Here is a 144,179-nt window from a genome sequence, read left to right as displayed (position 1 = left end):
GAGGTGGACTTGGCCATGGAAGATGTGGTTCGGGTGGGATTGTCCTTGACGGCAGCATCTCAGAGGACCCAGAATCGCCTAGGCACTGGTTCCCCTGGTCCTTGCGACTGGTCAGGGCTGAGACAAGAAGGACAGAGGGCCAACCCTGAGTGATGAAGAAAGTCATGGTTTCCTCCCCCCAAGCTCCCTGTTCATTGTCCCTCATCTTTTTTATTCCACTTGTCTTTTTGCTTCCCATTCAAATCTGCTAGTGAACTCCTCTGGTGACTTTCATTTCAGCTGTGGTTCTTCTCAACCCTGAAATTTTGATTCAATTTAAAAAAAAATAACTTTTTTTTTATTTGAGAGAGAGAGAAAGGCAGAGAGAGGGGCTGGAGAGAGAGAGAAAGAATGGGTGCACCAGGGCATCCAGCCACCACAAACAAACGCCACACACATAGCCACCTTGTACATCGGGTTTACATGGGTCCTGGTTTTTTGGAATCGATCCTGGATCCTTCAGCTTTGCAGGCAAGTGCTTTCACTGCTAAGCCATCTCTCCAGCCCTCAATTCAAGGTTTTTGAATAACTTAATGTTGCTATTCTCCATTTGGGGGTCTATTGGCCTCTTGATCTCTAGCTTACTTCTTGTGTATTTGGCATTACTAAAGAATAGGAAGTCTGGGCTGGAGAGATGGCTTAGTGGTAAAGGCGCTTGCCAGCAAAGCCAAAGGGTCCAGGTTCGATTCCCCAGGACCACGTAAAACAGATGTACAAGGTGGCACATGCATCTGGAGTTTGTTTGCAGTGGTTGGAGGCCCTGATGTGCTCGCTCGTGCCTTCTCTCTCTGTCTCTTTCTCTTTTTCTCTCTCTCTCAAATAAATAAAAATAAGGGCTGGAGAGATAGCTTAGCGGTTAAGCGCGTGCCTGTGAAGCCTAAGGACCCCGGTTCGAGGCTCGGTTCCCCAGGTCCCACGTTAGCCAGATGCACAAGGGGGCGCACGCGTCTGGAGTTCGTTTGCAGAGGCTGGAAGCCCTGGCGCGCCCATTCTCTCTCTCTCCCTCTATCTGTCTTTCTCTCTGTGTCTGTCACTCTCAAATAAATAAATAAATGAATAAAAATTAAAAAAAAAATTTAAAGGATAGAGATTCCAGGGTTTTCTCTTGACTTTCCCAGACATAACAGCTTCCACCCCGTGGTTCAGGGAATCAATATGGCTGTCTTGGCCATGTAGACAAGAACATCTGCATTTTACCTACTCAGGAGCTACACAAAGTAAGCACGGAGTGGGCACACAGACTGAAAAGACCGAAGACAAGGTGAAACTGTGCCATGCTGCCAAGAGTCCTGTCCACCCGAGTTTACCTGTCTGGCCAGTCTGTCTCCGTAGGAGATCAGCATGAGTCTGTGCTCAGTGCTGGCTTCCTTGGAAAGCACAGACCATCCTGTGAAGGTCAGAGATGAACGTGTGAGACACATCCAGGCAAATGGGTTCCTGTAAGTGTTGATTGTGGGTCCCTGGAGCACAAAACTCATGTAGCATCTTCAACCTCTAGAGACAAAGGGGGGGATGGATGCATAGGTGGATGGATGGATGGTTTAAACTTTATACTCTGACATGTTCAACACAGGATACACAATAACATTGGAATTGAGGTTTCAGGGCCAAGTAAGTTATCTAAATGATGGATCATTGGGGTCCACAAATGAAAACCACACAGACTACCTCCTCAACACTTGCTTTGCTACTTAAATGTGCACTCAGTAGTATCAAGTTGAATCAAACTGGGATGGCAGAGAATCCTAGGTATGATTTAGACAAAATAATTCAGAGTATATCTAGAGAGAAGTTTCAAATTATAACCTAGTCACTCAGTACTTAATTTTTATTTATTTATTTATTTATTTTGGTTTGTCGAGGTAGGGTCTCATTCTAGCTCAAGCTGACCTGGAATGCACTATGGAGTCTCAGGGTAGCTTTGAACATACGGCAATCCTCCTACCTCTGCCTCCCGCGTGCTGGGATTAAAGGCGTGCGCCACCATGCCCAGCTCTGGTACTTAATTTGTCTCTTGAGTTAGCTAGCTCATTATCCAGAAGCACTATCAAGTACACCTTTTCAATAAACCCTGTATAATTTTAAATTAGGTTTCCCTCTCTTTCAACTAGGACAGGCTCAAAGTAACCTACTCCTACCTGTATTAGTTACTTTTCTCATTGCTTAACAAAATGCCTGGGGAAAAAAAAAAAAAAAAAACTAAACTAAAGGGGAGCAGGTTTTCCTTTGGCTCACGGCTGGAGGGTACCACCCATTGCGGTAGGAAAGGCCTGGCAGCAAGAATGTGGGACAGCTGACCACATTCAGGAAGCAGGAGATGAATGCTGGGGCCCAGCTTGCTTTCTCCTGTCTGGGCACCCATCCGTGGGAGGGCGCCACCCACAATGAGAGGATGTCGTCTTTCCTAACTCACCCCTCTCTGGAAGCCCCTCACATATATGCTCAGAGATGTGTGTCGATATGATTCCACATCTAGTTGGGTTGACAGTGAAGAACAGCCATCACGCTACTACATGTAACCCTTGCGCCTCAACCAATGTCAATTGGCACAGTTTTGAAATTGGTTAGATGGGCTGGAGGAATGGCTTAGTGGTTAAGGCATTTGCCTGCAAAGCCAGTGGACCTAGGTTCAATTCCCCAGTACCCAAGTTAGCCAGATGCACAAGGGGGCGCACGTGTCTGGAGTTCGTTTGCAGTGGCTGGAGGCCCTGGCGTGCCCATTCTCTCCCTCCCTCCCTCCTTTCTCTGTCAAATAAACAATTTAAAAAAAATTGGTTAGATACATGAGCCTTCTTTCAAGTGTGACTTTGTGATGCACCTCACGCGCCATGACTCCGTGGGTCTGGAGGTAGAAAGGGAGGGAAGCGTGAGTAAGGTGAGTGGAGTCACTCAGCCCTCTTCAAAGGACTCACCCTTGACTTCATACTCTGTTGCCCCTAGTGAGGAATTTTCAGAAGCTTTCCAGAAAAGGCCCCGAGTTGTCATTTCCCTCTGCAGCTCTGAGGACGGGGCCTGGAGAGAACTGGGCTCTTGCTGCTGGTAACTGCATCGCCTGAGATGATGTCTGCAGACAAGTTAGGGTTAGCTTCGTGAGACAGAAGGAACGACTGTCTTCTCCGCTAATTGCAGGGTGACTTCAGAATGTGGTTTAATTTAAAGAAAATTTCATTTTCTTTAATCAGTTTCTGAGATTATTGGATGAGTTCTGGTAAAGTCACAATTTCAAACTAAATTGCCCTGTCATATTCTGATTTCTCTTCCTAACACATAAATCTTTGGCCTTTTACTAAATTGTCCCATGTCTGATTTTTGGCTCTGTTGGCACTGTGATTTAATAAATGGAACTTTCTGGGGTTTGGGTCTTATCTTAGAGCAAGAATTTAAAACCTTAAGCTTGTCTGTTATTTTCCTGTTGGCTTCTCTACTACAGTTGGAAGAAAGCATGCAACTCCATAGTCACTCTACTTCAGGAAACATGGGTGGTAATGTATATAAGTGTTTTAATATTAGGGTGTCTTGGACACTTAGTGCCTCATGCTATTTTGATGCAGGGTCTCGCTCTAATCTAGGCTAACCTGGAACCTACTCTGAATCCAGGCTGGCCTTGAACTCATGGCACTCTCGCTCCAGGCCTTTCCTACCACAATGGGTGGTACCCTCCAGCTGTGAGCCAGAAGATAACCTGGTCACCTTTAGTCATTGTTTTTTTTTTCAGGAATTTTGTTAAGCAATGAGGAAAGTAACTCATACAGGTAGGAAGAGGTTACTTTGAGCCTCTCCTTGATGAAACTGCCTCAGCCTCCTTTGTGCTGTGGTAAAAAGGTATGAGCTGCCACACCCAGCTTAGTGCCTCACTCTTTTCTTATATTTATTATTTTTTATTAACAACTTCCATGATTGTAAGCAATATCTCATGGTAATGCCCTCCCTCCCCCCGCTTTTCCCTTTGAAACTCCATTCTCCATCATATCCCCTCCTCCTCTCAGTCTCTTTTATTGTGATGTCATGATCTTTTCCTCCTCTTATGATGGTCTTGTGTAGGTAGTGTCAGGCACTGTGAGGTCATGGATATCCAGGCCATTTTGTGTCTGGAGGAGCACGTTGTAAGGAGTCCTACCCTTCCTTTGGCTCTTACATTCTTGCCGCCACCTCTTCTGTAATAGACCCTGAGCCTTGGAAGGTGTGATCGAGATATTGCAGTGCTGATCACCCCTGTAACTTCTTCCCAGCACCATGATGCCTTCTGAGTCATCCCAAGGTCACTGCCATCTGAAAAGAGAGGGTTCTCTACCAAAAGTGAGAGTAGCATTAATATAAGGGTATGAACATTAAGAGAAGTACTTACTGGGCAGTTTGATGAGCAACGTATATATATTTAGCCAGACAGCAGCAGACGTTACACCCCTAGGGCTCATGACTACCCCTGTTGTAGGTTTTCAGTATCAGGGATGCATTACCTCCCATGGAACGGGCCTCCAGTCCAATTGGAGGGCAGTTGGTTTCCACCATGACAGACATGCCACTATTGCACCTGTTGGCTCATTTGGTCTGGCTGGCCAAATATAAGGCTTGTATTGACCACTGTTGAGTGTCTTTGCTGTTGATTTCTCTCTCTCCCATTGAACTGCGTGCAGCATGGCTTTTTCCTGCTTTCTGTCAGCTAGTCTACATGAAGGAGGTTATCAGCTCAGTTCCAGCAGGATTTTTCAGTGGCCTTGCAGTCCAAGTATGTGGAGTCTTCAGCAATAGGGTCTTACCATCTATTCCTAGTGGGAAACCAAGGGCCTCAGCAGTGGCCTGTGATGTTTTGGGTGCATCAGGGACCTCCCTGGCCAACACCTCACTGGAAGGAATCCCATCCCTGTTAGTGCCTCACTCTTAAAGCTAACCAGTACTTAGATTTTCAAAGCCCCCCCAAAAATTATAAAGCCCCTTATTTTTTTTTGTTTTTTTTTTTTTTTTTTTTTTTAGGTAGGGTCTCACTCTCTCTCAGGCTGACCTGGAATTCACTAGGTAGACTCAGGGTGGCCTCAAACTCATGGCAGCCCTCCAACTCATGGCAGTCCTCCTACCTCTGCTTCCCAAGTGCTGGGATTAAAGGCATGGGCCACCATACCCAGCCTCTGATTGCTTTGATAATGTGTTACTTGTGACAACTTCTGGTAGTAATTACTGAATCATTAGGAACAGAGACCTGAGTTAACCACTTGAAGGCACAAGGTTTTTCTCTCATAAATCCTAAAGCCTGGAAGAAGGGAGGCATTCAAGGTTGGGAAGGCACGTTATCCTCAGAGACCAAGCTCCTTTTTGCTTCTTCACTGTCATACACAGATTGTGGTTCCTGCCTATAAAATTGCTTTATATTTCACTATGCCCTTAAGTACTGTAGCCATCATCCATGAGTTACAGAAAAAAAAGCTTTAAAAAAAAAAGCAAGACAAGGGCACAAAGAATAAAGATTAGCTGAGCCGAGTATACTTTCATTTCTTTGAAAGACCTGTCCAGTGACTATTGTTCATATCTTATTGACTAGCCTGTGCAGGCTTGAAAATAGACAGGAAATATTCTATATTACTATAATAACAGCGGTCCTTAATAGAAACACAATAATATATACCAGGAAGCAACTTTCTAAAAATGCTAAGCATTTTCCAGCTCTGCACTATCAAATATTATCAGATCACCAGTTAGATATTAAAGACTTGAAGGCTTATTAAAGATGGACTCCTGGCCTAGAGAGATGCCTTAGTGGTTAAGGCATTTGCAAAGCCAAAGGATCCTGGTTCAACTCTCCAGGACCCACCTGAGCCAGATGCACAAGGGGGTGCACACGTTGAGTTCGTTTGCAGTGACTGGAGGCCCTAGTGTGCCCATTTTCTCTCTCTCTCTCAAATAAATAAAATAAACATTTTTTTTTTTTAAAAATGGACTCCTTCCACATAATCAGGTTTAGGAGCCATCTTCACACATTGCAAGTGGGAAACAGTGATGGGTAAAGGACGGGGGAAGTACAGCAGTTGCCCTGAATGGAAAAAAAGGGAGAAAGTGGAAGTAGCAGGGTTTTGTTGAGGCCCATTAGAGGAAAGCTTTTTCCTCTCAGTATGCATAGCTCGCACTCTGTCTGTGTGTTCTGTGTATGCATGTTTGTGTGTGTGTGCTCATGTGCACATGTGTACACATGAGTGTGAAGACCAGAGGCTGATATTGAGTGTCTTTCTCAGTCATCCTGCACCATACTTTTTTAAAATTTTACTAATTTATTGGAGAGAGATAGAGAGAAAGAGGCAGATATATGTAGAGAGAGTGGGTTCACCAGGACCCCCAGCCATTGCAAACGAACTCCAGATGCATACTCTATGGTCAACTGTGACATCAGAATATCTGATTGTAATATCACAATGCCCCACTGTGACATCAGAGTGCTCATCTGAACATCACAGTGACTCACTGTATCCTCACAGAGCTCCACTGTCTCATCATAATACCCAAAAACGAAATCCCAATGTCCAACTGTCCCATTGCAATACTGTCTCATCAAAACACACTGTAGTGACATCACAAATCCCCACTTTATTTCACAATGTCCCATGATGAAATCACAGAGCTCCAGTATGAACTGACATAACTTCACTGTTGCATTACGGTGCTGCACTGTGAATCACAATGCCCCAGTGTCACATCACCATGCTCAACTGTGACATAACTATATAATACTGTGACATGACAAAGCCAGTCTCTGAGTTCACAACACCCCACTGTGACTCCGCGATGCCACATTGTGATACCACAGTGCTCCACTGTGACTTCATAATGCCCTACTGTGATATAACAATGTTCCTCTGTGACATCACAGTTCCCTAATATGATGTTGCAAAGCCCCACTCTGATTTCACAACGCCCCACTGCAATATCATAATGCTACACTGATCATCACAAAGCCTCTATATGGCATCACAATACCAGAGAGATCCACTGTGACATCACAATGCCCTACTCTCTCATGGTAATGTCTGTGACATCACAATGCTGTATTGTGACATAATGAAGCCTCACAGTGATTTTACAATGTCCCACTGTGACATCACAAGGGCCCATTGTGCCATCAGATTGCCCCAGTGCAACACAATCACATGCCTCTCTCTCATCACAATACCCAACATTGAAATTCAAAAGACCAACTGTGCCCTCACTATGCTCACTGTCTGATGAAAATGCACAATAATGACATCACAAATACCCACTTTACTTCACAATGCCCCACAAAGAAATCAGTGTTTGACTACAAATTTACATAACCTCACTGTGACTTTAAAATGCCTCACTGTGACTTCACATTGCCCAACTGTGACATCACAGTGTCCTACTGTGGTATAACAATGCTCCACTGTGACATAAAAATACCCCACTGTCACATTACCATGCTCAGCTGTGACATCACTATACCATGTTGTGACATTACAAATCCCCGCTCTGATTTCCCAGTGTGACACCAAAACCCCCAATTGTGACATCACTATGCCCCATTCTGACATGACAATGCTCCACAGTAAAATCACAAACCCTAATCAGACATCATAATGCCCCACTGTGATATTACAATGTTCCACTGTTAATCACAAAGCCTCCCTGTGACTTCAAAATTCCCAATTGTGATATTACAGAGGTCCACTGTAACATCATAATGCCCCACTCTCTCATCACAATTTCATACTATGACATCACAAAGTCACAATGTCCTATCATAATGTCCCATTGTGACATCTTCAAGCCCATGGGACATCACAATGCCCAACTGTGATATCACAGTGCACATCTATGATATCACATGACTCACTGCCTCCTCATAATTCCTCACTGTCTCATCACGGTAGATAAAATGAAATCCCAATGCCCAACTGTCCTATCACAATTCTAACTCTCTCATCAAAATGCACTATAATGACATCACAATAACCCACTTTACTTCACAATGCCCATGATGAAATCACAGTGCTCCACAATAACTTTACATAATCTCACTATGACATTCCAATACCCCACTGTGACATCACAATACCTCACTATCACATCACCATGCTCAATGTGACATAACTATGATATTGTGACATGACAAACCCCAAATATGAATTCACAATGCCCCACTGTGGCATCAGAAGACCCATTGTGACATCAGTTTCCAACTGAAGTTACAGTGTCCTCCTGTGATATAATAATGCTTGACTGTGACATCTCAAGACCCTAATGTGACATAACAAATCTACACTGTGATTTCACAACTCCCCATGTGATATCACAATGCTCCAGAGATACCACAATGACTCACTATCTCATGATAATGCCCAGCTATGATACCACAATGCTCACATATGACATAATAAAACAAACTTTTTCATCACAATACCCCACTGTGATATAAAAATGCAACTGTGATATCAAAATACCCTAATGAGACATCACAAAGCCCCATTGTGATTTCACAATGCTTCACTGTGATATCACAATGTCCACTGTTCATCACAACCCCCGCTTTGACATCACAATTCCCCACTGTGATATCATAGAGGTCCACTGTGACATCACAATGCCACACTCTCCCACCGTAATGTCCCACAGTGACATCACAGACTCAACTAGAACACCATAATGTCCAACTGTGACATCATAATGCCATATTGTGACATCACAAAGCTCCACTCTGGTTACAAAATGTGCCACTGTGACATCACAGTGCTCATCTGTGACATTACATTGACTCACTGTATCATCAAAATGCCTCAATGTCTCATCACAATACTCAGTAGTGAAATCCCAATGCCCAATTGTCACATTAAATGCTCACTCTCTGATCAAAACATACTATAATGGCATCACAATTCCCCTTATTTCACAATGCCCTATGATGAAATTTCAGTGCTCCATTATGAATTTGCATAACCTCACTGTGACATTACAGTCCCCCACTGTGAAATCACAGTGCCCCACTGTGATATAACAATGCTGTACTGTGGCATCACAATACCCTAATGTGATATCACAAAGCCCCACTATGATTTTACAATGCCCCACTGGAATATCATAATGCTCCACTATTTACAAAAACCCTCTGTGACATCACAATGCTCCACTGTGATATTACAATACCCCACTGTGACAGAATAATGCACCATTTTGATATAATGCTCCACTGTGACATCACAATACCCTAATGTGACATCCCAAAGCTGTACTGTGATTTCACAATCACTACTGTTATATCACGATGCTCCACTGCTCAGCACACACCTTCTATGACATCACAATTCCCCAATGTGACGTCACAGTGTACCAATTTGATATAACAGTCCTCCACTGTGACATTGCAATACACCACTATCACATCACCATGTTCAAAGGGGTTGACTCTCTACCATATTATGACATGAAAAAGCCCGACTCTGAGTTCAGTGCCCCAGTGTCACAACACAAACCCCCGTTGTGACATCACAATGACTCAATTTGATATAAAAATGGTCAATGGTGATATCATAATAACCTAATGTGACATAAAATATTCTGCACTGTGATGTCACAATGACTCGCTGTCTCATGACAATACCCAGCTGTGATATCACAGTGCTCACATATGACATAATGAAACAAACTTCTTCATTACTATGCCCAACAGAGACATCACTGTGCCCCACTGTGACATCACATTGACTCACTGTGACATCCCATGGACCCTCTGTAACATCAGTGTTCCAATGTTATATAATGATGCTCCAATGTAACATCACAATGCCCAATGTCACATCACCATGCCCAACTGTGACATCACAATACCCTATTGTGACATCGCAAAGCCCCACTCTGATATCACAATGTTGCAGTTTGACACCAGAAAGCCCCATTGTGACATCACAGTGCATCACTTTGACATCAAAATGTCCCACTGGGATATAACATTCTCCACTGTGACATCACAATAACCCACTGTCCCATCACCAGGATCAACTGTAATGTCAAAATGCCAGATTATGACAACGCAAAGCCTCATTGTGACATCACAGTGAGCCCCTTTTAAAACACAAAGCCCTTCTGTGACCTGATAGTGCCCCATTGTTACAGCATAATACCTGACTGTGATATTGCAATGCTCCAGTCTCTCATCATAATGTCCCTCTGTTATAAGACAGAGCTGAACTGAAGTATCACAATCTCCCACTGCCATATCACAATGCCCTATTGTGATATCAAAATCCCCACTGAGATTTCACAATATGTCACTGTGACATCCCAATGACTCACTTCTCATGATAATGCCCAGTTATGACATCACAATGCTCTCATATGACATAATAGAACTACCTTGTTCATCAAAATACAGCACTGCCACATCACTATGCTCAACATTGATATCGCAATACCTTAATATGATGTCACAAAGCCCCACTCGATTTTCACATCGTACCACTGTGACATCACAGTGCCTCACTGCTCACCTGTGACGTAACAGTACCATCACAATGATGCACTGTCTCATCAAAATACCCAACAGTGAAATCCCAGTGCCCAGCTGTCATATCACAATGCTCAGTCTGATCAAAATGCACTATATTGACATCACAAACTCCCACTTTACTTCACAGTGCTTCAAGATGAAATTACAGTGCTCCACTATGAATTGACATAACCTCATGACATTACAATGCCCCACCTTGCCATCACATCACCCCACCCTGACATCAGTGTCCCAATGTTGTAACAATGCTCCACTGTGACATCACATTATCCCACTGTCACATCACCATGCTCAGTTGTGATGCCACTATACCTTATTGTGACATCACAAAGTCCCACTATGATTACACAATGCCCCATTGTGACATCACAGTGCCCCAATGTGATATCACAGTGCCACAATGTGACATCACAATGCCCCAATGTGACATCACAATGTCCCACTGCGATATAACAATGCTCAACTGTGACACCACAATCCACAAATGTGACATCACAATGCCCCACTGTGATCTCACAACGATCCACTATGATATCAAAATTCTTCCAGATGTCATAATAAAACAAACTTGTTTATTAAACTGTCCCAATGAAATATCACATTTCCAGACTATGCAATCACTGTCCCACTGTGATATAGCAATGATCAGCTGTGACATCACAAAACCCTATTGTGACATCAGAAAGCCCTGCTCTGATTTCACAATGACCCACTGTGATACTACAAAGCCCCATTGTGACATCAGAGCACCCAACTGGGATGTAAGGATGCTCTTCTGTGACATCACAAAGCCCCACTGTGGTTCCACAATGCCCCATGGTGATATCACAGTGCTCCACTCTTCATGACAAAGCCCCTCTGTGAAAGTTCCCCACTATCTCAGTGTGCAACTGTGATATTACCATGCCCCACCCTTATATCATAATGTGCTACTATGACACCAGAGATTAACTGTATTATAATGTCCTACTGTGACATCAAAATGCCCTATTGTGACATGAGAAAGTCCCACTGAGATTTTAAAATGCTCCACTGTGACATAACTGTGACTGTCTCATGATAATACCCAGAGATGATATCACAATGCTCCCATATGATGACAATTCCCTATTGTAATCTCAGTGTTCTACTGTGATATCACAATGCCTCACTCTCATATAATAATGCCCTAATGTGACATCAAACAGATGAAGTATAATGTCCTACTGTGACGTCAAAATGCCCTATTGTGACATGAGAAAGCCCAACTGAGATTTCACAATGCCCCACTGTGATATCACAGGGCTCCACTGTCACATAACAATGCTCACTGTCTGATCAAAATGCACTCTGGTGACATCACAAGTCCCCTCTTATACTTCACAATGCCCCACAATGTAAACATAGTGCTGTACTATGAATGTACATGACCACATTATGACATCAAATGCCTCACCGTGTCATCAGTTTCCCACTGTGACATCAAAAATCCCCACTGTGGCCGGGTGTGGTGGCGCACGCCTTTAATCCCAGCACTCGGGAGGCAGAGGTAGGAGAATTGCCGTGAGTTCAAGGCCACCCTGAGACTACAGAGTTAACTCCAGGTCAGCCTGGACCAAAGTGAGACCCTACCTCAAAAACCAACCCAACCCAACCCAACCCAACCCACCCCACCCCACCCCACCCCACCCCAACCAAAACCCACCCCAACCAAAACCCACCCCAACCAAAACCCACCCCAACCAAAACCCACCCCACCCCAACCAAAACCCACCCCAACCAAAACCCACCCCAACCAAAACCCACCCCAACCAAAACCCACCCCAACCAAAACCCACCCCAACCAAAACCCACCCCAACCAAAACCCACCCCAACCAAAACCCACCCCAACCAAAACCCACCCCAACCAAAACCCACCCCAACCAAAATCCAACCCAACCAAAACCCAACCCAACCAAAACAAAACAAACCCAACCCAACCCAACCAAAACAAAACAAACCCAACCCAACCCAACCAAAACAAAACAAACCCAACCCAACCCAACCAAAACAAAACAAACCCAACCCAACCCAACCCAACCCAACCAAAACAAACCCAACCCAACCCAACCCAACCAAAACAAACCCAACCCAACCCAACCCAACCCAACCAAAACAAACCCAACCCAACCCAACCCAACCCAACCAAAACAAACCCAACCCAACCCAACCCAACCCAACCCAACCAAAACAAACCCAACCCAACCCAACCCAACCCAACCCAAACAAAACAAACCCAACCCAACCCAACCCAACCCAACCAAAACAAAACAAACCCAACCCAACCCAACCCAACCCAACCCAACCCAACCCAACCCAACCCAAACAAAACAAAACAAACCCAACCCAACCCAACCCAACCAAAACAAACCCAACCCAACCCAACCCAACCCAACCCAACCCAACCCAACCCAAACAAAACCCCCACTGTGATTTTACAATGCCCCACTGGAGTATCAAAATGCTCCACTGTTCATCACAAAGACCCTCTGATATCAAAATTACCCACTCTAATATAAATGCCCCATTCTCTCATCTTAATATCCTACTGTGACATCTCAGAGCTGAACTGTAACATCATAATGTCCCAGTGTGATACCACAATGCTCCACTGTGACATCATAATGACTCACTGTATCATAAGGCCTAGCTATGATATCACAATACTCCTATATGACATAATAAAGCAAACTTGATCATCCAAATGCCCCCACTGTGACATCACAGCAAGCCACTGTGATATCAAAGTGCTATAATGTGATGTCACAACGACTCACTGTCTCATGATCATGCCCAGCTATGACATCGTAATGCTTCAATATGACATAATTAGACCAACTCGTTCATTACAAAGCCCCACTTTAACATAACAATGCCCCATTGTGACATCACATTGCCCCTCAGACATATCACATTGTCACACTGTGATATAAAAATGCTCCACTAAGACATCACAATACCCAATGTCACATCACAATGATCAGCTTTGACCTCACAGCACCCTTCTATGACAACACAAAGCCCCACTCTGATTTCACAATGCCACACTGTGATTTCACAATGCCCCACTCTCATATAACAATAGTCCACTGTGACATCACAAAACCCTAATGTGACAAAAATAGCCCCACTTCAACTGCACAATGCCCCAGTATGTTTCTCCAGTGCTCCACTGTTCATCACAAAACCCCTGTGTGACATCAAGACTCCCCATTGTGATATCACAGTGGTGTACCGTGCCATCGCAAGACCTCATGCTCGTGCCAATGGCCCTCTGTGACATTACAGAGCTGAACTGCAATATCATAGTGTCCCAGTGTGACAACACAAAGCCCCACTGTGAGACCACAATGACTCACTCTCGGGACAATACCCAGCTATGACATCACAATACTCCCTTATGACATAATAAAACTAACTTGTTCATCAAAATGCCGCACTGTAACATAGCAATGCCTCACTGTTACATCACTGTGCCCCACTGTGACATCACAATACCCAGTGTCATATCACAATGCTCAAATATGATGTCGCAATTCCCTATTTTGAGATCTCAAAGCCCCAATCTGATTTCACAATGCCACACTGCTACACCATAAAGCCCCATTGTGACATCACAGTGCCCCACTTTGACATTGCAATGTCCAACTGTGATAGAACAATGCTCCACTGTGACATCACATGATCCTAAGATGATATCACAAAGTCCCATTCTGATTTCGCAATGCTGCCCTGACATCAGAAAGCCCCTTGTGACATTGCAGTTCCCCTCTGATATTACAATGTCACACTGTTATAAAAATGCTCAACTGTGGCATCACAGTACTCTAATGTGATATTAGAAGTCCCCACTTGGATTTCACATTGCCCCACTGTGATATCACTATGCTCCCATATTCATCAGAATGCCCCACGGTGACATCAAAGTAGTCTCCTGTGACATCACACTAGTCTCCTGTGACATCTCAATGTCCCACTGCGGCATGACAGAACTGAACTATAACATCATAAGGTCCCACTGTGACACCACAAAGTCCCACATGATGTAATAATGCTCTGGTGAAAATGGCAATAACCAACGTTACGTCACAAGCTCAGCTGTGATGTCATAATAGCCTATTGTGACCTCACAAAACCCCAGTCTGATTGCACAGTGCCAGAGTTTGACAACAAAAAGTCCCACTGTGACATCTCAGTGCCCCACTGTGATCCTACAATGGTCCACAGTGATGTAACAATGCTCCACTGTGACATCACAGTACTCTTGGGTGACATCACAAATCCCCATGGTGTGACTTCACAATTTGCTATTGTGACATCACAGTGCTCTACTGTATATCACAAAGGTCCTCTGTGACATCAGTATTCCCCACTGTGATATCAGAGTGGTCTACTCAGACATCATGATACACCAATTTCTTGATACCTTATGCATCTAGCTTATATGGCTCCTGGGGAATTGAACCTAGGTCCTTTGGCTTTCCAGGCAAGCTCATTAAGAGCTAAGCTATCTCTCCAGCCCCACCATACTTTTTTGAGACAAGATCTCCCAATGAACATCGATCACCAATTTGGCTAGCCAGGCGGCTCCAGGATTTCCTGTCCCCAGCTCGCTGGCACAGGCAGAATAGGGGCATGCCACCACATCCAGCATTTCGCATGGGCTCTGGGGCTTCAAACTCAGGTCCTCTTACTTGTACAGCAAGCATTTCGCCCACTGAGCCATGTCCCCAGCCCTGGATTAGTATACATTTTTCTCTCTTTAATTCTCTTTACTCTGTTTACATGATTTTTGGTCAAAAGAATGGGATCTGAATTGCATCTCTGCCCTTGGATGGAAACATGATTTTCTGGTTTTTCCGGGAAGAATGTAAGATTACTATCAGCAGGAAGCTTTCTGGTAAAAGACATACCGTTCATTATCCTTTCTCCTAAGAGTTAATCAAATGGGGTCTGGGGAGAGGGCTCAGTAGTTATGGGAACATTTTGCAAAAGCCCGAGGGCCTACGGTGGGCCCAAACCACCCAAGTTTGAATCTCCTGATGCCACATAAACAGCTGGCATGGCCATGAATGCCTGTAGCTACAGTCCTCCAGAGAGACCAGGGAATTGCCCAGGCTTGTGAAAAACAGCAAGCTCTGCTGTGAGCAAGAGTCTGTGGCTCAAAAAAACGATGGGAGAGCGATGGAGAAGGACCCGAACGAACAGTGTCCTGCTCCAGCCACCGCAGGCAAGTGTCCCCTGCCACAGGTGAGTACATGGGGTGCTGCAAGGGCACATGCACGCACACACACGCACACACACACACACACACGCACACACACACAGCCCACATTACATATACACAAATATAGAAACGTTAATCAAACCGACCTTTCAATCAGCAAAACAGGAAAATTACCCACAGGAAAACAGTCTGTTCCAGAGAACATAGGAAATAGTATATAGCCTACCAACACACGTCAATTGGCACGGCGTTCTCTCAAGCCATCGTCCACACGTAGGCTGTGTATTTTCTTTTACAATTATCCCTTTGACCGTTGCCCACTGTCACCCTTGAGTAGCCCCTGTTATTTGGTTATAAACTCGATCTTCTACATTACACGCTCTTTTGTGTCAAAATTCATTTAACAGAGAACACAGGATTAGGAAGGGTGGCAGCAAGATCCTGGTAACAATATGGTTGTTACTCACCTTCCTTAAATGGTGACATAAATTTAAAGGAATTAAGTAGAAATTCAGTTCTCTACTAACACTAGATGTTTTCTACTAACATTTGAAGAGCTAATATCTTCTGATATTTCCATTAGTACAGAAAGTTCTGATAGCTACCACTTGCCTAGACTCCCGTAACTACACTTACAAACATTTTATTAATGGTGGGCTTTCTGTTTTGTAGTTGGTAAGTTTAAAGACTAGGTAGAGGAAGCTAGTATGTTATTTTAACAGTGTCCAGGGAGGTGAAAGTGGAAAGTCTTAGTAGTGTGTGGTGAAACATGTCAAATGCTTTGTATTGGTAGTTTGATAAGATCAAGCAGAAAATGTTTTATCCCTCTGATCCCTAGGGACATCAGTGTAAACTAGCATGCCATCCTGACAGGCATGGATGGAGAGGGGCAGTGGAAAGAAAGAAAATGGAAGGCAGTACTCTAGATGTTAACATTTTCTGCCATGAATTCAAGGGTAGAGCCAAGAGAATGACCTCAAGTAGAATCAGGGCCACATGTGACCACTCTTCCTGGGGATGGTGTGCTTCTCTCTGGCTTCTCTCGTGGGGTGAGTAGCTTTGAGACTAGCTGGAGGAGGACAATGAGAAAAAGTTTACCGCAAAAGATGGAAATATTGGAGCCAGATGTCTTAGTCTATTTCTTATTGCTACAACAAAATACCCAAGATTATGATTTATGAATTATCCAGGAAGCCAAAGAGCACGGTGCCAGTGTCTTGTGCCCATCGTAAAATGGACGGTCTCATACAGTGAGCGGTGTGCTGGTTTTAGCTCAGGTCTCCCCATCACAGGAGTCCTTACCCTCATGAGCCCATTAACTCCTAATTCACTCTCCAACGACCCACGTCAAAATATGTTCAGCATATAAATTTGAGAATTGTTTCCGACACACAATTTTAGTGGACACGTTGAAACCAAGACACTAGGTTCTGAGGAGGGCTAGATGAACTCATCACGGGGAAAGGGTTCCTACCAGGAGGAGGTCTGCATGGGTGTGGTGGGAAGGAGAAAAGGGTAGGAAAAGCCAGACAGTATGAGCAGGCAGGGAAGTTGAGGGGACACATTTATGATGGGATGTATTTCATTAATAAATAGAGGAGCAGCAGCTAACTATTGTGTGTGAAAGAAAAGGAGATACTCAGAAATAAAATTAAAAAGACCTATGGTAAATGAAGAGTCCAAAGATTCAGTTAGAGATTAACAAGAAAATTACCATGGCATCCTTCCAAATTTTCCCTCTCTCTCCTCCCTCCCTCCCTTCCTTCCTTCCTTTCTTTCTTTTATTGAGGACTTTAATACAAGAACATGTTGCCGGGCTGGAGAGTTGGCTTAGTGGTTAAGTGCTTGCCTGTGAAGCCTAAGGACCACGGTTCGAGGCTCGGTTCCCCAGGACCCACGTTAGCAAGGGGGCGCACGCATCTGGAGTTCATCTGCAGAGGCTGGAGGCCCTTGCGTGCCCATTCTCTCTCTCTATTTGCCTCTTTCTCTCACTGTCTGTCATTTTCAAATAAATAAATAAAAATAATTTTAAAAAATTTAAAAAAAGAACATGTTGCAAATTGGTTCTATTCCCACTGGGTTATACTCTTATGTTCACTCTCTCCTGTCCCCATTCCACCGAGGTCCCTCCTCTGTGGGACCATGAATTTGCCAGTCAGTCTCTGCGAGGAGGGGAGGGTCCTGAGAGTATACCTTCCTACCCTATGGTTCATATTCTTTCCACCATCCCCCTCTTCCACAATGTTTCCTGAGCCTTGGAGGACATGTGATAAGTCTCCTTTAGTGTTGAACTCTCAGCATCCTCTTATTTGCTGCTTTGATGTGTTGGATCTATTGCCATCTCCCTCAAGAAGGTCCTCAGGCTAGCAGTGAGAACGGCACTCCTATTTAACCCACCGTTTCCTCTGTAATGTTTCCTGGGTCCTGGAAGACATGATAGAGAACTTGTCTTGCGCTAGGCAGCCAGTGCTTTTCTTGTCATTCTGATGGGTCTTGGGTCTCACATTCACTGTCATCTGTCTGAAGCAGAGTCTCTAGCTAAGAATGAGAGCAGCATGGGTCAAAGGGGATAAACACAGACATTTGAAAGCCTTGTCACCAGCATAACCATTCCTTTTAGCCAAAGAATAGTGGAAGCTGCCCTCTTGAGCCTATGACCTTCTAAGCCATAAGCTTCTGACTTGGTTCTCAGTACCAGGTATGAATTCCCTCCCACTGAGTACCCCCAAAGCCTGTGGACCTTTCTGACCAACAGCTCCTCATGTGTGTGGAGTGGGGGTGACCTAATTCTGACAACTGGGATTTACCAGCAGCAGCCTATAGCTTTAGGATAAAGCTTTTCTCCACCCTCTGCAGCTGCTTCTCTACAAACTGACCCTCTATCGATATATTTTTCTTTGTAAGATAGTTACACCTTCGAATCAGCTAACCAAGAACAAGGTTTCTATGTACTGATTCATGCCATCATTATTTTGTATATTTCCCCCTCCCTCAGTAACCCCAGACCTTCCACTCCCTTCTACAATGCCCTCCTCTGTTCTCTCCTGCTTCTCCTTCCTCCAAGCCTCCTTCTTAATATGACTGATGTTTACTATGACTTATAAACAAATAAAATCGTTGCATGTTAGAATCTGCATATGAGAAAGAACACAGGGTATTTGTCTTTCTGAGCCTATGTAACCTCACTTGGTATGTTTGTTTTTTCCAGGTCCATCCATTTTTGGCAAATTTCATAATTTCACTTTTCCTTATAAATTACATTTTGTTTAGGTACCACATCTTCATCAGACATTCATTAGTTGGTGGGCATCTGGGCTGATTCCCGGTCCTAGCTGTTATAAAAAGAGCAGCAACAAACATGGTTGAGAAATCTCCATATTAAAGCTAAGAGTTTTTAGGGTATATGATCAGGAGTGGTATAGCTAAGCCAAATAGTACATCTATTTTTTTATATTCATGAGGACCCTCCATGCTGATCTCCATAGTGACTGTGTACAAATTTGTACTTTCACCAACAGCGGGTGAGGGTTCCTCTTTCTCCATACCCTTTTTATTGTCATATGAGTTTCTAAAAATATTTCCATTTATTTGAGAGAAATACACTAGAGAGAGTGAAAAACACAGCGGATCCTGTTGCCACTGGACACTGACTCCAGACACATGTGCCACCCTGTGCATCGGGCTTTACATGGGTACTGGGGAATCAAACCCATTAATGACAGGCTTTGCCACCAAGTGTCTTTAACTGACAAGCCATCTGTCCAGCCCTCCTTTTGATTCTTTGATAGCCAATCTGAATGAAATGGAATCCCAGACAAGTTTTAATTTATTTTCCTGATAGCTGAAGGTGTTGACCATCTTTTCAGACGTTTATTAGCCATTTGTATTTGAAAATTCTCTGCTCAGTGCCCTACCCCATTTTATGAGTGGGCTGACTGACTTTTTACAGCTTAGTTTTTAAATATATATTCTAGATATTAAACCTCTGTCACTTATATAGCTGGTGAAGAATGTCTCCCATTCTGTAAGTTATCTATTGACTGTTGATGGTTTGCTGAGCTCTATAATAAATTTTTATTTTCATGAGATCCAAATGGTTTCCCCTAGGCTTCTGGGGTCTTATTCAGACAGGCTTTTCTAGGCCTATTTCTTGGACTGTTCTCCCTACTTTGTTCTTGTAGCTATTGTAGAATTTCAGGTCTTACAGTGAAGTTCTTGATCCATCTGGAATTGACTTTTGTGCTCAGAGAGAAGTGGGTCTGGCAGGTCATTCTTCCACAAGTGGTTATCCAGTTTCTCCCACACCATTTATTGAAAATGCTGTCTTTTCTCCAGGGTGTATTTAAAAACAAAACATGTCATTGATTTTGACCTCCCAATATATTTCCTCTGTGTTTTCCTTAAGCCCTGATTGTCTGACCTCCACTTCATGCATTTTGTTAGGCTTTCTTGGGAGCCTTTCAAATGAGTTATTTCATTTGTTTTCAATTAGAACTTTCTTTAACATCTCCATCTCTTTATTAAATTCCAGTTTTATATCTTGGTTTGACTTATTGTTTCTTGGGCTTGATTCCTGCGTGTTATCATGTCCTCTTTGAGTCACTGCCCATTGTGCTTATTGTTGATTCTCTTCCATTTCAAACAGCTGTCTACTGAATTATTCTTGTCATCTTAAATTTCATTCAGCTGTTTGTTTGTGGGCTCATTAGGTTTGTTGACTATTTTACTACAGTTGCATTTTGGAATTCTTTTTTTTTAATTTTTTTTGTTCATTTTTTATTTATTTATTTGAGAGCGACAGACACAGAGAGAAAGACAGATAGAGGGAGAGAGAGAGAATGGGCGCACCAGGGCTTCCAGCCTCTGCAAACGAACTCCAGACACGTGCGCCCCCTTGTGCATCTGGCTAACGTGGGACCTGGGGAACCGAGCCTCGAACTGGAGTCCTTAGGCTTCACAGGCAAGCGCTTAACCGCTAAGCCATCTCTCCAGCCCCATTTTGGAATTCTTTACCTGGAGTTTCCTCTAAGTAGCTTTCTTTGGAAGCTTCCAGTATGGGACTAGGCATTCATAGTGGGAGTATCTTGCCTCGTTTTCTTGTGGTGTTCATGTGGCATTGGCATTTGCCCACCTGGAGCTAGTCCTGTTGTCTTGCTGAGGATGCAGTAACGGCAGCTCATAGGGAGCCTGTGCTGAGTGGTCTGGTCAGCCTTGTCCAGGCAGGTCTGGGCTGGGTGTACTGGAAGCTGAGAGCAGGCTCTTCCTTGTGTGTGAGGTCCCCTCATCAGTCTGGGCTAGGGAGTGTGTCCTGACTCAGGGGTGTGCACGTGAGCAGGCCAGGCAGTGAAGACAGTGCTGAATGGGCCTGACCCTTATCCAAGCACATAAGGGCTGGGGTTGTACCCATGGTACCGAATGCACAGAGAGGGTGAATGCTCACTTGAACACTTGCCAGCCTACTCAATGTCTGAGGCTGGGCCCAAATATTCTTTATCTTAAAAAAAGTTTACTAGAAAAGCTGGGGAGATGCCTCAATGGCTAAAGTACTTACCATACAAGAACATGGATCTGGAGCTGGAGAGATGGCTTAGTGGTTAAGGCACTTGCCTGTGAATCCTAAGGCCCCAGGCTTAGTTCCCCAGTACCCATGTAAGCCAGGTGCACAAGGTGGGCTGTGCGTCTGGAGTTGGTTTGCAGTGGTTGGAGGTCCTGGTGTGCTCTCTCTCTCTCTCTCTCTCTCTCTCTCTCTCTCTCTCTCTCTCCCTCTCTCTCTCAAATACATACATAAATAAGTTAAAACAAAAGAATTTTTTAAAAAAGAATGTGGATCCGAGTTCATATTACTAGCACCTGTGGGAAAATGCTGGGTCTGGTGGTATACACCAGTAAGCCCAGCACTGGGGAGGCAGAGACAGCAAGATTCTTGGGTTCACTGGCTAGCTAGTATAGCCAAGTCTGCAAGCTCTAGGTTCAGTGAGAGACTTTCTCTCAACAAATAAGGTGGGATGTAATGTTGACTTCTAGCCTACACACACACACACACACACACACACGTGCACATGTAACACTTCACCCATACCTGTACCCACTATGTGCGAACTTACACCACACATACATACATACATACATACATACATACACACACAAAAGGTTTATTATGGTATGTTCATGTACATTTCAGGTGTCATTAGGACTTTTTCATACATGTATACCATGTACTTTAGTGGTAATAATCACCTGCTCTTGTCCCAGACACGCCTGCATTGTGGCACACGTTGTACCTTCCTGGTGGTTAGTGACAAAGATTATGAAAAAAGAACACTGTGCTGGGTGCTTGAAGAATGTGCCAAACATCTGAGTGTCAATTAACCCTCTGATCAGTTTTTGGGCTAGAAGACATGCCTGTCCCTATTTTATATCTGCCCCTGTTTTATAGAGGAGCAGATACTGAGATAAATACAGGTAGAACTGAGTGGCTGTCTACCACCTACATGTAAGTGGGTACTTTGGGCAATTAATTTCTTGAAATTTCTTCATGGAGAGCAGGAATTTGGATCGCTTATAAAATTATCAGGAGTATCCGATAAGATAATAGACAATAAAGAGCATATCACGTGCTGTGTGCTTATTTTAGGGTGGGGGTTGAATCAGGCTTTGCTGCGGAACCCAGGCTTCAGCCTGTACTTGAGGTACCTCAGCTTCCTCTCCAGCGCCGAGATTACGGGCTTACACCACCACACCTGGCAGAGATGCTTGGGTTTTCTTTTTTTTAAACCATGATGGATTTTGAATTGTTGAGCCAACTATTTGATTCAAAGTCCTTGTGTCTTGAGGTTACATTCTGTTTCCTCCGAGGAGGTGGCCTTGTACTCTAGAAGTAAGGCTTTCTGTAACTTCTGCAAGCACATATCTTCAATGTGCAGTGCAGCACAGCCTGGTATTAAAACATTTGTTTTAAGCCGGGCGTGGTGGCTCATACGTTTAATCCCAGCACTCGGGAGGCAGAGGTAGGAGGATCATCATGAGTTTAAGGCCACCCTGGGACTCCATAGTGAATTCCAGGCCAGCCTGGGCTAGAGTGAAACTCTACCTCAAAAAAAAAGTTTGTTTTAAAGTAGTAAGTCATAACAACAGAGACAGTGTCCAAAACAGGAGTCTCACCAAAGATGTTCACATTTGGACACTGTGGTCCATATTGCCACCAGTTTGTGACTCCTGAGGACTATAGTTTAAAGATTCGAGATGCCACTTCTTGTTTATTTATTTATTTATTTTACTTATTTGAAAGCGACGGACAGAGAGAAGGAGGCAGATAAGAGACAGAATGGGCGCACCAGGGCCTCCGGCCACTGCAAACGAACTCCAGACGCGTGCGCCCCCTTGTGCATCTGGCTAACGTGGGTCCTGGGGAATCGAGCCTTGAACCGGGGTCCTTAGGCTTCACAGGCAAGTGCTTAACCGCTAAGCCACCTCTCCAGCCTAAGATTCCACTTCTTGCTTACTATTGGTTTTAGAAAAATTCGCTTGGTTTCCTGGTATCAGGAAGAGAAACAGTGTCCCACACATAGCAAAAGGATATTCTGTTCTGAGCTCATTAGGTGTTAACATGTCTCAGCTATGAGGGGAGTACTGGTGTGGAGTAGCCGCTTTATGAGCAAAGCTCCCATCTAGTTGTACAATTAACAGGTGGCAGTGGCAGGATGACAAGGCAGGAGAGTATAGCGGCATGCTTCTGAGGACACTGATTAATGACTCTGCTCCCCAAGACCAGAGAGGCGGGACCACAGGTGTGCTGAGAGATGGGACCCCACAGGGAGGGAGGCTAAGGCCACTTCCAGCTGGGGATGAGAGCAGAGCAAGCCCGAGTACAGTCTCTTACATGCTCCAGGATCCAAATTACTTTTCCAGACCAACGCTGGAAATCCCCAAGTCCCCCTAGCCCAGAGGAACACACAGTCTCAACGTTAGGCTGAAATCACTGTTCATGTTTATTGGGAAAGCAGAATAGAATGTATACGTAGGGACTCAGCCTCCAATAACCCCCAGGCTAGCCATTCTCCGAGCAAAGTTGCTCCAGTAGAACCCCCTGGGGAGAGTAAGCGAGAATGCCCAGCTTCCGCTGTCCCATGCAGTGAAAAGCACAACTAGAAGACGCCGGCCTTTGAGTTGTGTGCCCCAAGACAGAGGTTTTCTCCTAGCCAGCTCAGGGGACAGACGTATTCCCCGGGCACCAAGGCTCAAACGGCACAAGGTTCTTCTCTGTAGACTGGTAACCAGAGAAGGTGGCACCTGGCATCCCTAAAAGCAGACAGATGGCACTCTAATAGTCATAGCCACTTTGGGGCATAGGTTCATGCGTGATTGTGTGTGGGCACACTTACGTGTGCGAGAGGAGGCAGGGGACCACCTCAGCTGTTACCCTCTGGAACAGTACCCGCCTCCTTTTGAGACAAGGTCGTTCTTTGGCTTAGAGCTCACCATTCAGGCGAGCGTGGCTGGCCACTGAGCTGCAGAAATCCCCTTGTCTCTGCCTTCCTGGTACTGGGATTACAGGAGCACATGACTGTGCTCAACCTCTTACGGGGGTCCTGGGGGTTGAACTCAGCTCCTTATGCTTGCACGGCAAGCACGCTAACCTGGGCGCTATCTCGCCCGCCCCCATGATGGTCATTTCTAACGCAGAAGTTGGTGTATCAGCCGGGCGTGTTTGCAGTGGATTCTGCATGGGGAGCCTGTTGCAGGGCCAAAGGCCCCACTGAGGAACAGTAGAGATGGACGCATGGTTTGAAAGGCCGTCCTCCCTAACGGATGAAGAGATGGCCACTTGGCTGACTTCTTGATAATCCAGCTAGGGCTTGATAAACCGGGCAGTGAGTTCTTCCTATTTTACTTGCCATAATGCCTTAAAAGTTTTCTTTCCAAAGAGAGTGACATGCTTTGTGGAAGGAATTGATGGAAGGGAGGTGTGCTAATGTGCAAATATTTGTATCACAGCACAGCCTTGTGAGGGCCAGGTGTGTGAACCCGAAAGAGCAGAAGCACGTACATGTGTGTGTGTGTGTGTGTGTGTGTGTGGTGGCGGAGGGTTAAGAGGGTGTTGAGATATATATATGAGAGAGAGAGAGACAGCGACAGAGAGAGAGAGAGAGACAGAGAGAGAGAGAGAGAGAGAGAGAGAGACAGCGACGGAGAGAGAGAGACAGAGAGAGAGAGAGAGACGGAGAGAGAGAGAGAGAGACGGAGAGAGAGACGGAGACGGAGAGAGAGACGGAGACGGAGAGAGAGACGGAGAGAGAGACGGAGAGAGAGACGGAGAGAGAGACGGAGAGAGAGACGGAGAGAGAGACGGAGAGAGAGACGGAGAGAGAGACGGAGAGAGAGACGGAGAGAGAGACGGAGAGAGAGACGGAGAGAGAGACGGAGAGACGGGGAGAGAGACGGAGAGACGGGGAGAGAGAGAGAGAGACGGAGAGACGGGGAGAGAGAGAGAGAGACGGAGAGACGGGGAGAGAGAGAGAGAGACGGAGAGACGGGGAGAGAGAGAGAGAGACGGAGAGACGGGGAGAGAGAGAGAGAGACGGAGAGACGGGGAGAGAGAGAGAGAGACGGAGAGACGGGGAGAGAGAGAGAGAGACGGAGAGACGGGGAGAGAGAGAGAGAGACGGAGAGACGGGGAGAGAGAGAGAGAGACGGAGAGACGGGGAGAGAGAGAGAGAGACGGAGAGAGAGAGAGAGAGAGAGACGGAGAGAGAGAGAGAGAGAGAGACAGAGAGAGAGAGAGAGAGAGAGACGGAGAGAGAGAGAGAGAGAGAGACGGAGAGAGAGAGAGAGAGAGAGACGGAGAGAGAGAGAGAGAGAGACGGAGAGAGAGAGAGAGAGAGACGGAGAGAGAGAGAGAGAGAGAGACGGAGAGAGAGAGAGAGAGAGACGGAGAGAGAGAGAGAGAGAGACGGGGAGAGAGAGAGAGAGAGACGGGGAGAGAGAGAGAGAGAGACGGGGAGAGAGAGAGAGACAGCGACGGAGAGAGACGGGGAGAGAGAGACAGCGACGGAGAGAGACGGGGAGAGAGAGACAGCGACGGAGAGAGATGGAGAGAGAGAGGGAGAGAGACGGAGAGACGGAGAGAGAGAGGGAGAGAGACGGAGAGACGGAGAGAGAGAGGGAGAGAGACGGAGAGACGGAGAGAGAGAGGGAGAGAGACAGGGGGAGGGAGGGGGAGACAGGGGGAGGGAGGGAGAGAGGGAGGGAGGGAGAGAGATGCCCAGTTTGCACCACCTGCAACGAGCCCTTCAGGAGCCTGTGTGGGAATGAGGTAAGGTCACTTCATCCCAACAAGCAGGGCGATGTCTTTGCAGAACATGCACTCTCAGTGTGCTGGGGTCCCTGACCTTAAATCTCAGAGGCATGGCAAGCAATGGCTGAGCCCACATGAAGTCAGCATTTGGCAGTGCGGGTTGATGAAACATGGTGTGCATAAAAGCAATTACTCCCTTCAAACAACTTGCTGGTTTTCTCATCAGCCCTGGGGAGCCCGTGTTGGAAATCAGGTGTAATCCATCATCTTTAATTACCAGCTGGCCCCCCAGCCCCTTACCTGTGACGAGCACATTAAATCTTAACGTGCCTCAGCTGGGCGGGGAATGCTGGCTGGAGTACGGCTGCCTTGCCTATTGGCAAATGCGCACCCTGCTTCCAGAATATGGAGAAAGGGGCGCCAGGAAATTCTAGGACTAGTTTTAGCTCACTTCTGGGAACGTATACTTGGCCTGCCTCTGGAGGCTGAGACACAACCCATTCTTTTGAGATAAGGTTATAACCTCTGGATGTCTTGTACACTGAGGTTCTAGAATGTTCCTTCTCCAGGCAGGGCATTCTCCAGTGTGCCCCCAGATGTGGAGGCCAAACCCTAAATGGCAAAAGAGGTTTCCTGCTGCCTCCGGACTTGTAGACCCTGTGCTGGTGACAGCATGGGACCCAGGGGGAAAGCAACTCTCGCCCTTTTGTGCAGTCAGACACCACCAAATGCAGAACTGGTATCTCCTACACGGCTTGAAACAGCTGGGTGCCCATCCCAGGGCTCGCCTTCCCCATGGGACCAGACAGGAGGCCTGCACCTGCTACCCTTGCCGGTAGGGGGCGCGCGCGGGCTCCCGGGCCCGGGCGTTGAGGTGCCGCCCCGCGCTGCCCGCCAGCTTCTCCTGCAGCTTTTGGGTCACCAGCTCCAGGTGGCGGCTGTTCTTCCGCGCCTGCCGCAGAGACCGCTTGACCTTCTTCACCCGCTCTCGGAGCTGCTTGTTCCGCTTCTCCAGGGTGGCCACCTTCTGCTGCAACTTCTTGACGTGGTCCTCCTCCTCAAACAGCGCCTTCTGCACCGAGGAGCACAGGAGCTGGGGACAGAAGCGGGAGAGGGGGGGAGGGAGAGAGGGAGAGAAAGAGAGGGAGGAGGAGGGGGGGAGGGAGAGAGGGAGAAGTGAGCTTCAGGACCTTTTCTGGGTGCAGTTGACTCTTCATCATCAGCATCCCCTGGCAGCGCAGAGGGACAGCCTCACCATAGATGCTTAACCATGACCTTACTTGCCTGCCACTCTGACCTCAAAAGCAAACAATCCCCATTTTGGCTTCCTTGGAAGATTTTCTTTGAAGTGATAGTCTAAGTATTTGTCACTGACAGCACAAAGGAAATAACTCCTATGACTCAGTAAACAGAAGGCCAAAGCTCCCAACAAGCAAGTACACAAAGGAGGAGAGAGAATGGTCCCTAAACATCTGAAAAGCCAGACGTGGCTCTCACGCCTTTAATCCCAGCAATCAGGATGCCAAGATATGCAGTATATCTGAGTTCAAGGCCACTGCGGGCAACAGAGTGAGTTCTAGGTCAGCACAGGCTAGGGTGAGACCCTGCCCCCTCCAAAAAACCCGATGCTTACCCCCCCCACACTCAAAACTGATCAATGCAGATTAAAACCTTGGTAAGCTACTATCCACATATTGCTGACTTTGGAGGGAAGGGATTGAACCTAGAGCCTCATCCATAGTTAAGTGCTGTACCAGCAAGTGGAACCAGTCATCTTTTTACATAGGCTGTGCCCCTGGTGAAGTTGGCACGGTAGGTCACCCTTGCCCTCTGCCTGGTCCTGCTTCCTCACCTACACTCCTGTTCTCATGTGTGTCTCAGGAAAACTTGTTGCCTCCTCATCTCAGAGCCTCCTTCACAGGGGGCCTAACTGGACATACTGCTTCCTTCCTCGCAGGTACTGCGGGCTAATCGTGGGGAGGGACGATTTAATGAGGTCTACCTGGTTATAAGACCCATGCCGTGGCCCATAGTGAAAGTTCGTTGTCATCCATGAGTCCAGGATAGAGTGAAATCACTCAGCACTCCACCTGTGGGATCAGACCTACCTACACCATCCATCTTTGGCCTCCATCTTTAGTGCTTTATCTATCAAGCTGTTTTGCTTTCAGACAAGGTCTCATATATAGTTCAGGTTGGCTTCAAACTCATTATGACCTTGGACTCATGGATCTTCCTGCTCCAGTCTCATGAGTTCAGGAATTACAGGCAGGAGCCTCCATGCTCAGCTGCCTGGCAATCTTAGAAGTCTCCTGAGAATCCAGTTTCTTGTTGCCTGCCTTGGACTCTTCTACTGGACATACTGTGTCCTTGGCTGTAGTGATTCATACTGGGGAGAATCAATCTCAAGGTTCTTGACAGATCACATTCCTTAAGTTAGCCATTAATCTTGGTATTCTTGTTGCCTGGTCATTTCTGACACCGGATAAAATCTGAGCCAGTGTTTCAAAACAGTCTGTGGGCTGGAGAGATGGCTTAGCGGTTAAGGTGCTTGCCTGCAAAGCCAAAGGATCCAGGTTCAGTTCTCTAGGACCCACATAAGCCAGATGCACAAGGTGGTACATGCATCTGGAGTTCTTTTGTAGTGGCTGGAAACCCTGGCACACCCATTCTCTATCTTTTTCTCTCTCTATGAAATAAGTACATAAAAATAAAAAATATATGTATTTTTAAAACCTGCCATTTATAAAGGGCTTTGGGAACTTGGGGATGTCATTGTTGCAGGAGACCATGTATGTGTACAATGCTGCCCTCTTCTTGCTAAATTAAGATTTGCCAAGAGAAGAGAACGGTGGAGGGTCCTCACTGGGGGGTTATCTCTATTGTGTGTGAATAGATGTGTTCCGTGTAACTTAGGTTCACTATGGTCGAGTGGCTTTCTATCCATGTGGTCTTTTCTACATGTTACAGTAGACTCTTGAAGAGGCCAAAAGGGCTGGAGAGAAGGATTACTCAGGTCGAGTGTTTGTCTTCTAAGCATGAAGATGTCAGCTGAGTCTCCAGAGCCTATTTTAAAAACAAAAACAAAAACAAAAACAAAAAACAAGCTATTTGTGGTAGCATGTGGTTGTAATCCCAGTGCTGGGGAGGTGGAGGTAGACTGCTCCCCGGGGCTCAATGGCTGGTCAGTCTAGCCTACTGGGTGAGTTCCAGGTCATCAAGTTTCAAAGGAGATGGATGGTAGCCGGGCGTGGTGGTGCATGCCTTTAATCCCAGCACTTGGGAGGCAGAGGTAGGAGGATGGCCGTGAGTTTGAGTCCACCCTGAGACTACAGAGTGAATTCCAGCTTAGCCTTGGCTAGAGGGAACCCCTACTTTGAAAATCAAACAAAAAAAAGGTATCTAGTGAACAATACCCAAGGTATCCTCTGACCTTCCCATCCATACACACTACACAAACACGCACCCACACCCTGCAAACATAAAGAATCAGGTAAAAGAGGGTAGGCTGAGACTACAAAATAGGGGGATTGAGTTTTTACATGGCCACTTAGACCACACATCAGGGCTGGAACATCCTATCAAAGAGGAATTGAAGGTATGTTTTAGGAAATTCTTCCAAAGCCGTGTTTTAAAATAACAGCAAACCTAGTCAGATGGTGGGCTTGAGCTGTCCCTTCTGAGCACAGCCCTTCCCTGACACTGGCCCTCTGGGTAGGGGACGGCATCCTCTGGATACAGGGTGAGGGGTTCCCTATTCTGGAGACCTCAAGGCCACCTTCCCATCCAACAAAACTAATATGACCAGCCCAAAGACAACATGCTGATGCCCTGAAGAATCAGGGATCTGAGTTGGGACAGAGGAATGCTGAAATGTGTCCCAGGTTGGGGACATTAAGACAGAACCAGCAAATTCCGAAGCAAGAGTGAACGTGGAAGGAATGGACAGGCTGGCTGAGTTCCTCAGTGAAGACATCATCCTGTGGGCCTCGAAGCCTCTAGTTCCCACCAGTCGGAACAAAGAAAGATCATATCACCAATAGCAAAGCCACTACATGGGGCTCCTTGTCATGCCAAAGGTTTCCATCTCTTCAGCAGAGGCTGTGTGCCCCAGCGCCATGAACTCACCGCCCACAAAATGTAACGCAGGCCTCCTAAATTCTAACCATGACCTCAGAAGAAAATTGCATCTTTTCATTAAAAGCAGCAATAATTTCTCAATGCTTCAAAGCTTGTTTCTTTTTTCCTTTTTTTTTTTTTTTTTTTTTTTTTTTTTTTTTTTTTTAAAGGTAGGGTCTCACTCCATCTCAGGCTGACCTGGAATTCACTATGTCGTCTCAGGGTGACCTTGAACTCATGGCGATCCTCCTACGTGAGCCAGGATTCAAGGCATGCACAACCATGTCTGGCAAATATGTGCTTCTTTAAGAAACTCTCCTATCTCTGGAATGCTTTACAAGTGAAAATATTCTTTTAAACTCTGTAAAGAATTTTTTTAAGGTGAAGACATGCTATTTGCTTTTTTCATTTTGAGGTAGTCTACTGAGCTGAGGCGTGAGCGGCCAGGCTGGAACAGGTCAGCCTGCAGTGGTCTCTTGGCAGCAGAGCCCAGGAGCACAGTCCTGGGGGACCTGGCGCTCGGCCCATCCCAGCACCTCCCATGGACCAAGCCAGGGAAACCACGCTCTTGTTAAATGCTTAATCACCCCCACTTCTCCTGTAGAGATTTTTATCTGGAAGCTCCCATGTGGCCGAGAGGAGGCCTACTCCGGGCAGATGGGAACACTGCCAAGGGAAGAAGGACGACTCTTATTTCTAGGCTGTGGTATCCACTCTTCATCTTTTAAAAGTACAAGAAGCCAGGGGTGTGGACACACGCGTACCATCCCAGCACTGGAGGCTGAGGCAGGAGGATGACGCGGACTGCAGGGTTAGCCTGGCCTGGAGGGAGATACTGCCTCAGAAGAAAGACCAGGCAACTAAGACGTGTGGCTCTGTATGGAGTAGGTGTGTATCCGTGTTCCTGTATGCATACATATATGTGTGTGGAAGCTGGAGGATCCATTCAGTGTTTCAGTCACCCTGCACCTGGTTGTTTAAGATAGGTCCTCACTGAACCTGGAGTTCACCCTGTTGGCTAGACAGGCTGGCCAACCAGCCCCAGGGAACCCTTTCTCTCCAGCACTGGGGTCACAGGTGTGTGCTGCTGTACCCACATTCTTTCATGGGTGCTAGAGAGCTGAACTCAAGTCTTCAGCTCTGTGTGGCAATCACTTGACTGACTCAGTCATTTCCCCAACTCCTAAAATACTTTCCAAGCTAGAGAAACAGCCTGTCGATTGGAGACAATTTAAAAAAATAAATGAGCCCTGCACAAGAAGAAAACTTAAAACCATCTGTGATTGTTTAAAGATAGTCACCATTGACAGTTTTTTCACATTTTTTTCTTTACTAGTTATGTACTCAGTGTGTATACAGTCATGTTGGTACCATCGTGAGCCTCCTCCCTGTCCTCCCCCTCTGCAGGGACCCTCCTTGTTGGGGAATGTGGGTCGTGCATTGTGGGGGCAGCCATCAGTCATGGGGAACAGGCAATGTCTCTGTGCATAATGTCCCAACTTGTGGCTCTAACAATCTTTCCACCCCCTCTTCCACGAATTCCCCTGAGCCATGATGGATTCGTTTTAGGTCTGCTTCAGTGATGAGGTCCTGGGAGCCTCTGTGTCTCTGGTTTGGTAGGAGTTGAGTGTTCTCTGTGTGTATCTCCTTCACCCTTGTGCTGGTACCAGGCTCACCAGGAAAGCAGCACTCTTGCTCATTTCCCCACTACCTCTATGGTTTTGCCTGGGGGCCTGGTGAGGTGCAATGGGCTGATCCTCTCCTCAGGTTCCATTCACTGACATTTTAATATGTAGTTCTTGCAAGGATTGACCTTATGGGCACATGTAATACAGATGCATAAAAATGTGAACAAAAGTGGAATCATGCTGTTATTACATGCCCTATTCTAATTGTGCCCTTGACATTTTATTGTGACTATTTTGTAGATATCAATCTGTACACTTTTCATTGAGAGTTTAATTGGGAGGAGGGGTCACCCAGTAGTTCTCTCTGGCCTCCCTACTATGAATTGCAAGTTTATGGTCAACTACTTGTGACTACTTTAGCCTTATGACCCAGGCTGAGGGAGAAGGATGAGAGATTGGTGTTGGTACATCACTGAGCCCAGTGATCTTAACATGGTCATGTTGGTCGCCTGCCTCCAATGACAGGACAAACATTTGCACCTGGATGGAACATGGTCCTTTCTGATTTCTGTTTCCTCCAGAGATCTCGGGTACCATGTGGAGGTTTCACAGTCAAAAATCTCACAGGCTAAGAAAATGTATCCGTGTCACCATCTAAAATCACTCATCCATTCCAGCTCCCATATAACCTTCTCTCATCCCTCTCTCTTTCCCTCCTTCTCACTCTGACTTCCCCAGCAGGAAACACTTGCCATTCTGTGCCTAATAGTGTGAGGTACAGAATGTTCTTCTGAGTGATTCCACAGCAAACCAAGTAAGCCTTGTGTCTAGATAAACAAGAGAGATTTAAGAATGACTAATTCATGGTCGTGGATTTACCAAGTAATCACTTGGAGTTCTTGTCTTCACAGCTGATTTCAAGTTAAATACCTCTAAAGACAAGGCCAAGTGAAGGGCAGTCCAACAGCAACAAAGGCAAATAGCTTGTCTTTTACCTCATCTCTGTTCCTGGCATTCAGACATGAGAAGGGACAGAGAAAATTCAGAGAAGTGATTATCAAACTATGGTCCATGGCTAATTCTGGCCCAGCTTTTTTTTTTTTTTTTTTTTGGAGATACAGTTTCGCTCTAGCCCAGACTGACCTGGAATTCACTATGTAGCCTCCGAGTGGCCTTGAACTCATGGTGATCCTCCTACCTCTGCCTCCCAAGTGCTGGGATTAAAGGCGTGAGCCACCATGCCCGGCCCAGCATTTGTTTTTATCAATGAAGTTTTATTAGAGCATGGCTATACTTGTACGTTTATATATTGTCACGGGCAGGTTTTATGCTACAGTGGCAGAGTTGGGTAGTTGCCATAGAGTCCACAAACCCAAGATATATATTTGCTATCTAGATCTTCAAAAATAAAATATAACCTGAACTCTGGTCTCAGGAGAGACTCAGGAAAAGTGGAAGTGCCATGGATGGATTTGTAGGGACGATAGTAGACAGTCAAAGAAGGAAAGCCAAGAATAAAATATATATATACATGTACACACACATACATATGTAAAAAATATAGTTTTTTGTGGTAAGGTCTTTCTCTAGTCCAGGCTGACCTGGAATTCACTCCGTAGTCACAGGCTGGCTTTGAACTCAGTGATCCGAGTTCTGGCATTAAAATTATGTGCCACTATGCCCTATGAGATACATGTTGTATATCAGAACCTCCCCCAAACCTCCAAGCCCATGCATGCCTCTTTCCCATTTCCTATTTCTCTGGAACAATAACTTGTGATTCCTGCCTTGTGCTGTAGGCCACAGCTCAAGCTCTCGGTGATTATGGTCAAAGGTCGCTTTCGCTCCATTTCAATGGATTTCTGCCAATTTCAACAGTCCAGACCAAACATTGCTCTTTCCAACATAATTCTTTCTATAGAGCCTCTTCCACCAACACTGAGTTTGCCCTAGTATGTACAAAGTCCTGGTTTGATTGCCAGAGCCTCATATACCAGGTGTGGTGGTATCGCACTGAAGTCCCAGCACTTGGGAAGAGGATCCAACGTTCAAGGACATAGGATCAAATGAAAGATAGCTCAATGGCTAAGGCGCTTGCCTGCAAAGGTTAAGCACCCAGGTACCATTCCCCAGTACCCCCATCAAGCCAGATGCACAAAGTGGCTCATGTGTCTGGAGTTCGTTTGCAGTGGCTAAAGGCCCTGACGCGTTTATTCTGTGTCTCTATCTGCAATTTTCTCTCTCTCATAAATAAGTTAAAGAAATATAAGTTCAAGGTCAGGTCATCCTCAACTACAAAGAGTTTAAGGCCAGCCTGGAATACCTTTTTTGTGAGACTGTGTCTCACAGGAAAAAAATACTTTCAGAGGCAGAAATGCACAGGGAGGGGGCTGGGGAGCCACACCAATGCTGAGTGGACCCCTGAGAGATTCTCAAGGACCATACTGGGCAACACCCCGCAGCAGCTCAGGAAAAGTACAAAGCTCAGAAGTGACAACAGCGGAGTTGTTCGGAGGCCTCCCTGGATGGACGGCCCGGGATTCCAATGACCCCGTTTAACTTGGCAGTGGGTCCTTTGCTCCACCCTGGCGCAAGAGCTACCTTGCCAGGGCCAGGAGCCCAACAGAAGCAAATGCATATGCCCCAGAGAGGCTGGGGCCAGAAAATGGGGCCAGCCAGATGGAACCCGGCAGAAGGTCAGGGGGCAGAGATGGAGCAACGGTCTTTCCACTAAACAGGATAGCTCAGAGCCTCCTACCCCTTGGCCTGGCTCAGCCCTGCCCCAGCTTCCCCTGTTACCCTGTCACTAAGGAAGAGACATAAACATCCCAGGTAGGAAGGGGTTTCAGAGGCGGGCAAAGCCAGGACCGAGTCCCAGCTCACAGCCAGATGGCTGGGAGTCTAGGAGACCCCACCCCTTCAGGGGTCTCAAGTCAGAGAGCCCGCCTTAATTCCATGTCCTCATACATGAAGCGAGCTTCGAGTCGTGCGTCTCCCATAGGACCATGCTGAAGATCGACTCGGGTAACACACACTGAGCACTGGGTATAAACAGTACAAGAAGCTGGTGCTATTTAAGTGAGCTTGGCCTCCACTGGTTGATTTGCTTTTCCAACTCAGGTTCTCTCATGTAGTTCCTTCTGCTGAAAAATCTCTACTGCTCACCCCATATCTGTATGAGAAAACTTAATCCTCCAACAACTTTATCCAACTGATGACTTTCTTTGTATTCTGCAAGTGTCTCTGTTCAGCAGTCCCCTTCGCTGTGAAGCCTTCCTGACTTCCCTAGGCAGAGCCCCCCACGGTCTCCTCAATGGGATGACCTGACTATCCTAGACCTGGAGCCCCCCCACCCACCCTGAGCTTTGTGTTCAGATCTAGCTCACAGTAAACAGTTAAAAATGGAAGAAGGAGGCACATGCTGAAATAGAAATGCGTTGAATGGTTTGAAAATGAGAAACCAAGCCAGGCGTGGTGGCACACGCCTTTAATCCCAGCACTGGGGGGGGGGGGGGGGGCGAGGTAGGAGGATCACAATGAGTTTGAAGTCACCCTGAGACTGCATAGTGAATTCCAGGTCAGCCTGGACTAGAGTGAAATCCTACCTCAAAAAAACAAAAAAAGAAAAGAAAATGAGAAACCAAGGAAGTGACTGGCCTCTTTTGAACATTATGCAGTGCCATTCATTCCCAAGCATACATTTAGTTTTGACCACTGTGGTGGTGAAATCAGGAGCTAGCTTTGGCAGTGAATTCTTTGGTTTGGGATTTCTGACGTTAGCATTTTGATCTCATACATCCTCAGAACAAATCCTATAAAAGTGAGGGGCATATTTGTGGTGAGAAAGAAAGGTGGTTTAGAGGGAATACACTGGATTACGGAAAACTCAGCAGAGGTGTGTGTGGGGGTATTAGAGAGATGGTTCAGTTAGTTAAAGAGTTTCTATTGCAACCATGGGGACGAGTCACAGTGAAGTCAGTGGTCATCCCCAGACCCGGGCTCAGGAAGTGTTCACACCCCTTCTGATGTCAGGACATAGCCGTGAGGCTGTAGAGAGCAGTGCTGGGCACCAGGGCGGCATAGCAGGACAGCTTGGCTCCGCCTGGCCTCTGTGTGATCGGATGCCTCTCACAGCCTCAGGTATGACCAGAATTAAATCTCCAGCTCTCTCACCGCAAGAGGGGGCAATTTCCTGCCATGGCTGGCATCCTCAGTGCTGGCTGAAAACTTCAAGGGCTCTTGCTGCCCTCCCTGCTGGAATGGGATGAGAGCTGGGAGCATGCTCATGTTCACTGCTTGGGGACTGATGACTTGTCCACACAGCCACATCCAGGGCGCGACTCAACTGAGACTCTTTATTTTGAGAGTCTATCAGGCCCAGACACAAGGTTTTCTGCTACTGAATTCAGTCAGGCAGCCCTGTAGCTAAAAGGTTCTAACAGCTCTTGTGTGTGAAGGTATGTGTGCATCAATCCCCAGTCCCCTCCCCTCCCTCCCTCACATAGAAACAGCTGGGGTAGAATTTGTAAGATCTTGTTTCAAATGTGACTTTGCCACTTTCTGGCTACTGAATGTTTCCTTACTTTGTTAAAGTAAAGGTGGTGATGATTGGTGGGAAAGGCAGAGATGTATCAGGGAAACCTTACCATCACTAAGTGTTGATGATAGTTATTTTTACACACTGCCAAGCTTAGTCAATGGTTTTGTTTCCCCAAACCAATTCTCAGTTAATGTTTTATTTGTTAAAAATATTATTGGAAGGCTGGAGAGATGGCTTAGCGGTTGGGGTTCTTGCCTGCGAAACCTCAGAACTAACTCCTGGTTGAATCCTCCAGATTCCACCTCAGACTCCATTGACACAAGCCTGCAATGTTGCACATGCACACAAGGGGGCGCACACGTCCGGAGTTCATTCACAGCGGCTGAAAAGCCCTGGCGTGCCCTTTCTCTCTCTCTAGAGAGAGAAAATTTTGTTGGAAAACCTATAAACAACAGTTGAAAGACAGGTCTTGAGGGACAGTGATACATGTCTTTGCTAATTCAATGACTGTCTTTCCTGTCTGGGTATAGCTATCTGACACAGTTCTTATAAACTTAAAGTTTTGATAACACAGTCAGGACAAAATTTCTATGTGAATACAGAATCTTACCCAGTGCGTAGTTTTGGCTAGACCCTATGGTAGATGAAAAATGGATGTCTTTAAGGAAAAATTCGATATGTCTTACTGTTCCATTATACAGATGTCCTAAATTATTCCTATAAAACTCATCAACAGTTTGCTATTCCATCAACATAACTGAATGGAATGACAAATATAAAACTTGAAGATTACTGCACTCCACAAAAAAATCTTACCATTCAATGACAAATTTTATTTATTAGTGTGATATTTTTTATATAAACACACTATGGTTATTTTTAATTGTTGAATGGGCCAGGAGTGTAGATCACTGGTACAGCACCTGACCAGGTCCAAGACCCAGGGTTTGGTTACCACACTGCCAAAAAATGCATTAACTTACCAAATAAAATTATAAATACTTATGATACACATGTTTTAGAATAGCTAATTCATTAAAATGCATTACCTCACACATTTACTTTTAGTAATGACAGCATAAATTTTTGCAGCAATTTCTAAATATACAATATATTGTCATTACACATATTACATACAATAAGGCAAACCGGCCATTTGAACTTATTCTTATATAACTGAAAATTTGTATCCTTAAACCAACATCTCTCTCTTTCACACCCTTCTCACCCTCAGGCCCTAGGAAACACCATTCTATTCTCTGCTTTTATGAGGTCAACTTCTTAGGATTTTTGCATATAAGTGATTTCATGTGGTATTGGTGTGCCTGTCTTAGTTCATGTGCTATATGTGAGTGTCCGCAGTTTATTGATATTGCTGTAGTAACAAGATTTCTTTGTTTCGTGAGGTCGAATAGCATTCATGTCTATGTGAGTGTACACATGCCATGTTAGATGTTTAGGTTGATTTCACATCTTGGCTGTTGTGAATAATGTAGCAATGAATAGGGAATATAGATTCTTTGACATGCTGACTTTATTTTCTCTCACGCTGTAGCACATTTCACTTTAGGTACCCAGCCATGGGGCTAAGCAAAGGTGGGTATTGCAAATTGGAAAAGCAGGAGCAACTGTAATGCCCATCAGGATGGGAACTACTGAATCATGCAGACCATCCATCCTATATAAGGCTATGTGAACAACTAAAGAGACGAGAGGAGTGTCTCCAACATCTGTCAGCAAACGAACAAAACCATTCATATAAGATAACACCCATGCAAAAACCCACCTAAATGTGTATTTAAAGGCCCATGCATATGTGGGTAATGGCTTTGCTACAGACAACTAGGAACATCTTTACTGTTAACTTGGCTATCTGGAGATGGTCTAAGGACTAAGGAAGCTGAGCTTTTACTTATGGTATTTATATTTTTTACATAGATATCATTTTAATACCTGCTTCTCTTGAGTAACTAGAAATGAGTGGTATTTCAGGAGTTACGGTCTTTGGAGGCGTATCAGCCCCTGGGTTGCACTGATTTTGCATTCAAAGACTTTGCAGTTACCATGTTTTTCTTTGTAAGAAGAGCTAAGTTCAGGAGAGGGGACTTGACCAGGGGTGGGGGCCCGGTCATGAGTGGAGTTCAGGCTTGCTTCCTGACCTCAAGCCACAAGTTCTTTCCAGTAGGGCAAGAAGGCAACAGTATGGCCTGTCAAGAGAAAAAGAGCAGGTGCTAAGCACGCTGAGGGGTTAGTTATCCATCCCACTGCTACAGTGAGTACCTGACAAAACTACTTAAGGGAAGGGTTGAATTTTGGCTCATGGTCTGGGGGATGCCGTGGTCTATCATGGAGACAGGAGCATGGAGCAGCCGGCCACACTGCATCCTCAGCCACGAAGCAATGATGAATGCTGGTGCCCAGCTTGCTTTCTCCTTGTCAGTTTAGGATCTTGGCCCACTGAATGATGCCACCCATACTTAGGGTGGGTCTTCCCACATTGCTTAACATAATCTAGAAACCCCCTCCCAGACATGTTGAGAGAGATGTTTCCAAGGTGATTCCATATCCTGTCAAGGCTTTGAAATACCCCAAGAGCAGGTAGTTATTGGCCTAAGGCAGAAACACCCTAGACTTGAGACCCTCTTGATCCTCTCTTCATAACATCCTGGTGTTAGAGATGCGAGCGTCTACCATGATGTAGGCACTGTGCTGAGCGTTCAGAGCACGCTGCGTCACTGAGTCCTGACATTCAATTCATACGGTCGCTTTTACTGCTCTCCCTATTTTATGCATTATGCAAATGATGCGCTGAGAGCTGATAGCACTTGTCTAGGGCCCGGTGATGAAATGAAGCTTGAACCTGAAGTCACACCATCTGTCCGAAAAGGCTGTGTCCTCATGCTTGTAAGCCCCAGGATGGTTGATTCCCTACGGGAATACTCGAGGTCTTCAAACACGGATTTCATTTGCAAACCAGGGGCTCAGGAGGACACACGCAAATATTCCCCTCAGGAAGAAATCACTGCCTGCCCCACCTGGCAGCTTCTCTCAAAAAGATCACGAACACGCTGCCCCATTATGATCTTTGCTCAGGACCTACTGGTTTTAGTCACCCAAACATAAAACCGCCATTCCAGATGACCGACTCCTCCTCATCTCCTCCCATAATCCCACTTGCGAACAATCTGAGCATTCAATTTAAAATGAATTAAGGAGGTAACCTAATCGGAAGGACATCCAAACTCAAAGTTAATGAACATCAAATTCCACTGCAGTCTGGGAGAAGGTGACCTTTTGACTGGTAAACTTTCTACATCCTCCGGGTCGGAGCTGCCTGCGCTGTGTTTCTGTCACCGAGCCCGTCTTCCGCGAGGGTCAGCCCCAAAGCCTTCGGAATGAACTTGACCTCGAAGCTCCCCGCCTGGCTCCACTGTCAGTGGGAAAGCTGGGCCTTATCTTTTTTTGTGTGAGTAAGTTTTATTGGGATAAAATAGACAAGACACAAAATACGCCACCTTGAGCATTTTAAGGGAATGCAGTGTTAAGTAGATTCATGTGCTGCTCATCCAACCTCTAGAACTCTTTCCATCTTGCAAAACTAAAGATTTTGGTTATTGAGACAGAATAAGCAGGCTGGAAAGTGTGCCATCCTAACGATGCTTCAGGGGACACCTGAATGCGTCCAGTCCACTCACACGGGTACAGCAGCTGCAGCTTAACTACCTCCATGGCTTTCCCACCTCCCACTAACTGCTCTTTTTCAAAACTTTAAAAAAAAAATTTCAAATTTTATTTTTTTATTTGAAAGAGAGGCAGATAGAGGGAATAGGTGTAGCTGCTGCAAATGAACTCTACATACGTGTACCACCTTGCACAGCTGGCTTACATGGGTCCTGGGAATCGAACCTGGGTCCTTTGGCTGAGGGAGGCAAACGCCTTAAGTGCTCAACCATCTCTCCAGCCCAAAATGCTACTCCTAATACCTGCGCAGCTTCTGCTTCTTTACAAGCTGGCTTTCTCTCCCAGATGGTTCTTTGCTTTCTCACAGAGGGACTGTGTTTGGGGATGAAGCATATGACATCCCCTGACCACAAAGCCCAGGCTTACGAGTTGCCACAGCTCTGACAGGCTTCTGGGTCTCCCTCAAGACTTGGGTGGGCACCTCCTGCTCAGTGATGGGGTTAAGAGCTGCCACCCAAGTTATCCACCAAAGCCACCTCTTAGTTCCAGATTCATCCTCCTCCTCTTCGTCTGTGCTTATGTATGTAGCACGTATGGTGTGCAATAATATGTGAACACATGTGTGCAGGAGATCATGCATGTGGAGATCAGAGATCCTCTCCACCTGATTTTCTTAATTATTTAGAACAGTCAAATAGGGCCTCGTACTGAACCCAGAGCTCAGTGACTAGACTCGCTACCCAACAAGCCCTAGGCAACCCTTGTCTGTCTTGCCAGCCATGGGATTATAGCTGAGTACCACCATGTGGACTTTAGCTGGGTGCTGGGAATCTGAGGCCTGGTCCTCATGCTTGTCCAGGATGTTCCTTCTTGATGGAGCCACCTCTTTGGGCCCCCCACCTCCACAGCTTTGCTTTGTTAGTGCCGGGAGATACTTTGGAACCACGTCCTTGGGTTAGAACACAACGCTGTGTGTGCTTGGGCAGTTGATCAAAATTCATGGAGCCTATTCTCTCTGCCATAAGATGAGGTCAGTGATATCTTTTAGTGTGGTTGCAAGGATCAAAAAGGTATGCAACCCTTCCTGGGCCCTGGAAGGCCACGTTTGGAGACCCTTGCCTGAAGCCTTCCCCTGCCAGGCCCTCTCTGTCTTGTTTCCTTTTCTCCTCAACATCCTCTTCCACCCTCCCCCATCCTCTTCACGCATGGCCTTTGGTGGGAACCCAGAATGTTTAAGTTATCCCCGGATGTGGTACAAAGCCAGAGCCGGGCGCGCTGTTGTCTGAATTGTAATGAGCGTCAGTTTGTAACCTCTTCCCTGTGGCTGAATCTGGCAGAAAGTGCTGACTTAGATGTCATGTCTCAGAGTTTGGAATGTGCAGAGACGCCTCCCCAAATGCCAATTTACAGCCTGGAAAGGGAGCCTGGGGCCTTCTGGACTTGGGAAAAACAGCCTCTTGTTCTGACACTTGCCAAATATTCAGTGTACAAACTTACGACATCCTCTTCTTCGTGAGTGAGATAAGAAAGACAGTCCCTGGATGGATCTGAAGAATAAATCAGTTATTTTTAAAAGTCAGCCAAGGGATCCAGACCATCTGGATGCTTTGAAAGCCTCACAGCACAGGAAAGGACCTGGGTAGACAAAACCACAGTGGGATAACCTCCACAGACTTCCCAGGGGCCCACAGCCTGTAAGGTTAATCTTCTGGAAGGGAAAGGGATCTCTCAGTGATGTTCCCCTGCCTGGGGAGCGCATGCCAGGACACTTGCATGATGTCATGTCTCTGTCCAAAACCCTTCAAAGGCAACTGGAAACTGCCTCAAAGAGGACCGTCCTCTCTCTCTATTATATCATTTCTCTGTTACAAGTGCGTGAATTACAGCTGCACTGAACCATCCTCATGATGCCCTGGCCACACTCCCCAGCACTGCTTCTGAGATTCCTTGCTGGCAGATCTTCCTCACCCCACCAGCTAAAATGGTCCCCTCTCCAAGGCCAGGCTGATGTCCCCTTCACGCAGGCCATCAAACCCAGATCCCTCAACTACATGTCATCCACCACCTCTGACTTCCCATGGCTTGTAAAACCTTCCTTATTTCTATTGATCCAGCAGTGGTAATAATTAAAATCAATTCTGGGGGCTCAAATGACATCTCAGTGGATGAGGCATTTGCCAAGCAAGCATGAGTACCTGAGTTCAGAACCCCAGCACCCATGTAAAAAAAAAAAAAAAAAAAAAGCCAGACACAGGAGGCTAGAAAGATGATTTAGCAGTTCAGGTGCTTGCCTGCAAAGCCTAAAGACCCAGGTTCGACTCTCCAGGTCCCACATAAGCCAGATGCACATGGTGGCACATGTGTCTGGAGTTTGTTTACACCAGCTAGAGGCCCTTCCCTGTCCATCTTCTTCCTCCCTCTCTCGATAAATAAACTATTCTTTTGAAAAGATAGACACAGTGGTAGGTACTTATAATCCCAGCCATACCTGTGGGTAAGAAAGGGACAGACAGGAGAACCTGGGGCCACCTAGCCTGGCAAAAGCAGTTGGGAGCAATGTCAGAATGGCTTAGGAGGGGACAGGGAGCACTGATACTCTCTGACCTCCGTGTTCACACACACCCCGATACCAATGTAATCTAACTTTTACAGGTAACAGAAGGTTTACCTTTGGAATATTCAGTACAGTCATTTATAGATCTTCCACTTCTTTGCACCACGATACGGTCTATGAAGATGGGTTCTGTGTTTGACACCTGTCTTTAGCACCCATCTTCCTGGCCCGACATCTGGAGCTTGCTGAATACTCAAGGAACTTTAGTCTATGCTTTACAAGTCAATGATGTGACTCCACACATACAGTCTTTGGACATGATGTCCCTTGCTATGTGTGTCTCTGCAATGCTGATGAGGATACCTGAACTCAGCAATTTACTCACCCCCACCCCTTACACACAATCCTATAAAACGGCTGCACTTGGCAGTGAAACCAGGAGAATGTGAGTTAGTGAAATACTAGGTTTGGGGTAAGACTCACCTATGAGCACTATTTTGTGCCTTTTTGAAAGAGACTAAATTCCAGTGCTCTAGATTCATTATGGCCTCAATTTCTGCATTGAATACCACCTACCACTAACATAGGGCTTAATTTAGAAGGCTTCATAGCCTAAGTTTTTAGGGCCCTTCTGAATCTTCCAGAAAACTGTAAAGGACACGTCACATATCCAATTCTGTCTTGAAATCCCCTTGCATGCCGTGTGGTTTAAGACACAGCGTCTTCCACCGCTGTGAGCAGTTTAGTATATTCTCCTGCTGTGTGTCCATGGGTTGAAGGCAAATCCTAGAATGCCTTCTGAAGAAAAAACACATTGCCAAAACAGAATTTATAACTCTGTTGCCATGGCAGCCAATCTGTCACGTTTCACTTAGCCTAAGAATATCTAAAGCCCAAATGATTCTGAGAATAGCCACAGTGGAAGAGCCAGGTGCAGGCTGCACGAGGCGCCTGGGGTTGACATCCATCTCCCAGCTCCTAATCCATGTGTTTCCGTGGATCCCTACAAATCTCAGCCTTTCTCTTCTCAATGCCATCGTAAGGGCATGCATGGGCTTTCTAACTGGAGCCCCACAGTGCTGTGCATGAACCTGTGTGAGACCCTCTAATGCTTGCAGGCAGCCTGGGTATTTGAGCTCTGGGAACAATGAGCAAAGAAGCGGAGAGAAAGAGGTGAGCATCACCTAGAAATTTTCAGTGTAAATGTGTAGGTCTTCAGTGGCAGTCCGTCCTCGGGTAATATTAAGATACGGCTGATTCTACCATCTACCCCTAAGTTCTAGAAACTCCGGTGTGCTACAGTTTGCCCCATTACTATTCAGGAATAAAGATAAGGTGTGGGGGGGGGGCAATGTTGTTCTAAGTGGAGCACATGGTGCCAGGAGAACCCAGCAGGGGACAGAAAGTCTAGAGAGCCCAGAGAGAATATAAAGCAGAGATGCTTTTAAAAAAGGGGGGGAAGCCATGTGGGAGAGATGCTCAAGTCCCCAGCGTGCTTGTCTCCCCCTGCCCTTTGGTTTATATTCAGTAGGTCACCAATACTGGTCAACAAATAATGAAGCTCTCCTTTTCTATCTCTAAAATCCTTGTGGCCATCATTAATCAAGGGTTTCAAAATTCCGACCCACATTTTGAAGGCTCGGTAGGAAGCCTGTTCCCCAGGAAAGGCAAACCTTTCCTTCAAGAAGTGCAGGTCGGCCACACCTGGCATCTAATGCACCTTGTTGATTTTAAGCACAGCTGTGTTTGGAGATAGGTGAGTTCACTGTTTCAATGGTACATGCCATTGCAACTTACAAGGAAATTTAACATCTATGTTTTTAACTCTGGACTCACATGGGTAGACCAAACCTTTGCACTGATTTTCTTTTTGATTTAAAAAAAATTAGTTTGCAAAGAGTTCTGTTTCTTTACAAAATTTTCCATACAAGCCGGGCATGGTGGTGCATGCCTTTAATCCCAGCACTTGGGAGGCAGAAGTAGGAGGATTGCTGTGAGTTCGAGGCCACCCTGAGACTCCATAGCGAATTCCAGGTCAGCCTGGGCTAGAGTGAGACCCTATCTCGGAAAAAAAAAAAAAAAATCCATACAAATTATTTTGGTTCCCTCCCTCAATCCTTTCTCAATTCCTCTTGCTCTTCATGTGCTCCTGTCTAGTTTTATAGCCTATACCCACCCTTCATATCCCCTAGTTACATATATTGGAAGTTAAGAACCTCATGAGAGAGAGAACATTTGCTGTCTTTCTTTGTGAGCCTAGCTTACCTCAGTTAATATCTTTTCCAGTTCCATCCATTTTCCTGCAAATTTCATGATTGCATTTTTACTTACAGCTGAATAAAATCCCATTGTGTATATAGACCATATTTCCATTTTTTATTCGTCTGTTGATTGACATCTAGGCTGCTTCCATTTCTTTGCTACTGTGAACAGAGCAGCAATGGACATGGAAGTGACACCGTGACTTTCATTTAATAACCTATGGCTTCAGGGAGCAGCTTTATTCACTCATATAGAGTGCTTCCATTCCAACTCTTCTATATGTGGAGGTCAGAAGTCACTATCGTATGTCTCCCTCAATGGATTTCCACCTTGGACATGCTCTCTCATCAAACCCACAGCTCACTGTTTGGCTAGACTAGCTAATCAGTCAGCCCTAGAAATCCTCCTGTTTTCACTTATCCAGAACTGGGATTGCAGACATGAGCCACCACCATGACCAGCTTCAAAAAAGAAATTATTATTAGTTTTACATAGAGAGAGAGAATTAGCTTGCCAGGGGCTCAGCCCCTGCTACCGAACTCCAGATGTGCCCAGCACCTAGTGTGTATGAGCAACCTTGTGCTTGCCTCACCTTTGTGCTTTTGGCTTACATGAGATCTGGAGAGAGATTGAACATGGGTCCTTAGGCTTCACAGGCAATCACCTTAAGCACTAAGCTAGCTCTCCAGCCCTTGTTCCCATTATCCTGAGCCCCTCCTCAGTGGAGTTATGGGATTCACTACAGGGTCATGAAGGCCTCAGACTCAATGGGGCCTTGGGGAGACTGTAGATCTTACAACCTTTCCACCCCTTCTTCCACATTGTTCTCTGGTCCAGAGCGTGCCTGTTGGCAGTCTGAGTTAGTGTTGAGTTCTTTGTAGCCTCTAGCTTTCTGCTTTGCTAGATTTTGCTTGCTTACTGTGTCTGCCACCATCACCCTGGAGCTGGCTGTCAGGTTAGCAGTAAGAGCAGTGTTTATGGTGCCAGTTCTCCTGGGCCCTCATGCCCAGCTTTTACATGGGTGCTGACAATCTGAACTCATGTCTTCATGTACTTTGCCAACTGAGCTTTATTCCCCCAACCTCTAGAAATTGTTTCAAAATTATTTATTTTCAAGTAGAGTAAGATAGAAAAGAAACAGAATGGGTACACGAGGGCCTCCAGCCACTGCAAACAGACTCCAGATGCACGTACCACCTTGTGCATCTGGCGCTATGTGTGTACTAGGGAATTGAACTCGGGTCATTAGGCTTTGCAGGAAAGTGCCTTAACCACTGAGCAATCTCTCCAAACCTTGAAACTGTTTTTTAAACTTTTAGGTTAACTTAGAGAGCAGTAGGCTTCCTTATGGCTTTATTCATCTATCCTTAGCATTGGCGACCCTCCACCAGTCCGCTCCTCTCCTCCATATGCATCGTAAACCTCCATCCCCACTTAAACCTGCCCTTCTCCCTCCCACTTTCAGACCACATCCTGGACTACTTGGTGCATGGCTACGTTTTCTCAGGCCTCTCACATCTGCATCTCCAGCAATTCTCCAATCCATACTGCTGTGATGGCAGGGGCGGAGCACCATGTTTAAGTGATGTGATGTTTTAACTATGTCGTTACAGCTCCTGCTTGATACGCAAGATTAAAAAGATCAGGCAGGGGAAGAGCTGGGAACTCCCATTTGTCCAACACACTAAGCGGGCAGGTACAAGAGGACATACTGGGTCACAGAGGCAGAATCTCTAAGTACAGTGAGATATGTGAGGTGCTATACCCAAGAAGAGTGGCAACAGGAACAGAACCCCACAACAAGAACACTGACCTAGGAAGACAGCTGAAAGTTAGTGATGACAGTTGCTCTGTTTTCCGTGCGTAGGGCTAAGTGTAACTGGTGGTGATCATCAAATGCTGGGTTTAGGAAAGTGAAACAATGGTAAAGAGCACTGGGTAAGATACGAAAGCCTTCTATATATTTCTCAAGGCAAGGGCTGGGGTTGATCTGAATCTAGAGGGAAGGTCTTAGGCATGAGGTCCTGAACTGAAATGGGCCAGGCCAGCACTGACACCCACTTTGCAGAATGCCTAGCTCATGATCTTTTGGACTTGCCCTGGGGAAGCACAAGTATCAAAGGATGTGGTACAATTATGCTTCTTGGAATTCTGTATCTACCCATATTGACAGGGCTTCCTTTCTTGCTGTGTGTGTGTGTATTTCTATTAAGAACAAAAGTCAAATAACAGATGAGATGAATAGGAAGCAGCAAGGGGAAGACATTTTCTTTAGGGGTGTAACTATAGCTACGTTGTCCGTGCTCCTGTAAGCAACCCTAATTGAACTCACTGGGGCACCAGAAGAAAAAGGCAGGACAATGGAGAGAAGGGAGAGCAGAAGCAGTCAGACAAGGAGGGAGGGGGATGTATGAGCAAAACCCGGCAGACTAAATCCAACAACCACTAACCATGAATGAGCATAGTAATGAGCAGATTCTCAAACTGGACACAAAAGCTGTTTGCAAGAATGGACTGAAAGCACAGACACAAATAAGCTGGAAGCAAAAGGACAAAGACACGTGAACATATGACGTAAGCACAGAGGGCCATATTAGTACCAGGCAAAGTAGGCAGAATGAAGGAGTGTCACCAGCAATGACAAGGCATTTTATCAAGGGTCAGCCTGTCCCAAATGTCCATACTCTGAAGACAGAGAGGGACATAGAAGAGACCTTAAAGAAGACTTACTGAACATGCTCTTAGAAAGATGACTCAAACATAGGACTAATGCTGGGTGTGGTGACGCACGCCTTTAATCCCAGCACTTGGGAGGCAGAGGTAGGAGGATCGCTGTGAGTTCAAGGTCAGCCTGGACTAGAGTGAGACCCTCCTTTGAAAAAATCAGAAAAAAAAGGCACTACCAAATACCCATTTTATAAAAATGCAGGTGTTTAAAGATTTTTTTGAAACAAAGACGACCAAAGATTCTGTTGTGAGCTGACATGGTATGCTTGCTTCTCGGTTTCTATTTAGACTAAGATAAGTAGTCTCTTTTGAAAATATGGGAACTTCTGAAAATTATTAAAGTGAAGAAATTTGTACAGCATACCTCCTTATAGCCATGTCTATCTTCACTTTTCTTAGCATTTTCCCTCTCTTGCTTTGTCTAACCACAAGCTTACTTATTTATTTATTTTGCTATAGTATTTTAAAGGAAATCCCAGGTGTCATTTGTGAACACTAATATGCACCTCTGGTTGATAAGAACATTAAAAAAGCGTAACTATCACAGTGAAACTAATAAGTGCTCAATATTAGCTAATACCCATACAAATGTCTGACATGTTTTCATGCAGGTGTCCTTTGATATCTGATGGTCCCACAGCTAACCCCCTGTTGATTCTAACACCTGTAGATGCTCAACCTCTTGATGTAAGTGTCATATTTGGAGATAAGCCATGCACATCCTCATATATGCTCTCAATCATCTCAAGTTACTTACAATACCGAATAGATGTAAATGCTACATGAATGCTTTCTGATTTATACAGGAAATGATGATAAAAAATGCACCATTCAGCACAGGTACAAGTCTTTTCCTGAACATTTTTGATCGATGGTTGGTTGAATCCACAGGCCTGTGGAACCTGTTCTTTGTGGTTTGTTTAAATTGTAATTTATGTAAGGCCCATGTATTCCATTAATGTTTTAGCTTCTGAGTCTCCTTCTATTATAATACTCCATTTCCTTTTCCTTTTCCTTTTTTGTAAAAAAGAAGTCAAATTTTTTTAACCTGGTAAGGTTACTCTATAAATGATTATGAACATCAGATGAATAAAAAACAATAAATTGAAAGCTTAGGAGTGAATTCTCTAACATACACTCTCTTTGGAGGGTTTTGAAACAAAGAGTATATCTCATTTCCCATTGAATACACTGACCCTCTTTAGGCCAATTTGAACCACATTAGAACCCAGTGGGCCCCATTAGAATCATCTGGAACAGAAATGGTTTTGCAAGTGTAATCCGATCTGCATTTCAAAAGCACTAAGATATATGAGCTTCAGCAATCGCAGGCTACAGAGCTCCATCCCGGAAAGGGACTGCAGCGAAGGGACTTCTGAGGCCCCCTATGTCTACAGTAGATGCGCACGGCCAAGTCGTAAAGAACTTAGGTGATTTTCTTCCACACTCAAGGCATGCTGAGGCGCATGGGAGATGTCAAGGAATGCAGGTGTGTACACCCAGGGCCTCGGCATGTTAAGACACAGCCAAGTGAATGGCATGGCAACACAGTCCAAGTGAAACTTAACCTAGACAGGCTGACTGACTCTGGGTTTCGAGGGCGGCCCTATGACAACCGCGGCTCATGACCTAAGAGGGTGGACAAGCCCACAGGGAACCGTTTCCATTCCTTTTCCACATCAAATCTGACCTTTGTTCTCTCAGCTCAGAAAGCCAAAATCTTCGACAGGCCAGGCTCCAAAGCTCCAGGCATAAGACAGACAACATCTCTTGAGGGAGAACTCCATAAAGACAAGAAAAGGGAGCCAGGCGTGGTGGTGCACACCTTTGATCCCAGCACGCGGGAGGCAGAGGTAGGAGGATCGCCATGAGTTCAAGGCCACCCTGAGAGTACATAGTGATTTCCGGGTCATTTCCCCAATCCTCGACATCCTTGGTAGGACACGTCAGCCAGTTGAAATGAGCCCAGACCAGTCCACCATCAGCGATCTAGCTGCTGTGCCCTCGGCAGAGCCACACTCCGCCACTAACATTGTCCCTGCAGTGAGATGTACTGTAATCTCAGAAACTTCTAAGATTCTTTTTTTATTTATTTACTTATTTATTTGAGAGCGACAGACACAGAGAGAAAGACAGACAGAGGGAGAGAGAGAGAATGGGCGCGCCAGGGCTTCTAGCCTCTGCAAATGAACTCCAGACGCGTGTGCCCCCTTGTGCATCTGGCTAACGTGGGACCTGGGGAACCGAGCCTCGAACCGGGGTCCTTAGGCTTCACAGGCAAGCGCTTAACCGCTAAGCCATCTCTCCAGCCCAAGATTTTCTTTAGACATAACTATTTAATGCCACAGTCTGAGTTGGTGTTTTCATCGGTTGACCAATCTGCCTGCTTGTCAATGGCACCTCCCTTCAGGTAGTAGGAAGTCCATTTCCAATCCCTGCCGAGCCAGCTCTGACATGGCAAGGGCCCCTTGCTTTTCCTTGCCAGTGTAGGCGTATGCGCTGTGTACGCCTGTTCAGTGGAAGCTAGGTTGATGTTGGATGTCTTCCTCACTTTCCATGCGTTGATTGAGACTCAGTCTCACGGGACACAGAGCTCTCCAGTTTGGCTCATCCAGCTGGTTGGCTTGCCTTAGGGCTCCTCAGACACCTGGGCCTTCAGGGAGAAGGATGGATGTGAAATTCAGGGTTTAGTGCTTTGTTATGTTACAGCCTTTGAGCTGACAGCTTGCCTCTGCCTTTTCTTTAAGAGCAAAAGGACCTGAAAGAGATAAAGGCTGCCATCTCTCAGGGGTGGGTGAACATGGCTCTGTCACACTCCTTATCAAGCCCTTTTATTGAGAAATGACACCATACATATACCTAGACAGCCTATGAGAAGCAAAGTCCCTTTTGTGACTCTCTGCCATGGATTTTCTCTGTCCTTCTCTGCTACAGTGTACTGACCTGGCCCCAGGGTGACCCTCCACCCTCAGTGGCTCTCCAGGACTAGATTCTGTAACCTCCCCACTGATCCGTCAGAGCCCAACATGTCTCAAGTCTATCTAAGACAATCCAACACTGGCTTCTGAGCTGGAGACGTTTATCTTTTTTCTGCATGTGTGTGCATGCATGTGGTCAAGAAAGAACATGGCATGTGAAGACCAAAGGACAATCGTGGGTGCCACGCTTAGGGACGCCATCTAGCTCCTTTGAGAAAGGGTCTTTCTCTGGCCTGGAGCCCAACAATTAAGCTAGACTAGCTGGTCACAGAGCCTCAAGGTCCTCATGCCTTCCCCTCCCCAGTGCTGGAATCACAGGCCTACACCTCCACCTCGCCTGGCATTGGATGTAGGTTCTGGGGCTTGAACTCAAGTCCTCATGCTTGCAAGGCGCTCGTTTTATCAGCACCACGATCCACCCAGCCCAACCTTTACTTCTTGGAAGTGATTCTTATAGTTAAAATGGGTACAAGGATGCCAGTCAGATGAAAGTAGGGGAGAATTCAAGCATGAAAATGTAAAGGGAAGGTCTTTGAACACTGTAAAACATCATAAACAGATAAGCCATCGAAGGGCAGCGGGATCACGGGATAATTCTAGAGGGCATAGTAAGAGAAAAGCCACAGTGAGAAGGACGTTTCTGATTTTGAGGTGGGCCGTGAAATTTCTTTTGGTAGGTAGGAGAAGGGGAGATGGGAAGCAGTCTGCCTGGGCTGGGGAGGTTGCTCAGAGGGAAAGAGCACTTGTTGCATAAACACACGGACCCGAGTTTGATCCTAGCCTCAGCATCCCTGGGAAAATACATATATCCTGTAACCCAGCACTGAGAGGTAGGAAGACCTTGGGACTTTCCAAGTAGCCAGTCTGGTGCAAAAAATTGGCAGCTCAGATTCAATGAACATTTGTTTATTTATCATTTTGAGAGAGTAGAGGCATTCCAGGCCCTCTCACCACTGCAAATAAACTTCAAATCATGTGGGTAGTGGGAATCGAACCTAAGCCAGGAGGCTGTGCAAGCAAGTGCCTTTAATCACTGAGCTACCTCTCCAGCACCCAGATTCAATGAGGAAGTCTGTCTCAAAGAAATAAAGTGGAAGAAGAAAGAGGAACCTCGATATTGTCTTCTGGCCTTGAAATGCATTCACATCTGCAAACGTGTGGAAACAAATGGATCTATCCCACATGCTCCACACATGCATGCCCGCACAGACAGTCAGGAAACAGAGCTGGGGATACTGCTTAGTGGTTAAGGCTCTTGTCTGTGAAGCCTAAAGATCTGGGTTTGATTTCCCCAAAACTCACATTAGCCAGATACACAGGTGGCACACGCATCTAGAGTGTATTTGCCGTGGCTGGAGGCCCTGACATGCCCTTTCTCTATCTGCCTCTTCCTTGCTTTCTCTCTCAAATAATTTTCAGAAAAGAAAATGGGAAATACATTACTAATGATCATATTGCATCTTAAAGTAAAATTGCATCATGAGATCCTATTATCATAGGAGATAATTTGTCATTTTTTCAGTTTCCTGTCATGTCAGAGGTGAAGTATGTCTTGATTTCAGCTATCTATCCCAAACTCCATACACTCAATTTCAGCCAATCCATTTTTATCAAATATGCCTCTAAATCTTTTTTAAAATTAATTATACAGCGAATGGGTGTGCCACGGCCTTCAGACGCATGCACCCCCTTGTGCATCTGGCTTATGTGGGGTCCTAGGGAATCAAACATAGGTCCTTTGGCTTTGCAGGCAAACACCTTAACAGCTAAGCCATCCCTCTAAATCTTTTTTTTGGCGGGGGGGTTATGAGGTAGGGTCTTACTCTAGCCCAGGCTGACCTGGAGGCCTTGAACTCACGGTGATCCACCTACCTCTGTCTCCCAACTATGGGGATTAAAGGTGTGTGCCACCACGCCTGGCCCTCTAAATCTTTTTTAAACATTGTCCAGGACAAGAAATTGTCCACTCTCTCTGTAAAATACTTTTTTTTTTTTCTTTTCTGTTTGGCGATAATAGGTCATTGGCTTTCAGTGGATGGCTCTCAAAAGCTGTGTATGCCTGTCAAAAAAGCTATTTGTAAGGCTTAACAGAGGAATAGATATAATCGGATGGCACTTTTGGGAAAAGTACTCCTTAATTTCTGTTGATGTTCCTTGTAGGCAGTGGCAAATTTTCTCTTCCCGTGACTGGAATGAGAGTTCTGTTATTAGTAGGAGGGTGATATGATGTTAAGAGGATGGGATTTTTTTTTCTTGAAGCATGCAGTAGAATTCTTTCTTGTGCATTTAACAACTGCTTGGTAGAACGTGGTTGCCAGCATTGGGCTGAGAGGTGGCATCATGGTCTAGAACAATGTTTCTCAGCTGGGGGCAACTTCACCACCCAATAGACATATAGCAGTGTTCAGAGACATTTTGGTTCGATTCTTGCATCAGAGAGTAGAAACCAGAGAGGCTTCTAACTTCGCAATGCACAACAAAGATCCTCTGTCCATGCGGAGGATTAGAAGCACATGCTATAAGCACATCTGGAGCATAAAGCAAAAGAGAGGCGTTGCCGGGAATGGTGGCGCATGCCTTTAATCCCAGCACTTGGGAGGCAGAGGTAGGAGGATCGCCGTGAGTTCGAGGCCACCCTGAGACTACATAGTGAATTCCAGGTCAGCCTGGGCCAGAGACCCTACTTCAAAAAAAAAAAAAAAAGAGGTGTTGGTAATGGATGGAGGTTCTGTGAGGCGTGGCCGGCCCAGGCTCTTCGTGGTCATGAACACAGCTGATTTAAAGCTCCAACAATTTGGGGAGGGTTATTCCCCCCCATCAATGGATAAATAACCGTATTGGCTTCTATTTGTTTACCGTGTACAGCAGACTCAGTGGAATGCCACTCACTGCTCAGTCTCCGTCGAGAGCTACACAGTTACATTCCCCAGATTTCCCTGCAGGCCAATCGGGCAGCAGCTAATGCTTTGAGTCTTTCTGGCAGGTTAGCCTAGAGCCTGTTCCTCCTGCCCTTCTAACAAGTTCACAAGACCAGTCCTTTCTAAAGTAAACCATCTTCTGCTTAAAATTCCCAATTACAACTTCCTGTACCATAGCTGTGATTGATTCAAGCGGAAATCCAAAACCATCCACGTTTTAAGCATTAGATCCTGCATGAATCTTTCCTCTGTTCAGGAACTCCAAACTTTGGGTCCTTACCAGCCAAAGGAGATTTCAGAGGCTATATGTGTGGGTAGGAGGTGACGACATGTTTTTAAACTTAGAGGCTTAGGGCGATCGCCCGCATAATGGCGTGGAATCCCCGGAGCTCATTGGCCAGCTAGTCCAGACAAATTGGTGAGTTCTAGGTACAGAGAGAGACACTCATATCGGTCTCTGGCCTCCACACACATGCATACACACATACCACAACATATATACATGCAAAACTATCTGCAAACTTTCTTTGCAGCATTGAACAGAAGGGATAGACAGTTTCCATATACTCCCGGCCCTATAAACACAAGGTCTGCCGTTATGGGCTTCTCACACCGTCATCTATTTGTTCCCAAGGGTGAGACTAGACATCACCACCCAAGATCTTGAATTGCCCATTTTTAAGTCATTCCTTTTCTTGTTGTAGAGTTGTGAGGGTACTTTGTATTTGCTGGGGAACAGTTCTCTTTCAGATATATCTTTTGCACAATTTTAATTTTCATGAAGTCCGGCTTATCAGTTATGCCTTTGGTCTTTTGTATCGGAAGATCCATTGCCATCTCCAAGGTCACTGAAGTTTCCTTCCTTGTGTCTTCCATGGCTTCTTGGAGTTCTGTGTGTCATCTTTAGGTAGATGGGCCCCTTAGTGTTTTGAGTCTGGGTCTTCCTGCACTGCCACAACTGGCCTTAATGGACATTTAGAGTGAATTCTAGTGAAAGGCAAAAGGTCTGTGTCTATATTTATCTTCCATGTTGATGTCCAATGGTTCTAGCACCATGTGTTGAAGTGATTATCTTTGCGCCCATGAACTGCTTTTGTGTCTTTCTCAAAGATAAGTTGTGTATTTCTGAGCTCTTTATTTTTTAAAAGGTATTTTATTCATTAGAGTTAAAAAAATGTGTGTGCCAGGGCCTTTAGCCACGGCAAATGAACCCCAGATGCATGTGCATCTGGGTTATGTGGCTTCTGGGGAATCAAACCTGGGTCCTTAGGCTTTGCAGGCAATGTCTTAACTGCTAAGCTATCTCTCCAGCCCATGGGCTCTTTATGTGATAGTCACCAAAGACTAAATGAATTCATAAAATAATCTTGATTGATGTAGCTTTTTAGTCTTAAGTCAGGTACAATGTCAGCTTTGCTCTCTTTCAATATTCTGCTGGTTAGTCTCAGCATCTTTACAGACATTTAGAAGAAGTTTATCAAGCTCCACGAAATAGGATTTTGGAGATGGGGTTGCATGGAACAAATGAATCAAGTGTGCAAGTTCTTTTGCTAAAAATGCATATATTTTTTATTTGCAAGAGGAAATGGGCATGCCAGAGCCCCTGGCCACTACAAACTCACTCCAGATATATGTGCATCTAGTTTTATGTGTGTACTGGGGAATCAAATGCCCTAACTGCTACGCCATCTGCCCAGTCCCAAGGGTACAGGTTCTGACATCCTGACAGCACTGAGTCTTCCTCTCTATAGACATTAAATAGCTCCATAATTTTTTGCTAACTTCATATTTTGTAAGATAATACCTCGGTGTTTCATTTTAAATGGATGCTAATTAAAATTATAACGTAACTTATTTCTACCTATTCCCTTCAAGTGTGTGAGAAAGTGATTGGTTCTTATTAACTATAATGCTATAATTACTAATCCTGCCACAGTCAATATCAGGAGTTAAAAAAAATCTATTCTCCAAATGAAATCCTTTCATCTACAAACAAATGCACATAGATTGAGAAGGAAAATAAATGTGTTTTTCTTTCCTTTTCTAGTTTTATTGCACTAACTAGGACTTTATTTTCTTAATTACTGTGCATATATTGTACAAAATAGGTTGCCATGTGACATTTTTATGCATGTGTACCATGAACACTGGTCTTATTAACCCTTTACCACGAGTGTAGTAGACAGCTTCAAGTTGTTGGGATGAACTTCCAAAGCCAGGCACAGTTATGTAGGAAGAGATTTACACAAGTTCCATAATGGCAGAAGAAGTTGGCCAGCTTTCACAGGTCAAGGCGGAACTCAGGCACTTTTTACATCTTTAACTTGGAGATTCCAGATCTGCCCCTGGGACACCACCTCGGCAGCTGGAGATCAAAATTACAAGCTTTAATAAACTCCTGAATATATTCAGGGACAGCCCTTCAAACTATCAAAGCTACCTTCTCCTATTATCCCACTGCAGCAGCCCCCGTTTCTCTTCCCAAATAGTAGCTCCTCTGTTTTCAAGCCTATATCTGCTGAGAAAAAAAAAAAATTGAAATTTGTGCTGAGGCCTCTTACCACTACAAATGAGGTCCGGGTTTATGTACCACTTTGTGCATATGGCTTTGCACAGGCGCTGGGGAATCAACCCTGGGTCAGCGGGCTTTGCATGCAAATATCTTTAACCACTGTGCCATCTCTCCATCTTGAGCTTTTTATGTATTCTAGATAATCCCCTGCCAACTGGATGGATGGTAAAGATTTTCTCTCATTCTGTAAGATGTTTGCCTCCTTTTTCCCTTGCTATGCAAACATTGTTTAAATTGATGCAATTACTTTTGCCACGACTGCTCTTCTTCCTTGAGCTCTTAGAATCCTTGTCCATGCTTACATCTCTGAGTGTTTTCCTTGTTTTATACTAGCATTATAAGGTTTCATGTGTTCCTTCTCTAATCTTTTCATTCCAATATCTCTTTTGAGTTGGAACAAGAATTTGGACACGGTACCTAATACTATCCTTCTATCTATGTGATATCTTGAGAATCAGAATACTAATACAACTTTGTGCTGCTATAAAAAAGAATTTATCTATCTTCTATGCAACTTGAAGTTTTATGACAAGGAAACATTTAGTAGAAGTGAATTTCATCCAGCTGGATTGAAGAGTAAATTAGAGGCTCAGAGACGGCCAGTCTCTCACCTGGGGACTAAACAGAACTCAAAGCTTTGTTACTCCTAACCCTAAATGAGACTATCAGTACATGCCTGTCATCTCAGCTCTTAAGAGGAGGAACCACAAGCTGGCTGTGGTGGCGCACTCCTTTAATCCCAGCACTTGGGAGGCAGAGGTAGGAGGATCGCCATGAGTTCAAGGCCACCCTGAGACTCCATCGTGAATTCCAGGTCAGTCTGGGCCAGAGTGAGACCCTGCTTCAGAAAACAAGCTAAACAAAATCCTTTTTATAGATAATTATTTAATAAAAGCAATAGCTAAATCTAAAATATTTTTCCTGAATATAGTGTGTTAAGTACTCACTCATAGTAGGGGGCTAAGGCTTTTAAGAGAATAGAGGAGACAGAGACCATTTTCGAGCCTTCGCTATTTCTAATGGTACTCCTGTTCTTATTAGAACCCAATCTCTGAAACCAGAAGATTTTTCATTACAAATCACAAATTCTGATGGTAGGTATTTTAGTAAGAAAATAGCTGGGTATGGTGACACATGCCTTTAATGCCAGCACTTGGGAGGCAGAAGTAGGAGGAGTGCTGTGAGTTCAAGGTCATTCTGGGCTAGTGAGACCCTACTTCAAAAAAAAAAAAAAAAAGCTCAAAATACATCAGACTATTTCAACTACAGTCTACCTTTACCCCCAAAAGTAAGACACCTAGAAAAAGAATAATTAAAATAGGTTTTCCCCCTAAATCAAGTTGACTTTCTCCTGGGAATGTGACTTCTTAGTTGGGAAATGAGATGCAGGATAGAGACTGAAGCGGGAAGATATGAAAGGCTGTCAGGCACGTGACCCACACCATAATGAGAACAGATGTCACCTTAAGGGTTAGAATGGTTCCCGAGGCAAAGGAGGAGAATCAGGACGACTTCTTTAACAAAGAAATCAGTTGAATTCTGCTTCAGATGTATCTAAACCCAGGCCTCTATTGAACTGCCTTAGCTCAGAGTGCCATCATTACTTCCTATACTAATTGGAGGGAATAAGGTGTCTCATGGGCATAAAAGGGGAGCAATTTCCCCCTCCCCCACACCCATAAGATTTAAATGAGACAGAGTACTAGACCAAGTACCTCAATGGAATAATAAAGTATGGTTTTATCAAAATTATTAGGTCTATGATTACTTAAGGGCACGGAGCACACTTGCCAGTGAACTGTGATCCTGTTTTAATCAAATGTCTTACACCGTCTGGCATTTCGACAACTTCCCAAAATTAAGTTCTAAATTATGAATTTTTTTTTTTTTTACTTATACTAACTTCAGACATTTCCCATGGGTCCCTGGACTATAAAGACTTTCTCTTCTTTTATAGGGAGAGATGTTAAGCTGCTAGGCATGATGGCCTAAGTCTATAATCCCAGCACTTTGGAGAGAGTTCAAGTTCATCCTTGCCTTGAGACCCTGTTTCAAAGATGTTAAACTATTGAAGCTTATGGTATTTTAGATAACATTTGATAAAGTTCAATACCACTTTACATAAGAAGCATTAAGTCATATTATGTGGGCATGGTATTGATATGTCTTTCATAAATTGTATACAATTTCTAGAAATCTGATAATTCTAAAAAATAAAATATCAGTCATAATTTAAGTCACTGTCTCTTAAAATATTGCCTATCATACAAATAATAAAATTTCATTTTCATAGAAAGGACAAGGCCAAGTTACAGATAACTTTCAGGTCAAACCACTGGCCCCAGTACAGCTAAGGAAATGCCTTGGCATAGTTTTCTCCTCACCCAGCTAATACTGAAACTGTTAAGATTCAAAAATTAAGTGAACTCCAAATGTTTGATCATCAAATTACTAGTTAGAACCTATTTAGCAAATAATTCTATGTACCTGAGTTATAGAAGTTCAGAATTAGATGGAGAACCAGCTAATTCTTTTCAGGTTTTCACTATTTAAAACTCTGCCCTGCCTAATTCAAAGGTAGATGAGGAGATAAAATGGCAGATGATACTGTGAATGTTCAAAAATTTCTAAAATGGTTTATAACCAAGGTTTCTGAGACCAACCAAAACTTCAGCTGGTACACATTTACCCCATCTTAGATCATTTTTGTATTTATAGTCTCTGGTTAGATAGAGGAGTTTTCCTATATAGAAAGGCCAAAATTATAAAAGTAGATAAAACCTTACTGGAAGGTATGTTTCCCTTATGGAACATTCTTGGAAAAATCTGCATCACTAGAGTCCTCATTTCAGTGGTGAAGTCATAAGCTAAAGGGCCACATGGTATCACCTAAACTCACTAGTGACAACCAGACCTTTCATGACATAGAACTTGGGTCCCATAGAAGCCACACCAGAGAAATATTGCTCTTGAACCCTGCTGGAAGTGGCCATACCAAATCCATCTCTCAAAAGGGCCCCTCCAGAGTTACCCCAGTTGGATACTTCAAGGTAAGGCTGAGGAAGAGAGAGATTTTCCCCAAAAGCTGACCACAGTCCAGGTCAACAAGATCATGCACAGTGACGTTCTGATGTGAAACCTGCCCCCTTGGCTGTGTGTTTTTGTGTATACATAGCAGGATAATGTTATGACCTAGGTTTCCTGTGGAAGCTAGGTCAAACCTAAGACACTGTCCACTGCAGCCATACTCACTGAATGTGAGGTTGCAAAACAAAATGGCAACAGTGAAAGGTTTCTAAGCATAGAATGAGTCCAAGATTTTCTAGCCAATGTTCAGCCATGTTACATTGTGCAGTTTCACTGAAGCCTTGGTGTTGAGTCCACAACATGCATACACTGTCACGCTAACAAATGCTGCCTGAACCACCTATGCTCTACTGTTTTAAAAACATTTTTATTTGCCAACAACAAGAAGATCACAATAACCAAACTAGACCAGGCTCAAAATAATACAAAACACTTCATGGCAGGGATTAATTCAAACCTCACAGTAATAGCCTTAAATATTAATGGTCTTAGCTCTCCCATCAAAAGACACAGGATATCATGGTGGATCAGAAAACTGAACCCTTCTATCTGCTATCTTCAAGAAACTCACCTCAGAGCGAAAGGTTGGAAAATGATATTTCATGGAAATAAAAGCCAAGCAGGTGTTACTATATTAATATCAGATCTAATAGAGTTCACACCAAAAGTAATCAAAAAGGAGAAAGGCCGGGTGTGGTGACGCACACCTTTAATCCCAGCACTCGGGAGGTAGGAAGATCGCCGTGAGTTTGAGGCCACCCTGAGAATACATAGCAAATTCCAGATCAGCCTGAGCGAGACCTGACCTTGGGTGGGGGGAGAGCAGGCCACTTCCTCATCAAGGGAATGATCCAAGATGAGCACGTCACAGTCAAATACATATGCACCAAACACAGGTGCACCATGGTTTATAAAACAAAATCTACTCGACAATAAGACAGAAATAAACAACTCCATCATAGTCGGAGACTTCAGTACTCCACTATTATCAGTTGATCATCCAAGCGGAAAATCAACAGAAATAATAGAGCTCAACAACATCATATATCAACTAGACCTAATGGACATCTACAGAACTTTCCACTCCAACTCTACAGAATACACATTCTTCTCAGCAGCCCATGGAACCTTCTTCAAAACTGACCATACATTAGGCCATAAAGCATGCCTCCATAATGTTAGAAAAATGGAAGTAACTTCCTGCATCATGTCAGATCACAGTGTTTTTAAAGCCAGAAATTAACAAAAGACACATCAAGAACACAATTTTAAACAATGAATGGTTCATGGAAGAAAAAACTGTAAGATTCCTAGAATTGAATGCTTATGGAACACAATGAAGGCAGTCCTAAGCGGAAAGTTCATAGCCCTAAATGTCATTACAAAGACAGAGAGATCCCAAATTAATAACCTATCTGTCCGTCTAAAGGCACTGAAAAAAACAAGAAAATCCAACCTAAAGAGCTACAGATGGAAAGAAATAATCAAGATTAGAGCAGAAAATAATGAATTGGAAACTAAGAAAACAATTTTTAAAAATCAATGAAGAGCCAGTTCTTTGAAAAAAAAGATTGACAAACCCCTGGCCAACTTGATCAAGCAAAAAAAAATCTAAAATTAACAAGATCACATCAGTGAAAGTGGAACAGTCACTAGACATACCACCTACCAAAACTAAACTCAAAGCAGATCAATTTCCTAAACAAAACTATCACATCCCTGGAGACTGAAAAGGTAACAAAAAACCTTCTGCAAAAGAAAAGTCCAGGACCAGAAGGCTTCCCAGCCAAATTCTATCAAAACTTCATTGAAGAACTGAAATCAATTTTTCTAAAACTGTTTCATATAATCAGAGACCAAGGAATCCTCCCCAACTCCTTTTCTGAAGCCAGCATTACCTTAATATTAAAACCAGACAGAGACACAGCAAGAAAAGAAAACTATAGGCCTATATCCTTAAATAACTTAGATGCAAAGATCCTGAACAAAAATGCAAACCAAACTCAACAACACATCAAAAGCATTATCCACCTTGATCAAGTAGACTGCATCCCAGTGGTACAAGGGTGGTTAGACATATAGAAATTGGTCAGGGCTGATTGACGTGAGGCCTGAGGACCTTAAGATGCAGTGCATTCTTTTTGTCTTGTTTGTTATTTTCTCAGTTGAGTAAACTAAAGTCCCATAGTCTAAAAGATGCCTGAAAGGCCCTTGTAGATATTGTTGCACCAAAATACATTTCCAGCTAAAGTTTTTATTTCTTTTTATTTGGAAGCAGAGAGAGTATGGGCTTGCTAGGTCCACTGCAAATGAACTCCAGATGTAGGTATCATTTTGTGCATCTGGCTTTAAGTAGATACTGGGGAATCGAACCAAGCAAGCACCTTTAACCGTTGAACCATCTCCCCAGGCTCCAGTTTAAATTTTAAAAAAATTTCTGGACTTCCGGTTAAGATGGCGGCGTAGGTACCACGCCAAAGCAGCTTAGGGGGGAAAAAGACCAAAAAAACTCAGCAAAATACACACTTTTACTAAAAAGTGAGGTGTATAGGAAATTGAGGCAGCAGCGGAGAAGTAGAAGAGTTATAGAGCATCCAGAGCCTGCACAGGCGGGAACAGCGGCTCCGGGGCAGCTCGGCCAACCGCCGCAGCCGCGGTGCGGCAGAAAGCCGCCGGACTCTCGGCTCGAGCCGCAGGACAAGCCAGGTGCGGGATTTTCCCCTCACACCGCGCTCTCCACAACTCGGGAAACGTGAGGGGAGAGCGGCAGCGAGCAACAGAGGGAGGAGCAGACCGCGAGGTAGAAGCACACGTGGAACAGCGATACAACCAGAGCAGCCGCGGCTCCCTCCCCTCCCCCACCGCCTGAACCCAGCTCCAGCGAACACAGCAGCGGCCCGGGACCGGCCATGCCAACTTGGGCTGACAGCGGGACCCAAGCAGGAGCAGAGTTCGGCAGCAACTTCAGCAGCTCCAGCACCGGTACCAGTGGCCCCAGCAGCAGCGGACCCAGGAGCGGCAGCGGCGGCAGATCCCGCAGCAGCGGCTTCGGGGGGAGCAGCGGCGGTGGACATGGCAGCGGCAGCTTCAGCAGCGGTGGTGGCTCCGGTGGTGGCAGCTACAACAGCAGCAGAGGCAGCAGCAGCGGCTCAGTTTGCCCCGTAGGAAAAGCAAGTGCCCAGCTCCAGAAATCAGAACAGCAGCCCGACGACCCAGGCAGCAACTTGACTGAGACCACAATCACCCAAGGTAACTGCGATTGCACCAGGGAAGGGTCTCACTTGGTCACAAGCTGACTTGGATACCTCAACAGACCAGAAATCTAAACCTCTTTGTTGATAGAGGATCTGGTCATTATAATAACTACTCTTGCATACATACTCGGGGCTGTTTTTGATTGAATGTGTACAGTGTTTAGTTAAATTTTAGAATCTACCAGTATTTTATTCCACTCAGCCTGCTTGAATACTCCTATAGCAGGGAAACTCAACCCCTAAGAACATCTTTGTAGATACTCTGAGAGTCTTAAGAGCCACACCTAATACCTTAAGGTCCTACCCTGAAAATATATTACATCAAATCAATTGATACAGCTAAGAATACACAGCTAGCTAGAAAATCCAAGCATTAACTTAATCCAAGATGCAAAAATATATACATTATAACACAAGAAACACTAAAAAGCAAGACGATATAAATCCACCTAAAAGTATTAATGCATCAGAAATGTCCTCCAGTGAGAAAGAGTTAGAGGAAATGCCTGAGAAAGAGTTCAAAAGAATAATTATAAATATGTTCAAAGAGGTCAAAGAACACATGAAAACAATCAAAGAAGAAATCAAAGAGGAAATCAAAGGAATCAAAGAAGAGGCAGGACACCAATTTAATGAAATAAAGAAGGCAATACAAGACATAAATAAGGAAATAGAAATAATAAAGAAAAACCAGTCAGAATTACTAGCAATGAAGAACACAGTTAATGAAATAAAAAACTCTGTAGAAAATCTCACCAGTAGGATGGATGAGGGAGAGGACAGAATATCTAAGCTAGAAGATCAGGTGGCAGACCTAATGCAGTCCAACAAAGAGAAAGACAAACTTATAGAAAAGTATGAGTGGGAATTTCAAGATATTCGGGACACTATGAAAAGATCCAATATAAGAATTCAGGGCATAGTAGAAGGAGAAGAACTCCACTCCAGAGGCATAGTAGGCATCTTCAACAAAATCATAGAGGAAAATTTTCCCCAAATTGGGAAAGAGGTGCCAATACAGATACAGGAAGCCTTTAGAACCCCAGCCAGACAAAACCCAGAAAGAACCTCTCCTCGCCACATTATACTCAAACTTCCAAACACACAAACCAAAGAAAAAATATTGAAAGCAGTTAGAGAGAAAAATCAAGTTACCTACAAAAGCAAGCCCATCAGGATTACAGCAGATTATTCAACACAAACTTTTAAAGCCAGAAGGGCTTGGAGTGATATATTCCAAGTTCTGAAAGATAACAACTGTCAACCAAGGTTACTTTATCCTGCAAAGTTATCCATTCAAATAGATGGAGAAATAAAGACATTCCATGACAAAAGCAGGTTAAAGGAGTATCTGAAGACAAAACCAGCTCTACAGAAAATACTTGATAGAATCCTCCATGCTGAAGAAAAGGAAAAGCACACATATAAGGAACCTAGAAAAAACCAGCTATACTCAAATACCAGTTAACAGAAGAGAGCACAGGTAGAACAAGTAACACACACACACACACACACACACACACACAAATGGCAAACATAAATACACACCTTTCAATAATATCTCTTAATATCAACGGTCTCAATGCCCCAACGAAAAGACATAGATTTGCAGACTGGGTTAAAAAGCAGGATCCTACAATTTGTTGTCTCCAAGAAACTCACCTTTCTATAAAGGATAGACATTATCTTAGGGTGAAAGGTTGGAAGACGGTGTTTCAAGCAAATGGGCCTAGAAAACAAGCAGGGGTTGCTATCCTAATATCAGACAGGGTAGACTTTAGTCCGACGTTAGTCAAGAAAGATAAGGAAGGTCACTTTATATTGATTAAGGGCACACTCCAACAGGAGGACATTACAATCCTAAACATATATGCACCTAACATGGGGGCTCCCAAATTCGTCAAACAAACACTATTAGAACTAAGGTCACAGATAACACCAAACACAGTGGTGGTGGGTGACTTTAACACCCCACTCTCATCAATTGACAGGTCATCCAGGGAAAGAATAAACAGAGAGGCATCTGGACTAAATGAGGTCATAGAAGGAATGGACCTAACAGATATATACAGGACATTTCATCCAAAGGCTGCAGAATATACATTCTTTTCAGCAGCACATGGAACATTCTCTAAAATAGACCATATATTAGGACACAAAGGAAATCTTAACAAATTCAAGAAAATTGAAATAATTCCTTGCATTCTATCTGACCACAATGGAATTAAACTACAAATCAGTAGCAAGAAAGGCTATAGAGCATACACAAAATCATGGAAACTAAACAATACACTACTAAATGATGAGTGGGTCAATGAAGAAATCAAAAAGGAAATCAAAAAATTTATAGAGTCAAATGATAATGAGAACACAACATACCAAAATCTCTGGGACACAATGAAGGCAGTTCTAAGAGGTAAATTTATAGCCTTAAGTGCCTATATTAAGAAATTAGAAAGGTCGCAAGTAAACGACCTAATGCTTCGCCTTAAAGCCTTGGAAAAAGAAGAACAAGGCAAACCAAAAAGTAGTAGACGGGAAGAAATAATAAAGATTAGGGCAGAAATTAATGAAATAGAAACAAAAAGAACAATCCAAAGAATTAATGAAACAAAGAGTTGGTTCTTTGAAAGGATAAACAAGATTGATAAACCCTTAGCAAATCTGACCAAAAGAAAGAGAGAAGAGACACAAATTAATAAAATCAGAGATGAACAAGGTAACATCACAACAGATTCCAGAGAAATTCAAAAAATTATAGGGACATACTATAAAAGCATATACTCCACAAAGTATGAAAATCTGAAAGAAATGGATGATTTCCTTGATCTATATGACCTACCTAAATTAAATCAAAATGAGATTAATCACTTAAATAGACCTATAACAAACATGGAGATCCGAGCAGTTATCAATAATCTCCCAACTAAAAAAAGCCCAGGCCCGGATGGATTCACTGCTGAATTTTACCAGACTTTTAAGGAAGAGCTAACACCATTGCTTCTCAAGCTTTTCCAGGAAATAGAAAAAGAAGGAATTCTACCAAACTCCTTCTATGAGGCCAGCATCACCCTGATACCAAAACCAGGCAAAGATAGAACAAAAAAAGAAAATTACAGACCAATCTCCCTCATGAACATAGATGCAAAAATTCTCAACAAAATATTGGCAAACAGAATACAAGAGTATATCAAAAAGATCATTCACCCAGACCAAGTAGGCTTTATCCCAGAGATGCAGGGATGGTTCAACATACGCAAATCTATAAATGTAATACATTACATAAATGGATTGAAGGACAAAAATCACATGATCATCTCATTAGATGCAGAGAAAGCATTTGACAAAATCCAACATCCCTTCATGATAAAAGTCCTACAGAGACTGGGAATAGAAGGAACATATCTCAATATAATAAAGGCTATTTATGACAAGCCTACAGCCAACATATTACTAAATGGGGAAAAACTGGAAGCTTTTCCACTAAAATCAGGAACAAGACAAGGGTGTCCACTGTCTCCACTTCTATTTAATATAGTTTTGGAAGTCTTAGCCATAGCAATTAGGCAAGAGACACACATAAAAGGGATACAAATTGGAAAGGAAGAAATCAAGTTATCATTATTTGCAGATGACATGATTCTATACATAAAGGACCCTAAAGACTCTACTAGCAAGCTGTTAGAGCTGATCAAAACCTACAGCAATGTAGCAGGATACAAAATAAATACACAGAAATCAGTAGCCTTCGTATATGCTAACAACAAACACACAGAGGATGAAATCAGAGAATCACTCCCATTCACAATTGCATCAAAAAAAATAAAATACCTTGGAATAAACCTAACCAAGGAAGTAAAGAATCTATACAATGAGAACTTTAAAACACTCAAGCGAGAAATTGCAGAAGACACTAGAAAGTGGAGAAACATCCCTTGTTCCTGGCTTGGAAGAATCAATATCGTGAAAATGGCAATCTTACCAAAAGCAATCTACACATTTAATGCAATCCCTACCAAAATTCCAAAGGCTTTCTTCATGGAAATAGAAAAAACAATCCAAAAATTCATTTGGAATCACAAAAAACCTCGAATATCTAAAATAATACTGAGCAACAAAAAAGAGGCTGGTGGTATCACCATACCTGATTGTAACCTATACTACAGAGCCATAGTAACAAAAACAGCATGGTACTGGCACAAAAACAGACATGTAGATCAGTGGAACAGAATAGAGGACCCAGATGTAAGCCCAAGTAGCTATAGCCACCTGATATTCGATAAAAATGCCAAAAATACTCATTGGAGAAGAGACAGCCTCTTCAGCAAATGGTGTTTTGAAAACTGGATAAATATCTGCAGAAGGATGAAAATAGATTCTTCTCTCTCGCCATGCACAAGAATTAAGTCCAAATGGATTAAAGACCTTAACATCAGACCGGAAACTTTGAAACTGCTAGAGGAAAAAGTAGGGGAAACCCTTCAACATATTGGTCTTGGCAAAGACTTTCTGAATACAACCCCAATTGCTCAGGCAATAAAACCACAGATTAACCACTGGGACCTAATGAAATTACAAAGATTTTGCACCGCAAAGGACACAGTGAAAAAAGCAAAGAGGCAACCTACAGAATGGGAAAAAATCTTCGCCAGCTATATATCTGATAGAGGATTAATATCTAGGATATACAAAGAACTCAAAAAGTTAACTAATAAGGAATCAAACAAGCCAATCAAAAAATGGGCTAAGGAGCTAAATAGAGAGTTCTCAAAGGAAGAAATACGAATGGCATATAAGCACCTAAAAAAATGTTCTACGTCACTAGTCATCAGGGAAATGCAGATTAAAACTACATTGAGATTCCATCTCACTCCTGTCAGATTGGCCACCATCATGAAAACAAATGATCATAAATGTTGGCGGGGATGTGGAAAAAAAGGAACCCTTCTGCACTGCTGGTGGGAATGCAATCTGGTCCAGCCATTGTGGAAAACAGTGTGGAGGTTCCTAAAGCAGCTAGAGATTGATCTACCATATGACCCAGCTATAGCACTCCTAGGCATATATCCAAAGGACTCATCTCATTTCCTTAGAAGTACATGCTCAACCATGTTTATTGCTGCTCAATTTATAATAGCTGGGAAATGGAACCAGCCTAGATGTCCCTCAACAGATGAGTGGATAATGAAGATGTGGTACATTTATACAATGGAGTTCTACTCAGCGGTAAAGAAAAATGAAGTTATGAAATTTGCAGAAAAATGGATGGACCTGGAAAGTATTATACTAAGTCAGGTAACCCAGGCCCAGAAAGCCAAGCGCCACATGTTCTCTCTCATATGGGGATCCTAGCTACAGATGACTGGGCTTCTGCGTGAGAATGAAAATACTTAGTAGCAGAGGCCAGTAAGTTGAAAAGGAGACATAAAGGGTGGAGAAAGGAAGGGAGGAGGATACTTAATAGGTTGATATTGTATATATGTAATTACAATGATTGTAATGGGGAGGTAATATGATTGAGAATGGAATTTCAAACGGGAAAGTGTGGGGGTGGGGAGGGAGGGAATTACCATGGGATATATTTTATAATCATGGAAAATGTTAATAAAAATTAAAAAAAATAAATAAATAAAAATAAAAATAAAAAAGAAATTGGTCAGTGTAATACACCACATCAATAAACTTAACCATAAGAACCACATAATCATCTCAACTGATACAGAGAAAGCCTTTGACAAAATACAACACCACTTCATGATCAAAACACTGGAAAAAATAGGCATGGAAGATTTATATCTCAAAACAACAGCGGCTATATATAAAGCTCCTAAAGCCCAAATAATAATGGGGAAAAACTCAAGGAGTTCCCACTGAGATCGGAAACAAGACAGGGGCGCCCACTCTCCGCACTGCTCTTCAACATAGTACTAGAAGTACTAGCCCAAGCAATAACATAGGAGAAAGAAATAAAAAGGATTCAAATTGGAAAGGAAGAAGTCAAGTTAGCCCTATTTTCAGACAACATGATACTATATATATGTGATCCATCTCCACCTCAAAACTTCTGAAGGTGATAAATTCCTTCACCAAAGTGGCAGGATACAAAATCAATGCACCAAAGTCAGTAGCTTTTCTATACACAAAGGACAAATATACAGAGAAAGAAATCAGTGAAGCTGTCCCATTTTCAATAGCAACAAAAAAATTAAATACCTTGGAATAACACTAACAAAGGATGTGAAAGACCTACATAATGAAAACATAAACCTCAAGAAAGAAATCAAGGAAGGCTTGAGGAGATGGAAAGACCTCCCATGCTTCTGTACAGGTATAATAAATACTGTGAAAATGGCAATTCTACCAAAAGCAATATACAGATTTCATGCAATACCAATAAAAATACCAGCATCATTTTTCACAGATTGAGAAAATGATCTCAAAATTCATATGAAATGGCAGAAGGCCTCAGATATCCAAACATATCCTTAGCAATGAATGACATCTCTAGACCTGGACAATAGGAAGAGTAGGGCTTGTGGGAAGGGAAAGGAGGGGACACAAAACTGACCCAAATTGAACTGGTACTATAGAATCCTACATCCTGGAAGTTAGACCAAAAGACAGAACCCTCCAGAGGACCTTAGGGAGACCACCTGAATCAAAGGACCCTGGAGAGGGTGAGATGAAGCCTAACCTTAAATTTCTCCTGTTTCTCTTTCTTCTCCGTTGGTGCTGGGGTGTGGTTTACATCTACAATGAGCTGTTGATCAGAGAGACCTACTAGATCTCCCAAAACAAACAAGACAGACTTCTGTCAGAGCACTCGATTACCCACCAGAGGTTAATAGTAACACCTTACTGCTGAAGACACCATATGTTGTTGGCACGGACCAGGGAGAGACCTAGTTGGAAAACGGAGGTGAACCAGTCCCCAGACAATTATTCCATCTCGTGCTCAAGGGTGCTGGGGGAAAGTGGCCGACATCTGTCCGAGCGACTCAGCAGCAAACAACCTGATGTGATGCTCACACAATAGTGGCATGCAGCCATGGTGTGTAACCAACTGCTCTTGGATTGGCTAACAGATCCACTCAGTGGAAAGGAAACCATATCAGGAACTGAGAAATAAGTCAGAATCATATCCAGATAATGATTCTGCTTTCCATTGTCAAGCTCCCACTAATTTTGAACTATAAGAGGGTCTACACCTTTTCAATTCTCTCTAACTTAATCATTGTTATCCAATTTAACCAATGTTGACTTTACTCTCCATTCTGAGAATCTGCTTCTCTTTTTCAGACAGGAGCCAGACCTGAGGAGATAAACAACCCTGGCCCCGGCTGAAACCACAGAGGCATTGGGAAAATGAACAAGAGTGATGCTTTCTTGGTGAACCTGATATCAGCACAAGGGTGAAGGAGAGAGGCACAGAGGACACTCAGTTCCGACCAAACCAGAGATCCAGAGGCTCCTAAGAGCCCGTCACTGAAGTAGACTTAAAATGCTCCCAACATGGCTCAGAGAATTTTGCAGAAGAGGGGGTGGAAAGAATATTAGAGCCCCAAGTTGGGACATTTTGCACAGAGACATTGCTGCCCCCATAATGCATGACCCACGATGCCCATGGGGTTGATCTGCATCCCCAGGGAAGTAGGCCTCTTTAGAAAAGGGGAGGGAAAGGATGGGCCTAACGTGTTGTTTACTTACTAAATATGTCCATCTAAATAAAAAATATTTTTATTTGAGAGAGAGAAAGGGCATGCCAGGGCCTCTAGCCATTATAAATGAACTCCAGACGCAATGTGCCACCTTGTGCATCTGGCTTATGTGAGTTCTAGGGAATCAAACCTGAGTCCTATGGCTTTGCAGGCAAGTGCCTTAACCACTAACCCATCACTGCAGCTCTCTGCACTGCTTTGAACATTTTCCTTCTACAATTCCTTAGCATCTAAGGATCCTCCCATCTCTGCCTCCCCAGTGCTGGGATCTAATTTTTATCTTCATCCTTGTAAGTCAAGCACTGCTAGGTCAGCTATCTCCTCTGCCTAGAACCTGTGTTTGATCTCTCATGCACATTCACCCTTGGATTAACACCAAGGATGGCCATGATTCTACTCTTCTGACGGAGGTGGCTCAGGGGTTAGGTGTGCTTCCCGCACCAGAGTGAGGGTGTGAGGGAAGCCCGAGTTCACAGCTCCAGATCGCGTGTGAAGGGGCTGGGTGTGGCCGCTCACACCTTTAGCCCTGGTCCCACAAGGGAGCAGCCCGAGAAGCCCTTGCCAAACAGTACAAAACTCCAGTTCAAAACAAGACACACAGGCATGCGTGGTTTTCAAAGGCTCTGTATCACACACCAGTGAGCTGCCGCAAGTATCTACGAGGCACCTACTAGACCGCGGGCTCAGGAGGGAGGAGTTTTGGCTATTCTCCATCTTCACGTTCTCCAGGCCATGCTCAGGTACGAGAATATTCTCTGGCCAAAAGCAGGACCTCAATGAAGATTAAAAGACTTCGTGACACTGTACATTTAGTTTTCTCTGCCTGAAACTCCATCATTTTGGGAACCTGGTGATTTTTTAACCACCCATCTTGAAGTCCCATGTCAGCTGTGGCCTCATCAAAGCCCTGCCTGACGATATGCCCTTGGCCTCTCTGAATAAATCAGGTTCCTGACTGTGGTACTACCCCATCGTTGCATATCCATTGTATTCCTAATGTCCTACTGAGATTGATCTGTTTAGATGTGATGCTCCCCTAGAGTTAAATGTGCTGGAGGACTTCAGCTGATCTAATTCAGTAAGTCTTTACTGGTGGGATGAATGATCCAGTTGATCCTCTTGGACCCTTTTCCCATCTTATATCCCATAAACTCTAGGTGTAGGCCTGTGCTGAGGAAATTAAGTAAGGTAGAAACAAACATACACAAATAAAAGCATGGAGAAAATATATAAGTGGTCAGCAGTGTTTCAGCATGTGTACATGGAGAGGTTATTAATCTTTGTTCAAGCAGACTGCTGAAATGTGGGCAGGGAACATTCCTTCCTTCATCTCACTAGTGACTTGCTGAGGGGCAGCAGGCTTGGGGGACATATCCCTCAACCTCAGCCCTTGGATCTGTGACTGAGGAAGAGTTGAGATAACCCGGTGAAAAGCACAGAGGCTTGATCCCAAGGGAAGAGCCCTTTTAGGTGGGGAGAAAGAGCAGGAGTCTCCAAATCAACTTTGTAAGCACTGGTCTCTCTCCTGATGGCATGTTCAAGCCTGCCTTCACACACAAGCAGCTCAGTAGGGAAAGCACTTGCTGCACTGCCTATTCCAAATAATTGGCATTGCTGGAATCTATTTTGGATCTAAACAAATCCAAATGTTCAAAAAAACTTCATTTGCTGGGCTTGGTAGTACACGCCTTTCATCCCAGCATTCAGGAGACAGAGGTAGGAGGATCTCTGAGTTTGAGGCCAGAGTGAGACTCTACCTCCAAAAAATTTTTTTTAAAAATTTAAAACCTATGGGCTGGAGAGATGGCTTAGCAGTTAAGGTGCTTGCCTGCAAAGCCCAAGGACCCAGGTTCAATTCCCAGGTCACACATAAGCCAGATGCACAAGGTGGCACATGATTCTGTAGTTTGCTTGCAGTGCCTGGAGGCCCTAATATGCCCATTCTCTGTCTGTCTCTCTCTCTCTTTAACAAATAATTAAGATATAGAAAAATATTTTGGAAAACAAAACTCAAATAGTTTTAATTTTAATGACCCTCAGTTTACTTCCTCTCCATTGGCATGGCAATTATTAAATTAGGTATCTAACAGTTGTCCAATTTCAATCCAATGATCCAAGGTGGCTATTATCAATGAAATGAAAACCTAGACAGAGGCAATCACGATACCCTTGTGATCACCACTTCACTCTCCTTCTGCTTTCTCACTGCTGACACAATGTGACTAGCCAGCTTCCTGTTTCTGCCACCCTGCCTTCTCCACCAGGGAGGAGTGTATCCCCTTTCCTTCCTTAATCTGCTTCCTGGCAGGTATTTGGTCACAACAATTAGTAAAGTAACTCATATAAGGTAGAAGTTAAGGGCCCTTCCCCATCCCAGCTGGGGAGATCACAAAGGCCACTCTCTGCCTTTCTTCCTGCTATGGGAACTGGAGGAAGGGAAGTCAGATGAGGGGCTTGGCTTTGTGATGCTAGAAATCACATTAGACTCAATCTCTCCCATTTCCCCCTCAGAGAGGTCTTGTGCTTGGGGGAGATGCTTTCCCCCACCTCCAAGAGATGAACCTGGTTCAATTTCAGGTCTGCTAAAAATGGAAATGATATTTCTTTTACCAGAGCTTCTGGCTAATGAAATGAGAAGGACATGCTCTCTAATCAAACTTCAGTCAAGCTCTCATGAGCCCACTTCACAACTAGGCTTCAACCTCGGCCTATAAAAACTGCAACTTGGGGGCTGGAGAGATGGCTTAGTGGTTAAAGCACTTGCCTGCAAAGCCAAAGGACCAAGGTTCAATTCCCCAGGACCCACGTAAACAAGATGTTCAAGGTGGCACATGCATCTGCAGTTTGCAATGGCTAGAGGCCCTGGCATGCCCTCTCCCTCCCTTCCTCTCTCTGCCTGTTTCTCTGTCACTCAAATAAATAAAAATAAAATACTTAAAAAAAGACAGCAACTTTTAGGGTTGGGGATTGAGCTCAGTGGATGAGCACTTATCTACCAAACACAGTCCCTGGGTTTGTTCCTCAGCACCAGAGGGGGGAAAAAAACCTGCAACTTTTAGCTCAATTAGTTTTCATCTACCATTTACATGCTTAAAGAGATAGGCTTCACAGCCATGTACCTTAACTGCTAAGCCATCTCTCCAGCCCCTAAGGACCCAGGCTCAATTCTCCAGGTCCCATGTAAACCAGATGCACATGGTAGTGCATGCGTCTGTAGTTTATTTGCAGTGGCTAGAAGCCCTGACATGTGCATTCTCCCTGACTGTAATAAATAAATAAAAATAAAATCATTTTTAAAAAAGCTGATGGTCTGGAGGGATGGCTTAGTGGTTAAGGCGCTTGCCTGCAAAGCCAAAGGACCCAGGTCTGATTTCCCAGGACCCACATTAGCCAGATGCACAGTGGCACACCCATTCTCAATCTCTCTCTCTCTCTGCCTCCCTCTTTCTCTGTCAAACAAATAAATAAAAAAAATTATTTTTTTAAAATTGAGTTGCATAGCCTTTTAAAAAAAAACAAAGAGATAGGTAGAGAAAGGAGAGACTCTAATATGGTTTCTATCAAAGTTTAGTCTCACATGACCAATCCCACCCTCTTAAATTCCTACCTGGAAAAAAAAAAAAAACCTGAAGGCTACAGTACATTATTGCTTATTCCAGCCAACAGCTACATAGACCTCTTAGCATCCCTTTTCCATAGGACATTTAACTGCAATTTTTTTCTGTCCCTTTAGATGAACACACTTCTCCTGAAACTCATAAATGCCATTCCCAATGCCTGAAAGCCATCCCTTTGCGCGTAGTCAAGAATGCTGAAGGATCTCAGAGAGGCAAGGACCAGACTCCCTAAGCTCAAGTGAGCAAGTCCAGATGGCCTCATCACATGGCCCGTGGCTCATGCCCTACACCCCATAGGCTCCCCCATCCTACATATAAAATGCCCTGACTCCTGCATGGGGACCAGTGCTTGATCCTACACCGAAGTCTTTCTCCCCACTGTAGCAGCACTGAATGATACCTGTCTTTGCCACATTTCCCTGCCATCTACCTTTGTTAGTCTCTAACAGAAGCACAAAGGTAAGTCTGTTAAGGAGCTGCTAAAATTCTCTCTCGACACAAGGGAACAAAAAGAGATTAAAAAAAAAAAAAAAACAAGATTATGAAGAAATTTAAGATGACAAGATTAAGCAAGTTCAGGGTGGGATGGCCATAAATGAGATTTAAGAAGGAACTTCCATTTGGGATAAAGCACCCACGTGAGATGGCTGAGAACTTCTAGACTTGCAACCTTGTGCCCCAGGGGAACTTAAAGGGTAGGCCAGCAGCTGCAGGTGCCAGAGCCCAAACCACCTTAGCTGGGGATGGCACACATGCTTTGTGACCACATCTACACCTGAGCTGCCTACTTCCTATGCCCTGAACGCCAACAAAGCCCATGTTCTTAACAGAGCTTCAAACAAGTCACCGCCAAACACATCTAACTAGCTCAACCACTCATAGCTGCCCAGAGAACGTGGTTCGCAGACGGGAGTGTCTGAAAGCAGGGTTGACATTGACTCTATTGTAAGTGACTGAAACACCATCCACAACTTGGATCATGAAAAGGAGATCTGTTGGTCTACATCCCCAACAAAACTGCCCTAGCTTTAGGCTTGCCGTTGAACTCGGGCAGAATGGAAGCCATGGGAAACCCCTCTCATTTGCTGTGCTGTCCCCAGCTGATGTCAGCTTCCTCAGGCTCATCCCTCGTGATGTTAAAGAGGGCCACCAGCAGGGTCAGCCCAAGCTTCTGCCAGCTTGCCAGCCCCCATGGAAACAGAGCTCCTTTTTCCCTTGATTCCACCAAGTCTCACTCACCATGGCCAGGGGACATGAGAAGTCCTCACTGGCCAGGCCTGGAATCCCAGGGATATAATGAACCCAACAAGAAAAGGTGCTCAAAGAGAAGTCAGGGTCATCATTGCCAAAAGCAAGAGACTAGGGGCTGATGAGAGAGTTCCGTGGGTACAATTGACACACAAATAGGAGGACCTAGATTTGAAGACCCAGCCTCCACGTGAGAGACACGGGCAGGTGGATCCCTGGAACTCACTGGATAGCTAGTCTAGCCTAATTCCTGAGCTCCAGGACAATGAGAGATGCATGTGTCAACAGAGGACCTGAGGACTATACCTAATGTTATCCTCTGGCTTCAACACACACACACACTCACACACACACACACACAATGCATACATAACCGGGTGTGGTGGCGCACGCCTTCAATCCCAGCACTCAGGAGGCAGAGGTAGGAGGACTGCTGTGAGTTCAATGCCACCGTGAGATGACATAGTGAATTCCAGGTCAGCCTAGGCTAGAGTGGGACCCTACCTTGAAAAATCATTTAAAAGGAGGGGGGTGGGGCTGGAGAGATGGCTTAGCGGTTAAGCGCTTGCCTGTGAAGCCTAAGGACCCCGGTTTGAGGCTCGGTTCCCCAGGTCCCACGTTAGCCAGATGCACAAGGGGGCGCACGCGTCTGGAGTTCGTTTGCAGAGGCTGGAAGCCCTGGTGTGCCCATTCTCTCTCTCCCTCTGTCTTTCTCTCTGTGCCTGTCACTCTCAAATAAATAAATGAACAAAAAAAAATATTTTTTTAAAAAAGGAAAATGCACACATACACATATGAATAACACAATACCAATACCAACTACACACAAAGAAGGAACAAAAGCAAGATAGGCAAAAACAGCACGTTCCCCAAATAAGGGGAAAGAATTAAATCTTAGACCACAACCATCGGGGTACTACAATTACTGGGGTTACCACTTCTAGCTCATCTTCATTATTTCACAAGTCACTGAGGGTAGAAAATTATTATTCCTTAGTACAGTATCAGCTGGTAGCTGAAAGTTGCCCAGTAAGGTTTGTCAAACGTTCTACCACTTGTATAGGCGGGGTCACGGTGACCACGGGTCTGTGCACAGGACATCATCATGGCCGCAATGTTTTCCTCTGCCTAAACCACAGAACATCAGGGTTGAAGGGACTTTATGAACCACACAGTCCAAACTCCTTCATTTACAGTGTACGAGAAGCCCAGATCCCCAATCTGCCACAGCCCAGGTTTGCCAGGGTAACATGACACACACAGAACAAGCACATGTGAGACCCAAGGAGGTGACTCTTTTCGTACCTTTCCCATGGATTTTTCTCGGCATTATTGTCTGTCCAGAAGACATGACAAACACAGAAGACTTCTGGGCTTCCTTTGTGCTTTTAGCCCTTCAGTTCCATACAGACTGTTGGAATCCTTTTATTGATTCCTGTGTATATGTGCTTTGTGAAGAGGATGAGGGGTTGTAGGGATGGCTTAGTGGTTAAGGCATTTGCCTACAAAGCCAAAGGACTCAGGTTCGATTCCCCAGGACCTATGTTAGCCAGATGCACAAGGAGCTGCACATATCTGGAGTTTGTTTGCAGTGGCTGGAGGCCTGGTGCACCCATTCTCTTTCTCTCTCCCTACTTCTCTGTCAAGTAAATAAATAAAAATGAAATATATTTTGAAAAGAGGATGGGGAAAGGAGACAGAATGCAGAGGGGCTTTCAGAACTGTGGGGGTCCTAGTACTTCAGACGGTGGAAATTCCCCATTCCTGGGGTGGAGACGCTCTTTGCCAACACCTTCAAGGATTGCTAATGGGAGGGCATATTTCTAGACACCTCACCTGGTGGCAGACACATCTGTTCTCCCTCTTCCCTCTCCCACTGGGGAAGAGGTCATATTCTAAGAATACCAACCCAGACTGCAAAGGGAAGGGAAGTTGAAGGCTATTCCTGCATCCCTGTGTTTGGGTAGAAATTCCAGACACTTCTCCATCGGTATCTCCTTGTGTGGTCAGTACAGCTCATTGGGGGAGGCATGGCAGACTCCCCACGCGGGCTCTGACAGGCGACGAATGGGCAGCAGAGCTGTCCTGAATTTATGTTGGCTTGGTTGGAATTTAGGCTCAGGACCAAGGCCTTCAGGGTCTCTTGGCCATTTTCCACAATCCTTGCCTCCCCATGGTAGACTGCACCTTGTCACACCCTGGCCTTGGTTTGGCCTCATTTGTCCTTGTGGCTGGAAAGCTTCGTGAGCCTTCGAAAGTTCTGCGGGCAAATTGAGGACTGAGGGCTGCAGTCTTGTTTACTCAGTGTAGATCAGGGACTGAATGTCACGTACAGTCCCCGCCTGGCAGCTGCCTTCGCTGTCAACCGGCACTTGGCCCCCAGTAGAAATCTTCTCTGTCCTAAAACCTGACAGACCCCACCCAGATTTACACCGGGCACAGCCTAACTCCATGAAGCCTCAGTTTCTCCATCTGTGGGAGGAGGGCACTGGCAGACTGCACACCACAGAAATCCTGTGAAACTCTCACAGCCTGGGCTCAGGAGGTCGCTCGGTGGGCCAAGCGTTTGTCATTGCAAGTGTGAAGCCCTGACTTAGAATTGCCAGCATCCACATAAATAAAGCCGGACGCGGTGTGAGCATCTGTAATCCAAGCGCATCTCTGACAAGATGGAAGCAGGAAACAGGAAATTCCCCCAAAACTCACGGGCCGGCTAATCTGGGGTACTTAGTAGCTAACAGCAAAGAGATCCCTTCTCAAACGAGGTAGAAGGCAAGGACTGTCACTGGCAGTTGGCCTCTGACTGGCCGAGACATGTTCACACCCCCACTCACACAACGTCACATCTCAGCTAACCACCTGCTAACTGGTCTTAAGAATGTGCCAGGAGCCGGGCGTGGTGGTGCACACCTTTAATCCCAACACTCAGGAGGCAGAGGTAGGAGGATTGCCGTGAGTTTGAGGCCACCCTGAGACTCCATAGTGAATTCCAGGTCAGCCTGGGCTGGAGTAAGACCCTACCTCAGGAAACCAAAAAAAAAAAAAAAAAACAAAAAGAATGTGCCAGGAGCTGGGCCTGGTGGCACACGCCTTTAATCCCAGCACTTGGGAGGCAGAGGCAGGATGATCACAGTGAGTTCAAGGCCACCCTGAGAATTCATAGTGAATTCCAGGTCAGCCTGAGCTAGAGTGAGACCCTACCTTGAAAAACCAAAAAATAAAAAAATAAAAAAAAAATATGTCAGGAAAGGAAAAAGCAGCTGGGTCTGTTCATTGCCTAAAACCAGTGTTTCCTCTGAATCCAAGTGAAAAGGGGGTCCAAACAGTCTGAAAAGCAGAGGAGAAAAGAAACAGACCATCCATCCGTCTTAAATTAGCCACAGTCTAACATAGCAAAGCTATTTATGGACGTGATTCTTGCGAGCCCCCTTGAAAGGATCCTGGCATCCACACTTTGGAGTGTAGTTTCCGATGGTTTCTTCTCCGGGGTTCAGGCCCACTGTGGGATCTGACACGGCAGAGTGGATCCTGAATAGACACGTATGCTCCTTCTCTCAGCTATCAGACTACAAAAGGAAGGGAAGCCCAAGAAATCATAATCTCTCCATGAGTCCCATACTGGAGAAAAGACTGGGGCCCTTGTGTTAGCCATAGGGGAGGCTTGTGTCACCCCCCAAAACTTCTCACAGTGAAAGGCTGGTAACCACACAGTGGTGGCGGGCAGAACCACTCCTCGCGCTTAACTGTGCATACTTCTTGCCTTCTATTTAAGCATAAACCTCCTAACAGGACCCCGAAGCTAGACAGCAGTAGGGGACACCTATTTGTTCCTCTTTGCAATGTGACCATATTGAATAGATCTTCCTTTTCTGCTTTTCACTATTACTTTGTTTCTTTAATTGGGCCAGTGAGAACTCATGGCTGAACCTCCCTTCTTAGGGGTACTGGGGCCCAGGGTCTGAGCTTAGCAACTTGGGTCACAGTTGTACAGACATATGCTGGCTCCCTGTTCCTCTGTGCTCTCCGTGGGTTCCATTCCACTAATTTCCAAAGGAAGGCTTTTCAAGCAAGAAGCAGCAACTGGAATGCAGGTTCCTCTTGGAGTGGAAACAGAAGGACGTCTCCACCCTACGTAACAGGCTCCCCAGAAGTACTGGGAGCCCACCCCCAATAATTGAGTAATCGGGTGAAGTCAGCAGTTTCCACCACAGCCTTCCCCTTCTGATCCAAATGTGCCTAACCAACCCTTTCATGAAGCTTCCAAATTGCTCACCACACCTCTGAGCTCTAGAAATGGGGGGAACCCCCTGTGAACTATTTTCCAGGATAGGCATGGAAGGAAATAAAACTTCTGATAACGAATGAAATAAGCATTTGGACATGTGTGTGCCAAGTGCCAAATGGAGAGATTATTAAGATTGAAAGTAAAACTTGAAGAAGAAAAAAAAAAAAAAAAAGGCCAAGAAGAATGAAAACAGAAACTGCTGCTTTCCCTGCCAGGGTGAGAACTCCGAAACTTTGCCATGTGTTCTTTGGCATGGACTCCTGAAGTGGAAGAATTTGATACAGCACATTCTGCCCTCAAATGAACATCTTCCCTTTAAAGTCATTGGCTTCGGATTTTTTTTTTAAAAAATGCATAAAAGTCTTCAATCTTCAAATCCTTGAGGGTTACAAGGTAAAAGATTTTGTATTGACATGAAATGGCTTTTATATATTAGAATTGTTTTCTCTTCTTTGAAGGGTCTGAATGGTGCTTTTACATTTAAATTGCTACATCAAGTGGCCAAAATAAAGACTTAAGTCCCAAACCGTACAAAGTGCCATCCGTACAACAGAGACTCACTTTGCGTCAGTGTGGAAGAATCCGCCATTTATTCAGGATATAATCAGTAATTTTTTAGTGCATATCAATCACACTAGAAAATTATTTTTAGTTATAGCTAACAGCTCTTAAGAAGCCAATTTTCATCTTTTCCTTTTGGCTAGGATTGCAATAGCTTTTATATGGCTTTTCACAAGTATTATGTGTACGCTTTTTATGAAGAGATATTTAAATGTACATACCTCTATACACCCCCATTCTTTCCTCACTCAGAGTTGTGAAATCTAAACTTTCTATTTGGTTAAAAAACCTTGACTGTTTTAAAAAGTACCTCTGCAGCTAATCACCACTTTCTGCCAGTAAAAGAAAAAAATATAGCACTGAGAAAAAGGAGGCCCTTGAGCATGCCTTTCATTTAAAAAGTAAACCAAAAAAACTGTCCTGTTTCTATCCTTTTTCTTTTTTAGGTCAGAATGAAACAGACCTCATTTATTTGTATTCATGTATTTGAGAGAGAGAGAAAGAGGCAGACAGAGACAGAATGGGTGTGCCAGGGCCTCCAGCCACTGCACACAAACTCCAGACACACGTGCCACCTTGTGCAGCTGGCTTGTGTGGGTCCTGGGGAATCGACCCTGGGTCCTTTGGCTTTGACGGCAAGTGCCTTAACTGCTAAGCCATTCTCACCAGCCCATCTTCTTTTAATTTTTACAGTGCCAGGGATGAAACCTAGAATCCCAGGCATGCTGGGCACTGAGGCACACACCCAGATGAGCCAGAACCCCAAGAACACATGAGGCAGTGACATGTCTGCTTTATTTCAGGTGCTGCTCCAAGTCCTCTTCATGAAAGGACCAAATGCAAGCTAGCTGCTCACTCGATCTTTTCTGAGTAACAGCCAGCTCTTCTCCCTTATTTCCTGCAGCATCCATCTTTCCTTCTCTATCTTTAATCAAATTATACTCAATATATTTATTTGTTATTGCATACTAAGATCCATCAAGCCCATTGGTTAGTAATAATAGCTGGTACCAACAAACACATACATAGCATTTCCCACACCATAGCCCTATTTGAAGAGTTCGATGTAAACTAACTCGTTAAGTCATTGTTATCTGCTCCCATAATAATCCCATGAGGCCTATGATGAGGGGACATAAAACGCCACCTCCTGTCCTGACTGGCTGCCAGCGCTGCCTTCTGGGAATAGCATGGCTACTGTTGTCTTGACCTCGTGGCAGCCCTGATTAATTGCACAAGATTAGGCTCACCAACATCCTGTCATGGAGGGAGGGAGGGAGGGAGGGAGGAGCTCCTGAAGCCCCCTCCGTGAGGATCCAGGGATGGACGGAGAAAGAAGAGACTTTTTTTTTTTTTTGAAGCAAGCTCAACAGACTGGGCTGTTTGTTTTGAGAGAGAGACAACTGGTGTGCCAGGGCCTTAGCCGCTGCAATTGAACTCCAGATGCATGCACCATCTTGTGTACATGTGTGACCTTGTGCGCTTGCATCACTGTGTGTCTGGCTTATCTGGGACCTGGAGAGTCAACCACGAGTCCTTAGGCTTCACAGGCAAGTGCCTTAACCACTAAGCGATCTCTCCAGCCCAGGAGAGACTTATCTTCAGTGGAGCAGGTGCTGGCAAGGTGTCCATGGAAGCAATGCTAACAAAACTCACTGGGTCTTTGTGAGAGAGAGTGAGAAAGAGAGAGAGTGAAAGGACAGGCACTCCAGGGCCTCTAGCCACTGCAACCAACCCGCAGCTGGCTTATGTGGGTTCAAGAGAGTCGAACTTGGGTCCTTAGACTTCACAGGCAAGCACTTTAGCCACTAAGCCATCTCTCCAGCTCTGAATCATTTTTAAAACAAGCAAACAAGACACGAAAGCACTAGGAAGACTCATTGAGAAGTGGGAGGGGGAAAAGAAAGGGTAACTGGATGGGTGAATCTGATCCAAAAACATGCATGTGTAAAAATGTTACAATAAACCAGGCATGGTGGCGCACGCCTTTAATCCCAGCACTTGGGAGGCAGAGGTAGGAGGATCACCGTGAGTTCGAGGCCACCCTGAGACTCCATAGTGAACTCTGGGTCATCCTGAGCTACAGTGAAACCCTACCTCAAAAAAAACAAACAAAAAATAAAGTTACTATAAAACCCACTAGTTATAACAAATATATACAAAGAAAAAACTGCTCAATAGAGTGACTAGCTAACAATGCAAGTTCATTAAATGTTACTAATTAGTATTTATTTCACACAGATGTGTTTTAATCACACAGTCAATTAAAAAAGTCTGATTTGGGACTTAAATTAGAAGCAAATATCCCTATGTATTAATGCTAAACTCACTTTTGGTTAGAGAAACTTCTCTTTTCAGAGGGTGGAAACCTCTGGGATGAGTCAAAAGTCACCAGAGTGCCGAGAAGAAGTGACAGTGGAGTGTTCAGCACTAAATGAGACATTCCTATCGCACCCTCCAAGACTCGGGGTCCATTGTGGAAGAGGCGGAAGAATATAAGAGCCAAAGGAGAGGAGGACTGCTTACAATGTTGTCTCCCAGACACAAAATGGCCTTGATCTCACAGTGCCTGACACTGCCTACACAGACCTTCATAACAGAAGAGGCACTAATTGAAAAGAAGAAGAGATTCAATGGAGGGTGGAAATTATTATGGTTTGTTGTCTACACTTATAGAAGCTGCCAATAAAAAGGTTAAAAGGGGGCTGGAGTTAAGCGCTTGCCTGTGAAGCCTAAGGACCCCGGTTCAAGGCTCTATTCCCCAGGACCCACGTTAGCCAGATGCACAAGGAGGGGGCACACATCTGGAGTTTGTTTGCAGTGGTTGGAGGCCCTGAAGCGCCCATTCTCTCTCTCTCTCTCTTTCTCTCTCTCTGTCACTCTCAACTAAATAAATAAAAATGAATAAAAATAAAATTAAAAAAAGTTTAAAAAGAAGCAACTCTTTCCCCCCTCTCTCTAATTTGCCTTCCACCATGGAATAAGACAACAGTGAGGCACTCTGCAAATGAGGCCCCTCCATGTCACTTCCCAGAACTGGTTCTTTTTTTGTTTTGGTTTGGTTTTTCAAGATAGGGTCTCACTCTGGCCCAGGCTGACCTGGAATTCACCATGTAGTCTCAGGGTGGCCTTGAACTCATGGCAATCCTCCTACCTTTGCCTCCCGGGTGCTGGGATTAAAGGCGTGTGCCACCATGCCCGGCTTCAGAACTGGTTCTTTATAAGCTACCTAGCTTACATTGTCTCTAATAAGAACACGAAATAAATTTGGACACAAAACAAATTCAACAGTACATTGAAATGACTATTCATCACGGTTGAGTGAGATTCCTCAGGGATGTAAAGATGACTTAAACCCATAACAAAGCCCACATATGCCATATTTTGTGTCACTGGACTAAAGGAAAAAGTCACAGATCATCTCAATAGACAGAAAAAAAACAGCAATCAACAAAATTGGGCAGCCTTTCAGAATTTAAAAAAAAAAAGGACTTTCAACAAATTAGGAGTAGAACTACATCTCAACACAGTAAATGCCATGTGTGACAGACTTGACATCATTGTGAAGGGTTGAAAGGTAAAACCTCTTATCTATAATAAGAAGCAACATAAGGATTCCCCTTCTCACTTCTTGATGCCTAGAAGCACAGACTTTTCACATAAATAGGAAGAAGAGGTCTTATCAGACCCTAATGGCCCAGCAAATAAGCACAGGAGCAAATCTATAGTAATCAAGACAACACACTACTTCCATTGGAAGCACATGTACTTATTAAGGTGAAATGCACAGCCTAAAAATGAATCAAACCAATGAACTTTTCAGTCAAATGATCTGGGACAAGAATACTAAGAACACACAATGGAAAAGGAACATTCTCTTCAGCTAACAGTGCTGTGAAAACTGGATGTCCACAGGGAAAAGAAAATAAATGTAAACTCTCATACCATTTTTATTTATTTTTAAATATTTGTATTCATTATTTGAGAGAGAGAGCATGAGCGAGTGAGCCAGGGCCACCAGCCTCAGCAAATGAACTCCTGTCATACGGGTCACCTTGTGCATATGGCTTACATGGGTCCCGGGGAATCAAACCTGGGTCCTTTGGCCATCTCTCCAGCCCTCGTACCATTTTAAAATTAAAGTCAACTCAAAATACATTATAGACTTAATGAAACTGTGGGCTTGAATATAACTTACTGATAGAGTGCTCACCTAGCATGTACTAGGACTTGGGTTTGATTCCCAGCACTATAGATAACAAAACAAACAAACAAACAAACAAAAAAACATAAAAGTGAAAAAGAAAACATAGTGGAGATGTTCTGCAACACTTGTTTGGGCAATAAGTTTGTTTGTTTGTTTGTTTTTAATTTTGCTATGACCTCCAACAGCACAGATGATTAAAGAGCAAACAGACAAGTAGGATTGCATCAAACTTAAAAAGCTACCAAATAGTAGGGCTGGAGAGATGGCTTAGTGGTTAAGTGCTTGCCTGTGAAGCCTAAGGACCCCGGTTCGAGGCTTGGTTCCCCAGGACCCACGTTAGCCAGATGCACAAGGGGGCGCACGCGTCTGGAGTTCGTTTGCAGTGGCTGGAGGCCCTGGTGCGCCCACTCTTTCTCTCTCTATCTGCCTCTTTCTCTGTCTGTCGCTGCCAAATAAAATAAATAAATAAAAATTTAAAAGTTACCAGATAGTAGAAGAAACAACCTATAGGAAGAAAGAATATATTACAATCCATGCCCTTATAAGAAGTTAATATCCAAAATATGTAAGGTGCCCAAATACCAATAATAATAGAACAAAATAATCCAATTTAAAAATGAGCAAAGGATGTCCTAAATAATCATTTCTCAAAGGCGGACATAAAAATGGCTAAGAGATAAGAAAAAAATTGTTCACATCATGTTGGTGACTTCTAACTTGACTGTTGAGTGCTGAGCACTACATAAGACATCTCTATCAGCATCTCCAAGGCTTGGGAAACACTGTGGAAAGGCAGGAAGAAAGAACGTAAGGGTGAGTCGGTGGGAGGAGCGCTGTGGATCACTGTCTTCTGGACATGACGGAGCTGTTGCCGTGATGAGCTCCACTGAATATCTTCACTTGCTTCAGACCTGCACAGGATTAAGCTCGTCCTTCATGGATGGTGGAGGATAGCGTGAGGTCCCCATCACTCCCTATGAAGTTATTGATAGTTAAAGGTCTCTTGGAGAGGAGGAGACATTCTCTTCAGTGGTATTGCTGCTGGTACGTTGCACAGGCCCTAGTAAATAACCCCCATCCATCCATGCTTGTGCAAGAAAACCCAATTAAACTCAACAAAGGGCTTGAGTGATGGGTTAGCAGTTAAGGTGCGTGTCTGCAAAGGCTAAGGACCCGGGTTCAATTCTCCAGGACCCACATAAACCAGATGCACAAGGTGGCTCATGTGTCTGGAGTTCGTTTACAGTGGCTAGCAGCCCTGGAATGTGTGCTGTCGGTCACTCTCAAATAAATAAAAATTCAAAAATCTTAAAAAAAAAAATCTCACACACACACACACACGAGAAAAACAAAGACTTCAAAGTAGAAGAGGGATTGACTGGGAAGAAGAAAGGTAAGTGGGAGGGGAACAAGAGAAGAGGGATAATGTGTAGATTGTATACATGTATAAGTTTGTCAACAATAAAAATGTTCAACATCACTAATCATCAGGGAAACAGAAATTAAAACAATTATGAGATATCCTCATTCCTGTTAGGACAGCTATTACTACAAGGACCAGTGGTAGGTGCTGATGAGGATTTGAAGAAAAGAGAACCTTTCTATACTTTTGGTAGGAATAGAAGTTGGCATGGCCATAATGGAAACAGTAAGGAGGTTCCTCAAGAAATTTCAAAACCAAACTATCACATGGTCCACTAATTCCACTACTGAGTATACGTCCAAGGGGAATGAAATCAGTATCTCAACGAGATGTCATCACCGCTGGATTTCGCACATTATCGTTTACAACACCAAAATATAGAACTCAGCACACATGTCCGTCAATAGATAGACAGACAAAATGTGCCACATATAATAATATTTAACCTATAAAAAGAAAATTCTGGGGCTAGAGAGATGGCTTAGCAGTTTAACGCTTGTCTATGAAACCTAAAGACCCCGGTTCGAGGATCGATACCCCAGGACCCAGATGCACAAGGGGGCACATGTGTCTGGAATTTGTTTGCAGTGGCTGGAGGCCCTGGCACGCCCATTCTCTCTCTCTCTCTCTCTCTCTCTCTCTCTCCCCCCTCCCTCCCTCCCTCTTTCTTTGTCTGTCACTCTCAAATAAAAATAAACAAAAAAATTAAAAGAAAATTCTGTCACATATGATAACATGAATGAACTTAAATGATGTTGTGTTAATAAACCAGTCACAAAAATGCAAATACCAAGGATCTCAGTAATATATGAAATATAAAATGTAGAAATTATAGAAACAATAAAATGGTGGTCACCAAGGCCTGAGTAAGGGCTACAGGGACTAAAAAATTTGCTATTCAATAGTTATGTAATTTGATTAGAAAATTAGAATTTAAAGTGAGTTACAACATAGATATTACAACTAATCACAATATATTATATACTGAAAAATTGAACTGAAGATTTGAAATATTCTGGCTACAAAAATGAGTTATGTCAGAGAATATATGTTAAATAATTTGATTAAGCCATGATAAGTGTGTGTGTATGTATATATTTGATGAGTATATGAAAACATGTTCTACACAAATATATACAATTTTATTCAAGTCATTTTTTTAAAAATCTATCTACAAATGGACTAATAACCCAAGCACTCCTAAAACACTTAGCAAAATTGAGGATAAAACCATAGATTCTCCATATCAGTGTCTGTCAGTTAAACTGGGAATATATCTACTCACAGTTGTAATGTCACAGCTATTGACTATAGAAATCCACAGAGCATAATGAAGGGAAGAAAAGTACTGGACTGCTGGGTGTAGTGGTGCTTGCCTCTAATCTCAGGAGGACCAGGAATTTGAAATAAGCTTGGGCGACATACAAGACTATTTAAGAGAGAGAGAGAGGAAGGAAGGAGGAAGGGAGGGAGGCAGGAGGGGAGGGAGGCAGGAGGGGAGGAAGGCAGGAAGGGGGGAGGGAGGCAGGAAGGGGGGAGGGAGGCAGGAAGGGGGGAGGGAGGCAGGAGGGGAGGGAGGGAGGAGGGGAGGGAGGGAGGCAGGAGGGGGGAGGGAGGGAGGAGGGGAGGGAGGCAGGAGGGGGGAGGGAGGGAGGAGGGGAGGGAGGGAGGCAGGAGGGAGGGGAGGGAGGCAGGAGGGGGGGAGGGAGGCAGGAGGGGGGGGAGGGAGGGAGGAGGGGAGGGAGGGAGGAAGGGAGGCAGGAAGAGGGGAGGGAGGGAGGAGGGGGAGGGAGGGAGGAGGGGGAGGGAGGGAGGCAGGAGGGGAGGGAGGGAGGCAGGAGGGGGGAGGGAGGCAGGAGGGGGGAGGGAGGCAGGAGGGGAGGGTGGCAGGAGGGGAGGGAGGGAGGGAGGCAGGAGGGGGGAGGGAGGCAGGAGGGGGGGAGGGAGGGAGGAGGGGAGGGAGGGAGGAGGGGGAGGGAGGGAGGAGGGGGAGGGAGGGAGGCAGGAGGGGAGGGAGGGAGGCAGGAGGGGGGAGGGAGGCAGGAGGGGGGAGGGAGGCAGGAGGGGAGGGTGGCAGAAGGGGAGGGAGGGAGGGGGAGGGAGGAAGGGGGAGGGAGGAGGGAGGGAGGGAGGGAGGAGGGGAGGGAGGGAGGGAGGAGGGAGGCAGGAAGAGGGGAGGGAGGCAGGAGGAGGGGGAGGGAGGCAGGAGGAGGGGGAGGGAGGCAGGAGGAGGGGGAGGGAGGCAGGAGGAGGGGGAGGGAGGCAGGAGGGGAGGGAGGGAGGCAGGAGGGGAGGGAGGCAGGAGGGGGGAGGGAGGCAGGAGGGAGGGGAGGGAGGCAGGAGGGAGGGGAGGGAGGCAGGAGGGAGGGGAGGGAGGCAGGAGGGGAGGGAGGGAGGCAGGAGGGAGGGGAGGGAGGCAGGAGGGGGGAGGGAGGCAGGAGGGGAGGGAGGCAGGAGGGGAGGGAGGCAGGAGGGGGGAGGGAGGCAGGAGGGGAGGGAGGCAGGAGGGGAGGGAGGCAGGAGGGGAGGGAGGCAGGAGGGGAGGGAGGCAGGAGGGAGGGGAGGGAGGCAGGAGGGGAGGGAGGCAGGAGGGGAGGGAGGCAGGAGGGGAGGGAGGCAGGAGGGGAGGGAGGCAGGAGGGAGGGGAGGGAGGCAGGAGGGGAGGGAGGCAGGAGGGGAGGGAGGCAGGAGGGAGGGGAGGGAGGCAGGAGGGAGGGGAGGGAGGCAGGAGGGGGGAGGGAGGCAGGAGGGAGGGGAGGGAGGCAGGAGGGAGGGGAGGGAGGCAGGAGGGGAGGGAGGGAGGCAGGAGGGAGGGGAGGGAGGCAGGAGGGAGGGGAGGGAGGCAGGAGGGAGGGGAGGGAGGCAGGAGGGGGGAGGGAGGCAGGAGGGGGGAGGGAGGCAGGAGGGAGGCAGGAGGGAGGGGAGGGAGGCAGGAGGGAGGGGAGGGAGGCAGGAGGGGAGGGAGGGAGGCAGGAGGGGAGGGAGGGAGGCAGGAGGGGGGAGGGAGGCAGGAGGGGAGGGTGGCAGGAGGGGAGGGAGGGAGGGAGGCAGGAGGGGGGAGGGAGGCAGGAGGGGAGGGTGGCAGGAGGGGAGGGAGGGAGGGGGAGGGAAGGAGAAGGGGGGAGGGAGGAAGGGGGAGGGAGGAGGGAGGGAGGAGGGAGGAGGGGAGGCAGGAAGAGGAGAGGGAGGGAGGAGGGGGAGGGAGGCAGGAGGAGGGGGAGGGAGGCAGGAGGAGGGGGAGGGAGGCAGGAGGAGGGAGAGGGAGGCAGGAGGGGAGGGAGGGAGGCAGGAGGGGAGGGAGGGAGGCAGGAGGGGAGGGAGGGAGGCAGGAGGGGGGAGGGAGGCAGGAGGGGGGAGGGAGGCAGGAGGGAGGGGAGGGAGGCAGGAGGGAGGGGAGGGAGGCAGGAGGGAGGGGAGGGAGGCAGGAGGGAGGGGAGGGAGGCAGGAGGGAGAGGAGGGAGGCAGGAGGGAGGGGAGGGAGGCAGGAGGGAGGGGAGGGAGGCAGGAGGGAGGGGAGGGAGGCAGGAGGGAGGGGAGGGAGGCAGGAGGGGGGAGGGAGGGAGGAGGGGGGAGGGAGGAGGGGAGGGAGGGAAGAGGGGAGGGAGGGAGGAGGGGAGGGAGGGAAGAGGGGAGGGAGGCAGGAAGGGGGGAGGCAGGAAGGGGGGAGGCAGGAGGGGAAGGAGGCAGGAGGGGAGGGAGGCAGGAGGGGAGGGAGGCAGGAGGGGAGGGAGGGAGGAGGGGGGATTGAGGCAGGAGGGGAGGGAGGCAGGAGGGCAGGGAGGCAGGAGGGCAGGGAGGGAGGAGGGGGGAGGGAGGCAGGAGGGGAGGGAGGGAGGAGGGGGGAGGCAGGAGGGCAGGGAGGGAGGAGGGGAGGGGGGGAGGCAGGAGGGCAGGGAGGGAGGAGGGGAGGGAGGGAGGAGGGGGAGGGAGGCAGGGGGGAGGGAGGAGGGGGGAGGGAGGAGGGGGGGAAAGGAAGGAAGGAGGAAAGGAAGGAAGGAAGGAGGAAAGGAAGGAAGGAAGGAAGGAAGGAAGGAAGGAAGGAAGGAAGGAAGGAAGGAAGGAAGGAAGAAGGAAAGAAGGAAGAAGGAAAGGAAGAAGGAAGAGGCCATGTAGTCATATCTGAGCCATCTATTGACCATCCCTCTGTCTCTAGGCTTCCAACCTAGATTAGAAAGGGACCATTGCCAGCCACTGGACCCAGCTTGGCAAAGACGCACATGGCCCCTCTCCTTCCTAAGATGAACGAGGACGACAGAGCAAGCATGAGTTGGTCTTTGGGGGCCTTGACCTTCGCTCAGAGCATGGCTGCTCTGTGGGACCTGCAGGAAAGTCGGAGGCGGGGCTGCTGTGTTTCCTCGGAGTCTGGCCTGTTGCCCCTGGCAGCTCGGAGCCCCCCGGTCTTGCACTGATGTCTGCTCTCCTGTCCGATGGTCTGATTCCTGTCCCTCCTTCTACTCTCAACTATCCCCGAGCCCCCATGCCTTTGCCTCTCTCCTCTGCCCTCCCCGCTCTCGAGCTAACCCCGTTCACCTCACAGCTCCAGCGGCTGCCCCTCAAGCTGGGGTCCTCAACAACCCCCCCGGCCTGCAGGACATGCGACCTTCACTCTGCCACCACCGCGTCTTGTCACACACAATAAGCCAGACCGCAAACTTAGCACAAAATGACGTTGGAGAGTGGGGTTTTATTCCATTTGTTTTTGTCATAATACAAGCAAGCAGGCTCCAGCTGCCACATTACCTCACCCCCAAATCCAAGGCCAGATGGAAACAACCACTCCTCATCCCTATCACAGGCCCACGCCACACTGGGGTCTGCCTTCTTTTCCAGCTTGGCACTCTGGGTTTCCTGGGGGGGGTCTCAGGCCCTACTTGAGCCACAGCCTACAATTAGGGGAGCACAGATGCCCTCCTAGGGCTTTTACCCATTCCTTTTCCCAACAGGAGGGGTGAGAAACTTGCCTGGAGCCAAGTGGAGATTCCAGGTCACATTCTAGAAACATTGCTAAGTGACAGTTTTCTTTTTTAGTTTTGTTTATTTATTTAGTTATTTTTGTTTTTTGAGGTAGGGTCTCACTCTAGCCCAGGCTGACCTGGAATTCACTATGGAGTCTCAGGGTGGCCTCGAACTCATGGTGATCCTCCTACCCCTACCTCCCAAGTGCTGGGTTTAAAGGCATGCGCCACCGTGTGTGGCTCTAACTCTATTTTATTTTCTAGAAAGAGACAGAGACAGAAAAGGAGAAAGGCCCACCAGGGCCTCAGCCATTGTAATTGAACTCCAGATACATGCTCCACCCAGTGGGCATGTGCAACCTTGCACTTGCCTCACCTTTGTGCATCTGGCTTAGGTAGAATCTGGAGAGTCGAACATGGATCCTTAGGCTTTGCAGGCAAGCACCTTAACCACTAAGCCATCTCTCCAGCCCTAAGTGACAGTTTTCTAAAAATCACTTTGGGTTGGCTTCTCATTAGGGAGAAGTAGGGTGATGTCATAAGCAACCCCAACTTTGGATCTGGACAGATAAAGTTTACATCCTACTACTGCAAAATCACTAACTACATGACCAGACAGGCATCTCTCCTAAGCCTGGTTCATCCTCTCAAAATGGGGACAAAGTTACCTTGCTTTTTGAATTGCTTTGAAGAACAGAAGCAATACGTTGAAAAAAACAGGTCTGGAGATATTACTCAGAGGCTAAGGCACTTGCCTGCAAAGCCTAACAATCTGTGTTCCATTCCCTAGTGCCCATATAAGTCCAGATGCACAAAGTGGTGCATGTGTCCGGAGTTTGTTCTCAGTGGCTAGAGGCCCTGGCACGCCCATTCTCATTCTCCCCTCCCTTTCTATCTCTGCTTCCAAATAAATAAAATATTTAAAAAAAAAAAACAGCTGGGTGTGGTGGCACACACCTTTAATCTCAGCACTCAGGAGGCAGAGGTAGGAGGATCATTGTGAGTTTGAGGCCCCCCTGAGAATACAGAGTGAATTCCAAGTCAGCCAGAGCTAGAGTAAGACCCTGCCTTGAAAAACCAAAAATAAGAAAGAAAGAAAGAAAGAAAGAAAAATCAATTCAGCCCTAAGTACCCACATAAATCCAGATGCACAAAGTGGCGCATGTGTCTGGAATTTGTCCTCAGTGGCTAGAGGCCCTGGAGTGCCCATTCTCATTCTTTCTTTCTCTCTCCCTCTCTTCTTCTTCTCTCCCCACCCCCATTTTCTATCTCTGCATCCAAATAAATATAAATATATTTTTAAAAAAACCAAGCCATCCCTAAGTGCCGGGTTGCTACCAGAGACCAGAAGACCACTGAAAGCAAAACCCGCAGCTGGCTTCTCTTCTTAAAGTCCCCGCGGCTCAACTGCCAATGACATCTCAGAACACAGGAGGAAAAAAAAGAGAGAAACATGAACTTTCCCTTTCAGATGCGGGAAGCAAAATTATTATCACCACCCTGTACACTGCCCCAGTCACATGACTTAGGATATCACAACAGTAGTTTAGCCTACAGGGTAAGTCACAAGGCTGATGGGGGAAGAGGAGGCTCTACATACCCAACGAGAGAAGGTCTGAGCACTGGAAACTGGCCAGGGATCAGGCAACACCATACTGACCTCAGCCCTGAAGAGCTCCCGTGGAGAATGCCACTAGTTTGAGCCTGACTGGATTGGCCCGTGTGTTTATGTAAAGGGAGCCAACTGTGCTTTTCCAACGTGGAGACTTCCTCCAAGAGCTACGGGCAATTACCGCAGCGGCGGAGGGTCCTCAGCACCGCCAGCGGGGTTATTTCCTCCCTATGAATGAGGTCCAGTTTCCCCTTTCACTCACTGTACACGTTTCCCAATTTCTTCTGGACTTGAACGTCCAGGTCTCATACCCCAATTCTTCTTAAAAGACTCTAGCTTTCCCTCATCACCAAGTACTGTGCCAGAGCATGAGTAACTATGAGATGATTTTTAAAAACCAAACAAGTGAGCTGGGCATGGTGGCGCACGTCTTTAATCCCAGCACACAGGAGGTAGAGGTAGGAGAATTGCCATGCGTTTGAGGCCACCCTGAAACTATAGTGAATTCCAGGTCAGCCTGCGCTAGATAAATAAATGTTTATTAAAAAACCATAAAGGATCTCTGTGGCCATGAGTGTGTTGCTTACTTCCATGTGCTCATCCACATAGGGATCATGACTTCTGTGTTGTGAAGTTCAAGAAAAGAAAATCACTGGGCTGGAGCGATGGCTTAGTAGTTAAGGCACTTGGTTGTGAAGCTTAAGAACCCAGGTTTGATTCCCCAGGACCCAGGTTTGATTTCCCAGGACCCACGTAAGCCAGATGCACATGGTGGCACATGCATCTGGAGTTCATTTGCGGAGGGTAGAGGCCCTGGCACACCCATTCTCATCCTCTCTCTCTCTCTCTCTCTCTCTCTCTCAAATAAGATAAAATATAACACACACACACACACACACACAAAGAAAATCAGCGAAGGGCAGGAAATAGCCTGCATTTGAGAAATGCTTAGGCGGGTCAAAGGACATAGCCAATAGTGAGATAAGGATAGATGAACTGAGCAACCTTGAAGTAAGCAAGGCTGCCATAATAAAAAAATGTGGTGAAGTAAAGGCCTGCTGAGCTAGGATTTTTTTCTTTGTGTATCACATGTATGTGACACATGTATGAGTATATGTGTGCATTATGTATATGTATATGTATATGTATATGTATATGTATATGTATATGTATATGTATATGTATATGGGCCAGAAGTCAATGTTAGGTGGCATCCTCAATTGCTCTCCACCTTATTTCTTTGAGACAGTCTCTCTCACGATAGCCGGATCTCACAGGTCAGCCAGACTAGCTGGCCAGGAAACGCCAGGAACCCTTCCATGCTGTCTCTCAGCAGTGGTCTTTCTGTGGGCGCTGGGCTCTGAACGCGGGTCCTCACACCTGCAGGGCAGCCACTTTGCCAGTGAGCCATCTCCCCAGCCTTAGGTTTAAGGTGTTTTCAAAGTTAATCCCATTCAGAAAGCAAAACCAGATGCATCATCTTCCTGCCTGGAGTTTCCATTTGTAAGGCAGGCTCTCTCTGAACCGGGTCCAGCAAGTTGGCGTGTCCCGAGTGAGGCGTAATCCACGGAGCAGGAACACAGGTCAGCTCGGAGCAGGCCAGAGGTTCCCGCTGCCCAGCTGGCAGAGACTGCCCACATTCCTCTCTTCCTGCTTTCCCTCAGAATGTGTTTTGACAGTTGTTATCTCCATGCACAGAGGGGAAGGAGCCTACTGAGGGCACATTGGTTTTATGGAACTTGGAATCATTGCATGTGGCTATTTTCCTTCTCCACTTAACCCCATCTGAGGGCAGAGGTGGATGGGGTGCAGTGGAAAGGGAAGTATGATCCAACAGGAACATGAGGCATTAGGAAGCCAAGGGTGTGTAGGGCAGAGCACTGATGGAGTTCAGGTTACGAGTCACAGTGGAATCAAGAGCCAAAGTCACACCCAGGAAGACTGACTGGACTGTATCCCCCAAGCCAAAATGCCACCCCCATCTGTCTACAGAGTGCTAAAGGAGACCTGAGGGTGAAGTTCTTACTAGTGTAGAATCTCCACCCCGAATCCCAAACCGGAGCAGAGAGGCCCATTTATACCTCGGACACACTGCTCTGTTTCGCATCCTCCTGGCCTCAGGTGCCCATTTCTCAAGGCCCAGTGAGTAACTCTCTTGCCAGCTCCTGGAATGGTAGGAACTCTCCCTAGAGTAAGATCTGATTTCTGCCAGGGACAGGGCTAATTCAACGCACTTGAACAAGGTGGGTGGGTGAGGGGCACACACATCCGTACAACACTCACATGCATGTGGCACACACCCACGCACACATCTGTACACCACTCACAAGCACGTAGCACACACCGGTGCACATATGCGAAACAAGGGTAGAAATGTTGCTATATGCTACAACATGGACGAACCTTGAGGACATTGTGCTAAGGGAAATAAGCCAGTCAAAAACAGAGAAATGCGGGCTGGAGAGATGGCTTAGCGGTTAAGCGCTTGCCTGTGAAGCCTGAGGACCCCGGTTCGAGGCTCGATTACCCAGGACCCACGTTAGCCAGATGCATAAGGGGGCGCACGCATCTGGAGTTCATTTGCAGTGGCTGGAGGCCCTGGCGTGCCCATTCTCTCTCTTTGTGTCTATTTGCCTCTCTCTCTGTCACTCTCAAATAAATAAATAAAAATGAACAAAAAAATTTTTAAAAAAAAACAGAGAAATGCTCTATGATTCCACTTTATGCACACCTAGTAACAATAATAAAAGCCAGCATATAATGAGTCCTTACCGTAGGTTTAGTCAACATGGACTAATACATTTAACCCACTAAACAACCCTAGGAAATAGGCTGTGTTATTTAATTTTGGGAGGTAAAAGAACTGATCCTCCAACCTACCCAGTGTTTCACATTCATACTGGGTGAAGACTGTCTTAAGGCCTCCAGGACATAATTAACTGTCATTCTGCTGGACAAACTAAGAGAAAAAGACAGCAAGCCCATGAAATACCATTGTATGACACAAGACGGGTGTTTGACAAAGGTACAAAACATATGAACAGGTGTTCAGCATGAATCATCATAAGGAAACACAAATCAAGCTCTCAACATGATACCACTTTAGATTGATTAAGGTGGTTCCTCATTAAAAATAAACCCAGAGGCCTGAGACCCTCCCCCGCCCCTGCATTTGAATCTCCAGATCTGATGTGAATACCTGGGATGGCCACACATGCCTATAACTTCAGTCCCTCAAGAGAGCAGAAACTTAGGCTGGAGAGATGGCTTAGTGGTTAAGTGCTTGCCTGTGAAGCCTAAGGACCCAGGTTTGAGGCTCGATTCCCCAGGACCCACGTTAGCCAGTTGCACAAGGGGGCGCACGCGTCTGGAGTTCGTTTGCAATAGCTGGAAGCCCTGGAGAGCCCATTCTCTCTCTCTCTCTCTGCCTCCTTCTCTCTGTCTGTTGCTCTCAAATAAATAAGAGAGCAGAAACTTGAAAATCATTGGAGGGCTGAAGAGATGGCTTAGTGGTTAAGGCATATACCTGCGAAGCCTAAGGACTCCAGTTTGATTCTCTAGGTCCCTCATAAGCCAGATGCACATGGTGGCACATACGTCTGGAGTTTGTTTGCAGTGGCTAGAGGCCCTGGTATGCCCATTCTCACTCTTCTAATAAATAAATAAATAAAATAAAATACATTTTTTTTTAACAAAGAAAATCATTGGAGCCCCACAAGCTTCAGAATCAGTAAAGACACTCTACCTCAAAAAAGACGACCAGGCAGAAAAGTAATGGAGGATACCTGACTTTGTACTCTGGTCATCACAGGCAAGCCTCCCTCACCCACTGCAGGCGAGTTTATGGATTCCATGCCACACCACACCACACCACACCATGCACATAAAAAAGAAAAAAAATAGCTAGGCATGGTGGTGCACATCATTAATCCCAGAATTTGGGAGGCAGAGGTAGGAGGATCACTGTGAGTTCGAAGCCACCCTGAGACTACATAGTGAATTCCAGGTCAGCCTGGGCCAGAGTGAAACCCTACCTTGAAAAGAAAGAAAGAAAGAAAGAAAGAAAGAAAGAAAGAAAGAAAGAAAGAAAGAAAGAAAGAAAGAAAGAAAGAAGGGAAGGGAAGGGAGGGAGGGAGGGAGGGAGGGAGGGAGGGAGGGAGGGAAGGAAGGAAGGAAGGAAGAAGGAAGGAAGGAAGGAAGGAAGGAAGGAAGGAAGGAAGGAAGGAAGGAAGGAAGGGAGGGAGGAAAGAAAAATAGATCCATAGCTAGGGACACAACTCTTGAGATAAAGTGCTTGCCATGCAAGCCTTAGTACCTAAGTTGAGGTCCACAGATCCCACATTTACAGTCACTATAACAGGAAATCTGTAATCCCAATACATCTACGGCAAGATAGGTGGCAGAAACAGAATTTCCTGGAAGCTCATGGGCCAGTTAGCCTGGCAAACATCAATGACCAACAAGAGACCCTGTCTCAAAGTGGAAAATGAGGCCTGACATCCAAGGTTGTCCCGAGACCTCCACATGAGCATTATAACACGCAGCTGCCCAAACCAATAAATTAAATCCACCCAGGAAATAAATGCCAGTGCTATTGTAAGGAATGCACTATGGCACAACTGTTGCTGGAAACAGTGGGGAGCCCTCAAAACTGAAAATAGAATCACTCTAAGCTCTAGCAATCCCACTTCTGGGTTGTTCCCAGAGAACTGACAGCATAAGAGATATTTTCATGAACGCCTCATAGTAGTGTTATTCACAATAGCCAAGACGTTTTAGTAACCCAAATGTTCATGAATAGATGAATAAGGAAAATGTGTTCTCTACATACCAGAGGATTATTATTCAGCCTTAAAAGAAAGGAGACGCTAGGGCTGGGGTGAGGCGATGGCTCCTTGGGTAAGAGTGCCTGTGCAAGCATGAAGACCTGAGTTTGATCCTCAGCACCTGGCACATGAAGACAGGTGTGACCATGCACTCCTGTGACTCCAGTGCTGGGGAGGGGGGTATGGAAACAGGAAGACTGCAGAAGTACACGGGTCAGTCAGCCTAGGTGAAAAATGGCTGAGTGAGAGACCCTGTCTCGTGGGAAAAGATGGAAGGACAATAGAGGACATCTCACCTCCTCCTCTGGCCTCTACATGTGTGAATACAGGCACACATGTATACAACATGTATACATGAATACACACATGTATACAACCACACACATACTGTGTACACAGAATGCTGGCTACCAGTGGCTGGTGGGGAAGGCAGGGAGGATGAGGAATTATTTAACTGATAGAGCATGTCAGTTGTGAATGATGAAGATTCTTCAAGTGTGATGGTTTGAGTGAGGTGGCCCCCATAAACTCCCGTGTTCTGAATGCTTGGTCCCCAGCTGATGGCAGTTTGGTAATTGGCTGCTTACTGGAGGAGGTGTGTTTCTGAGAGTGGACCTACGGGCATTATAGCCTGCTTCCTCTTGCCAGTGTTTGGCACACTCTCTGCTGCTGTTGTCCACCTGATGTGGGCCAGGAGGTGATGTCCAGCCTCTGCTCATGCCATGTTTCCCCTGCCATCATGGAGCTTCCCCTCGAGTCTGCAAGTCAAAATAAACAATTTTCCTCCCACAAGCTGCTCTTGGTCATGCTGTGTACCAGCAACACTTTGACTGCAGCAGTAAAATTGGTGCCAGAGAAGACCCTGCCTGGAGGTCATTTGTGACGGGGAGGTCATTACTGCTAGAAACCTGACTGTGCGGTGTTTGGCCTTTTGGAACTTATTTATGGGAGGAACATGGAAGGATTTGAAATCTTGGTCTGAAGAGGTACCTTGGCATGCAGAAGGCAGGGTTTCGTGGACCATTCTGGTCAGAGCTGAAAGACCTGAATGTAGTAAGAACCATGGACTGTGAGGTTTGACTCATGAGGGGAAGAAGGACTTCGTAAGGGTCGGTAAGGAAGCAGTCTGTGTGACAGGCTTGCTGCATTCTGCCTGCACGCCTGTGTCCTGAGAGCATGTGCAGGGTTGTGTTGCAAAGAAGCGAACTGATAGGAGCAGAAGGATATGGCCTGGAAAGAAAAACTCTTTGGGCCAAAGCTGTTCTGCAGTGGGGCACCAGGAAGAATGTGGACTCTCTTGAAAGGAAAGGATCTGAATGCTGAAGGAGCGTCCTGCTCTTAAAAGTCTGTTTTATTCCCCCCTGGAGTATAGCAAATGCAGGAAAGAGAAGGTCACTGGTTTTGTTTTTTAGAAATGACCATGGGCAATGTGAAGCAGGGTTATTGAAAGTTCCTGTGTGGAGACTCAATAGAACCCTGAGGGGCTGGAGCGGTTCAGCGCTTGCCTGTGCAGCCTAAGGACCCCAGTTCAAGGCTCAGTTCCCCAGGTCCCATGTTAGCCAGATGCACAAGGGGGCGCACGCGTCTGGAGTTGGTTTGCAGAGACTGGAAGCCCTGGCGTGCCCATTCTCTCTCTCTCCCTCCATCTGTCTTTCTCTCTGTGTCTGACAAATAAATAAAAATTTTAAAAAAAAATAGAACCCTGAGGATGAACCATGAGTTGCAGTGAAGACTCAGCAGAGATGCCAGGGCTAGAAGATGGCTGCCAAAGAGAGCAGCTAACTTGGAATTGAGACTGAGCAGCCTAGCTAAAGGGGTGGAACTGGAACTCCAGAGATCGGTCAGAGATTTTCAGGCTTGGAGCCATGGAACTTGATTATTTTCTCTGCTTTAGATCAAGGATTGGTTCACTCTTTCTTTGCTATGCCGTCATTTGCAGTGTGAATGTTTATTCTGTGCCATTATAAGTTTTTGTCTCATGGCTTAGTTAAGAGACCTTGGCTATGGGAATGTTTGAATAGCACTGGAATTGATAAAAACCATGGAGCCTTTTCAAGTTGGACAGAATACACTGCATTTTACATCATGTATAGGGGCCAGGGTGGAATGTAATTGTTTGAATTAGGCGTCCCCCATAAACTCATGGATACTGAACGCCTGGTCCCCAGCTGATGGCAATTTGGGGATTAGATACCTGCTGAAAGAGGCATGTTGTTAGGGACAGGCCTATGAGTATTATAGCCAACTTCTTCTTGTCAGTGTTTGGCACATTCTTCTGCTGCTGTTGTCCACGTGATGTTGGCCAGGAGGTGATGTCCAGCCTCTGCTCATGCCACATTTTCTCCTGGCACCACGGAGCTTCCCTTTAAGTGTATAAGCCAAAATAAACAACTTCCCTCCCACAAAGGTGCTTTCAGCCTAGCAGCTAACTACAACAGGAGATCTGCTGCACAACATGTGTGTGTATATTTATCAGTACTCGTGTGTGCACTTAAGGTGATTACAGTATGAGTTTTGTGGCATGTGTTGGGGTGTTTTGCCGCAATTAAATATAATAGTTTGGAATCTTGTTGACGGGAGGAAGCTGTTGTGAGAATGTAAGAAAAAGGCATTAATTCCAACTCGGTTATGACTTGGAAATGGAATGACCTCTGGAGTTACGTATAGAATGCTTGGTCCCCAGCTCGTGGCGCAGTTGGAAGAGGTTGCGGAAGCTGCAGGAGGTGGAGAAAGCCCGTCTCTGGAAGGCCCCTAGGGACATGCGACATGCCTCTGAAGGTTCCAGGGGCTTCTTTCTAGCACAAGGTTAACAACCTCCTCTTCCACATGCTCTGGCTGCCATGACGCTTCACCTCCCTAAAGGCCCAGCAACACAGAGCCAAAGAATGGGAACTAAAATCTCCCAAACGGTGTTTCCATTAAACTGTCCTTCAGCCACTTTTGTCACGGCTCCGAGAAGCCCTTGTGCTGACTCACCCACGGAGGCCCTCACTTTCTGAAGAGCCGGGTCTTTTCTGCCCGCCGTGTGGTTGGCTTCCATCATCCTCAGTGGGTCCCTGACCAGGAGGGTTTTCCAGAAGCCTTTAGTCTCTCAACATCTTGCAGTATTCAGGGTGTGAAGGGTTAAACAATGATAAAATCTGTATCTCCCTAGGATTTCACTACAGCCATCTCCCCTGTAACATGTACCCCCAGTTTCATAATTGATAGTCAATGTGGCTTATTCATTTTTACGTTTATTTGAAAAAGAAAGAGGGAGAAAGAGAGAGAAAATGGGCACACCAGGGCCTCCAGCCACTGCAAATGAACTCCAGATGCATGCACTCCCCTTGTGCATCTGGCTAACATGGGTCCTGGGGAATCGAACCAGGGTCCTTTTTGGCTTTTCAGGCAAACACCTGAACCACTAAGCCATCGCTCCATCCCCGTATACGGTATCTTAAAGCTAGGAGTCTAGCCCACCTCTTATTATCCCCTCTCTAGCCTCTATGTGAGGTTCCCTAATAAGAACCTTCCTAGGTTTAAATTGATGTTAGGGGTTTGGGGTTTGGGTCCTGCCACTTCCCAAACTCCTGAGAAGGCAGGGGCACTGCTCCCCGTCACAAATGACCTCCAGGCAGGGTCTTCTAAACCTGTCCTCCTCAGAGGGCTTCTTGATGAAGCTGCTCTCTGCCCTTCCTACCCGCCCACCCCAGCCCCTCGCCTCCACATGGGCGCACTCCATCCTATCCGCTGCTCTGCAGTGGAAGCAAACCAAGGTTCATCGGGGAGCTAACTCCAAGCCCAAGCTCTGAATGGGCAGGAGTGCTCCCGGGGTGCGGTTCGGCCCTAACCCTACCTGCTGCGCATTAACTCAACCTCATGAGGGAACAGGACACGAGGAACTGCAGTGTCCCTTTAAGAAAAGGGCCTTTCGGGCTGGACAGATGGCTTAGTGGTTAAGCGCTTGCCTGTGAAGCCCAAGAACCCTGGTTCAAGGCTCGGTTCCCCAGGACGCATGTTAGCCAGATGCACAAGGAGGTGCACGCATCTGGAGTTCGTTTGCAATCGCTGGAGGCCCTAGTGTGCTCATTCTCTCTCTCTCTCTCTCTCTCTCTCTCTGTCTCCCTCTCTGCCGCTTCTTCTCTCTGTGTCATTCTCAAATAAATAAATAAGAATGAACAAAAAAAATTTAAAAAGGAAAAGAAAAGGGCCTTTCAAGAGAAGAGGTAAATCCACCGCTGCTTGTTTCCCTTCTAGACGGAGGGGCAAAGTCACTAAGAAGCCTCCCTCCTGTGGTCTCAGAACTGGCAAGCTTCCCCCTACATAGATGCCAGGCCCAAGGAAGTGGCTCTGAGCAGCCTAGGGTCCCCCCGCCAGAAGTCAGGTAAGTGAGTCCTGCCAGCAGTTGACATCACCCTCTCCCACATAAAAGGGTGCCCTGGCAATTGACTGGAGAAATGCACATGGTGTGCAGTTTAGCAGCGGTTGTTGTTATAGAAAAGCTTCAACCCTTGTCCGTCGTTCACCATGCTAGTGATTGACGGAGTTAGCCCAGTCCTACCTTCCAAGTGTAAACATCCCATTTCCTTGGGTTTCAATGAGTTGGAACCAGCCAGGTAAGAAGTCCGGATCCACCGCAGGCGCCCTCTTCCACACCCCATCCTACCGCCTTCTGGGAAGGAGTTGAAACTGCCAGCGCAGGCAAGGCTCTGGACTTGCCTCTAAACCCTGGGTCTGCCTGTGTCAGGAGCAGATACAACAACGCCACCTCTCTCTGCTCACACCGGGCACAGGGCTCAGAGCAGAGAAGCAACCTTGACTCATGTCAATCCGCATTTCCCATACTCAAAATCCGTAACGCCAAAGTCAACCAGAATCACAACTATGGACTGGGTGATAATGACGTGTGTTGATGCACATTCTCAAATTGCTAAAGGTCGCCTTGGCAGGAGATGTTGACGGTGGTGGGGGGGGGGTAGCTGAGTGTGCGTGGGGGGGGGGGCAGGAGGTGTGTGGAGCTATCAATTAATAACATCTGCTGGGGTGGAGGGATGGCTTAGCGGTTAAGGTGCTTGCCTGCAAATCCAAAGGATCCCGGTTCAATTCCCCAGGACCCACATTAGCCAGATGCACAAGGGGGCGCACGCATCTGGAGTTCATTTGCAGTGGCTGGAGGCCCTGGTATGCCCATTCTCTCTTTCTCAGATAAATTTTAAAAAATCTATTTATTACAACCCAACACTTCCACTCAATCAGGGAGCGGCAAGACCTGGGAGCTCCCAGTCAGCCCACTCACCCTCCTACACTGAGTCCAGCAGCTGTCGACCCCACGCTCTGACCCAGACAGAGAACAAGCCAGCTCGCATGAGCCACCCCGCCCTGGGGTCTGTACATAAAGAGGCACCCATTGGGAAGGCCCAATTCCTCCACCTGCAAGCTCTATGCACACCTGCCGCTCTGCAGTGGTGACTCACAGAGCCACGGTAGGCGCCAAGCCTGAAAGCCCTCTTTCCGTCATGTGTTACAAGCCCATGCCAAGCTCTGCGTGGAAATATCATTTAGATATCAAAATAATCATCTCAGGAAAGCGATGCCTTACAATTGACGGCTAATGCTGAGGCTCGGGGAAGCTACAGGACAAGGCTACAGGCCCAGAGTTCATAAGGAGCCATGCTAGGGTTCTATCCCAAACTCCAAAACCCAAGAGAGCGTTATTCCGTGACAGGAGGAGGAGCTAAGACGTCTAAATGTTTCCTTGCTGTCCCTGATGTCCACTGATACTGGCATCTCTAAGGCTCCCAAGGGACCAAGGCAAAGCCCCGCCCCTTGAGCTCACTGTGGGGACAACAGCCAGAGCATCGAAAGTCAACTTCCTCAGACGGATCTCTGGACAGCACTACACTCCAGGCAAGGGAAACACTTTTGTAACACGGACTGGGGAGAGGCTAAAAAAGTAACCTCTATGGAGGGTTTCAATCAATTAGTGTTTCTTGTAACATAAAATCCAGGCCTCACGGGGCCTTTCCAGTAAGACTTTGCGAGCAGTTTTCAAACACTAGAAGATATATTGTTGGCTCCATCATGCGTATTAATATTTCATTGCAAACAGATACATATTGAGTTCCTATTGCCCATGACAAGAACTGGATGGGGGCTGGGAAGATAGTTCAGTGGTGAAAGGCACTTGCTTGCAAAGCCTGCAGCCCAGGTTCAATTCCCAAACCACCCACATAAGCTAGATACAAGAAGTGACACAAGGCACGCCTAGAATCCCAGCACTTGGGAGGCAGAGGTAGGAAGGTTGCTGAGAGTTTGAAGCCACCCTGAGACCACATAGTGAAATCTAGGTTAGCCTGGACCAGCATGAGACCCTACCTCAAAAAAAACACACAAAAAAGTGTCACAAGTGAAAGCACCTGGAGTTCAATTGCAGGGACAAGAGGCCCCAGTGTACCCATGCATACATACACGCATGCGTACATACATGCAAGACAGAGAGGGACGGAAGGAATAAATCAGAATTCACAGCACAATCCCCACCCTGACTGATCATAACACTCAACCAGCCGCTTCTCGGAAAATTGGGAAACTACCCTTCCCTTGGTCCTTAGAACAAGAAAAGGGAAAGAAGGTCCTTCTTCCAGGGCAAATAAACATAAGTGACTTAGAGAGCACCCATAGCTACGATCTGCAACAACACAGGGTCGGCCGAGCATGGTGATACACACCTGTCATTCCGTCACTCTGGAGGCAGAGATAAGAGGAGTGCTGCAAGTTAAAGGCCAGCCTGCTCTACAGAGAGAGTTCCAGGCCAGCCAGGGTTACATAGTAAGGCCCTGTCTCCAAAGACCAGAGAGAAAAAGAAGAGAAGCTCTCTCTAGCAAGCATGTATTTGTTCACTTCAAGTGACGCGTGCGTGCGTGTGTGCATGTGTGTGTGCATGGTGTTCGTGCACAGTGTGTGTATCTTCACATACGGGCAGGTGCATGTGTGAGTGCATTCATATGCACATGCGTGAAGGGACCAGAGGTTGACATTGGGTCTCCTCCTCGATTACCCTCTACTTTATTTATTGAGACAGCTCAGTTGGTCGAGCTAGCCAGCTTGCCCTGCAGGACCCTCTGTCTCTGCCTCCCGAGTGCTGGGATTATGGACAGACTGCCCACATCTGCCATTTACATGGGTGCTGGGGACTTGAACTCCGGTCCTCATGCTTGCACAAGAGTTCTACTAACTGAACCAGCTCCCCCGCTCCTCAGGGGACTTTCAATATCACCATCTTTGCCTGGATACAAATCTGTGACCAAAGACTGTGCCCTTCTTTTTTTTAATATTTTTTTAATTTTTTGTTTATTTTTATTTATTTATTTGAGAGCAACATATAGAGAAAGGGGGGGGAGAGGGAGGGAGGAAGAGAATGGGCGCGCCAGGGCCTCCAGCCACTGCAAACGAACTCCAGACACGTGCACCCCCTTGTGCATCTGGCCAACATGGGTCCTGGGGAACCGAGCCTCGAACCAGGATCCTTAGGCTTCACAGGCGAGCGTTTAACCGCCAAGCCATCTCTCCAGCCCGACTGTGCCCTTCTGAAACCCCACCTCAGTCTTGTTAGTGCTGCGGTGCACTTGGAGTCAGACCAGCACACCCGAGCACATGCTAACTGGCATAGTTATTAAGTGGGCCTGTCACTACAAAACCCTGCTGCAAGACTGCACTAAGGGATTTCACCAGACGGCCGTCTACCCCTGACATTATTCATTCTGTGTCCAACCTCAGGAGACCCAGGACATCTCTGGGGCCCTGAGCCCCTGGAACATGCTGGCAGCATCTAGCGTTTCTTTAGACCCCCAGGGGACACATGGCTCTGCTGGGTGTCACAGCAGATTTAGCCAAAAGCAGGATGAGAAGCATCCAAGGGAACTGAAGCCTGACGGCATCCCAGAAGATCTGTCTAGTCAGAGCCAAAGCAGCCTGGGCAGACAGGAGGAGGTCGCCTCCAGCGTGAGATTCACAGGCAGCGTTTGTTCTAACTGCTGTGATGAAGCCCCAGAAACGTCCCTGCGAATCTGTAAAAGGCCAGTGCGTGCTGAGAAAGCCCAGCACTGAAATCACACTCCCGGACACGACGGCTCAGCAGCACGAGGCCCATGGGGAAGAGAGCGCCTGCGAGAAGAAGATTACCGCAGATGCTCATCCCCATCCACAGAGAAACCGCACAAGCCAAGACACCCATCCACAGGGAGAGATCAAATGGTCACTTGGATTTTCTGCTTCCCAGGCAGGGAGGAGATAAATGATGACTTCTTATTTAAAATCACAGCTTTTCCAGGTGCAGTGGCACACGCCTTTAATCCCAGCACTCGGGAGGCAGAGGTAGGAGGATCACTGTGAGCTCGAGGCCACCCTGAGACTACGTAGTGAATTCCAGGTCAGCCTGAACTACAGTGAGACCCTACCTCAAGAAAAACAAAAAAAAAACAGCTTTGCAGCTAGAGACCCTCAGAACCTTTCATTCCTCCTGGCATGGCCGCCACAAGGATAGCCAACACATAAAGGCCCTGTGTCAACGTGGTGACAATAAAACAGCAGGTATAAGCTGGGGAGATGGCTCAGAAGGGTAAGCGCTTGCCGTGCAAGCGTGAGGACATGAGTTCGAATCCCTAGCATCCACGGGTATGGTGATGGGCATCTGTCATCCCAGCACTGAGGAGGCAGAGATGTGGAATCCCTGAGGATCATAGGGTCATGTCTTCAGCTGAATCCATGTGCTCTGGAGTTAGTAAGAGACCCCATAAAATCAGGCAGAGAAATGATAGAGGAAGGCACCCAATGTCAACGTCTGGGCTCCATACATACCTGCACATGCACACACACATTTAAAAAAAAAAAAAATCCACTGAAGGGCTGGAGAGATGGCTTAGCAGTTAAGGCCTTTGCCTGCAAAGCCAAAGGACCTTGGTTTGATTCCCAGGACCCATGTAAGCCAGATGCACAAGGTGGCACATGCGTCTGGAGGTCTGGAGTTCATTTGCAGTGGCTAGAGGCCCTGGTGTGCACTCTTGTGCTCTCTCTCTCTCTTTCTCTCTCTCTCTGCCTCTTTCTCTCTCACTCACAAAAATAAATAGATAAAAAGTTCTTTTAAAAAATTCAGTGAGAGAGAAGTCAATGAAGTTAACCACTGCAGGAGACTTTGGCAAGAGTAGTCAGAATGTTTGTTTTTTAGCCTGCATGACTAGGGGTCCTGATTTCCTGTCTCTAGCTTTGCTGTGGGGACATTTCCATAGGAAAGATCTCAGAGTAGGGCTGTCGAGGTGTCACTGGCTTGAGGAGCCCCCTTAAAGGGGCCTGGAAGACACCCAACAGAGGACCACACTCCTTACCCATTCCTTCCCTTTCCACCCTAGTGTGTCCCACACACTAGGCTCGGGGGGTTAGAGAATGAACTTCAGCACACCGGAAGAGAAGTAAAACCTAGGGAAGAAAGGAGGCCACTCAGTGAAGCCTCTTCAGCAACCGGGGTACAAGTTTGCTCCTGGGACTTCCGACCTCGGGTCACAGGCACTGGCACTAAGGGTACTGTCAGGCAGTACTGGAACTGTAGGACCAGTTATTCAGAAAGCTCTGGCTTCATTTACTCCCAGGTTTATGGCCTGCGACCGTCTATTTTGCTGATGGAGAGATGGCTCCACAGTTAAAGGCACTCACTTGCAAGCCTGCCCACCTGAGTTCCAGCCCACCCAGCATCCACGTAAAGCCAAATGCAGAGTGGCACTTGTATCTGTCACCCCAACATGAAAATGCAAGGTGGAGCGGGAAGAACCAAAGAGATTGTGGGTCAGCTAGACTGGCACATGAAGCAGCCCAAGAGAAATCCCGTCTCCAAAAGAAGGTGGAAGACAAACAGCCTGGGGTTGTCCTCTGACCATCACCCCCACCCCTGCCATGGCACGCATACAGCCATTACACACACACACACACACACATACACACACACACGCATAACCATACTTTTAAGAAAGTGGAGAGCTGACCTAGCGTGAATCACAATCTATAGCTAAAATTACATGCTATCATGTGGCTGAACCAGAGACGTTACGCTAGGCGACAGAAAAACACAGAGGCGTCATTCCACTTACATAAGGGATTACAAGAAAGTAAGTTCAGGACATTATGTACAGCGGCATTGCCTCTCCCTATAACTGATGGCTAACCCCACAGTGCATGACCCACACTCCCCAACAAGGAGGGTTCCTGTGGAGGGGGGAGGACAGGAAGGAGGATAACAATGGTACTAAAATGGTTGTATACACACTGTATACATAACTAATAAAAGAAAGGCAAAGTACAGCCAGGCATGTTGGCACACGCCTTTAATCCCAGCACTTGGGAGGCAGAGGTAGGAGGTTTTGCCTGCAAAGCCAAAGGACCAAGATTTGATTCCCCAGGACCCACATTAGCCAGATGCACAAGGGGTTGCACGTGTCTGGAGTTCATTTCCTGTGGCTGGATGTCCTGGTGTGCCTATTCTCTTTCTCTCTCTCTGTCTCCCTCCCTCCCTTCCTCTTTCTCTCTGTCAAATAAAAATAAAATATAAAAAAGTAAAATTAAATAAGTAAACTTTCCTCAAAAAAAATCAAAAGTAAGCCGGGTGTGGTGGCACACGCCTTTAATCCCAGCACTTGGGAGGCAGAGGTAGGAGGATCACCGTGAGTTCGAGGCCACCCTGAGACTCCATAGTGAATTGCAGGTCAGCCTGAGCTACAGTGAAACCCTCCCTCGAAAAACAAAACAAAACAAAAATCAGAAATAATTGTGGTTCCCAGGGACTAGAGAGATGGAGGCTGTGGTGGGAGAGGGAAAGAGACAATTGTGGTTCAGTTGACAGAGCACACCACCCAAAGCACACCTCTTCTTGTCTGACCTCAGAAGCTATGCTGGGTTGGGTCTGGTTAGTACTTGAAAATCGTTGTCCAATGGGAAGAGTTTCAAGCACACTCGATAAATTCTAGAGATACCAGTGGACATGCTGTTCAAGTATACTGCAGTATACTTGAAATTTTGTTAGATTTCATATAATGTGCTCTACCCTAAATTTAACATACATATACAAAAGGAGCTTAACAGTTATGTTACTAATCCATCCTAATGGTGTTGCCAAAAAAAAATTTACCACCCTAAAAAGGAAATAACTACAGCTCTGGAAGAAATGAAAAAATAGAAGACATGAACTAAGACTTAACAGAAAAGGCCAAACCAATTGTAAGCATGCAGCTTAAAAATGGCTGACATCATTAGCTTGGTTACTTTTATTGCTGTGAGCAATTACTAGACAAAAACAACCTAAGAGAGAAAAGATTTATTTTGGATCATGGTTTCAGAGGATTCATGCCATGGTCACTTGATGCCATGTACTTGGCAGAATATCACATCACTTTATGGAGGACCTAGAAGCAGAGAGAGAAAGGAAACAGAGTAAGAGGCCAGAGCAGATATAGCCTGCAAGAACACACCCCAATCCTGCCACAAAGTGACAGCTAATCTTGATTGTCAACTTGATGAGAATTAGAATCGCCTGGGAGGCAGAATTCTGAGTATGTCTGTGAGGATGTTTCCAAAGCGTCTTGTTTTGTTTTTTTCGAGGTAGAGTTTCTTTCTAGCCCAGGCTGACCTGGAATTCACTGTGTACTCTCAGCATGACCTCGAACTCACAGCAGTCCTCCTACCTGTGCCCGAGTGCTGGGATTAAAGTGTGTGCCACCATGCCTGGCTTCCAAAGAGCCTTAACTGAGGTACAGAGACCATCCACCCCTGGGGCGGGCAGTACCATCACAAAGGCCAAGATCCAGACTGAATAAAACGAGAGAGAACTGGATGAGGACTGTGGTCATCCTCTCTACCTCCTGACTGAAGACATGATGTGAGCAGCTGTCTCACATTCCTGCTACCATTCCTGCCCAGCCATGGTGGACTGTAATCTTGGACTGTGAGACAAAATAAACCCCTTCTTTCTAAAGTTTCTTCACCAGTCATTTTGTCACATAAACAAGGAAAGTATCGAATGGACCCAGTGACCTACTTCCTCCAGCCAGACCCACTATCTCTCACCATCTCCCAACACTGCCATCATACCATGAATCCATCCAGGGATTAAACCATTCATGAGGTCAGAGAGCTCACAATCTAATCCTCTCTGGAAAGTCCATCACACACCCAGAGGTGTGCTTTGTTAATTTCCTAGTTATTTCCTAATTCAATCAAGACAACAATCACAGTCAACCATAACATTAAACAGAGAAATACAAATTAGTGTCACAGGAAGCCAGGCGTGGTGACGCACGCCTTTAATCCCAGCACTCGGGAGGCAGAGGTAGGATTGCCATGGCCACCCTGAGACTACATAGTGAATTGCAGGTCATCCTGGGCTAGAGTGAGATCCTGCCTCTAAAACAAAAACAAACAAAATATCACAGGGAGAAGACAGCCTACAAAATAAGAGAAAATATTTGCATATAAAGCTATAGTATTCAAAAATCTAGAAGGAACTATTACAACTCAGTAATAAAAGGACAGTACCAGTGCTGGGGAGGCAGAGATGAGAACCCCTGCTCAGGGCTTGCTGGCTACCTTACCTAGCCAATTCAGTGACCTGTGGGTTCAGTGAGAGGCCCTGTCTCAAAAAATAAGATGGCTTAGCACTTAAGGAGCTTGCCTGTGAAGCCTAAGGACCTAGGTTCGATTCCCCAGTACCCGCATAAGCACAGGGTGGCGCATGCATCTGGAGTTCTTCGCAGTGGCCACAGGCCCTGGTATGCCCATTCTCTATCTGCCCCCCTTCTCTCCCTCCATCTCTCAAATAAGTAAATATTTAAAAAAATAATAAGGTGGGGAGCAAATGAGGAAGACACTAATGTCAACTTCTGGCTACCATATTCATGTACACATATGTGTGTGCCTGCACACACACATCTCTCACACACTACAAATGCACACTCAGCATATATGCACCCACAGAAATAAGCAAGAATGGAAGAGAGTCCTCAGAATTCCTTGTGAATGGAATGAAGCCTGGCTGCCGGCAGATCTTACAGACGTTGATGGGGACTTGAGAGCCAAAACTTAACGCTTCCCACAGGAACAGCACAGTTGGATTTCGATGACAATTCAGTTTATGACTTTGGGCTCTACATTGGCCCGCACATGATAAGAATCCAATAGAAACCACACTTTGAACTTCAATCCTCTCCCAGACTACTGATGTGCTCTCTGATCTCTTGCTATGCCAGCCACAGCTGCCAGCAGGCTGCAGCCTTCCCATCAGCCACACGATCTCCAGACACAGCACACTGTGACAAAGCTATGATGTTTGGTCCTTAAGGACATTGAATGCATTTTGGACTTAGATTATTCTCAGCTTGGAGTGGGTTGAGATGGAACCCCATCATAACCTGAGGAGCATCTGATCTCATGCTTGTTAGTTTGTTGCCTTGGTTTTTCTATTGGGCAGGCATAATTAGACCCATTTTACAGATTTTAAAACTAGTTCAGAGAGGTCAAGTGATAATCCAAGTCACAAAGTTAGTGGTAAACCAGAAATAGAGCCCAAAGCTCTATTGTAAAATGCGATTAGGTTAAAGTTCCTACCTTAAAACCCTATTGTGGGACTGGAGAGATGACTTAGTAGTTAAAGCACTTGCCTGTGAAGACTAAGGACCCAGGTTTGATTCCTTAGCGCCTACATAAACCAGATGCACAAGGTGGCGCATGCATCTGGAGTTTGTTTGCTGTGGCTAGAGGCCCTGGAATGTCCATTCTCCCCCCAACCCCTCTGTGTGTGTGTGTGTCTCAAATATTTTAGAAAACTTAAAAAAATAATAAAATTATTTTATTATTTTTAATTATTATTATTGTTAATGACACAAATTATTGATATTCACAAAACATATGTAAAAAATGTAACATGGTAAGAGACAGTCTTAAATCTCAGATAAGACTAGGGACTTTGGAACTATCTTAAGTTGGTAAAGACTATGGGGACCTTTGAAACTGGACTGAATACAATTTACAATGTGAGATGGTTATGAATCTATTCAGGGCCAGGGGCAGAATGTGATACTTTGAGATGTCCCCCAATAGATTCAGGATATTATTAAAGTTCCTTAGATCTCCAGCTGTCTGGCTGGAGGGGTTATCACTACCATTGGACCCTAGGGTCCACCCCTGAGGTGTGTTTGGGGAATTCCAGCCTAAAATATGCAAAGTGCCTGAGTCCTGCCTGGGGTTCCTAGAGTATGCTTGCTTGCTTTTAGTGGTGGCTTTTCTCTCTGTGCATGGCCCCTGTGAAAAGGGGCCAACTTCTTCTGCTATTATGGAACTTCCCCTGGATCTGTAAGCTTCAAATAAATGCCATTCCTCCCATAAAAAAAAAAAAAAAAAAAAAAAAATGTAACATGGGCCAACACTCTGGGGGCCTAGACTGTAAGAATGCCATCATGCTATATTGAAGCCGGGGCAGTGAACTAGCCTGAAGGACAAGTCAGGAAACGTGGGGAAAGTCTCATTTCCAACACCATCTGAGCACTGCCCCTTCTCTCCAGTGCCAGCACTGGTTGCATGCCAGGCCTCTTTCAATCTTGCCTGCACCGCTGGCAGCTTCCACATTCATTGCTGGAGATGCTGCATACATGTCTGAATGTTCAAACGTTTGTGGACACCTGAGTTTAGAGGTTCATATGTATGTACATGCATGTGGAGGGCAGAAGTCAACATCAGCTGTCTTCCTTGATCATGTTACACTTTATTTTTCTGAGGTAGGGTCTCTCACGTGAACCCAGAGCTTGCTGAAGCTATCAAAAGCTGGGATCACAGGGCTGGAGAGATGGCTTAGCGGTTAAGCGCTTGCCTGTGAAGCCTAAGGACCCCAGTTCGAGGCTCGGTTCCCCAGGTCCCATGTTAGCCAGATGCACAAGGGGGCGCACGCATCTGGAGTTCGTTTGCAGAGGCTGGAGGCCCTGGCGCACCCATTCTCTCTCTCTCCCTCTATCTGTCTTTCTCTCTGTGTCTGTCGCTCTCAAGTAAATAAATTAAAAAAAAAAAAAGCTGGGATCACAGGTTGTTATTACCCACCTGCCACTTATGTGCATTGTAGGGAGCTGAACGTGGGTCCTCATGCTTGTACGGCAGACACTTTATTCACTGAGCTGTCTCCCAAGCCTCATAACGTCCACTCTGGACCCCCCCCCCCAACAGTCTGTGACTCACCCAGGAGCCAGGAAGTCCTGCTGACATATTAATCAGATCTGTCACTCCATCCCATGGCTTCTGAAAGCACGGACACCTAAGCCCTCATCCTTGGAAAGCTCTCAGGGATCAGGCCCAGCTCACCTATCTTACCTTAGCTTGCCGTAGTCTGCGCTCAACAACGTCCTCCATTCACACTTCCCATCCCGAGCATGCCGTTATGGATCTACTATCATGACTCTCCCACAGGCTCCTGTGTTGAGTCTCGATCATTGGGCTATGGTACCACTTTGGGAGAGGCAAACGTCTTAGAAGGTGTGACACAGATGGAGGAAGTAGGTCACTAGAGGCATGTCCTTGGGGCCTGAATGTTGTCCCATGAAAGAGCCCTGTCCGTCTCTTTGCTTTCTACCCACCATGCAGTGAAATGCTTTGACACGATGAGTTCACATCTGTGTGACCAGGAATACATGAGTTAAGTGATCATGGATTGATACCTCTGAAATTCTGAGCCAAAAGAAACCTGTCTTCCTTTAAACTGTTTCTCTAAGTTTTGGGAGGCAGGAGACCAAGCACAGAACCATAGCACCATCAGCTTCATGTAGTCGGGAACCATAGGAAGGTTAATCACAGTTGTCAACTTAAAAGGATTCATAGTCATCATTAAAATGTCTTTGGAGGGGCTGGAGAGGTGGCTTAGCAGTTAAGGCATTTGCCTGCAAAGCCAAAGGACCCTGGTTTGACTCTCCAGGACCCACATAAGCCAGATGCACAAAGGGGCGTATGTGTCTGGAGTTTGTTTGCAGTGGCTAGAGCCCTGGCATGCCCATTCTCTCTCCCTCTCCCTTTCTCAGTCTCTCTCTCAAATAAGTTATATATGTGTACATACACCTTTGGCTATGTTTGTGAGGGGGCTTTCTAAAAGAAGGAAAGAAAGAATATAGAGGGTGGAAGGGTCTTGGGGGTTAGGGGAAGGGAAGGTGGAGGGGAATTACACAAAACCAATGACAACATGGATCGGTACCACAGAAACCTCTCTCCTAGATAGTGTTATACAAAGTGTAACCCTCAATAAGGGGCAGGTGGCCCTGGTCAGAAGAACCCCACAGAGGGTGGAGAAAGCTTAATCCTAAAACCATGCACTTAGGCTGGTAAATCCCAGGGCCAAACTTCAGTTGGCCCCCACAGTGAGCTATTGGTCAGGGAGACACATGAGGTTCCCCAAATAATGTAGACCATTGCCAAGGCAGTTGGTTACCTGCCAGAGTTAAAAGGTAAGACTCTATTGCTGAAGATACCACAGCCTGCAGTCACAGGACAGTGAGAGACCATGCTGGAACTGAAAGGTAAACCAGTTTCTTTCTGGCTAGCCCTCATAGGCTAGAACGTGTGCAGTGTGTACTGCTGGGGGGGAACAGTTGCCAACAGAGTGAATAATCAGGAGATCCTTCAAGTAATGAAATTAACCAGCTGGGCAAGAAGTACACGCCTGTGCAATAGTGGCACACAGCCTATGTAGGAAACCAACAGCTCAAATAATTTTGAAAATAAAAAACTATAAAGGTAAAAGATTTATAATGGCTGATACAAAATTTACTACATAACCAAGATAATAAGTATGCTTTTGATTAAAAGGATAGGCATATAGATGATCAATCAATTTTGACAGAAATACAAAGTCAATTCAATAGGGGTAGGAGAGTCTTATTGATTGATTGATTCTTGGTTTCCCAAGATAGGGGTCTCACTCTAACTCAGGCTAACCTTGATCCCACTCAGTAGCCAGGCTGGCCTTGAACTCACAGCAATCCTCCTACCTCTGCCTCCCAAGTGCTGGGATTCAAGGTGTGTGCCATCGCACCTGGCTGGTAGTCTTAATAAATCGCACTGGAGACTGGGATGTGGCTGAGTGGCAGATGCTTGCCTAGCATGTGCAAGACACAAAGCTCACTCCTCAGCACCACAAAGCAAGCTCTGATAATAAATGTGTTAGGATAATCATCTGTATGATTATCAAAATGTCAACTTCATCCAGGCATGGTAGCACATGCCTTTAATCCCAGCACTCAAGGGGCAGGGGTAGAAAGATCACTGAGTTCAAGGCCAGCCTAGGACTACAAAATGAGTTCCAGGTCAGCCAGGGCTAGAGTGGGACCCTACCTTGAAAAACAAATAGAAGACACGTCAACTTCAGAACTAATGTAAAAACTAAACATATCATAGATCTAAATACAAAACATAAAAATAGAAACCTTCAAGAAAAAAAAAATACCTTTGTGAGCTTGGATAAGGGGCCTTAGATTATAACTAAAGCATAACCCAGAAAAGAAAAAGAATTGGTAAATTAGTCTTTATACAGATTTAAAGCTTTTGTTGTGACTAAGAAGGTAAAAAGACAAAAAAGACAAGCCACAGGCTTGTCCATGGGGCCCACACATATCACATGGACTGCAAAGATGTGTGGGGCTGGGACAGTGGCTCAGGTGACAAAGCACTTGTCACACAAACAAAAGGATCTGAGTCCCGAACCTATGTAAACGCAAGCCCGGTGGCACATGTCTGCCATCCCAGCACTTGACAGGCAGGCAAAATCGGATCCCCAGGCCAGGCTGACTGACTAGCATATCTGAACTTGTGAGCCCTAGAGCGTCAGTGAGAAACCCTGTCTCAATAAATAAGATAGAGAGTAATGAAAGAAGATACTGGGGTGGGAGAGCTGGAGAAGATGGCTTAGCAGTTAAGGCGTTTGCCTGCAAAGCCAAAGGACCCCGGGGTTTGATTCCCTAGGACTCACGTAAGCCAGATGCACAAGATGGTGCGTGCATCTGGAGTTTGTTTACAGTAGCTGGAGCCCTGGCGCACCCATTCTCATTCTCTCTCTCTCTCTCATAAATAAATAAATAATTTTAAAAAATGGAAGACACTGGGATGATGACCTCTGGCCTACACACTTGCCCACATACATTTTAGAGGATGTGCTGTGGGAGCCACTCTTTGTCACATGTATCTACGTGGAACTCAAAGTCATGATCACCTGCTTCAAGCCCACAATGAGAACTCCCTCAGTGACTGCTCTCGCTCTTGTTTGGAGAATCTGTTTTATTTTATAGATGGCAGAGAAAATGGAGGAGAATCACCATCCATCGATAAGACAAGACGTTAACTGACTGCCCAACCCGAGACGCGCTGCCTCGACCACATCTGCCACGGCCCAGGAGAAATCGCAGAGGAAGTGACGACATGAACTGATCTTACTGCTAGCCTGACAACCAGCCCCAGGTTGATGGTGGTTTGGATCATATGCCCCTAAATTCATGTGTTTTGAATGGCTGGTCCCCAGCTGATGACAACTCGGGAGACAGAGCTTTGCTACGGAAGGGGTGTCACTGGGGATAGACCTTGAGGTTCCTTAGCCCTAGCTTGCCAGTGTTAGGGTGGATCACTCACCTGCCACTGTTTTCCACCTGCTGTGGCAGAGGTGAAGTCCAGCCTCTTCTCAGGGCATGCTGTCCCCTGCCTACCTGGAGCTTCCCCTTGAAACTATAAACCAGAATAAATCCTTTCCTCCCATCAGCTGTTTTTACAGCTGCAAACAAACTCCAGATGCATATGCCATTGTGTGCATCTGGTTTTAAGTGGATACAGGGGACTCGAACCTGGGCCTGCAGGCTTTGTGAACAAGGGAATTCAGCTGCTGAGTTGTCTCCCCAGCTCCCTCCAGCAGCTTTTGGCGTTTTATCCCAACGATGCAATGGAAACTGCAGCAAACATGCCGCAAGTGCGGTCTTTGATATAAGCGCAGCGAGATGCATGTCCCTGGTTCCACTTTGCCTTATCTACAGTGGACCTTGAGAATCTTTCCACATCAAGGCGTATGAAGCGGCCTTAGACGGCTGCACTATATTTCATCCGGTGACATTCCCCAGCGGTGGGGTTTAGGTTGTTTCTGCTATATCATTACAAAGAGTGCTGATGTGTGCAGTATCACAGGTAGCTCATTTACATGCACGCCTCACTACTGAGTCAAATCAGCAAATATTTGAGCACCTACGTTGAGACAACTACTGTGATAGATGCTATAGATTCACTGTTTAGAAAAATACAAAAGAGAGATGGCTTAGCGGTTAAGGCATTTGCCTGCAAAGCCAAAGGACCTTGGTTCAATTCCCCAGGACCTTATGTATGTCAGATACACAAGGTGGAGCATGTGTCTGGTGTTCGTTTGCAGAGGCTAGTGGCCCTGGCATGCCCATTCTTTCTCTTTCTCTCTCTTTGCCTCTTTCTCTCTCACTCTCTCAAATAAATTAAAACTCATATTTTAAAAAAAAGAAAAATACAAAGGCCTTGATATCATAAAGCTTAGAGCCCTGATAAATGCTACTGAAAGATCACATAATCAAAAATACTATGGTAGAGTTCAATCCCCAACGATTAGATTTGATGGTGCATGCCTGTAGTCTCAACACTTGGGAGGTGGAGGGCAGAGGATCAGGTGTTCAAGACTGTGCTGGGCAACATAGCAAGCCCAAGGCCAAGCATGGAGCCTTGCAACTGTCTCTGGAAAGGTCACAAGCCAAAGGTCATTTCATAGTTTTAAATGGAGGCAATTGTTCCAGCTTAAAAAGTAATGTGACCTGGTGCCTTGTTTAGACTTGAAGGGGAAGAAAAAACTTTTTCTGATGAATTGATACTAGGGGGCAAAGAGGCATCCTAGTTTAAGTTGGGATTGGCAGTGTTCATGGGCTGAAGATTAGCCCTGCGTCTAGAATGAAGGGAGTGTGTGGGAAGGATGAGGCAAGAATTCTGGCTGGAGCTGGGCTATGCACGGCTTAATACATACTGACGAGGTTCCAGATTTTGTCCTAACAGCAGTGGGAAATCTTAGATCTTTTGAACGAAGGGGTGATAGGATCAAATTTGCATTTAAGAAATTTTTTTTAATTTATTTATTTGAGAACCACACAGACAGGGAAAGAGAGAGAATGGGCGCGCCAGGGCTTCCAGCCTCTGCAAATGAACTCCAGACGCGTGCGCCCCCTTGTGCATCTGGCTAACGTGGGACCTGGGGAACCGAGCCTCGAACCAGGGTCCTTAGGCTTCACAGGCAAGCGCTTAACCGCTAAGCCATCTCTCCAGCCCCTCACATTTGCATTTTGAAGAGATCAAACTGACCGGAGTGGGAATCTCAGATGGATGGGGTTGGAGAGTCTGTGTGATGCAGTGAGAGCTTTGTGCATGGGCGCCTGACCGATGTTCGCTGGGGTAGAAACAACAGGGACAGAGAGAAACGGCCTAATTCAAGAGCTCTTTGGGGATTGAAAGAAATGGGGAATAGGGAGCTGGCTCAGCCGGTCAAATGCTTGAGAGCCAGCTCGAGGGCCTGAGTTCAGACATGGTGTTATACTCCTGTGCTCCCTGCACAGGGGAGGGGAAGGCAGGGAACCCCTGAGGCTCACTGGATACCTAGTCTAGCTGAAGAGTGAGCCGTAGGCTCAGCAAGAGACCCAGCCTAAAAGAATAATGTGGAAAGAAGTTGAGGAAGTCACCCATCGTTGAGGTCTGGTCTCCATGCACACACACATGTGGGGACCCAACCACACATGTGCTCACACAGAAAAACATGCCTACATACATGCATGCATACCACATATACAAAAAAAAAAAACCACTTGCCTATAGCTGTGTCACTGAAGAGTGGCTGTAACTTCTGTTTCTGCTCTGATGGCGCTCCAAGGATGTGGTTGTGGGTGTTTACCATGTACCTTTCATGGGCTACTTCTAATACCGGAGGGTGGCCTCATTGCCAAGTGTATGGCCTGTGACCATATGTTTCTCTTATGGGAAACTTGTTTATCCTAGCAGATGGCCTTGTGGCTCTTGTCTGTCCTGTGTGTGGTTCATTCCTACCGAGTAAGCCACTGTGTTGTGATTTGTGTTAGAAATATCCCCAACAAAGTCATGTGCTAAATGTGTGGTCCCCAGCTTGTGACACTGTTTTGAAGGCTCTGTGGACTTTAGAAGGTGGTGCTTGGCTGATAAAAAGTACTTGAATGGGTCTTTGAAGGTTATACCCATGATACCACCCCTGGTTCCAGCCTGCTTCCTGTCTGCTGTAATATGAATACCTACCTCTTTACTGTCGTTATCAGAGCCACCCCACCAAGAAGGACTTGAGAGACCCCCCCCCCACTACAAGCCCAAAACAAACCTCTACTCCTCTAAGGTGTTTTGGTCAGGTATTGATATACACTTTTGTTGGGGGGGGGGGACCCCTGACCAAGAATAAGGCTAGGCTCAGATGTGTCAGTCAAGTGAATTGTGGAAGAGGTAGCTCAACAAGATGCACGTACTGACAGTTTATATTTTTCCCAGGGAGAAGAGGACGCATGGCCTCACAGGGCCAGCAGAAGGGGTAAATATACAGGAAACCTGTGCTCAACCAGCAGGAGTGGAGGAAAAGGGAAAGAGAAGGAAGTGTGAACCAAGGCCTTTATCGAAGGCCAGGCCATAATCCATGAGGATTTCACCCAGGGAAATCTTTTTCTAAATATGTTAATGAATGAATTTATTTTTTTTGTAATTTTTTAATGAGAAAGAGAATTGGCATGCCAGGGCCTCTAGCCACTGCAGTTGAACTCCAGGTGTGTGTGCCACCTTGTGTGCATGTGCAGCCTTGCACACTTGTTTTGTTTGTTTTGAGGTAGGGCTTCACTCTAGTCCAGGCTGACCTGGAATTCACTACTTAGTCTCAGGGTGGCCTCAAACCCAAGGTGATCCTCCTACCTCTGCCTCCCGAGTGCTGGGATTAAAGGTGTACGCCACCACTCCTGGCCACAATGTCATTTTTAAAGACTTTAATTTTTTTTGTTGTTGTTCATTTTTTATTTATTTATTTGAGAGCGACAGACACAGGGAGAAAGACAGATAGAGGGAGAGAGAGAATGGGCGCACCAGGGCTTCCAGCCTCTGCAAACGAACTCCAGACGCGTGCGCCCCCTTGTGCATCTGGCTAACATGGGACCTGGGGAACCAAGCCTCGAACCGGGGTCCTTAGGCTTCACAGGCAAGCGCTTAACCGCTAAGCCATCTCTCCAGCCCTAAAGACTTTAAAAATGGCCAATTTATCAAAGGGGAAAGTGGGGGAGGGAATTACCATGGGATTGTTTTTATAATCATGGAAAATGCTAATAAAAATTTGAAAAAATGGCCAATTTACAATAATAATGAGTCCTTGCATAACTCTTCATATTTTCATATATCCCACCACATGCTCTGATTACTTCCTTACAACAACCATTGCTTATGAGCCTCTTGAGCCATAAGAAAGGAAAAGGCCTTCCTCGGAAAGAGCGGAGCCAATTCGGGGCTTTGGGTGAGGAGCTTACGCCTTCCAGGGTGCCTTAGACAAAGACAGCATCGTCCTTTGGGCGTTGCTCCCAACTCCAAACAAGGAAAAGACATCATGAGGACAGTCTGACCCTCACGGATTTTATTTCAATCCCATGACATTTTATGACAGACTGATGTAAGTCGGGTCGGGCCAGGTCTTGGTCCTCAGGGACAGCACTGGCAGAGAAGGAAAAATATCCAACTTCTGTTTTGACTGTTACACTCACCCAACAAGAAAAAAAAAAAGAGGAGGAAGGAAGAATGTCCTTGGCCAGAGAGCAGAGGATCCTGCCAGCGAAGAGTCTGATATGCCAAAAAAAATCCCCTAAGAGCCCCATTAACACCATGACAACAAACCGGAGAGGCGCTGAGCACTTAGCGACACTACTGACTTCTTGGCAACTTTTGAAAGCAAGATCGTGTTCCTGGTAACGAAGGGTGGGGGGGATATTTGCAGGCGAGGCTCTGGAGAGGAACCAGAGTGTGGGAGGATTTTGCTCCTGACCATGGAGTTGAACAGCCCTACCTAAAGTGTGCCTGTCGTTCCACCCCTTAACCTCCACGTCAACTCTGCAATCTAGATATAGAAAGTGGGAACTTCCAGGGGAGAGAATGAAACGTGCCCTTCACACCTAGAGCCTGGATGGATGGATTCAGGCACTGGCTGAGCAGAAGTTTGAGCAGCAATGGCCTCAATGGCAAGGAGCAGAGGAGCTGGCCAACGACCCACAGGATCTGTCACCTACAGCCCGGTGGGAAAGGTGTCTGTGTGAAGCACAGGGCCGTGCACAAACATCTCAGAAAGTGTGAAGAATGAGTGTGTCCTCACCAACAAATATTCCTAACTCCTATTCCCAATAGGGGGAAAAGGTGACCTGAATAACAATTTTGACTCCTCCTCAGGTTGAAGGAAAATGGAGAACATTCCTGACCTGGCATGGTATATCCTGGGGAGGATGGATGGCTCAGTGGTTACCTTCCCACAGAAAAGACAGGTGTGTTTGCTTGGTTTTAGGTTTTTTTTTTTTCCTTGTTTCTTTTGAAGGAAGCAAGTTATGCCTAATAATCCCTGTGTAATTGTCTGCTCACACCTGTTTCAATCACTGCACATTCTATGATAATATCCCAAGAGCACGACGTAGCTCTCTAAATGTAATGTTAGTTTCCAGTGAAATTGTTAAATAATGAGCTTCCAGGAGTGGTGGCACTTGCCTGTGGTCTTAGGACTTAGGAGGCTGAAACCTGAGGATCAAGAGTTCAAAGTCAGGGCAAGGGACATGGCTTAGGGGACAGAGCATTTGTGCGAGTATGAGCATCCAGTTCAGATCCTAGAACCCACATAAAGCCAGACGATGTAACAGGTGTCTGGCATTCCAGTGCTCCCAGGGCATGATGGGGCGTACAGACAGGACAATCCACCACAAACTCCAGAGCCAGCAAGCCTGGTGAACTGAGCAGGGAACAATGAGCCACCCCGCTTCAAATGAGGTAGAAGGCCAGGGCAAATACTCGAGATCACCCTCTAACCCCCCTACACACCATGGCATGTACACACCTGAGCTCACACACACGAACACGTACACACGTGCCCACCTGAGCTCATGCACGTGAACACATACACACGTGCATGTGTGCACGCATGCACACACATGAGTTCAAGGTAAGTCTAATCTATGTAACAAATTCAAAACCACCCTGAGATGTACTGTGATATACTCTCACAAAAAAAAAAAAAGATAAAAATAAAATAATGAGCTAATTTCATGGAGCTCCAATGAGGTCTCTTTTGAGGTGGGCAGAGAATAAAAATGGAAAGTTCAGAGTGCCCCAAACTGAGTTTTGAAGTTTGACTACATAGCAAAACAGTAATTGAGAGTGATCATTTCCCCGCCCCTCCAGTTCTGGGTCTTCCTCCACGTGTCCAGCACTCACACACTTCATTATCCAAGAGATTTAAGGGGAAGGAAAAGGAATTCTCCCCAAGATCAACATCTGAACCACAAAAATAGACCTGCCTTCACACTGAAACTATTCTCCACTGCCCTATTGTTGTATTTTATTCAAGTGATGGGAACTCTAATTCCAAACAAATGTTAATAGCTCCATTATGTGACCATGAGGCTAATAAGTTATGCAGCTAAAGAGTTTGGAGCTAAGCTACTCAAATATTTTTAGAATAATATTTGATCTCTTGACACAGATCTCTTGCTAGCATGAGTCTAGTTATATAAGCAAAGCTCCCACAAAATAAGCTAATCCTAAAAGAGATTGCATTTGGAATATACTAGGTATGACTAAAGCTTGGAATGCTCAATCTCAGGCATGCTACATCTAATTCAGTGTGATGTGGACAACATGACAGTAAAGGTTGAGAAGGTAGAGGAGGATCACTGTGAGTTAGAGGCCAGCCTGAGACTACATGGTGAATTTCAAGTCAGCCTGGCCTAGAGCAAGACCCTATATGACAAGCCCCCCCACCCCAAAAAAGGGCTGGAGAGATTGCTCAGTGGTTAAGGCACTTGCCTGCAAGGCCTAGTGACCTGGGTTCAATTCCCAAGTACCCATGGAAAGCCAGGTACACAAACTGGTGTATGCATCTGGAGTTTATGTGCAGTAATTAGAGACCCTGGTGCATCCCTTCTCTCTCTCTCTCTCTCTCTCTCTCTCTCTCTCTCTCTCTCTCCTCCAAATAAATAAATAAACTATCTTAAAAAAAATTTTTTTTTGAGTTAGGATCTTACTCTAGCCCAGGCTGACCTGAATTCACTATGTAGTCTCAGAGTGGCCTCGAACTCAGAGCAATCCTCCTACCTCCACCTCCCAAGTGCTGGAATTAAAGGTGTGCATCACCATGCCCAGTGAATAAAATATTTTTAACCCCAGGCGTGGTGGCACACACCTTTAATCTCAGCATCGGGAGGCAGAGGTAGGAGGATCGCTATAAATTCGAGGCCAGCCTGGGACTACAGGGTGAGTTCCAGGTCAGCCTGGGCTAGAGTGAGGCCCTACCTTAAAAAAAAAAAAAAAAAAAAAAAAAAAAAGAAAAAGAGAACAAAAAAATTTTTTAATTAAGAAGAAGGCAGAAACAAGGGGCTGGAGAGATGACTTTGTTGGCAAAATGCTACCAACATGAGGACCTGAGCTTAGATCTCTAGCACCCTCACAAAATCTAGGCACAGCAGTAGGCAACTGCAATCCCAGAACTGGGGAGGCAGAGACAAGAGGATCTCTATGGTTTACTGGCAAATTAGTCAGGCTGAATCCATGAGCTCTAGGTTCAAGGAACAACCTTGTCTCAAAGGTGGAGAGTGAAAACTAAGGTGGTTTAGAAAGACACCCAACATGGATCTGCAGTCTCCACACCCCCATGTGCACGCATGCCCCCACAAACGAGTATGCATTCACACAGCCACACCACGTATACATGCAAAAAAGAGAAATAAGCAGGTACTCAGAACCATGTTGGGAACAAACCACAGGACACACTTGCAGAAAATTCTGATAAAGTACAGAATGGGTGTAGATGATACAAGACTACCATCAATGGTGCAGAGCTAAGGAAGAAACCTCTTGACAGTATGAAGGAATTAAGAATTCCCCCTGGCTGGACACCCTTGTCTAACACAGGAGTAGCTTCTCAAGAGCACCGTCCAGAAACGCCCTCTCTGGGGCAGGAGCCCTGGGCAGAAGACAAGGTAGTTATCATAAGCCACGCCACTTCCTCCAAACCCCTCACACATGAGTGGAAAGAAGGGAGCCACGTGATGCATCTAAATCGATTCCTTAACCCAGAAGGAAAAGCTCTTGCTGATTAGTCAGGCATGTATCTCACTTGATTTCTGAGCTGAATCAAGTTGACAACTGAACTTTTACCATGACAACACATCAGAACTTTCTCCAGTGGTCTGTCTTAGAACCCTACAAGCATCTTTAATGGAGGGCAGGGAGTGATGGGCCATGAACCCACTGGGGTTTGCTGGCCAGCAAGTCTAGTCTACATGGCAAGCTCCAGGCCAGAGAGAAACCCTCTCTCAAAAAAAGGTGGGTGGTGGGCTGGAGAGAATGCTCAGTGGTTAAGGCACTTGCCTACAAAGCCAAAAGGCTTCAGTTTTATTCCCCAGTACCCAGATATACCAGATGCACAAGGGGTGCATGCATTTGGAGTTCATTTGCTGTGTCTGGAGGCCCCGTCATGCCCATTTATATTCTCTCTCACTCTCCCTCTTTCTCTCTTTCTCTCAAACAAATAAACAAAAGTGGTGGGCATGGTGGCGCACACCTTTAATCCCAGCACTTGGGAGGCAGAGGTAGGAGAATCACTGTGAGTCCAAGGCCACCCTGAGACTCCATAGTGAATTCCAGGTCAGTCTGGGCTAGAGTGAAACCCTACCTTAAAAATAAATAAATAAAAGTAAAATAAATTTTAAAGATGGGTGGGCTGAAGAGATGGCTTAGCAGTTAAGTGCTTGCCTGCAAAGCCTAAAGACCCAGGTTTAATTCCCCAGGACCCACGTAAGCCAGATACATAAGGTGGCACACAAGTCTGGAATCTGCAGTGGCTAGAGGCCCTGGTGTACCCATTCTCTCTCTCTATCTGTCTCTTTCTATCTGATTCTCTCTCTCTCTTTCTATTAAATAAGCCAAATATATTGTTTTAAAAGGTGGGTTGGCAGGTGTGGTGGTATACACCTTTAATTCTAGCACTTGGAAGGCAGAGGTAAGAAGATTACCTTCCAGTGAGTTGTTGGCCAGGGAGGTCCTTGATGCCCCCAAAACATTACTGGTCATTGCCAAGACTCTTGGTTTCCCACCAGGAACAGATGGTAAGACCCTATTGCTGAAGTGTACACATGCTTGGGCTTCAAGGTCACTGAGAAATCCTGTGGGAGCTGAGCTGAAAACCTCTGTGTAAACCAGCTGACAGAAAGCTGGAAAAAGCTACACTGCATGCAGTTCCATGGGAGAGAGAAAAATCACCAATGGAGATAAAACAACAGGGGACACTGCAATCCTTCAATTTGGCCAGCCAGGCCAAACAAGCCAACAGGTGCAATAGTGGCATGTCTGTTATGGGGGAAACCAACCCCTCTCTAATCAGACTGGAGGCCTGCTCCACAAGAGGGAATACACACCTGACACTGAGAACCTAAGGATGGGAAGTCATGAGCCCTAGGGGTGTAACATCTGCTGGGGTCTGGCTAAATGTATATTCTATGCTCACCAAACTGCGTGGTGAGCAGTGCTCTTCATGTTCATACCCATATATCAATGCTACTCTCACTCTTGGTTAGAGAAGCTTCTCTTTTCAGATGGCAGTGAGCTTGGGATGACTCAGAGTGATGATCTCATAGTGATGAGAAGAAGTGACAGAGGAGTGTTCAACACTGAAACATCTCTATCACACCTCCCAAGGCTCAGGGCCCATTGTGGAAGAGGTGTGGGAAAGAATGTAAGAGCCAGAGGAAGGGTAGGACTGCTTACAGTACACTCTTCCAGACACAAGAGGGCGTGGATAACCATGACCGCGCAGTGCCTGACACTACTTACACAGGACCATCATAACAGAGAAAAAGATGACATCAAAATAAAAGAGACGGCAGGCTGGAGAGATGGCTTAGCGGTTAAGCACTTGCCTATGAAGCCTAAGGACCCCGGTTCAAGGCTCGATTCCCCAGGCCTCACGTTAGCCAGATGCACAAGGGGGCGCACACGTCTGGAGTTCGTTTGCAGTGGCTGGAGGCCCTGGAGTGCCCATTCTCTCTCTGTCTCTCTGTCTCTCTGTGTGTCACTCTCAAATAAATAAATAAAAATGAACAAAAAAATACTCAAAAAAAATAGAAGATGGACTGAGAGGGGGGAAGGCGTATGATGGCAAGTGAAGTTGCAAAGGGAAAGTGGGAGGGAGGGAATTACCAAGGTTTATTGTCTATCATTATGGAAGCTGTCAAAAATAAGTAATAATTTTTTAAAAGATTACTATGAATTCAAGGCCAGCCTGGGCCTACAGAGTGAGTTCTAGATCAGCCTGGGCTAGAGCGAGACCCTACCTCAAAAGAAAAAAAAAAAAAAAAGTGGACAACACTTGAGGTTATCCTCCAGCCTCATGTACCTGCACGCACACGCACACACACACACGCACACGCACACACACAATTGAAACCTCTGAAGTGTTAAGTCTGACTTCATTTGCTTGAGCCCTTCTGCCAATTCATTCCTAGCTGCCAACAACAAGAACAGCCACACAGCTTAACGGGCACCGAACACTTACTCCTTGCAGCATTAGGCCACCAGGTTTACATTTTGTCTGTGTTTAAATCATTGTGTCTACTGTATAGACATCACTCCTGTCTTCCTTGAGCAGAAAAAGAACATGAGGCACAGTGTGCCAGCCTTCATGCCGGCTCATCCCCGCATCCTGTGAAGAACCCCTTTCCAAATATGAAAGCGTCCAAGTCTAGGAGCAGCTTTTGTCACACTGGGAGCGAGGCCGCGGACGACACGTGCTTTGGAAGAGTTAGCTTGACGCCTCTAATCACAAACCTCACACACGATATAGCTACGCTATCGATATGCTATGACACTCTTACCCTGTTGTCCTCCTGGACCTCCCAGTCACTGGAGAATGTCACCAGGTGCTGCCCTTGGGAACAGTTAGCAAACTGAAATAGACTGGAAAACATCCTTCTGTTTTCTTGTGTATCTGGAAAGATGGCGTCTTGGAAATTGACTCCATGTGGCAAGAGGTTATAATTTTCATCCATCCTAAAGGGGAGGAGAACAAAAAAAGAGATGTAGGTGAGACCACGGTGGAGAGGGGAGCCAGGATCAATTAAGAGTCACAGAGGGGGCTGGAGGGATGGCTTAGTTGTTAAGGCATTTGCCTGCAAAGCTAAAGGACCTTGGTTCAATGTCCTAGGACCCATGTAAGCCAGATGTACAAGGAAGCGCATGCATTTGGAGTTCGTTTGCAGTGGCTGGAGGCCCTGGCATGCCCATATTCTCTCTTTCAAATAAACAAATAAAATATATTTTTTAAAAAAGAGTCACAGAGGGGCTGGAGAGATGGCTTAGCGGTTAAGCGCTTGCCTGTGAAGCCTAAGGTCCCTAGTTCGAGGCTCGATTCCCCAGGTCCCACGTTAGCCAGATGCACAAGGGGGTGCAAGTGTCTTGAGTTCGTTTGCAGTGGCTGGAAGCCCTGGCGCGCCCATTCTCTCTCTCCCTGTCTCTCTCTCTCTCCCTCTCTGTTCTCTGTCACTCTCAAATAAATAAATAAAAATGAACAGAAAATATTTAAAAAAAAAAGAGTCACAGAGGTTTGTATTATATAGCCTCTACTATGCTGAGATACAGTGCTTCTATTCCCAATTCTTCCAGGACTTTTATAATAAAGTGAAATCAGATTTCTGCATCAAATGGGATGACCCCCCCCTCCAAATCTCAAGGAACCTTGCAGAAGGGGAACTGAAAGAACATAAGAGCCAGAGGGTGGGAAGAAATGCTGTGGAATGATGTTTTCTGGATACAGCATGGCTGCTACACTCACAAACTCACAGCAGCTGGGCAGGTTCACTGCACCGGACTGACCCATCAACACTCTACCCCGGGGGGTGGGAGCTCATAAGACCCCACTCTTTCCTGGGTAGCTACTGGCAGTAAGTGGTGCAGTCACTGGTAATTTATCCACACTCCAAAAATTAATCTCCCACCCATGCTCATGAAAGCCATCTTTATTTAATTCAGTGGGTCACAAGAGAGAGAGAGATATGAAAATAGGAAGGGAATTCATCACAAGGAAGAAGGATTTTCGTGGGAGGGGGATAAGTATGGTAATGGGGATAAATCTGATCAAAATACATTATATACATGAATGAAAATGTTAAAAATAAAATTAAACACACATACAGAAAAAAAATAGTCACAACAGAGATAGTCTTGCCAATTTCATCATGTCTAGTATATTTCTCCAGAAGGGAGTTCTACAATTAGTCCTTCTATATGTTTTTTTGTTGTACACTGCTCGAGACTAACCTAAGGGTGTCAAAAAAAAATGAGCTTGGGCAGGGGGAGGAAAAGTGTGTGTGTGTGTGTGTGTGTGTGTGTGTGTGTGTGTGTGTATTCTTGTCTATGATCTTCAAAGCATATGTGAGCATTCTTTTTAATATTTTATTTTTATTTATTTGAGAAAGGGAAAGAGGGAGAGAGGGAGGGAAAGAATAGGCACACCAGGGCTTCCAGCCACTGCAAACAAACACCAGATGCATGCGCCACCTTGTGCATCTGGCTTTACATAGGTCCTGGGGAATTGGACCAAGTGCTTTGGCTTTGTAGGCAAGTGCCTTAACCACTAAACCATCTCTCTGGCTCCAGGCTTGAATTTTTTTTTTTTTTTTTTTGGTTTTTCGAGGTAGGGTCTCACTCTAGCCCAGGCTGACCTGGAATTCACTATGGAGTGTCAGGGTGGCCTCGAACTCCCGGCAACCCTCCTACCTCTGCCTCCCAAGTGCTGGGATTAAAGGCGTGCACCACCACGCCTGGCTTGAATTTTTTTATTAACAACTTCCATGATTACAAAAATTATTTCATGGTAATGCCCTCCCACCCCTGGGCATACATTCTCGTCTATGAATCTTCCAGGGGTCTTCCCTCTGTAAGCAGTGTCCCTTCCTGGTGAGAAGGTGGTTACAACATGCCTTATCCTCTGCACGACAGGAAACGAGTTTCTGAACTTCTCTTGGTCGTCCAACTGTTACAAGGGGATTATAGTAGTATAACCTACTTTCTTGGTCATATCCTAAGGACTGCATTACAAAACATCAGGAAATCAACACTTGGCACTGAGTGAATGTAGTGCAAGTATGGGTGAAACTTTTACAGATTCTATATTTTACAGATTCTATATTGCTTGTCAAAAAGATAAAGAAGTCGGGAAAGAGCAAGGACAGGAGACGTGGAGATAACAGTCCAGATGTTGTGGTTTGAATGCAAAATGCCTCACACAGGGCTGGAGAGATGGCTTAGCGGTTAAGCGCTTGCCTGTGAAGCCTAAGGACCCTGGTTCGAGGCTCTGTTCCCCAGGTCCCGCGTTAGCCAGATGCACAAGGGGGCGCACGCGTCTGGAGTTCGTTTGCAGAGGCTGGAAGCCCTGGCGCGCCCATTCTCTCTCTCTCCCTCTATCTGTCTTTCTCTCTGTGTCTGTCGCTCTCAAATAAATAAATAAAATATTAAAAAAAAAATGCCTCACACAGGCTCACGTGTCAACCTTGGCAGTGCTATTTTGGAAGGTTGTGGAAACTTCAAGTAGGCCGGGAGCCCACCTGGGGAATTAGGTCACTGAGGGCATGTCCTTGGGAGCTGTAGCCTGCACTGGCCCCTTCCTGTATTGCTTCTGCTTCTGTTGTCATGAAGTGAGCACCTTCTTCCATGAGCTTCCTCTGCCATGGTGTTCTAAATGTACAGACCCATGCTACCGTGGACGGACTCTTGGAAACTGATCCAAAATAAAGCTTTCCTCCTTGAAGTTGAACTTGGGTTAGTTTTGTCACAGCAAGTAACTAATACTATGGGCAAAAGGAGTCCAGCAGGCTCCCTAGACAGTCTCCAGGGCCATTCCGTCTCCCTCCTAACACACACAGGGACACGGGGGAAGGAGTGTTCTAATCCACTGGGCCAGAGTAACAAAGGAAGAGTGATGTATATGCAGTTGTTAGCACATGTCAGGGCAAGACAGCCCTGGGTAATGAAAATCTATTGTTTGGCTCTGTATGTCTATGTTAACTTTTTGTAAATATGTCACAGCAAAAGATGAAAGAGTTGGCTGACCATGGCGCAGCCACTGGACAAAACATCTCATGATTAAGAAACACACACACACCAAATGGAAAAGAAAAAAAAAAATCTGCTCAAGTACTTTTTCTTTGGAAAAAACAAAAAAGTGTTGTCAAATACTTTTATAGCTGGGTTCTCAGTATTTCCCTAAATAAAAACATGAGAAACCTCAGTTAAATTTCTCTGTATTAAGAAGGGTATTCTCAGAGTCCCAGCTGGCTTTATTTAGACTCTATACTTTTCAGGCAATTAAAAAAAAAATACTGATCTAGCTAAACCACCCAGGCCAACACAAGGCAAGACATGTATTCTAAACTTAGACCGCCTGCCTTTGATATTAAAAACACGTGTGCCTGAGAGCAGAGGAGCACCCCTCTCTGGAACTTACCAATTTTTTTTTTTTTTTTTTTTTTTTTTGGTCAGAGTAATGGGAACTCAAAAATACTGGGACTATTGTTAGTCAGGACACTTTGGATTAAGTTACTATCCCAAAGTCTCACTGAGAGTGCCTGTCCATGTCTCTTCTGTGTTCCCTAACAGTGTGAATTGAATCGGGAGCAGCTGTGGGATTTAGGATTGATTTCACCTGTTGCTTTCTATGCCCCTATTGCAGTCAATGAGAACTGATGAAATGCGTTGGCAGATGCATTCCATGCTAACCACAGGCCAATTTCATGGTCCTCACAAGACTGTTGTTGTCCAGGTTCAGGGGGTCCACTGCCTGAGCCACCTCTGTAGTCTCCAAGGCCCTGAGACCCAGGATCTTACCTTACCCCCAGCAGTTCTGGCGCTGAAGCAGCTAGGAGAGGACTGGGTGGGGATTACACAGCTAGGCTGGGCTGGAGGGATGGCTCAGAGGTTAAGGTGCTTGCCTGCAAAGCTCAAGGACCTAGGTTTGATTCTCCAGGACCCACGTAAGCCAGCTGCACAAGGAGGCACATGCGTCTGGGGTTTGTTTGCAGTGATTAGAGGCCCTGGTGTGCCCATTCTCTCTCTCCTTCTCTCTCTCTCTCAAAAGATTTTAAAAAGTAAACAGCTAGGCTGCTCAGGTGCTTTCCATGCAAAACTCAGTATCACTTTATGCAGGTGAGACCTGGGGAAATGAGGGGAAAGGGTGAGGACAAGTAACTCACTCAGAAAATCACTTAGGGGCTGGAGGGATAGCTTAGGGGTTAAGACGCTTGTCTACATAGCCAAAGGACCCGCATTAGCCATATGCACAAGGGGGCGCACGCATCTGGAGTTCCTTTGCAGTGGCTGGAGGCGCTGGCATGTCCATTCTCTCCCCCCCCACCACGCCCACCAACCACTTTTCTGTGTCAAATACATAAATAAATACATTTTTAAAAAATCACTTAGGAAGGCTACAGCGAGAATCCCAACTGATTTCAAAGGTTGTTTTTCACAACACCCCACTTTGCTCCCACCAAAGCCAGTTTAAAAAGAGCGAAGTCAAAAGGCACAAGCCCTAAATCCCTGCGCTGACAGGAGGATCCCAGGTTCCAAGCCAATGGGAGTCCCTGTCCCAAAGAAAAGGGAAGGTACTTTGACTTTTTATTGGGGGGGGGGGGCTTTAACGCCTCTGTGTGCACAGGACCCCAAAATCGTGCCTCTACTTTAAGTAGACTTAGCGAGGGGCCAGGGGCGGTCAAGTTCTTCTTAAAGGGACCAGATCGAGCAGAAGATAAGGAAGCAAAGACACAAGATCCGAAGGGAGATCGTAGTTCCAAGCGATCCTTCCCGGCCGCAGGTAACAGTGACCGCCAGGTCGCTCCACCCCCTCAGAGGTGGCGCAGGTGGCACAGGCCCCCCGGGGCTCACCTGAGGAAGAAGAAGTAAGAGTAGTCCTGAACCACCGTGTGGGAGTGGCAGGAGAAGTAGCCCAGGCCGGTGAGGTTGAGCCGGGAGCCGGCGGGCACCTCGAGCATGCTGCCCCACGCCTGGTCGCACAGCATCTCCACCTCGGCGGAGTAGAAGAGCCCTTCCTGGCCGGCGTGGTACTGCCAAGGCAGGTAGTTGTAGAGGCCGGGCACCTCGGGGTGCAGCGCCAGCACCTTGGCGTACACGATGATCTCGGCCAGCTCGGCGCGGCAGCCCTCGCTCAGGGGTCTCCACTCGGAGGGCAGCTGGCAGGCGCGGGCGGGCGCGGGGCCGGCCAGGCAGAGCGCGGCGAGCAGCAGCGGGCGCAGCGTGCCCATCCCGGCGGCGGCGGGCGGCGGCGGGCGCAGCGTGCCCATCCCGGCGGCGGCGGGCGGCGGCGGGCGCAGCGTGCCCATCCCGGCGGCGGCGGGCGGCGGCGGGCGCAGCGTGCCCATCCCGGCGGCGGCGCGCTAGCCGGGGCGCATGGCCCGCGCGCGGGGGGCGGCGGGGAGCCCCGGAGCCGGCCGGGGCAGGACAGCCTGGGCGCCGCTCCCGGGAGCTCGGAGCGCCGCTCGCTCGGCAGCCACGCTCACCATTCCCGGTCGTCGCCCGCCACGCTTTAAAAAAGGTCGCCGGGGAGGACGGGATGGGTCGCGACGGGCGGGGACAGCGCCCGCCCCCCCCCCACGCCCTGCCTCCGCCTCCCGGGCGGCTGGGGCGTGGACGGCGGCGGAGGGGCGGCGCGGCGCGAGCTTCCCGGGAAGGGACCCCCCCTCCCCGGGCTTCCGAATGGTCAGCACCCCCAGCCCACCTCCAGCGCCCCACTAGGGGCTCGGTCACAGCTCCCCAGGGGTGAAGTTTTGCTCCTAATGCGGCACCCTTCAACGAGTGCTCTCGCTCCTGTGATTGATCACCCTGCATAAATCTTTACATATTTTACGCGGTTCACTTAGGCTCAAAACACGTAGCAGTCACGTCTTATTTTATCATCCCAAAAGTTAGTGTGGTGTCTAAGAAACTTTTTTATATTCATATGCTCTCTCTCTCTCTCTCTCTCTCTCTCTCTCTCTCTCTCTCTCTCTCTTTGTGTGTGTGTCTCTTTTTTTCTCGCACAGTGGTTATTCTTTAATAATGATGTTCAAAGTTTTAATAAAGGATTTGAAAAGCCATTGTTCCTTGATAGTTTTAAAGTTAGGCGCAGCCAGGCATGGTGGCGCACGCCTTTAATCACAGCACTTGGAAGGCAGAGGTAGAAGGATTGGCGTGAGTTCGAGGCCACCCTGAGACTATATAGTTGTTGCAGTCAGGTTCGCATTGCTGGCAGAAATCACCCAACCAAGAACAGCTTTTTTTTTTTTAATTTTTTATGGGGGGGAGGGTTTATTTTGGTTTACAGATATGAGGGGAAGCTCCATGATGCCAGGGGGAAATGATGGCATGAGCAGAGGGTGGGCATCACCCCCTGGCCAACATAAGGTGGACAATAGCAACAGGAGAGTGTGCCAAACACTGGCAAGGGTAAACTGTATGTAAGACCCTTAAGCCCACCCCCAATAATAGCACTGCCTCCAGGAAATGTTAATTCCCAAATCCTCAACAGCTGGGAATCTAGCATTCAGAATGCCTAAGTTTACAGGGGACACCTGAATCAAACCACCACAACAGTGAATTCCAGGTCAACCTGAGCTAGAGTGAGACCCTACCTTGAAAACTCAAAATAATAATTATAACTAAAAATAATAAAATTAGGTGCTTCACATAACCCCAACTTCCAGATTCTGAACACCCTACACATAGGAAACATTGAACAATAAATTCCAGGTTTTCAGTAGTCAATGGCTGAATTGAAAGAAGCAAAGACAATTCTCACTGCATTGCTTTTACTAGTACTAGCATGATAACAATAAGAAACAATACTGCTTATTTGTTCATGTATTGATGATAGTCATACCACGCATGTCATCCATATGTCATGTGTAATAATATCCATGTCTTACACATTAGATTGAGGGTATTTTTACAATATATTTGTAAGCAACACTGCCTTGAAATGGAAGACTGTTTTCTGTAAACATCTAATATGGAGTTTTGCAGATTTGGGCCTAGAACCCAGCTGAATTTTTCACGGACATAGAAGGAAGAGAATTCCTGGGGAAATCTGGAGGAAGAAGAGAAGATACCGAAGTGGAAAGGAAAATTCAAAGGCTGGGCTGCACCTCCCCAGAGCTTCCATGAATCCTGACACTTCCATTAAGATGATGCTATGCTGAAGAGATGGCTCAGCAGTTAAAGACACTTGCTTGCAAAGCCTAAAAGCCTGGGTTCAACTCCCCAGTACCCACTTAAAGCCAGAGGCACAAAGTGGTGCATGTGTCTGGAGTTCCTTTGCAGTGGCTGGAGGATCTGTTATACCCATTCTCATTCACTGTCTCTCTCCAAACAAATAAATAAAATTATTTCTTAAAGAGGGCTGGAGAGATGGCTTAGTGGTTAAGGGGCTTGCCTGTGAAGCCTAAGGACCCATGTTCAGCTCTCCAGATCCCAAGTAAGCCAGTTGCACAAAGCTGAGGCAAGCACAAGGTCTCACATGCCCACTAGGTGGCGTTAGCATCTGGAGTTCAATTGCAGTGGCAAAGGCCCTGGCACACCAAGTCTCTCTCACTCTAACTCTCTCTAAAATAAAATTTAAAAAAAAAAGATGATTTTACTTGTGAATGCTTGGAGTGGTTGTAGGGTTTGAAAAGCAACTCTGAATATAAATCCGGCCCACACAGGAGGGACTCAGAAGGAAGCTGGTATCAAAGAAACCTGTGGGAGGGCTTTGGGCATCCTCAGACAGTAACAGGGACACTAACTCCAGGCAATGCTATCCTGCTCCTGATGGACTTGGAGGGCTACACAGGACATGAAGGTGACACCAGCCCAGACTCTTATCAGTGACTCACTCTGGTTCTATTCCCACAAACCTTGTGATGGCCTCAAAAAAAAGCAGAAAGTAAAAACTGAAAGTTCATCAAAGACAATGGATGTCTGTATGTTGGGTGTCAGCATGGGCCTCCATACATTCTTGTCTTGAGATCTGCTCTTACTGTGTAATCCAGGCTGGCCTCAAACTCCCAAGGCACCCAGTGAGGCACCAATAAACTCTGTAGGAAAATCTTAGTTATTGTCAAAGTAAACTCGGGGTAAACATTGCCAAGGGTGTATATGACTTCCTGCAGTTACACACCATAGGAAATAAACTTCCACACAGTGGATGGCTAAGCACTACCACATTGTCTCTTATTGAATATTTAAATTATGAAAATGCATGACATTACTGTATCAGCCTTCTAGGGCCATCATAATGAAATATCATAGATTGCTGGCTTAACTCCAAGACCTTCTCCTGGTATTATAGACTAAAAGTTCAAGATGAAGATGCCAAGGCCAGTGTCTAAGGAGACCTCTCTTCCTGGGGTGTATGTAGATGACTGTCTTCTAGTATCCTCACAAGAGGTGGCCTTTGCTCTGTGCCCTACAGAGACACATCTATGCTGTCTCTTCTTATAAAGTCACCAATCCGGGGACGGAGCATGCTGGTGCACGCCTTTAATCCCAGCATGAGTTCAAGGCCACTCTGAGACGACATAGTGAATTCCAGGTCAGCCTGGGCTAGAGTGAGACCCTACCTTGAAGAAAACAAAAACAAACAAAAAAAGTCACCAGTCCAGGGGATGAGGCCTTACCTTTACTGCCTTGCATAACTTTTATACCCTTAGAGGCCCTATTTCCAAATGGAGTCACTTGAGAAGGGACCTAGAGCTTTGGCGTATGACTCGAGCATGGCAGGGGACTGACGCAAGGGAATAGAGAGCTGGTCAGAGGTGCTCTGCGGGAGGGCTGGAGAGAGAGAGAGGGAATGCGACAGCGTTTATAATCCTGGAAAGCAGCCTCGGAGCAAGAATTGCCAAACCATAATGTTAACATACGTGCTAACTGTGAGGCAGCACTATTTAAGAACTTTACATACCTTCTCTTATTTTAGTTTACAGACAGCATCCCAGAAGACATTGCTACTTTCCTTATTTTACAGATAAAAGTTAATTGAGGGCTGGAGAGATGGCTTAGCGGTTGAGCACTTGCCTGTGAAGCCTAAGGACCCCGGTTCAAGGCTTGACTCCCCAGGACCCACGTTAGCCAGATGCACAAGGGGGCGCACGCGTCTGGAGTTCGTTTGCAGAGGCTGGAAGCCCTGGCGCGCCCACTCTCCTCTCTCTCTCTCTCTCTGCCTTTTTCTCTCTCTCTCTGTCACTCTCAAATAAATAAATAAAAAAAAAAAAGTTAATTGACCTGTTCAATATCACAGAGCTAGAAATTCACCAAGCCAGGGTTCAAAGCCCAGGAGTCAGTCTCCTACAGCCCATGCATTTAGCTTCAATACTAGAACAGGAACACACACCAAGAAAAAAAAAGAAAGAAAAAGAAATGTTTTAATGACACAACTTGGCCCTTTGTTTAGGAATTAGGTAAAATATATAGTTATTCTTAAAGTTTTTGAAATTTTATTTATTTACATGTGCACACGTGTGTGTGTGTGCGTGTGTGTGTACACTGAGTCCTCTTGCCACTGCAAACAAACACCAGATGCTTGCTTCACATTTTTCATCTGGCTTACATGATTAGCTTGGGAATTGAACCTGGGCCAGCAGGCTTTGCAAGCAAGCAGCTTTAACCACTGAGGCATCTTCCCAGCCCCAATTCTTCTAGTTTCAATATAAAATGTTCACCAGAGGATCATGTGCTGAAGACCTAGTGAAGCCCAGGTGGTGGTTGTGTTTTGGGAGGCTGTAGAAACTTTAGGATGTGGGGCCTAGCTAGATAAAACTGGTCACTGTGGGTTTGTTCCTGGATTGTATCTCGTCCCAGGCACATTCCGATATCCCTTTCTGTGCTCCCTGGCCTCCGTGAGGTGAGCAGCCTTCACCACGGGTCCCATAGCATGCTGTTCTGCCTCACCATGGGCCCAGGATCAACTGAGCCAAACACTGTGTGGCCTGCAGTCTCTGAAACTCTGATCCAAAATAATTCTTCCTTTGAGTTATTCTCTCAGGAATTTTGGTCCCAGCTACTCAAAAGTAACTAATACAATTACTAAGAATATAACATAAACCCAAGTGATGACTCGAAGGAGTAAGAAACTGATGTGATATTAACTTTGTTCAGTCCAGAAGTCCTATTCTATTTTAGCCATATGTTATAACTTATGCAGACAAAATAACAAAGACGATTTTCTCTGTAACTGCTTCAAGTACCTCAGAGGCTGGAAAAGATAGGTCTGCTTCTACTGACCTTAAAACCCTCTCCTTTTCTTTCCATTTAGACAAGCAAATAAATCAAAAGCAGTATATATGACTGTTTTCTCTCTTCCTAAATAAACGTGACAGGATCAAAACTCTTGCAATATTACCCAAAATGCATTTTCCAGAAGCCCCTCGCAGAGATTGTCCTTCTCACAGAGTCTCCAGGTGCATTTTTCTTCTCTGTAAAGTGTGACAAAAGACCTTGTCCATTGGGTGGTTTTTCCTGGTGGAACCATTGGTGTGTCCCCTGTCGAGTGGTTGGTCTTTGGGGACTCTGACTTCCAAATGAGCAGAGGTCAAGATAGTCAGAAAGAGACACAAAAATTCCATGAATGCATTGTTAGATCTAATAGAGAGCTAACAGGGGAGTTAAAAAAAAAAAAAGTGAACCGATCCACTTCCACCCATTGACTCCAGAACTCATCCACTGTGGCTGTGGGGGTAGATAAAACATGGCATATTGCTCTAACCCAAAGACTGTACAGCATCTAGAGCTGGAAGCTTCCTCCCTGTTGACCAGCTGTCATGATGCTGGAAAGAGCTATGCATCGTGTTTGGGGAGAAAAGTCATCAACATTCTTAACCAGCAGGGGACGCTGCAAGCTTCACAGCTGGCCAGCCAAGCCAAAGGTGCCCATGGCTGCAATGTTGGCATAATACCACATCTGCTGCACACACAGCGTTACAGGTGGGTGAGTCCTACAGCACGTAGTTCCTGACGGGAAGCTTAACTCACACAGTCACTCCACGTACAGGAGTTAGGCATTAGCCCACCTAAGGCTGGTAGTAAGATAGAAGTTATTCTTAAAAGAAAAATAGGTCCAGAGTGAGGCGTAGTTTTAATCAAAATCCTAGAGGTTGGTGCTATGATTGTCTGATTGTTCTGCGTGAGAGTCCATGTACTGTTCCTTTTTTCCATAAAGGTGCTGGATTTCACTGGGCCTGCTGACTGGTAAGACTCTAGTGATATAATGCCTTATCCCTGCTTCATATTTGCCCATTCCTCACTTCTACTTGAACCTAGTGGCCTAACAGGTTATTCTGCATGGGTCCAAGAGGTACACTGAAATGTGGCATGTGTTGACCCCTACCCAAATATACAATGGCTAGAAGCACTTTTCCTCTTTTTCTGTTGTAGGTGGTCCAGGGAACAACCACTTCAATTCCACCTGGGAAGAATGATAATTGAATATCTATGATAATTGAATCTCCAGTAGCCTTTCTGAGGCAGTAGGCCTTTTAATTGGGAGAGATTGTGTTCCCCCTTCTAGTTCACATGTATCTTATAAAGGCCCCTAAGATACATGCTACTTCATAAACATCGGCTCCATTCCTTGTAGTGTCATTCATGAAGAAGTTTCTGAATGTCAAAACAATCAAGATCTCTGCAGAATAAGAGCCAAAGTTATATTGCTATCCCCAACAAGTAAGAGGAAATTGTTTCTGGTTGTCTCCTCACAACAGTATGAAGAGACAATCAGACCAGTAGCTGCAAAGCAAGTGCAAAGGGGCACACTAATTGTCTCCAGACAGGACAACAAGAACAGTACCTGGACTTCAGTCTCCATTTCATTCAGGTTACAGTAATACTCACCCATTCTTTCATCAAGGACAGTACCTGGACTTCAGTCTCCATGTCATTCAGGATACAGTAATACTCACCCATTCTTTCATCAAGGACAGTACCTGGACTTCAGTCTCCATGTCATTCAGGATACAGTAACACTCACCCATTCTTTCATCAAGGACAGTACCTGGACTTCAGTCTCCATGTCATTCAGGATACAGTAATACTCACCCATTCTTTCATCAAGGACAGTACCTGGACTTCAGTCTCCATGTCATTCAGGTTACAGTAATACTCACCCATTCTTTCATCAAGGACAGTACCTGGACTTCAGTCTCCATGTCATTCAGGTTACAGTAATACTCACCCATTCTTTCATCAAGGACAGTACCTGGACTTCAGTCACCACTTCATTCAGGTTACAGAAACACTCACCGTTCTTAAGATCCATGTGATTCTTGCATAGGCCAAATTTACCAGGCTCAGGGGAGATGTGACGAGAGCAGGTGATATCACTACCTGTATGTCTTTCAAGTGTTTGATGGCAGCATTAATTTTTTCAGTCCCTCCGTAGATAAAATATTGCTCCGGTGGGCTGGGGAGATGGCTCAGTAGGCAACGTGTTTCCTGTGCAAATGTGAGAACCTGAGTTTGGATCCCCAGCGCCCACATAAAACAGTGTTGGGTGTCATGGCAATGCACCTGTAATCCCAGAGCTGAGGAGGTAGAGACAGGGAATCCCTGGGGCTTGCTTGGAAGCTGAATCAGTGAGCTGTAGATTTAGCAAGAGCCCCTTCCTCAAAGAGCAAAGTGGAGAGGGATTGGAAAAACTACCCGACATTGACCTATTGCCTTCACATCTACCTAACACACCCACGCATGCACACAAACACATATACACACACGAGCACACACCACACACATGCCAATGAAAAAAATGTACCTGCTTCTGACTTACACTCTTGGGAGGCATGGAAGTTTGAGGGGCTCGCACTTAACCCTTCTCACAATAATGACCGTATCTCCATGGGTTGAAGAGAAAAAGTGAGGGACTGTCAGTGGTCAGTGGTCACTATTCCAATTCTTCCTGCCAAAACTGGAAAACTATCCAGTCGGTGAGTGTCTGGATGTCTTGCTCTAATTCGGGTCTGACTTGCACTACAATGCATCTGTTACCTGAATGTAGTAAGGTCTTGTGGCTTCTGGGCCACAGTGTTCTTCTGGGTCCCTCTGGGATTCACATCATCATTCAGGTCAAGCATCGAACAATCCCCAAACTCTAGGTATTTCCTTTCCCGATGCACAGACCTTCATGTAAATCAACTCTGGAGCCTTCAGAGAAACCTCAGAGGAAGATTTAGGATGTGCTGATGGGATACAGGCTTTCCTCAAGGACACCTGGCCTACCCTTCAGACTCTGTGTAAAATTCACAAATTGTTTTGTGTCTGAAAACTGAGCAAGAGGCTCTAAATCTTTTCTTTCTTTTTAAAAAATACTTTTGGGCTGAAGAGATGCCTCTGTGGTTGAGGCACTTGCCTGGAAAGCCTAATGGCCTGACTTTAATACCCATGTGAAGCCAGATGCACAAAGTGGTAAATCCATCCAGAGTTCATTTGCAGTGGCTGGGGACTCACCTACTGGATAGTTTTACATTTTCTGCAGGAAGAATTGGAATAGTGATAACTGACCACTGACAATTCCTCACTTTTTCTCTCCAACCCATGGAGATATGGTTATTACTGTAAGTAGGCTTAAGTTGCGCACACTCATTCTCTCTTGGTTCCCTCCCCCCCCTTTGACTCTCTGTATCTCTCTGCATGAAGATAAATAAAAATATTAAGACTAAGAATATAAATTATAGAAAATATATTTTATTTATTTACTTGAGAGAGAGATACAGAGAGTGAGTGTAGGCACACCAGGGTCTCCTGTCACTGCAAATGAACTCTAGATTCATGTGCCAGTTAGAGCTTGTGGCTTTATGCAGGTACTGGGGAACTGAACCTGGACCATCAATCTTTGCAAGCAAGTACCGTTGACAGCTGAGCCATCTCCCCAGCTCTCAAATCTTTTCTGTGGCAGTTCAAATGAAGTCTCCATCCATCCAACTTAGACATTACTATAGTAAGCTGCTCGTGTATTTAGTTTGGAGGGGCCTCAAGATTGACTATCCGCCAGTAAAAAGTCAAAATGTTTTGATGGGCTGGAGAGATGGCTTAGTGGTTAAGGCACTTGTGTGCAAAGCCTAAGGACCCAGGTTCAATTCCTCAGAACCCATGTAAGCCAGATGCACGTGGTGACACATGCATCTGGAGTTTGCTTGTAGTGGCTGGAGGCCCTGGTATGCCTATTCTCCCCAAGCCCCCGCCATAAATAAATAAATAAAAATTAAAAAAAAACTGTTCTGATAACCACTATGGCCCCACCACACTTTTTGGCAGACTCAGTTTTATTAACAGGTCACTGTTACCACTGCACATTAGCTGCTTTAGAGTCCCTTTGTTTTCTGGGGAACCAGAGACCTCACCCCAAGGGTGGCTTCCTCTACAATCACACCTTGCTTACAAAGGAAAGCAACCACAGAGCTTCTCAGGGATGCAGCTTCTCTGCAGTTTCTTCTCTCGCTAGTGTGTTTCTCATTGACTTCATGAAGAGAATGTCTCTGAGTTGCCTTGTAGAATATTGTTGGGAGCTGACTGCAGTTCACACATGAAATGTTTAGTGCGATCTTCTCAATGTCCTAAGTCTTTGGATTTTCTTTGCAAACTCTGGTGTTTGGTTGTGTGTGTGTGTGTGTGTGTGTGTGTGTGTGTGTGTGTGTGTATTTGTGGTGTATTCTCAGTCAGTCCCAGTGGGATAGTGGGGGAACATGCCTTGAGATAGTCCTACCACTCTGTGGTTCCCTGAGCCATGGCAGGCCTGTTGGCAGTATTATTTAGTGTTGCGTTCTTTGTAACTTGTGGATTTCCGCTTTTATAGATTTTGATTGATCACTGTGTCTGCCACCGTCACCCTGGAGCTGGTTGTCAGGTTAGCAGTAAGAGCAGTGTGCATGGTGCTGCTTCCACTGCAAGTTATCCTGGGCTCTGGAAGATGGGGGAGAGGTGGCAACTCTTCAGTTATTTTCTTGTCTTATTGATGGATTTTGGCTCTCCTCCATTTTCTCTGCCATCTGCAAAATAAAGCAGATTCTCTAACTAAGAGTAAGAGCAGTTTGGGGTATACAAAGTTACTTGAGGGATTTTTGGTGTGAAAACCCATTCGTTGTCTCCAGAAAGCAATGGGAGTTTCTCCCTGAAGTCTGAGTTTCCTGAGGATGAGATTCTGACTTGGTTTCTAGGACCAGATACAAGTTCTCTCTCTCACTGAGTGGGCCTAATGTCCAGAGAACAGTTGGTTACCCACAGAGGCTGTGAGCCGCTATTGTACAAATGTGCACTTCTTGTCTGGCTAGTTGATTTCTTAATCTTCAGGGTCCCTGCTGATTCTTGCTTTTGGCTGCCATCGTCTTCCAGCAGCTCTCATAGAGTCTTCCAGCACTGTGAGTGAGGCTAGCCAGGAGGGAGCCAGCTTCCCTTTCACTTACAGAATGGTATTCCAATGTACTGTTAAGTGCAGTGGCATCTTAAAAGCTCAGGATTTTTAACCTCATTAGACTAAATACAGCTAAAATTGAATCTAAATTTTAATTAACCCCCCAAGTAAATCATTAGAGCTTCCTACCTCTAGTAGTATATTAAATGTCGACTCTACAAAGCATATCAATGGCATCAGTTTGGCTGAAATTAGGATTATATTCTTCCTACTCTTGGTCTGCATGGAGCTTGCCAACCCTGTGTATAGGCTGTTTCCTCTTGACCCATAGTGTGTCTGTGGCCCTGGAACACCCTGAGCTTTGCCCTTAATTATGGCTGCACTCACCTGAAAGACATACTTCTGCAGTAATGAAGTTGAGAGACCAAAGACTGTCAAGATATGATTTACTTCCCAAAATAACTTTAACAAAATCCAAGTTAAAAATGGCATGAAATCTTTTTAAGTTTGATCTTAAAAGTTATTCTAAGTTGGTAAATCCCGTCCCTTCTCCTCTTCATCTCCCTTCTTAGAAAACACTCAGCTCCCCAAGCCAGGAAACTTAACTAAGGATTTTAGTTACTGACTCAGAGTCTACCCTCATGAGTCCCATTCAAATTGTCTGTCCTTTTTGATTCAGTTTTGGCAGATTGTGAGTTTCTAAGAATTTTTCAATCTCAACTAGTTTTCTCCATACACTGGAAGAATGCTGTGTTGATATATGCATGATAGCGCTGAGGTAATTCTACAAAATAGTATAGTACAAAAAAAACACTATGAGATACTATAGTACAAAACACTATGAGATATGGAACAACTAAGAATCATGCATGACCTGGTAGAATGAAGTCAGAAGAAAGCCAGGACTGATGTGTGTGCCGGCAGTCACAGCATGGAGGAGGTAGAGTCTGCAGTCCTCCTCAGCTGGACTATGTGAGATTCTATCTCAAAAAGTCATAATCACATAGCATCGCTTCCATGATATCTCTACCTCTGATGCAACGTGTACAGAGCCAAGTGTGGTGGCTCCTGCCTATAATGCAGTGCTCAGGAGCCTAATGCAGAAGGATTTCCATAAGCACTTGCTCAGCCAGGGCTACAAAGAAAACTCTTTACTCAGAACAGGGGGCCTTAGGAAGGGGATAGAAAGAAAGGAGGGAGGAAGGGAGGAAGGAAAACATCATAAAAGCACAAATTAAGTAACATTCTACAAACCATCGGCCTCTAATCTTCAAAAGGTCAAGTCCACAATTATCAATAAAAGAATCAGTAGTTGGGGCTGGAGAAATGGCTTAGTGGTTAGGGAAGGCACCTTCCTGCGAAGCCTAAGGACTCATGTTCGACTCTCTAGTCCCACATAAATGGACACAGAGTGATGCAAGCACACAAGCTCACACATGCGCGTGCATCTGGAGTTCAAGTGAAATGCCTGGAGACCCTGGCATGCCAATCCTCTCTCTCACTCTTGCTCTCTTGCTCTCTCACATAAAAAGGGAGGTGGGTGGGTGGGCAGGCACGGCGGTGCACGCATTTAATCCCAGTACTCGGAAGGCAGAGTTATGAGAACTGCTGTGAGTTCAAGGCCAGCCTGAGACTACATAGCGAATTCCAGGTCAGCCTGGGCTAGAGTGAGACCCTACCTCAAAAAAACAAAAAAGGGGGAGACAGTTTATTGGACTTGCCTCAAAGAAAAAGACAGTAAGTTAGTCCAGATTGAAAGAAATGAAAAAGACAGGCATAAAACTACATGAAGTACATGATTAACTGAATCCTATATGATAAAGGAAATTTTTGAGACAGGAGACAAGTTTTGGATGCAATTTCAATCATTCACACACACACACACACACACACACATACTAATTTCTATATTCTTGATTCTAGGAAATACACACTAAAGTATTGAAGGAGGATAGATGAAATCAACTTTTTTTTTTTTTTTTTTTTTGGTTTTACGAGGTAGGGTCTCTCTTTGGTGCAGGCTGATCTGGAATTAACTATGTAGTTTCAGGGTGGTCCCGAACTCATGGGGATCCACCTATCTCTGCCTCCCAAGTGCTGGGGAAAATAACCTTTTTATAAGGCAGTTTTAGTTGAAGACTAAGGCCCAAAATGAGAACCAAAAGATGCCACCCCACATGCCACCTCACCCGGACACAAGAACAGAACTCTTGGAAGGAATGGATCATGTCTGAAGGGGACTGATCTACAGCGCCCCCTGCTGCCCACAGGCCAGCATGCTACCTAGACAGACAGCACCAGTGGGCAGTTCTGGGATCCACCTTCCAAACCTACCAACCCATGGGTTCTTCCCCTTGCCTAGAAAGGCTGCTGTCTCTATCCCACTCCTCTCTGGTTTTTCTGGCTCTTCGGACACACATGAGTCTATTTGTGGTCTGGAGAAGTTTCCTACTTGCCTCTGCTTTTTAGTTTGCGGTAACTACTCACTTGGATCGCATCCTTGACTCTCCTCTGGTATCTGAGATACCACGTATGTATTTTCCTTACACTCCAGATCTACCACATGGTGCTTTCACTAGCTCTAGGTCTG

The 144,179-nt window shown here is 45.9% G+C and overlaps 1 protein-coding gene across 1 annotated transcript; it reads right to left on the bottom strand.

The window, feature by feature from the left end:
- Positions 1-26,022: 26,022 nt before the first annotated feature.
- Positions 26,023-131,600, bottom strand: Ccdc3 (coiled-coil domain containing 3). Its single transcript, XM_004662336.2, has 3 exons — positions 131,107-131,600; positions 126,048-126,222; positions 26,023-27,173 (listed from the first exon to the last, which is right to left on the bottom strand). The coding sequence occupies exons 1-3, from the start codon at positions 131,598-131,600 to the stop codon at positions 26,904-26,906; spliced, it is 939 nt and encodes a 312-aa protein (XP_004662393.2). The 3' UTR covers positions 26,023-26,903.
- Positions 131,601-144,179: the final 12,579 nt, after the last annotated feature.

Source organism: Jaculus jaculus, chromosome 15 (assembly GCF_020740685.1).
Source record: "Jaculus jaculus isolate mJacJac1 chromosome 15, mJacJac1.mat.Y.cur, whole genome shotgun sequence".
NCBI lineage: Eukaryota > Metazoa > Chordata > Mammalia > Rodentia > Dipodidae > Jaculus > Jaculus jaculus.
This window is presented reverse-complemented; position numbering and strand designations above follow the sequence as displayed.

Bases quoted from the DNA above. Each gene is read 5' to 3' on its own strand.
- Ccdc3 (XM_004662336.2), bottom strand. From the start codon at position 131,600: ATGGGCACGCTGCGCCCGCCGCCGCCCGCCGCCGCCGGGATGGGCACG. The intron at 126,223-131,106 runs GTGAGCCCCGGG...CCTCCCCTTTAG, and splicing joins TCTTACTTCTTCTTCCTCAG to GATGGATGAAAATTATAACC. The intron at 27,174-126,047 runs GTAAGAGTGTCA...TTCTGTCCCCAG, and splicing joins AGGTCCAGGAGGACAACAGG to CTCCTGTGCTCCTCGGTGCA.